Source organism: Etheostoma spectabile, unplaced genomic scaffold (genome assembly GCF_008692095.1).
Source record: "Etheostoma spectabile isolate EspeVRDwgs_2016 unplaced genomic scaffold, UIUC_Espe_1.0 scaffold00019573, whole genome shotgun sequence".
Taxonomy (NCBI): domain Eukaryota; kingdom Metazoa; phylum Chordata; class Actinopteri; order Perciformes; family Percidae; genus Etheostoma; species Etheostoma spectabile.
This window is the reverse complement of record NW_022605027.1, coordinates 1-111,072: the sequence shown is the minus strand read 5'-3', so window position 1 is coordinate 111,072 and position 111,072 is coordinate 1. Positions and strand designations below refer to the sequence as shown.

At 40.8% G+C, this 111,072-nt stretch overlaps 5 protein-coding genes and 1 long non-coding RNA gene across 6 annotated transcripts; 3 read left to right on the top strand and 3 right to left on the bottom strand.

Annotated features, from left to right (window-relative positions):
* Nucleotides 1-1,930: 1,930 nt before the first annotated feature.
* Nucleotides 1,931-11,121, bottom strand: LOC116684755 (condensin-2 complex subunit D3-like). The gene is made up of 12 exons (XM_032510189.1): nt 10,796-11,121; nt 8,888-9,118; nt 7,512-7,645; nt 6,967-7,039; nt 5,006-5,131; nt 3,809-4,061; nt 3,495-3,533; nt 2,974-3,060; nt 2,732-2,805; nt 2,424-2,558; nt 2,053-2,273; nt 1,931-1,940 (listed from the first exon to the last, which is right to left on the bottom strand). Exons 1-12 carry the CDS (start codon nt 10,958-10,960, stop codon nt 1,931-1,933), a joined length of 1,548 nt encoding a protein of 515 aa, XP_032366080.1. The 5' UTR covers nt 10,961-11,121.
* Nucleotides 11,122-12,826: 1,705 nt separating this feature from the next.
* Nucleotides 12,827-20,298, top strand: LOC116684754 (myosin-9-like). The gene is made up of 3 exons (XM_032510188.1): nt 12,827-12,985; nt 18,913-20,101; nt 20,183-20,298. Exons 1-3 carry the CDS (start codon nt 12,923-12,925, stop codon nt 20,296-20,298), a joined length of 1,368 nt encoding a protein of 455 aa, XP_032366079.1. The 5' UTR covers nt 12,827-12,922.
* Nucleotides 20,299-24,827: 4,529 nt separating this feature from the next.
* On the bottom strand, nt 24,828-59,950 carry LOC116684753 (condensin-2 complex subunit D3-like). The gene is given in 30 exon segments (XM_032510187.1): nt 24,828-24,975; nt 25,134-25,196; nt 27,630-27,680; nt 28,736-28,791; nt 30,586-30,698; nt 31,503-31,670; nt 38,007-38,117; nt 39,873-40,081; nt 41,325-41,458; nt 41,607-41,744; nt 42,860-42,939; nt 44,153-44,391; nt 44,997-45,092; nt 46,075-46,189; nt 47,121-47,228; nt 48,462-48,571; nt 49,629-49,726; nt 49,838-50,029; nt 50,830-51,050; nt 51,201-51,335; nt 51,509-51,582; nt 51,751-51,837; nt 52,273-52,311; nt 52,588-52,840; nt 53,837-53,962; nt 55,798-55,870; nt 56,344-56,368; nt 56,371-56,476; nt 57,718-57,948; nt 59,625-59,950. Coding segments are annotated over 30 exon segments (3,669 nt in total). The 5' UTR covers nt 59,790-59,950; the 3' UTR covers nt 24,828-24,922.
* A 1,709-nt stretch (nt 59,951-61,659) lies between these two features.
* Nucleotides 61,660-69,140, top strand: LOC116684752 (tropomyosin A-like). The gene is made up of 2 exons (XM_032510186.1): nt 61,660-61,818; nt 67,749-69,140. The coding sequence occupies exons 1-2, from the start codon at nt 61,756-61,758 to the stop codon at nt 69,132-69,134; spliced, it is 1,449 nt and encodes a 482-aa protein (XP_032366077.1). The 5' UTR covers nt 61,660-61,755; the 3' UTR covers nt 69,135-69,140.
* Nucleotides 69,141-69,697: 557 nt separating this feature from the next.
* Nucleotides 69,698-70,704, top strand: LOC116684751 (uncharacterized). Its single transcript, XR_004330837.1, has 2 exons — nt 69,698-70,295; nt 70,445-70,704. It is a non-coding gene; the product is annotated as an uncharacterized LOC116684751 (long non-coding RNA).
* Nucleotides 70,705-71,941: 1,237 nt separating this feature from the next.
* Nucleotides 71,942-110,707, bottom strand: LOC116684750 (condensin-2 complex subunit D3; the record flags this gene model as incomplete). Its single annotated transcript, XM_032510184.1, has 29 exons — nt 71,942-72,219; nt 72,378-72,440; nt 79,512-79,559; nt 80,637-80,695; nt 81,707-81,819; nt 82,646-82,813; nt 83,756-83,866; nt 85,618-85,826; nt 86,890-87,023; nt 87,158-87,295; nt 88,734-88,813; nt 90,028-90,266; nt 90,872-90,967; nt 91,914-92,028; nt 92,954-93,061; nt 94,296-94,405; nt 95,450-95,547; nt 95,659-95,850; nt 96,670-96,890; nt 97,041-97,175; nt 97,349-97,422; nt 97,591-97,677; nt 102,490-102,528; nt 102,805-103,057; nt 104,220-104,345; nt 106,169-106,241; nt 106,984-107,117; nt 108,542-108,771; nt 110,508-110,707. Coding segments are annotated over 29 exons (3,706 nt in total), but the record flags the coding sequence as incomplete, so codon positions are not given.
* Nucleotides 110,708-111,072: the final 365 nt, after the last annotated feature.

Here is a 111,072-nt window from a genome sequence, read left to right as displayed (position 1 = left end):
ACCCCCAAGCGACTTTTTTTTCACAAAAGTGACAAATCTGGTGACTTTCTGTAGAAAAGATGGCAGTGTTGTCCTGCGAGCAGCCCCTCCCCTCTCTGCTCTCTCCTCCTGTGCAGCGGCACTGCACAGGCAGGTAAAGGTGAGGGGGGACAGTGCGGTGTAGCTACGAGACAGTAAAACCTACTAAATGTAATGTAAAGTCAACTAAATGTAAAGATAGGTTTTTCATGGGAGTGACAGTGTGTTTGACCCATTCATCCACTGTGATCTCCTGCACAAGGCTCTTTACATTACTAATACCCCTTTCACCCCCAGGCCTCACCAGGATTGAACCAGGGAAGACTGCGTGTTTGAATGGTTACCCCTCGTTGATTTACTCAGCTTATACCACTTTCCCACCAACGGCTCAACCAGGATATAACCCAGGTTGAGAACTCAGCTTCACAACCCAGGTTGTGAGATGGGTTGAATCAGGGTTGATTTTAATGTGAATTGAGCATGACGTGGTCACTACCAGGGAGCATGACGAATTATGTGATTGGTTGGAAATGACCAGGAAGTGGGGGCAGTCGTCACCAGTCGCCGCACACTTTGAATAAACAACATAAATTTTGTCTCACTGCGCTTTACTGGGTTTTCACCATAGACTGTATGAACTAGGATTTTCACAGGCAGCTTCAACAACAGCAGAGCGAAGCGGTTCAGTTCATTTCCGAATAGCAAAGCTGTGACTACAATGTGAGGGACTGGCTCAGATGTGCTTGAAACTTTCATGCAATAAAAACTTTGAATTTGAGAGATTATGACAATTCCAGACTCATCCTGTAAATTTTCCCATCATCCCACACTTGATTTACTTACTAACTATTCTGCTCTTGGTATCTTTGTTCAAATGTTTGGCGATGTCTCCCATCAAACACAGGATATGACAGCAGGTTGTCACATTTACATCCTTTGAACTAAGAGCAAACGAAAATGATTAAAAATCATCTAGGTAACGCTGAATTCATATCTGAAGATAAAACATGACCTCAATGTAAATGTCAATATGTATTGTGTGTCCCTCTCACCTGACCATGCTGTCCCAGGCATCCAGGATCTTCCCATAGGGCAGTCTGGGGGACGAAGCAACAACCTTGGAGAGCAGCAACCAGGCCCCGCGGCGTGATCGGCGTCAGTGTGTGAGATCAGGTTAGTGATGAAAGTCTGTGTGAACTTGTTCTCTTTGGACCAGACGGTGAAGGCCCTGCTGAAATACGGCTGCAGACCAAGGACAAAAAAACATAGTAGCAAGTAGCAACAGCAGTGGGGGTGTGATCGTTTCCCCAGCAATGACACGATTTGAAGGTCAGTAAAGAAGTGAGGATGATTGAAATGACTGCTAAACGTTTTGTGCTAATATTCAGTTTTCATTGTGGTTTGACTAGTTTGAGCAATATAACGATATGCAATATAAACTATACAAAATTGGCCTACGATAGCATCAACATGCATTACTTGGCAGCTGTGTGTGTGTGTGTGTGTGTACACAAGTGTGCTGAAATGTGCTAGGCTGCAGGTAAGAAACTTTGTTTGAAATATGTTTTTACGGTATTAAAGTACCTGTGCATCTTTGAAAGTGTAGTGCCTTTTAGAATGGTTTACACTAAAGGAAAGAAACCCAATACTTAAGCTTTTTCTTTGTTAAAGTCTCTGCAACTAGTGTACTTGAATTTTAGTTATCTGCAACATTATGTAATAGGTTTATCAGAATACTGTAAATGTTCTCAAAACTACGTTTCTTTCTCTTTAAAAAATAATATACATTTAGCAGTTTGGCTTTCCTTAGGGTTTATGTAACCTGGTCTGAAATGGGTCGTGACATATATTGTTATCGCAAGAGGCTGCAATATATATTGCAATATGGATTTTAAGGCCATATCACCCATCCCTATTTCAATCTAAATACAAAAATCAAAGTATTAGTATTTCACATTTCTGCTTTTTTCTTCTGCATGACCTGTTCTTATTTTGTATATAACACAATGAATGAATGACTGTAGTTTTCCCAACCTGAGGTTCTGGCAGTCATGACAGAGCAGGGCTAGCAGGTCCCAGGTCAGCCTCTGACTGGCATCCAGGTGGCGACTGGCAGAGTACGGTTTGACCTGGCTTAGCAGAACTTGGTCCAGAGCCTCCAGGGCCTTGTCCTGCACAGAGTTTTCAGAGTCTACCACAGCTGGCACCACGCCCTGAAGCCATGCCTTCTGCACCACACTGCACTCTGGTTTAGCCTGGTGGTCAGAGAAAACAACACACATTTTCTTTTTTTTAAATGTGTATTGGAAATTCTGTAAGACGTTTTCTTCTCTTGTTACTAGATTGTTGGGAAAAGTAATCAGTGTGCAAAATGTTGTGTCTCAGAGCTGCTGGTTGAGACTTACAGTCAGCAGCTCTCCTATACACTGCAGGGCCTTCTTCTTCACAGAAACAGCTGGGTCTCTGCACCGCTCTGACAGTATAGCCAGGTTCTCCCAGCTCATGGGGATTACGTTGTGTTTCAGGAGACCCACAAGGGCCTGTGGAGGGACGGCAGAGCACAGAGGTTAAAGATCATCTAGGCATCTCTTTGTATACTGCACAGAAAGCTAGGGTGAAACTCATATACTGGTGACATAAGTATCAGTTACTGTACTTATCATTATTCGGATTTGAAACATGAAGTCGTCTGGTAAAACTCAGTTTCCAATACCTGCAATGCTGATTTTCTCACGTTAGTCTTCAAATCTTTTACACGCTTCAGGAGAAGAGCCAGGTTCTCTTTTGCTGCATCAAAAATATATAATAACACACCTCTTGTCAGACTTTGAGTGTATAAATACCTACACAAGCTTATTAAACAATTCCTGCCCATGTATTTACGAAATGCCATCCAATACTCAACGCATTTAATTAACAATCATTTGAATGGTGGCTGAGGTCGGTTTGTCTCACCGTCACAGTCGGAGACGTCAGTGGTGCTCATCTCCACAGTCCTGAACGGCAGAGTGCTGTAGGTTTTCTGACTGTTCTGGGAACCTCCTGAAACATACAGTCATATCTATAAAACACCTTTCAAACAACATGCACAAGACTGAACCAGCCCAGGGTATCAAACGTTACAAACATTTATAAAGGCACTTAAATGGGGGCCTGCCTGTGGGTAAAGACCCAGGAGCCGATGATTCACAGCAGAATTCTTTTAAGAGTTTTGCAACTGAAGTGACCAAAGCAAGGTATTGTTTATCTGGGTATCTTATTCCCTCCCCAGTTAAAAGACCTAGTTAACGTTAATTTGGATCCAGTATTTAATAAAATCTCTTGTGATGTTAATAGATGGCTGATTCTCAATCCCACTTTAAGGGTACTAGTATTGCGATTTTTTTATGGGACACCTGGCCCTACTCGCTAAACATGCCAGAGAGCGTACTGTACTGTCAAACTGTAAACTCTGTGATAAAGAAACAAGAGTGTACCTTCTGTAATTTCACCTTCCAGTACTGTCTGGGTTCCAGCTAAACAGAGAAAGTAAACAAGTTACTTTAGTGGAAATGTGTCCACAAAAACAGTTTAAGATGCAAACACAGCAGCTCTAAAAATATGCAAACTTCCATTACATTCTCTAATAATTCAAAGAGTTATGTATTTTCAAACGTCAGCTTTACAAAGTGGTCTACTGGTTTCAGATGCAAAATTAGCCCAAATTCATCACATCAACACTAGCTTTACAGGAAAAACGTCTATTTCCAATACAGATGTTTGTACAATTCCATTGTGTGCATTTTCTCACTAGCAGAGAAGAGGTTGTGGACAGCCCGCGTGACGTTGAAAGAAGGCAGCTCCAGACACTGGGCCAGGCAGGCGAGGGCGTGGCCTTGAACAGTGGGCGAGTCGTCCATCCGCCGAGCAAACAGCAGGCTCTGGATCAAGAACTTGTGTGGCAGGAAGCAGGTGAGCTCTGGGTCCAGACACTCTTCCGGCCTCCTCTCTGGCTGCTCCAGCAAAACCATCACCACATCCACGGAAAACAGCCGGCACACCATCTACATAAGGCAGCAAAACAGACTGTACACACATACACACAGATACCACTGACAGGATGTAATGACCCCTGACTGAAATGTAGACCTGGGTGCCACCTTTCTGTTTCCCCGCAGTGGCCTCCTGTTTTAATATGTATTTTTCTTGTGGTTTTTTGGCTTACTTATTCAGTAGGCCTATTAGATTGTTGTTTAAAGCAATGATCTAGTCAAAGGAGTTTCAGACCTCTACTCTTTATGTGGTTATGGTCCATGTGTGGGGATTGTGATTGCTTGGATGTGTTATAACTGCCCCCTCTATTCAGCTTTGGCTTCTACAGGATTACCTGTGACATCAAACTGTAGCCATAACCCCTCGTTAGCTGGAGAGCATCTGGACAGGATGCACAAATCCACAGTCCCTACAATACTGTTCTGACCAACATCAGAAACAAACTATTAAGTAGCTAGCCGCCTATATCTGAATGTCTGTTCCTATGATGTGATAAATTACAAACAAGGTGAAGTTGACATACAGTATATCCAATACTTATAATGTAGAAAGTAAGGGAACTCTCCAGGTTTTTGTTTTATGTTAAAGGCAACGGTCTGGTCATTACCGGACAACAAAAACCCAGACAAACTGTGCAAATTAGACAAACTGGGCTCATGTACATCTATAATATTGAAACCAAAAATATTGTGCGCCCTTGGCGGTGCTTTTTGATATTGATATATATATACGTTGAGATATATATTGTGCAGTGTATCTTAAAACAGTTGGGTTTAAAATCAGTGTTGTATATCATTGTCATGTTTGCATTATAGATTAAGGAAGAGGTCCTAATCAACTAGAGCATGTACAAAAACCTGCGGTAACCATATATAAGGGTGTGAAGTGTGAACCATGACAAAATAGAAAATACAGACTACATCAACATGTAGCGGTGACAATTGGGACTAGTTACCTTTGAGTGTCTGGAGTAGTTAAACAGCCACTTGATGAAGCAGGCATAGTCTGTACTTGCCATCTGAGACGTCAGCATACCCACAGCCTGGGCTCCATGGCTTCGAAACTCACTCTTCTCCACCATCTAAACATCCACAGCAGAAACACTATAAGCTATACGGATGCATCAGCATAGTGGAAAACAGGAAACCATCTGTACTGTCATGTACGAAATTATTGGCACCCCTGGAACTTTTCAAGAAAATGCACCATTTCTTCCAGAAAAGTGTTGTAATGACAAATGTTTTGGTACACACATGTTACCTTTAAGTGCATTGGAACAGCACAAAAAAGCAGAAGAAAAAGGGCAAATTTGACATCATTTGACACAAAACTCATAAAATGGACTGGACAAAATCATTGGCACCCTATTAAAACTGTGGGTAAATAATTTCATTTCAAGCACGTGATGTTCATTTAAACTCACCTGTGGCAAGTAACAGGTGCTGGAAATATTGAAATCAAAACTGAAGCCAATTAGAGTGTATAAAAGTTGGCTCAACCTTTGTGTTGTGTGCCTGTGTGTGCCACACCAAGCATGGAGAAGAGAAAGAAGAGCCAAGAATTGTCGACAAATATCAACAATCTCAAGGTTACAAGTCAATCTCCAGAGAACTTAAAGTTCCTTTGTCCACTGTGCGCAATATAATCAAGACGTTTACAACCCATGGAACTGTGACAAATCTCCCTGGACGAGGACAGAAGAGAAAAATTGATGAAAGAATGCAACGCAGGATAGTTTGAATGGTGGATAAACAACCTCAGTCAACTTCCACGCAAATTCAGGCTGTCCTGCAGACTCAGGGTGCATCAGTGTCAGCTCGAACCATACATCATCATCTGAATGAGAAGAAGCGCTATAGTAGGAGACCGAGGAGAACCCCACTTCTGACACAGAGGCATAAAAAAGCCAGACTGCAGTTTGCAAAAATACCTGAGTAAGCCTCAATCCTTCTGGGAGAACGTTTTGTGGACAGATGAGACTAAGGTAGAGCTTTTTGGCAAAGCAGGACATTCTACTGGTTAAAGAAAACAGGAAGAAAAGAAAAAGAAAAAGAGGCCTACAAAGAAAAGAACACAGTACCTACAGTCAAACATGGTGGAGGTTCAAGGATGTTTTTGGGTTGTTTTGCGGCTTCTGGCACTGGGTGCATTGACTGTGTGCAAGGAATCACAAAATCTGGAGATTATCAAAAGATTTTGGCCCATAATGCAGGGCCTAGTGTCAGAAAGCTGGGTCTGCGTCAGAGGTCATGGGTGTTTCAGCAGGACAATGACCCAAAACATACCTCAAAAAGCACCCAAAAATGGTTGGAGACAAAGCGCTGGAGAATTCTGAAGTGGCCATCAATTAGTCCGGATCTAAATCCCATAGAACATCTATGGAGAGATCTCAGAATTGCTGTTGCGAGAAGGCACCCTTCAAATCTGAGAGACCTGGAGCAGTTTTCAGAAGAAGAGTGGTCCAAAACTCCAGTTGAGAGGTGTAGGAAGCTTGTTGATGGTTATAGGAAGAGATTGGTTTCAGTTATTTTCTCCAACGGGTGTGTAACCAAATATTAAGTTGAGGGTGCCAACAATTTTGTCCAACCTAATTTTTGAGTTTTGTGTAAAATGATGTCAAATTTGCCTTTTTTCTTCTGCTTTTTTGTGCTGTTCCAATGCACTTATAGGTAATAAACATGTGTATACCAAAACATTTGTCATTGCAACACTTTTCTGGAAAGGTTCCAGGGGTGCCAATGATTTCGTCCATGACTGTACATAGCACACATCAAACTGTGACCTGCAAAGACTTCTGTAAATAGCCATGGATGGGACTGCTATCGTAGCTTTAAGAGATAAGCAGTTGACACAGACTCTCGGAACTTTACACAAACAGGAAGTGCATCACTGCTGAGTGTTTGCAGGAGGATTTACCTGGAAGCAGATATGCTGCAGGAGGATATGCAGGAAAGGCAGCGCCAGGTCTTTCAGCTCATCTACAAGATGACTGTAATCACAAACACATAAATCACGTCCAAAGTCTTATATTGCTTGTAACATTGTCTACAGTTAAATGGCTAGAAACATATCCAAATACATAACAAACATGAGATCCTGATGTGAAGGGATCCTTCCATCAACAGAAATAAAGGAATTATTAGGAGATGGAGTTGCTTAATTAATATTGTAAGCCAGTTCTCATCTAGTGCCACATTGTTTTGCCCTTTTCCTTGAAGTCCTGTGACTTTAGTTGCTACAGGGGTTGTAACCCCCTTTGTAAATTATAGACTGTGGTTTAGACCTTCTCTATCTGTAAAGTGGCTTGAGATACTGTACCTCGTTATGATTTGATACTATAAAAACAAATTGAATTCAATTCAATTTTCAACATCTTCACTTGGTTCCAATTTCAGCAACATTGCTATGCACCACATTAAAATATTCACAGCTAAGTCTAGTTGATCAAAACAGATGTTCACCAAACAAAATGGATGGCCTGGTCCCGGGTGGAAAGGATGGCTTGGCTGGGTACGAGGAGGGAGGGCTTCCCCTGTTTGCCTTTATTCATCATCAGGATCACGTAGAGAAGCTGGTAGAAAACCCTTCGCAGAGACTGGACAACAGAAACACCGGATTAGAAATACCCCTGTTTTGGCAGGCATTAACACTAATAATATCTTTCTTCTGAACCTGTCTTATGAGATCCTTTTGAATACTTTTATCAAAGGAAAGCAGCTTGCTAAAGATCTGCATACTTACATACATCATACATCATACTTCAGACTGAGCTTCTGAAGTGAGACATGAGAGGAGAGGTCAGACGTGAGAGGATGGGAAGGATGTTGGATGACACAAAGAGAAAGAAGAAATAATGAATGATTTCTTTGTGGAAATTGGGCTTTGCAGCAGTAAATACTCATAAGATACAGGACATATAAAACAAAAAATCTTGTTACATCCTAGACCATTTCAAGTGGAGGGGCCAGTCTGGGGCCACATGCGACTTTAGGGCTACCAAATAAATTAAATAAAAGTGTAACATACTACCAACCCTCCATAGGTTGGGTTCTACAAAAGACTAACAATACACATTTAATAATATATTCATTCAATGTTGACCGACATTTTATTCATCACTGCACATGAATAATACTCTTTGGTGATAAAGATGGGGTTAGAAATGTATGTATGTATACACATGAAATATATATATATATATATATATCCACAATTAGGAGGCTAAAGAATTGAGGCTTGTATAGCAATGGAGACAACCTTTAAAATGCTTATATTTTGCACATTTTCAGGTTCATAATTGTATTTAGAGGTTATATCAGAATATGTTGACATGGTTTAATTTTCAAAAAACATCATATTTTGTTGTACTACTGACAGTACCTAGGTAAGGACTACTAGCCAGTCAGGAGCAGAGTATGAGGGCCCTGACAGTACCTAGGTAAGGACTACTAGCCAGTCAGGAGCAGAGTATGAGGGCCCTGACAGTACCTAGGTAAGGACTACTAGCCAGTCAGGAGCAGAGTATGAGGGCCCTGACAGTACCTAGGTAAGGACTACTAGCCAGTCAGGAGCAGAGTATGAAGGCGTGCCATGCTAGCAGGCAGGCGAGCATTATAACCTTTGTCTCTGAAGTAAAGGCTGGACTACAGTAGAGCTGTTTGGATGGTGAGCCCCCTTGGGGGGGGGGGACTTTTGGCTTTTTCACTCTGTAAACCTATAACATGCACAAAAAAGATATATAACACAATAAAGGAAAGGGAAAAAGCCAAAAAGCATAATATGAGCACTTTAAAATTAAAGGAGCAGTTACCCCCCTTCCTCCCCTCCTATGGTTTACCTGCAGCTCGTCCTCCATGTTGTTCCTTTCTATCAGGATGCGGTTCTTGTCCCGGCTCAGCTCATCCACCTGCGAGCGTAGTTCTATCAGCTCCTGCTGGTAGAGGTGAGCCACGCGGGACGGCTCGCCCTGCTTCTGCCGCAGCGCCACCAGCTCCACCTCCAGCACCTTGTTCTGCTGCTCCAGGTGGCGCACTTTATCAATGAAGACGGCGAAGCGGTCGTTCAGGCCCTACGCAACGGGACAGACACGTATTAATCATCACCCATCCTCCATAGAGGTGGAATGAGACAGGCAGGAAACCACTGGATTCACTTCACCTTTAACCCTTGTGTTGTTTACCCGTCAAAATCAACACTTTTGTTGATGCTTTTAATCGTTTTTAAGTTTTTCTTACGTTTTTGTCCCTTTTTTCCACACTTTTGACGTGTTTTTTCAGTATTTGTCTTTTTTTTTATGTTTTCACCTAATACTAACTTATTAACTTTAATTTTACAGTTTTTTTTTGAATTTATGGTCAATAAACCTCATTTATAGGAATTTATACCTAATGATTGAGTTAGAAAAGCAGAAAATAAGAATTATTGAGACTAAAATTAAAGGAATGGATGTTGATGGATAATCACAGACTGGAATATGTCAACTTTTACTCAATACTATTTCAAAACCACTTCAATTTGTTTTTCAAATGCTATAAAACTGAATAAAACACCTCAAAATTAATGAAAGTAGAGATTTGTACTTGCCAAAGACCGTTGTGGAATCAATCATGTTATTTTGGGGAATTAAAAAAATAACTGTACAACTAAAGTAAAGGAGTTAGTGTTACGTAGTGTTGAAACCGTTAAAAAAAAGTGACATTCAAAAAAGTGTTGAAAAAAGGGGCAAAAACGTGATAAAAAAGTTTTAAAAAATTGATAAAAAGCATCAACAAATGTGCTGATTTTCAATTTTTTTACAGGAAGAACACACAAGGGTTAAACTGGCACACAGAGAACAAAACCTCTTCTCAACACATTTTCTGCAATCCAAAATGCAAAATCCAATTTTTTAATGCACTGACCACGGTTTTCTGCATAAGACAAAACAACCTGACATAAAGTCCCATGTTTGCCATTTCAAAACGCTGCCATTCAAAATGACACTACATGAGCTGATTGGCCAGTGTACTGTATGTGCCACCTGGCCAAACACCTCAATGGTTAACTGTTACCTCTTAAATTAGGAAGGAAGCACTATGAAAAGAGTTCAAAATAATAAATGTTTTAATAGCATGTGTGTGTATCTGCAAATATATCTGTGCATGTGAACAAGCTGAAGAATTTTCTAGAATTGTTTTTACAAACTATTTTAGTATTATAGCAAAGCATACTGAAGATGAGAGTGTGTAGTTGGTTGGTGAACTCTGGTAATGTTAATGAAGTGTGTGCTATTTGGTATATTTGATTTTAATAATAATATATGTAGTTTGGGTTGCAGTGCTTCATTTTGCAGGATATATGAGGTATTTTGCAGTTTGTGTGTGTGGTTTTGTGAATTATTGAAGTATTTTGATAAAACGAGCCTATGTTTGCAAAATTATGTTTTAGCAATTGGCAAAAAAAACCTGCAATATAGTACTAAAACGTGTCTGGAGGATATGATCTTTGAGTGGTAGAAGGGCCAGGCCACCTTTTGCAAGATTTGTAAAACAATTGTTGCTTACATCATAGTAAAAACAATTACAATGACATTAGTTAAGGGCTTCATAAAAGTCTGAATGAGTTATTTTCATCTAAACTGATTTAGTCCAAGGACACCTGAACGAGTGTGAAGTGAATCAGTCAGAAATTGTGCACCGGATTATCTGGGAGGAGTGTTATAAAAGTTAATTTTTTTAGGAAATTAGTTTCAGCCCGTCACACATACCTGCAGCTGCTCCTTCTCGTTAGTTCTAATAACTTTGAATTCATTGTTGACCACGGAGGTCTGGGTCAAGTCAAGGGAGTCACTGGGTACCGGAGAGTAAGAGGTGGAGCGGCCGATCCGTCTGTACAGGCTCAGGGAGGACCCGCAGTTGCGGGAGCCAGCCATGGCCCGGAGCCCCGGGGAGCCCGGTGAGAGGCGCTGCCCATGCGGGAGGAGGCCACGGGGAACTTGGGAGAATCCCCGAAAATCTTCCGGTAGGACGACGAGGTGTAACGGTCTCCGTGACTCATCTTTGCTGAAGTCAGAAATAAAACTAAGGAGCTTAAAGAGCTTTGCAGGAGTTTATAGACTGACGGCTGCAGGTGGAGCGAACCATGCGTAACGTTACGCACGACGGTACACGACTGTGTCACATTTGTGCAGTTGAGAAAAATGTTGAATGGTATGGTAAGTCAAAGTGATGAAAGCAAACACTCAAGTAGGCCAAAATATTTGTAAACACCCATGCAGGCCTAGTTATTTGTGTTAAAGATGCCATACATTCCTAGAGATCATATGCGTGCGTAAAGCGATGGAACCGTCCAACGAGGACATCCCCACTAAACATGGAACTCCCAATTAGTACTGCACTGTGATGCTGTGAGTCTGTTAGACATGGAGACATGATCATAATATGTCTTTGTTGCTTTAGTTGATTCTTTGTTGAATAAGACAGCTGAAATGACAATTATGAATGGAAACCTGAGTCAAAATCCCAGACTTTCATATTGCATGCTTCTTGAAAGCAAAACAGGCTATAATGGGATATGGACCTGGCTATAACTCTATGGATTTTAAGTAAATGCACAACTATCTGTGTTTATACACTAATTTTTGTAGGTGAGACATGGAAAAGCAGTTTTAGAAAAGATGAAAATATATTTGTGCCCACCAGGAATACAGGTTGGAGTGGTTTAGTGATTTGAGTTATTTGTATGTGCAGTGGTCTAACCCACGTAAACACCAAGTGAAACGACATTTTCCACACTAGAAACATGATATAACTGTAAAATCATACTGTTTTAGCTATAAAATGGAAGAATCATCATGCATGATATTTCAATAACCGCTTCATACGCGCTTCACGATGACGGACATTTACGCAACAATCTATGTCTAAAATAACACCTAATCTAAAATAACACCTTTTGGGAAACCATCCATGATATATAGTGAAATATTAAAGTTGTGGGAAGTTTATATGGCTTAAACTGTATGTTACATACTTCCGTCCCCCATGCTGTTTCATTCGTCCCGTCCAGGAGGGACAGATGAACCATTACGCACGGCCCACCTTTGCTGTAATAACTCCTGAACGGTTTTGTTCAAATCCGAAAATGCAACTGGGTTTGACAGATGACAGGTGTAGGTTGCTAGTGACAAAATATCAGCTTTCAATGTGATACGACAGCTTTGTAAATTATGTTTAATAAAAAGTGTTTCAACGGTTTCTAACATGCAACATGGGAAATTATCCCCAGCCATGGAGCAGGTGAGTATGGAGTAAATGTAAATCATTGGCTACAGTGTTGCATGTAGTCAAAGTCAAGATCATGTTTATTGTTTTACAATCATCTATATCAACATTTTATGTCGATGCACTTCTATATATTATTATTATTATTATTATTATTATTATTATTTTATTTTTATTGTGATAAATGCACATCTTAAATAATAGGTAGTGGCTGAGTGCACATGGTGAGTGGAGTTAGAGAAAATGATGGCCCAACTGATGCATACTTGTGTGTACTGCTCATATTTTTCCTTTCCATATTTTGTAAAGTGGTCTTTCTGCCATATTTTAGGAATCATCAGAAATTATTACATTTATACTGTATATTCAATCATAAAAAAACTGGTGTCCCATAGCAACAATAGAATGAAAGATAGAATGGAATAGAATCAATAACCATAGGGACTAAAAAAAAATAAAAAATACATGTTGTTGTCATGACAACCCACTGAATACTAGACCCAACTTGAGTTCTGACACACATTCACTCAAACAGCAGTTTGTATCAGAGACAGTCTGACTTTGACAATCCAACGGTGCACATTGCAACGAGAGAAAAACCACTGGAAAACATGGAATTCAACACCAGAGAGAATCAACCAATCGATTTCTACCTCAGTTACCTTGAAGAACAGGTGGGTCAATGACGGGACGCCTACATTTTCTGTCCGATCGTAGTTTCTTGAGCTTAAAAGTTCAAAATGTCATAATAATTCACCATGTTTTAGTAAAATCAGTCCCCTCCATGAAACCATATGTTAATTTAAAAAATAATTTGGAATTACGTATGTTTTATGTGCTTAAAGCAGAGATCTTCAACAGGGGGTCCGGGACCCCTAATATTGTATTGACATGAATCCAACATATATGATTAGTAGAGAAAAAAAACATTGGTCATAAGCACACTGGCTTATAGGTAAGTTAGTCACTAAGATCCACAGATATTAACATTAAAACGTGATTTAGAAAATCATGTTTCAACAAATCAACAATTCTTATTTTAATAGCTTAGTATTCTATGCCAAAATGTATTTATAAAGGCTTCAGGCCATTCCACATGTTATTGTAGACCCAGTTTAATATGCAACTTAATTTTTACACAATGTAATACATTATTTTGCAATGGGGGTCCCTGCTCTGTCTCACTTTCTGTTAAGGGGTTCTTGGCTTAACCCTTGTGTTGTCCTCGGGTCAAACTGGCCCGTTTCAATGTGTTTTATATCAGAAATATGGATTTCTTTCAACCAAATTGCCCCAAAATAACATGGATGATTCCATACGTTGTTCATTAATGATTACTTTCATTGAATTATTTGAGTGTTTGATTTAATCTTATAGCATTTTAATTATTTTTAATGTTTTCTAAACAGTATCCGGACTAAACTTTGACATATACCCATCTGTAATCCACTCAACATCCTCTGATCTTAACTATTAGCCAAAATAATTCATAATTTCTGCCTTTTGAACTAAAAACTTAAGTGTAATTTGATATAAATGAGCATTGTTGACTATGAATTCCAAGAATAAGTGTAACATCTATCATTAAACCAGCTCAGGTTTTTAAAAAATGCACCAAAACCATGGAAAAAGTGACAAATAAATCAGAAAAAGTGACAAAAAGATGGGAAAAGAACAAAAAAAAAATATTTTCAATTTTGAACTGGAAGGACAAGTTCACAGTTATCGGAAAGACAACACAAGGGTTAAAAAACAATGAAGACCCCTGGCTTAAAGGGTTAAAATGTCATGTGGTGCGACCGTCCGACCATAACTGTTGGTTTTTAAACATCTTTAAAATTATTCTAAATCTTCCTAAATTTATTTTTTCTCCCTTTTGGCATATTTTCTAATGTGTTTTGTAATCCCATATGAAATTTCAGATGTGTTGAACAGATATTTCCCCCATAGCATGCAAACAAATATTGTCCGAACCTGTCTCTTTTATGAAATATCATGTGGCGCGACCATCAAGAAATTCCTATTTCGGGACTTTTATTTTGAATTCCACTGAGAGACAGGAATCTGCATCATTCACCAGTTAGCAGAGAGCACATGGAAGAAGCAAGCAGGTCTGTAACCCTCTCTCCTTTTTTTTAGAAGTAATGTTTGTAAGTGCTGGTATGCAGTTTCCATATTTGGATGTCATGCGGTATGACCTCAAAAAAAAAAAATAAAGTAGTGTTATTTATAAATGTATATTTTGGTAATATACTTCAAGGTGACCTTATGTGAGAAACTAGCTAGTTTTGTGGCACAGGCTAATGCTAGCCCTAGAAATCTTGACAGAATGTAAAAATATCATGTGGTGCAACTATTGTAGATTACTTCCAATGATTAATATTTTATTTATTTATTTTTATTTTACCTTTATTTAACCAGAAAGAAAAACTCATTGAGATTAAAAATCTCTTTTCCAAGAGTGTCCTGGCCAGGATAAGCAGCAGCACAAACAACAAGGTTGCAGACATATAACAAAAAACATATATCATGAACATAAAACATAAAACACTTTATGCTGTTAATAAATAGTAAGTAACAAGGTCATAAAATATCTAAATTTCAACAATAGTGAATAACAACAAGGATCGTCAGAATAATCAATCATAACATCTACAGCCAGATTTACAGATATACTGTACAAATTTACATTTTTGTGTTATTTTCATGATTTTTACAAACAATTGATTAATTTTTAAAATATGTAGAGCAGACTTTATCTATTTATCTAGTTTTATCTAGATTCTTTTTAGCATTTTAGGGAGAAAGGGCTTAATGAAGTATACTGAGAAAAATACATACAAAATAAGTGACGACATGTCTTTTTACCAACATAACTTTGTTTTTAATATTTAATTTATTTAGTTTTTAACAGATGCCACTGTCAAGCAAAGATAAGTCTGCGCGCCACAGGGAGCGTGTCAATTCACACCCTGCAGCAAGAGCAGCGTACCTTGCCAGGAGAAGAGAAAGGTTTGTTCTCAAATGTGGAAAAACAATGAATTGATATGAAACATTAAATTGATTAAATTAAAAGTAATACTATTTATTTTCTGTGTAGGTAATACATTTTTTTTTACATTACATTAAAACAAAAGTGGATAGTAGGCCTATGCCATAGATTTATAAATGATACTGTTTGTTTCAGCTATCAGAGAAGAAAGCAACAGGGAAAGATGCATTATGTTAAATCAAGTGAACTGCAAGACAGAGAGAGAAAGAAGCAGAGAGAGAAATGGAGGGCTGCAACCAGGGCTTACACGCACAGAAAAAATATGGCAAACCCAGTATTAGACCTCACACCGCCATCTATGGAGGAGACACTTCCACCAGTTCTCCTTAACATAGTTGTAGTTCCAGAGCCAGCAGAAAACGTAGTTCCAGAGCAAAACGTAATTCCATTGGACCCAATAGTGAATGATGATTTTAATCCACCAGTGGTGTCCACGCCAGTGAAAGATGAGAAAAGGAAAACTTCAAATCAGAAACGCTGCACAAGACTGCAGAGGGAGAAGAGCGCGCTTAAAAAACAAGTGTTGTATCTGAGGAAAAAGCTAATAGAAATGAGAAAACAAAGGAGTGAGAGGATGTTTATAGCAAGGCAAAAGCAAGGTCCAAGTGGAAAGGTCAAGCAAAAGGGACAAGAGAAATTGTTTACAGAGAGAAGGCAAGCTGTTATACAGTTTTTGACCAGAGATGAAAACTGTTTTCTTTTACCAGGGAAAAAGGATACTATCACAAAAAATAAACTGAAAGCACAAAGAAGAGTTTTAACAAAGCCTCTTACTGAGCTTCATACACAGTATCAGACAGAGGTAGAACAGCATCTATCCATGTCTTATAGACAGTTCACTCGAAACCGGCCCTTTTACATCACAGAGCCAAAGACCAGGGACAGGGATACATGTGCGTGTTCAGAGCATGAGAACATTTGGCTGTTGGTGAACAAACTGGCAAAGAGAGGGCTGCTGAAGACCACTAGTATCTCAGAGTTAGTGGGAATAATTGTGACACTAAAATAAAGCATGCATGGATCGAGTTTGTCCCAAGTGCTGCTTTGAAGAGATTGACATGCCTAACACAGAAAACGGCGATACTGTCTCTTGGGAACAATGGGAGAGAGTTACAACTACAAATGGAGAGAAAACATTTGCCAATGTAGCAAAGCAGACACACACAGGGACACTAGACGAATTAAAGGAGCTGTTCCGACAGAAACTAGAGGCTTTAGCCATTCATCAGTTTAACTGGCTCCAACAGGCCGAACAGTTCCGATACATCAAGCAAAATCTCAATGAATTTGAGGCAGTCCTCCATACTGACTTTTCGGAAAATTATGCGTGCAAATTGAGCACCGAAATTCAGGCGTATCATTTTGGTGGAAGCAGGAAACAAGCCACAATACATACTGGTGTGCTGTACACCGTGGATGGCAACCAGTCGTATGCAACGCTCTCCGACAACCTCACACATGATGAGCGGGCCGTCTGGGCACATCTGGAGCCCATACTAAAAGAGCTACGGGAAACCCACCCAAACGTTACGGCACTGCATGTGATAAGTGATGGACCGGTCACGCAGTACAGAAATAAAGCAAATTTCTACTTCTCAGTACAGTGCCATTCCTCTGTGGCTTCAAATACGTGACGTGGAATTACTCCGAAAGATCCCACGGAAAAGGCGCGCCAGACGGCATTGGTGGTGCTGTGAAGAGGGAGGCTGACCGCCATGTCCTCCATGGAGGCGAACTTCAGACTCCTGAGGATGTGTTCAAGATTCTGGTTGAGAAGTCTGGCTCTAGCGTGAAACACTACTGGATAAGCACAGACAATATAAAGAAATATGATGAATTAATTCCGGACAAACTGATGACTGTGAAGGGCACCCTCAAGATCCATCAATTTCTTTCCTCACAACCTGCTCAAATAACCCACTGCGAGGTTTCATGCTTCTGCACCCATTCAGAGATGAAAACATGCCTCTGCTATCAGCCTAGTAAGGTCGACCTGCAAGACACCACATGCCTTACATCAAAGCCAGAGCAGGAGAGTCTTCAAGACTTAGATGGCAAATTTGTAATTGTGACCTATGATGAACTGCCATATGTAGGCCAAGTCCTAGAAGTTGTGGGAGAAGAGGTCAAAGTTAATGCCATGCATCAGTCAGGGGATAAAAATGTATTCATGTGGCCACAGACCGTTGATGCCATCTTTTACTTTAGGCATGATATCCAGGCAATAATATCAGAGCCTGAGCCAGCAACCTCTCGCTTCTCCAAGTTGAGAAAGGAAGATTGGGAAAAGTTCCAAAGCAGCTGGGGGTTAAACAGGAACATGATCAATAACAGTTTTATGTTTTCTAGTGTTCTGCTTATATCCTTGCTCCTTGAACCTTTTGGGTCCTAAGTTCACAAGTGAAGTTCATAAGATGGTTGTGATTTTTAAAATGGCATATTAGAAAAATGAATATGACAATGTTGTGATATGATATGAAATGAAATGAAATGAAATAGGAAGGCGACTGAAATTCCAAAGCAGCTGGGGTTAAGCAGGAACATGATTAATAGAATCAATAGGACCAGTTTAACGTTTTCTACTGTTGTGTTGATATTCTTGTTTCTTGAACCCTTTGGGTCATAAGTTCACGAGTGAAGTTCAGAAGGTGGCTGTGATTTTAAAAAATGGCATAATATTAGATAATATGACAATTTGTGAAATTAAATGAAATGGGGGGGGGGGATGTTGCCCCCACTGAATATGTTCCATTGTAGCAGTTTGTGATTTATGACAATGTAAAGTACAGTTGAAATTAAATGGAAATGAAGCATTGTTGTGAAAAAGGCCTAAACGTTATGGTCATTGAAATGATATAAAAAAATGAAAATGTAATCAAAATGTTTTGAATGAAGGAAACTGGAATAAAACATGATTTCACTAAATATTTAGCATGCAATTTATTGGAATTGCAAAATAAAAGGTATTTTTAATGCCAACCTAATATGAGGACTTCCTGTCATTTGATGCGACCATGCATCATGTGGTGCGACCAGTAATAGCTGTAATTTTCAGTAAATAGAAATGTAGTATATGAATTCATTGACTGAAATTGACTGAAACATTGTATACTTGGATAAAATGTATTCTTTGGATATTTTTATTCGTTTCATACATATTACAGGAAAAAGTAGTACGCTAATGTCATACAAGAAGGTGACTGTTGTATTGGAAAACAACAGAAAATATAAATAATAATAAAAAATCTAAATTAATGCCAACATTTTGATTTTATACACTTCATATTACTCAGAACTTGAGTGAATATTCCCATCATGATTCTAAGAATTTATTTAATTTAAGGTTTTTCACAGTCGCACCACATTACATTTTTTATGGTCATGGCCAATTCATGTGCGTGAAAAAATACTAAGATCACTTAATAAACATGTTAAACATAGATTCATGCATAACTGACACTGTGTATGTTCGAAAAAATACAATAGAAACTATTGTTTATTATATTTTAAAATTTGCCTCTTGAAAATCCTTATACGTCATTGACCCAGGTACGGTTGGAGCTGAAGGACGGCGAGGCGACACTCACCCAATGTGAATCTGAGGGAAGAGTTCACCTAATCATCCGGGAGGACCTGCTGGCCGATCTCCTCAATCAGCTCCAACTCCAGAGAGAGGGCAGCGGTTGGGGCCATGAGAAAGAGCTGATGCAGAAGGAGATAGGTGAGTTAAAAGTTCTTTTGGCTGAACGTGTCCCCTCCCCACCCAGGGAAACAGAGCATCTGAGATCCCAACTGGTCAAAACCAGCAACAGGCTGCGAAAAGCCCAAAAAGATCTGGACCTGCAGTACTTCATTGCTGAAGACCTGAAGGTTGAATTGGAGCAGGTGAAGGGAGAGAAGGAGGCCCTGAAAAAGGAAGTTGAGAGTCAAAAGATGGAGCTTTGTAAGGAGAGACAGAAGCTCACGGTAAGTAAAACCAACGTGGAGTTAGAGTTGGGGAGCTTTCTGGAGATGGAGCGGGCTCAAGTTCAGGAGCTGAAGGATAAGTTGAGAAAGATGGAGGAAGCTCTCCAAGAACAGGGGAAGGAGGCAAAGAAGATACGTGAAAGATCCCAGTCTTCCCGTACAGCCCGGCTGGATGAGGCTCTGGCTGAGCGTGTCCCCTCCCCACCCAGGGAAACGGAGCATCTGACATCCCAGCTGGAAAAAGCCCAAAAAGACCTGGACCTGCAGACCTTCACTACTGAAGCCCTGAAAGTCGATTTAAAGCACATGAAAGGAGAGATGCAGGCCCTTCTAAATATTGTGGCGAGGCAGAAGTTGAAGCGTCGAAAAGAGAGGCAGATCCTCACGGTAAGTAAGACTGCCAACGTGATGTTGGAGAGCCATCTGGAGATGGAGAGGGATCGAGCTCAGGAGCTGATGGATAAATTGAGTAAGGTGGAGGAAGATCTCCTAAAACAGGACGAGGAGGCCAAGGAGATTATGGAAAGATCCCAGGCTTCCCATAGAGCCCAGCTGGAGAGACAGGACACAAACAACAAGACCCTCATGGCTGCTCTTGAGGAAAAGTATGATCAGCTGGAGAGTGAGCGTGTCCTATGGCAGCAGGAGAAAACCACCCTGCTAGAGGAGAGCGACAAATCAAGAGCCTCCTATGTGGATCAGAATGAGGAGCAGAGCTTTGTGAGTGACTGCCTCCTCGCAGCTCTGAAGAACACTGAGCAGCAGCTGGAGAGTGATCTCAACCAGTGGAAGGAGGACAAGACATCCCTCCTTCAGGCCACAGAAAGCCTGAAGCTGACTCAGCTGGAAAAAGAGCAGGAGTGGGAGAGGACTGAGAGCACCTTGAGGTCCCAGCTGGTAGATCTTCAGAGCCAGATAATGGAAAAGCCAAAGAAGAAGAAGTGGTACAAAAAGCTTCTACCTGGCTGAGGAAGAGATGTATTTGTACTGGTATAGTATCTGTCTGTCTGTCTGTCTGTGTGTCTGTTTGTCTGTCGGTCTGTCTTTGTGTCTGTCGGTCTGTCTGTTGGTCTGTCTGTCTGTTGTCTGTCTGTGTGTCTGTTGATCTGTGTGTGTATGTGTGTGGGTCTGTCTGTGTCTGTGCGTGCGTGCGTGCATGTGTGTGTCTGTCTGTCTGTCTGTGTGTGTGTGTGTGTGTCTGTGTGTGTCTCTGTCTGTCTGCGTGTGTGGGTATGTGTGTGTCTTTGTCTGTCTGTCTGTCTCTGTGTGTGTGGGTATCTGTCTGTCTGTGTGTCTGTGTGTATTTGTGTGTCTGTGTCTGTCTTTATGTGCGTGTGGGTATCTGTCTGTGTGTGTGTGTGTGTGTGTGTCTGTCTGTCTGTCTTTATGTGTGTGTGCGTGTGTGCATGTGTGTGCATGTGTCTGTCTGTCTGTCTGTCTGTCTGTCTGTGTGTGTGTGTGTGTGTGTGTGTGTGTGTGTGTCTGTCTGTCTGTCTCTGTGTGTGTTGGGTGTGTGCATGCGTGCGGGTCTGTCTGTGTGTGTGTGTGTGTGTGTGTGTGTGTGTGTGTGTGTGTGTGTGTGTGTGTGTGTGTGTGTGTGTGTGCGCGTTTGCTCGCAGGGCGTGTGATGCGTCAGTGCAGTAGTGTTGGAGTAGTAGAGCTTGTAGTCAGTGCGTGCTACATGCTACATGCTACATGCTACATGCTGTATGTTGCTTCTGCTCGCCACTCTCTGCTTCCAGCTACTGCCACCGGACAGCCCTTTGTTTTCAGGGCTGAAAGAGGAGCCGAGTGTGTGTCGCCTCCTCTGCCGGTACATAGCCTCTCACACTGCCAAGACCTGGTACACGCCTCCCCGTGGCACACATGGGAACTGGTCCCTTGTGGTTCCAGGCTAAGTTGTACAGGATCTCGGAGCAGCAGTGGGCCCCAGAGACGTGGCATGCAGGCGCATCGGTGAGTAGAAACGCCCTGATGCCCGTCAACCACTGCCCCAGCTATGGACAAATAGCCCCAGCTATGGGTAAATAGTGAAGACCCCAACAGATGTTGGTGTGAGAACCACCACAACGCCTGGGAAGGAGGAACACGGCACCCCCACAGCCACGTGGGTTAAATCGGGAGGGTACAGCGGCTAAGGGAGAAAACCCTGTGGAAATGTGAGAAAATTGCAATTTATTCTTCACAATCATATAATAACTATTGCATATACACAAACACTAGCTCTAAAAACGATGTCCTGTTTGTTGGTGTGCCGGCCCTGGGCCTGTCCTACATGGGTACTGTGGTTTGTCTTGTTAACTTGCAGGTGTAGCAGAGGCGATGATGAGATGACTGTGATCACCTGGCCGGTCCTCCCAGACTGTTTAACCCCCGCCTGCCCGAGACCAGGAGGCTGCATTCTACCGATGGCGCACCAACATGTTTTCTCTCTGTTAACTACTGACAACATGCACCTCACATTCTCCATCACATCCATCCACCAACATTCATCACTGATACTGACAATCACACCTCATCGTGCTCTTGTTTGCATCATTATTAATAAATGTCACTTATTATTGTCACGTTGCTGTGCATCTTCCTCTTTTATTGTGGCCTGTGAGCCGGTTTTCACAAGTTGGGGGCTTGTTTGCCTTAAGTATAAAACCAGGACCTTGTTTGTGGTTTTCTTTATTTAATCCTAGTTAGTTGCTGTTGAGACAATTTGGTTTAGTTGAGCTGGTCTATTGTTGTTTAAATGTTAAGTTGCACTACAGTCATGTGTAATATAGTTTGATGTGTAAATGAGGGAAACGCAAACGCTCATTTGCATCCTAAACCCCCAAAATATAAAATGGCTCAAATTATTTATGTTTATTATAATATACTAAATATAGTTAGGGCCCGAGCGCCGACAGGCGGCGAAGGCCCTATGGAACTGAAGAATTATTCTTTCTTTCTTTCTTTCTTTATTATTATTTTCCGGCAAATGAATTGCCTTTTGGAGGACTTATCATATTCAAAAACTCACCAAATTTGGCGGTCGCATCAGGTCTGGTGAAAATTTACGTATTTTAATGGTTTCGGGAATAGGCGCATAAAAATGGCTCGCTAGCGCCACCTACAATATACGAAAATTCAGCCCCTGCACTACGTTTATCGTAGACTCACGAAACCTGGTACACATATGTAGCATGGCAGGGCAAACAGAAAACTCCATTGTAGCCCCCGCCTAAACCCAACAGGAAGTCCGCCATTTTGTTTTGAATGTGCGAAATTAGTGCGATTTTGCCCATTTCCACATGTCGTACTTTAACGACTCCTCCTAGGGCTTTCGTCCGATCAGCTTCAAACTTGGTGTGTGTCATCTTAACATGTTAACGATGAAAAGTATTAAAAGAAAAACTTTCGTCATAGGGCGTGGCCGTGGCGGGGCGGCCATTTTGTGCGATTCGCCACCGAAACAGGAGTGGGTGTAACTCGAGCGTACCTTGTCCGATTAGCTCGAAACTTTCCACGACTCATCAGAGTCCGCCCCTGACGACTACACGCCGCTATTGGCTCAAAGTCATAGCGCCCCCTATGGCAACAGGAAGTAGGCCTAAAACACAAGGTGCTATACTTTAACGAACTCCTCCTAGAGATTTCATCCGATCATCTTCAAACTTGGTGTGTATCATCCTAAGATGTTACCGATGAAAAGTTTTCTAAAGAAAAACTTTTCGTCATACGGTGTGGGCGTGGCATGGCGGCCATTTTGGGTGTTTAGCGATGAGATGAAATTGGCTGTAACTACAGTGTACGTTGTCGTATCTGCTTGAAATTCCCACAAACACCAAGAGTCCCGGCCTGAGGACACCTACAGGCCAATATGGAGTTTTGGAGATAGCGCCACCATCTGGCAACAAGAAATATGCCTTATAGGACAAACATCATCCGATTTACATGAAACTTAGAATGTGTGGTCTACATGTGATAGTGAGGTGGCCCCTATATTATGACCACGCCCAGTTACTCAGGCCACGCCCCCTTTCATACCATTTGAACCGTGTAACATAGATACTTATGTGAGGTGTCATTGAACTCAGCAGAGACTTCTTTTTTATTGGGGATGTTTGACCCGCCCCCCTATGATGCGGCCACGCCCCCTTTCCCAGATAAGGAGCTGTATGACGTGTAGGCTTGTGTGAGGTATCAATGAACTCAGCAGAGACTTCCTTTTTCATTGGTGATGTTTGACCCGCCCCTTTATGATGCGGCCACGCCCCTTGCACAGATAGTGACCTGTATGACGTGTAGGCTTTGTGAGGTATCAATGAACTCAGCAGAGACTTCCCTTTTCATTGGCGACGATTTTCAGGGTACGAGTGACGCGCAAATGCGCGGTCGCAAGGAGAGGCGTCCGCCAGTAACCCCGACTCGCGCGGTTTAGCGAGGCCCTCCATCGCTGCTTGCAGCTTTAATTTTTTTTGAAATGCTTGCTACTAACCTAGCTCTGGGGAATAATTCCCCGGGGTCCTTATGTCCTTTTTGCCCAGCATGTCTCCTTGGATCAGGGAGGCTCCAAAATCATGTTAGCAGCTGTCGCCGTGGTCCCGGTACACGTCCTGCGATGCCATGTTACGTCCTGCTACGCTGTGCTGTGCCCTGCCACGTCCTGCTGGGCCTTGTAATGCCCACAGTGCCCTGCTATGCCATGAACTACTACAAAGAACTACTACAAACTACTATTTTTTGTGGCTGTTGTTGCCACTCTTCAATCTAACCCCAATCGGTCGTCAGGCACCGCCTACCAAAAGCCTGGGTCTGGGTCTGGGTCTGGGTCTGTCCGAGGTTTCTTCCTAAAAGGAAGTTTTTCCTCACCACTGTCGCACTGTTGCTTGCTCTGGAGGAAACTCCTAAAACTGTTGGGTCCTTGTAAATTCTGGAGTGTGGTCTAGACCTGGTCTATCTGTAAAGTGTCTCCAGATAACTCTTGTTTTGAATTGATTCTATATTTTTTATACAATTGAATTGAGGAATACAACCAGAACTACTTGCATGGAGAGATACCACTGGAGAGAGAAAAAAATATATTTGGTATATATTTTGTTTGTAATTTGGGTGAACCAACCCTTTAACCCATGTGTTGTCTTCACGTTCGGGACCCTCTCGGGTCCCTCGGGTCAAACTGACCGGGACTTATTTGGGGTTTAAAAAACAATTCTGAAATAAAACTTTACTTCATAATCTGTTAACAAATATTGTCTTTATCTCAATTTCCAATATGTGTAGATAAGAGAATATTTAACGTTACATAATATGCCAATGTAAAATGCCAATTTCTTCAGTGCTTGTTTCATTCTGTTATGATTTTGTTAGGATTGCTTGAACGCAGCAGGGATGGAGAGTTAGGCTCTGATTGGTTAGTTTTTGCACCCGATGATCTAGGTGATGCCGTCAAAATGTGCGTTAGCCCGACTCAGTCACTAGAGTACTAGTAGACATATTCATATTTTCCTTTAAGGATGACTTTACAAATGTTTAATATACCATTTTAAACTACATTCAAAAGTGTTTGAAGAACTACAACTGGACAGTGTGGAAGCCATTAAATAAGCAGTGAGTGTACTTACTGCTGCTCATTTGACCTCACGTGAAGAAGACTGGTCTCCCCGACAAGACCTGAGAGGACACAGCAGACAGATTCATGTCAACCTAAATCACCTGGAAGCAAATGCTAACTCCAAACCTGTGTAGCTCGCAGTTTGACAGACTGGAAGACACAACTGATTTTTATTTTTTTTTTAATAAGGAGCTTCTTATCCTCATTAAATACTTACTTGTTCCTTTGTCACTGAAGATTGCGCTGAATCCTTCATCAAAAGTTAAATTGACGTTGACACCTGGATTACAGGGAGGACAGATAAGATATTCTTAATAAAGTATCAACACAAAGATAAAATCTGCAACACAAGGTCAAACTCAAATGTTAGATTTCTGTTTGTGAACAGATTGAACAAACTAGACAGTGTGTTAATCAGTGAGCTTTAAAACTGTTGGGAGTTGTATTTTTCTAGCCGTTTCCTCCTGTTTTATGCTAAGCTAGGCTAACTGTTTCTTGGCTCTTAACACACAAACATGGGATTGATATCCATCTGAACATCTCCCTCTTGAAAAGAAAGTTAATAAATATGTATATTTCCCAAAATGATGTCATGACACAACAAGTATACAAACAGCTTCACACCCCCGGCTGTCAGAAGGCTCAACGCCCTCCCCTTTCTCCCTCCCCTCCCCTCTGCCTCCAAGAACTCTGGACTCTGAACCCCCCATCAGGATCAACACTAGCCACTTTATATAAAAGAAGACACTCAGGAACTCTTGCTTTTATATTGCGCATTTCTCTACAGTTTGATTTTGCCTTATATTTGCACTATTTAGAATTCATCACTGTGTTGTATATATTACTTATATTTTTTTATTTGTATATTGTATCTGTCTTTATCCTATATTCTTCATCTTTTATATTTGTTGTATGTGTCCTCATTGCACCGTGGGTCAGAGATAAAGATGTTTTTAATTGCTCTGTATGTCTGGCACATATTGTGTAATTAGAATAAATTGACTTGACTGACACTCAAAGCACCCCCACGCAGTAAAATGACCCGTGGCCCGTCTTTCAAACCAAAGAATAGAGAAGTTCGGATTGCAACACACAGACGGGGAGTGTGACACTGCGTCGGACACAATCCCTCCTACTTCTACCTAGCTACCTCTACAACCCATCGATGGGGGGGAAAGTTATCTTTAGATGAATTAAATCAGCCACAGAGCACAGAATACACTCTACCTAGTAACAATGTGTGTGCACCAAAGGAGTTTTTCTTCAGGCCAGCATTTTTTTTTAACCCTTGTGTTGTCTTACCAGAGAGTGAACTTGTTGTCCTTCGGGGTCAAAATTGCAAATCAACTTATTTTTCTCCAATGTTTTTGACGCTTTTTGAAACGTTTGTCACTTTTTAATAATACCTATTTTTGTTTGCTAATAAACCCCCAGAAATTGTGGATTATTTGGACTCGTAGTTAAGCTCATAGGATGTTGAGTGGATTGCAGTTTGTTTCAAATGCTGTAAAATTGAAAAAAAAAAAAAAACACCTACAGTTCAATGAAAGTAATCATTAATTTTACGTGGCTTCCAGACAACGTACATCCACGCTTTCATGTTATTTTGGGGAAATTTGGTTAAAAGAAACCCATAATTCTGATCTACAAATTGGTCACATTTGACCCAAGGACAACACAAGGGTTAAATATTTGCAATGGGAGCGCGGCGTATTGACATAATGCAGCAGCTTGACGAGGCCCTATGTTCCTATCCTGTTTTTGTTTTCTGGTCACTGAGTGCTGATTAATGCTTTAGGTAAAACTTAACACTTGCACTCAACACTTTTTACCCAGCAGTCCAATCACAGTGGAGGGAAACGGGAACATTTTTACCGCCACTGATATTCAGTGTCATAGCAACCACATGCAACCAAAGCGTCTAGGGCTCTGACACACCCACCCAACGGCCGACTGGAGCATAAAAATCAGTCAGACTGACCAGTGTCCCCAAGTTGGTCAAAAAAAAACTTCCTCGGGACACACCAAAGTGACATGAGTGTACGTTCTGCGCATGCGCGAGACATACTACGTCTCCACGACAGAAGGTGGCGCTTATCTGTATTGTCGCCCAAACAATGACAAGCGGCAGGTGATTGAAACCAGACTGTCGTGGCGGCTCTTTTGGAATACAATCTCATATTTCACAAGAATAGTTCACATAAAAGTGTTTCCGAAAACATTTTAAGATAGAAATAGGCCGTGCAGTTGCTGAATCTGTCTTCATTTCAGATCCACAAAAGTCAGTTTAAAAGATTTGTCAGATTTTGAGAGTCACCCATCCCGCTCGCCATGTCCGGGTTAGCACTCCACTACTCTGATTGGTCATTGAGTCCGACATCCCGCCCTGCGATCTAGCAAGTCAGGTCGGACAAAATGAAGGGCGACGGACGACGGCCAAAACACACCGACGAAACTCGAGTCACCGACCGGGTCAGGTTGGTGGGCCAGGGCCTTTAGCTAAAACAACCCCGCCTGCTTCCAAAGTTCTGCCAGCTGGACATTTCTTGTTTGTTTTGTGTTGTGGAAACTCTTTGATGGGCAAACAGCCTCATGACAGTAACACCAGCTTTTCTTCAACCAAAGAGAATTTGGTTGGACACGAGCACATGGACCAACCGACCCGGAGGTGTCAGCCCCAGACCAAGTCTGGAAATAGGACCTGGAATCGTACCTTTTGGTGTGCTGATGGCTCTGTCATTCACAGCTCCTTTGGGCATCACTGGAAAGTAAAAAAGACAAATGGTAAACAGGATGCTGTCACTCTGTAAAATAGAAACTCAATTAAAACTTTCAGTAAGTCTGATTGGTTTAAAAATTAAAAAACGTGGTTTCTTTGTTCTGTTTTCTGTTAATTCTCCGTGTTTCCTCCCTGGTCTTGTGTTCTTGGTCCTGTCTTGTGTTCCCCGAGTGTCTGTATGTTCGGTTTCCTGTTTTATTTTGAAGTCTGGGTCTGTCTGGTCTTATCTCTAGTTTTACTTCCTGTGTTTTCCCGCTCCTGTGATTACCTGATGTTTTCTACCTTTCCCAGCCCTCTTGTCTTGTTACCCTGTGTATTTAGTGTTAGCTGTTGGCCTGTTCCTGTTGGTGTTTCTGCATTTTTCCCTTAAGTCGTTGTTTTCCCCGTGAGTTTTTTCCCCAGTTTCTGTGTTCCTGGTTTTTGTTTTCTCTTTGGACTTATTTTTTTGGGGGGGATTTTTGACTTTTCACTCATTTGGGACTTGTTTTTTTCCCTGTGTCGTTTTTTTGTATTTGTGATCCCAGTGCTGTTTGGACTCCTGTTAATAAATCTTAGTAACACACTCTCTCCTGCCTTCCGGTCTCATCTCTGCATTTGGGTCCTCGATTCTGTTATGTGTAACAAAACTAAGTGTTTATGATTATCAGATTGGGAATGATATGAAATATTTAAATACACCTTTACTCAAGTTAAGATTATTTCTGTAACTTAAAAAAACATGCTGCATTGTGTGTCATGTAACCTTATGGCGGATATTAAATGAAGTTGTCTTCCCACCAACCCTCTTTCATAAATTCTGTGTAAGATGTGTAAACACAATTTATATAATAACCTTTGATAATCCAAATATGTTGGCAAACCCATTAAAAAATTCCACTGGATTAGAATGAGATGATCCGTTTAATTCTATTGATTTGGTTCTTGAAGTGAAAAGCACCTTTAAATTCATAGGGGTTTTTGTGTTTTGACCTCTGAAGTCCATAAAAGTTCAGTTTCTCCAAACATGTAAATTGTAGTTTTAACCTCCAGCGTCGTAGCTGTTCGTTCCAGAGCGATTGACTGAACATGTTCCTCCTGCCTGGATCCGTGCACACGCCTGACACACACAGACACACACACAAACAGTTTGTTTATTCCCGCTCACTGATGTCATGTGCATGCATGAAATAAATAAAGAGAAACCACAGGAATCTTACAAAGTGGAATGGACACCCTAAAAACTGAGCGTAGATGTCTATAACCGCAATGTCCCTGATTCAACTGTTGCGTGTCATATTCCCTCTCTCACAATGTTTCCTGTCTGTATTTGCACTATAAACTAAGGGTGTCACAATTCTCTAAATCCACAATTAAATTAAATTATTAAGGTCACTATTTGATTAGGTTTAAGCCAGTGTTTTCGGCACCGAGGGCTACATTGTTGTTAGACTATCAAGCCTTATAAAATTTATAAAAGTAGTCATGTCAAGAAGGGGGGACTTATAAAGCTATGGAGACAAAACCGTTTTTTATACCACGCTGTAAACATGTTTAATCATTTTATAATTGGGCTCTATGGTAGGCCTGCACGATTAATTGTTATAAAAATCGCAATCTCGATTCACCCTGTTCACGATTTAATTTTTTAATAACTTAGATTTGTTTTTTATGACTTAAATCCTCATTTACTTTTACGTGCCCACAGCATCACAAATGGTACTACTTTCTTCTGTGAGTTTTAAACATAGACTGTATAAATCTTTTTCATTTTTTTGTGAAAGTTTTTTTCATCATGGTTCATGTGTGCAATAAACATTACACTTTGTGAGAAAAATAACCATAACAGAGAATCGTGATATCAATTCTAAGCTGAAAAAAATAAATCGTTTCATATTTTTCCCAGAACCATGCAGGCTTACTCTATGGAGATTGACTTCATTTTGAAACAGCTGCAATTTGCTGAATTTTACTGAAGTTGTTGGCACTTCCACACTGGCTTCAGTGTTAAGTACCAGAGGTTCCCACTTGGTCTTGCTTTTTGACGGATGACCAGATTGTTGTTTCAACTGTCATTTACATACTTCTGTAAAAAGATAGGCTATATGTTTCCAAGTGTGATATGACTGCCATATATTTTTGGGAATTTACCACACTAATACCCAAGCATAGCTGTAGAAGCAGGGGATAAAATGGCAGCCTGGTCAGAAACATTCTCAAATTTCAGCAAACAGTGCACTAAAATGTGTTTCTGAAACCATTTTAGGCAAGAAATCGACAATACAGTAACAGAAACTTGATTCATATTTCATCACCACCGCCTAGTTTGACAGTTTGTGAGCTTGGTGCGTTCCGCTGGACAGAGAATGCCAGTTACGTCCAGTAAGTATGTTTTAACATGACGCTCCTCTGTCAGCCGTTGTCTGGCATTTGGTACCCGTCGGATAGCCTACAAATTGTAGTGTGTACATGACTCTCCAGTAAGGTCAAATATTACCACACGGGGGATTTCAGGGAAGCAGAAGGCCATGGGATTCCAAAAGTGCAGCAGCAGGCTACCACTAAGCTACGTTGTGCTATCTTTTAGAAGAGAAAAAAGTACTGGTAGAATCGCAGATCCTATTTCCTTTAATTGATTTTCAATTTAAATTTGTGACACCACTACTATGAACTATTTGGCATAGTCCTTTAATTAACTTCCTTGTAAAATCCAAGCTGAGCCGCTCAACTACACCTGAACACAATACTAAAGTCTGATCCAGTGTGAGCAAAATGTAAATTATTATTGGACACATGAAGTCAGTGAACTCTGTGACCGACTAAAGAAATGGATAACCAATGGTCATCAATCAAAGGCCAACAAAACCCTGCAGAGAGTCCTTGGTACTGACTAGCTGCTGGGATGGAGACCTACCTGTCAGTCTGTACCAGCCTGGCAGACATGGGGTTTGGACGTAGCAGCTGTGGTGTGGCAAAGGTAAAGGGGAGGAGGGGCCTGGACCTGATGGGAGAGCCCTGGACTGAACACTGGGGAAAGAGCAAAATCACCATTAAACCTTTACTGACTGTGGGGAACTCTGATACACTGGCCTACACTGTTACTGTAAGAAAAGAAAATCAATAATTCTTAAACATTATAAAAAGTAATGCTTCCAGAAACAAAACTAAATAAATCACAATAGTGAATGTAATATTATCATGTATTGTATTTATTTTTCAGTCAATCTAAAAAAGTGCTATATAGAGTACGTCATTCAAAGTATGGGCCGGGATTGCATGCTTTGCTCAAGAGCACATTGGTAGTACCCAGGAGGTGAACTGGCATCTCTCCGGCAACCAGCCCACACTCAGTACTTCGGTCTGTACAGGGACTTGAACCAGCAACCCTCCAGTTCCCAACCCAAATCCCTAAGGAAATGAGCTAATACCACCCCTAATTTGTATTAAATCCATTTTTAATGCTGTTTTGTGTAGTACTTCTGCACTAAATTTTCATATTTGAGATAAAGACGTTTACCTTGAATATTAATTAGTAGCCCTAACTTCTTTGTACTTCTGATTTAAATGGTTAGACTGTTACTTGTCAAATAAAATTGGAGGAGGTTTCACTAGTCAATAAAAGCTAGTCCATATCTTACCCATGTCCAAATGGGCGAGATCTGGAATCAATCTCCTGGGTCATTTTCATAAAACTAAGAGTGAGTGTAACCTTGGTCAAGAGGATTTTTGGTTTTGATTATTTTTTTCCGTCCTTATCAAACTCCATACCTTTCCATACTGCGTAGGAACCCAGTATTATAAATACACATTGTGTATGTAGTGTGAACTGACCTGTGTAGTTGGAGGCCTGGCGTCTCCTGTCAAGCTGCAGTTGTCCATCTGCTTCTCCATCTCTTTCTCCTTCTCAGCCATCTTCAGAGCAAAGTCCACCTCAACTGCCAGCTGCTCATCTCCAGGGAAAAAGTCCTTTACCTTGTTACGATGTTCTTGCATGGTCACCTGATGGGAACAACGGCATCATGGAGTTTAGTTCCATTATCTTTACTGCGACTATAATTGCCACTGTTCATTGTACCCCCAACCTGCACCGTCAGACACCACCCACCAAGAGCCTGAGTCTGTCCCAGGTTTCTCCCTAAACGTTAGTTTTTCTTAAAACTGTCACATTAAATGCTTGCTCTTGGGGGAATGACTGGAATTGTTGGGTCTTTGTAAATTAGAGTGTGTGATCTAGACCTACTCTATCTGTAAAGTGTCTCGAGGTCACTCTTGTTATGATTTAGTGTCACACAAAGGTTGGGTGCAGCCTCAAAAGAGCTTTTCATGCTTCAGGGGCATTGCAACACTTGCAGGACCACCTCACTGAGGGGCAGTTGCCACAAACAGCACAGCCTACACGGAAGTGTTGTAACCCTGTACAGAAAACAAAGAAAGGGGGGGAAAAAAAACATACAACAGTTATCAGCAAAATTGGCTTGATTACTTAAATATTTTTCATGTTGTATCAAATATTTTTTTTATTTAATAATTGCCTAAAACAGTTGTCCTATATAATTGGAGTCACCCAGTGCAAAAATGAACATAATGAACATTACAACATGAACTGAACTGGAAGATCAACAGCACTGCTGTTTACAAGAAGGGGATGAGCAGACTCTATTTCCTGAGGAAGCTGAGATCCTTCAACGTGTGCAGCAGGATGTTGGAGATCTTCTACCAGTCTGTTGTGGCCAGCGCTCTGTTCTCCTCCGCCATCTGCTGGGGCAGCAGCATCGGAGCCAGCGATAAAAACAGACTGAACACACTGATCAAGATGGCTGGCTACGTAATCGGCTGCAAACAGGAAACTTTTGAAGCTGTGGTGGAGAGGAGGTCACTGAACAAACTGTTATCTATCATGGATACCCTGACCACCCTCTCCACCCCACACTGGTCCAACAGAGGAGCAGCTTCTCTAAGAGGCTCCGACAGCTTCGATGCCGCAAGGACCGCTACAGAAAATCATTCATTCCACAAGCAATAACACTTTTTAACACGTCATCACTGGGTGGTAGATGAGACTTTTGGACACCACACTACTGCACTAATGCAACCTGGACATTTGGTTCATTTACATTTTAGCATATTATTATTATTTAAGCAGTTGCACATTTTTGTTCCCCCATCCTGTACATATTCAAATATTTGTTCTTTTTACTTTATTCGTATTATTATTTCATGTATATTGTATGTATGTATATTTTTCCTAGTATTTCATTTATATTTATATTTTGTGCTTTGTGACTGATTTTTCTGCTGTAACACAGGAATTTCCCATTTTTCTTGGGATCAATAAACATCTATCTATCTATCTATCTATCTATTATAACTCAAAGGACTATTTACAATATTTACATTTTTTCAAAAAAAGACTTAAATGTATGCCAAATCTCAAAACAGTGACGTCATTCTTCTATGTAGAACGGTTACAGACTATCTGTGATCATATTAGACTATTTTGACCTGGAGTTATCTATCGTTTTAGCTTTCCGTCTTTTATGTTTATTAAATGATTGAAATATGAACCAGAGGTGCCGTTTTGATCATACACAATCCCTTCGGGTCAAGGGTCGACACGATTTCAAACGGCATAGGGCTCCTTTCCCATTGGCCAACAAACCCACGTCTGATCTCGAGCTGGCGGCCTGCGTGACCGTTCACCCCCACTGCTGCGCGAGTGTAACGGCACACATATCACTATGCAGTTAAAAACAATCACCTATCATTACGTGTTTATACAGCATCTAACTCTACATAAATATATATATATATATATATATATATATATATAGTCCGTACACTACGGCGGTGGTCCGTATTTTTCCACTCCTCTTCCCCACGGACCATGAGCTGCTCTGTTATCTCGCTGTCTGGTCAAAGCTGTACCAGATTGATTGATTGCGAGCAAAGCTTCTTGTGCAGGTCGCGACGTCACCTAAATTGGCGGGTGGACCCGGACTTATCGATTTTACTGTTCACACATTTTTCCATAGTAAAGACGACAAGTCTCACACCGTTTCACTCGTATAAAAGTAGCGTTATTTTATTGGTGCCGAATACTTGTTACAGTCGAATGAGGCTCAACCAGAGCTACATTAAATCAGGGCTGCCAACTTTTCCAAAAACCTTGGAGTGAGATTTGGGGGGGCCAACCCATATTTTGCCGCGTACAAAGCAATTTCTTTGGGTTTTTATCCTTTAGGGTTTAAATGGGGATTTGTTATATGTGGGGGGATGGGGCTCTCCCTAGGGGGGTCTGGAGGTATGCCCCCCCAGGAAAAAAAATTGAAAAATAAACCATTAAATGGCACTTTCTTGAGAGTTTTTTGCACAAAAAAATGGAGAAATCAAGTCTTACATGATATGTGCAAAACTGTAGGGTTAAGAGCCTTTGTGTTGTTGTAGTATCAACAGGTATTAGGGCATTCAGCATTTACATTATTAACTTCTTATGATATAAGAACTGACCCACACAATGTGCCAAACATAATGAACCACATGAAGAGACAGTAGCATATGTCAGCAACAGCTGAGAAGATTTGGGTCTGTGGTGAACAGGTCCAGGAGTCCCTGGTGTAGGGACCAGGGACCCAAAGTTAAATTAATGTTGAGGGATCAACTAAGACCACTGAAATTCTAAAGAATGAGAACCACTGAGTTGCATAAATTCTAATCCTTTAACCTTTGTGCCAATGTTCAGTAATGTTTGGCTGTCATCCTCTGGCCCCACTTACTGTTTTTACTTTTTTGTGAAAATAAAGACTATTTGTTCATTTAAAAAACATCAAATTAATTATTTACAGTTACATTTAGAGATGCAGAGGTTAGAGATGCACAATAGTGGCCCAACGTTGCAGTATCGTATATATATGTATATATATATATATATATATTATATATATATATATATATATATATATACACTCACCGGCCACTTTATTAGGTACACCTGTCCAACTGCTCGTTAACACTTAATTTCTAAGCAGCCAATCACATGGCGGCAACTCAGTGCATTTAGGCATGTAGACATGGTCAAGAGAATCTCCTGCAGTTCAAACCGAGCATCAGTATGGGGAAGAAAGGTGATTTGAGTGACTTTGAACGTGGCATGATTGTTGGTGCCAGAAGGGCTGGTCTGAGTATTTCAGAAACTGCTAATCTACTGGGATTTTCACGCACAACCATCTCTAGGGTTTACAGAGAATGGTCCGAAAAAGAAAAAACATCCAGTGAGCGGCAGTTCTGTGGGCGGAAATGCCTTGTTGATGCCAGAGGTCAGAGGAGAATGGCCAGACTGGTTCGAGCTGATAGAAGGGCAACAGTGACTCAAATAACCACCCGTTACAACCAAGGTGGGCAGAAGAGCATCTCTGAACGCACAGTACGTCGAACTTTGAGGGAGATGGGCTACAGCAGCAGAAGACCACATCGGGTGCCACTCCTTTCAGCTAAGAACAGAAAACTGAGACTACAATTTGCACAAGCTCATCGAAATTGGACAATAGAAGATTGGAAAAACGTTACCTGGTCTGATGAGTCTCGATTTCTGTTGCGACAGTCGGATGGTAGGGTCAGAATTTGGTGTCTACAACATGAAAGCATGGATCCATCCTGCCTTGTATCAACGGTTCAGGCTGGTGGTGGTGGTGTCATGGTGTGGGGAATATTTTCTTGGCACTCTTTGGGCCCCTTGGTACCAATTGAGCATCGTTGCAACGCCACAGCCTACCTGAGTATTGTTGCTGACCATGTCCATCCCTTTATGACCATAATGTACCCAACTTCTGATGGCTACTTTCAGCAGGATAATGCGCCATGTCATAAAGCTGGAATCATCACAGACTGGTTCTTGAACATGACAATGAGTTCGCTGTACTCAAATGGCCTCCACAGTCACCAGATCTCAATCCAATAGAGCATCTTTGGGATGTGGTGGAACGGGAGATTCGCATCATGGATGTGCAGCCGACAAATCTGCGGCAACTGTGTGATGCCATCATGTCAATATGGACCAAACTCCCTGAGGAATGCTTCCAGCACCTTGTTGAATCTATGCCACGAAGAATTGAGGCAGTTCTGAAGGCAAAAGGGGGTCCAACCCGTTACTAGCATGGGGTACCTAATAAAGTGGCCGGTGAGTGTATATTATAGTATATAGTATAGCTCAGATGTGTTTCACCAGATTTCTGCTCATATTTACAACTTTGTGCATATTCAAAATATAACTCCTCCATCTGTGTTGTCCGAGATTTGGAGAGTTGTAATATAGTCTGCTGTGCATGTTATTCCTCTGCTGATATGGTGGATCTCGCTCAGACCGTCTGACAGACGCAGAGGCCCATTTGGGTCTCTGGTCTCTGACAGAGTTTAGAGGTGGCCGTACGCTGCTCTTTATCGGAGGTCTACGCATGGATGAAACGCGTCACTGCCCCCCCCCCCCCCCAGAGCGAGTCCAATAACATGAACTGAAGTTGCTACACTACCAGCCGCGCTGCTCAACTCTATCTTTACAGAGAGAGTGGACACGAAGCGACGGACTGTCTGTGATAATCAGAGCTCATACCTGAAGCCGGGGAAATGCACCTGGGATGGCTCGTGAAAAAATGTTCTCATTTTGCGACAATTCGAAACTACAGACAGGGAGCGCTCTTGAACCCACTCACAGTCTCTGAAAGCACAACTAGTCTATCACAAGTGGCTCAACAGGTAAAAACATAGATAAACTCCTCTTTCATAAATTTGACCGACCGGGCTGACACTTCAGCGTGAGAAATCAGGGGTGTGGCGTGTGCGCGTGTGAAACCAGTCAAATGCGTGTGTCTCACGGCCAATGCGTGAGAGTTGGCAGCCCTGATTAAATACTTGCCGTGACACTCCGGCGCTAGCTTAGCCAGCTAGCGCTAGCTAGCTAACGTTACATGCTACAGCATTTCCAAAAAACGAACAACATGAAATATTCATCGCAGGTTATGTTGACGGATAATTTGAAACGGAGAGACATTAGATGACCAATGCACATTACCAACAGATGAATAATTAAGCTAAAACAATTTTAAATGTACTTACATGGACGGCTCGGCTCCGAGGAAAAAAGATGGCGGTCGGCTCAGATTTCTTTTTTTTTTTTTTATTAACAACAAATAATACAAACATTCAGACAATGCAGATCAGAAAATTAAGAACAAATAAAGAATGAATTGCAACTTACATGAGAGTTGAAACAATATTGATAAAAAAAAGTACATGGTAAATAAGATTATGAAGTGGACAATAGTAAATAAAAAAATAAATAAAAAATAAATAAATAAAGATAAGAGTGTGACAGATTTACAAAGGTGTATAAAATGCAAAAACAAGTATTTAGTTAAATAGATTGGGGTATATATCAAAGATAAATCTAGCTTTTTATTAGTCATTAAATTAATAGATTCAATATATGTGTCAAATTCAATTTGGAAAAATTTAAAACAAGGTTTAGAATTGGAAAATTTAGATTTGTGGATGTGAAACTTCCCTAATAAGATAAAGAGATTAACAATATTACAAATATTTCTATCTTTATAATCAAATAGTGTAATAATGTGTTTCCCTTCCAGTATGATTTTATGTGTTGTTTTAGACAGTATATAATTTTCTAAACTTTTCCAAATGCATACTAAAAGAACAACCATAAAAAAGATGAATTAACGATTCTTGTTCGGATTTACAAAAACTACAACAACACTTGTCAATTGGCATGAATTTTGATATAAATAAGCTGGTAGGATATATATAGTGTAATATTTTCAAATGTAATTCTCTTATTTTGTTTGAGATGCAATATCTAAAAGGAACAAGCCAGTTAATATGTTAAAGTGAGAGTTCCAAAAAAATGTCCCACGAGGTGTTACTTTTTTTAAATTTAGAAAACATTTTCTAATGTGTTTATTGGTACAATTCTTGCTCATAAATCCATACCATTTATATAAAGAGTAAATTTAAAATCAGGGACTTCATTTTGTATTTTATAACTTTTCATTAACTCTAATACGCCATTAGGGATAGATTTGAAAACTGAATTATATTCTTTAAACGTTATTGGGAATGACTTCTCTCTGAGAACGGATTCATAGTTGTGTAAGGACATCAGGGATTGGACTTTGGAAATTGTAGACCTGCACAAGGCTGGGATGGACTACATGGAAGCAGCTGACCAGCTGCTGCTGGGTGTAACGTTAGCGGTCCGCTGATCCACTGCTGCTGGATTAATCAGATGAATATGCAGAAAGCATCCACATGTCCATGCTGTGGTCTTACCTGAAGGTAGGACATGAGGTCTCGGAGCACAGGAGAGCGTTTCTGCTCCAGCAGGCTCTTCAGGCTGATGATGAGAGGAACTGTGTTCTCTATGAAGGCCTTCTTCTGGACCTGTGGATTATAGCGGTTATCTCAATTTGTATTGGTAGCAGACCAATTAGCAAGCAAGCGAGCAAGCTAACATTAGCCAGCAGCCAAAACCCCAATGTCACAATACATTTCACATGTCACCTTTCAGATGTTTTCAGCACCGGGGGGGGGAAAGGGGTTTGTTATAACGTTACTCAAGAGTCTTGGCAGGTGCGGGTGGCTGGCTTCCGTGGCGGGGGAGATGTCTGATGGCCGACGTTGTGCAGTAGATCTTCCCGCCTCTTGGAAATATCTCCCCCTTCACTTGTTGTAATTATAACTGGTTGTTTTGGTGCCTAAACATAGATGTCGTTGCCGCAGGACTGTTACCTTTCGTTGACTAAATTTAACTGTAAAGACAGCTAAAGGTGAATATTACCCCCCCCCCCCCCAGCGCTGGAGTTTGTGTTGGCTGGGATTCAGATTGCTGTAATGATAATAGCTGGGCACTAGCTGGCTGTGGGGGGGGGGGTAACGTAAACTATGTGACCTGAGGCACTCTAATCCCATATCCCACATGCTGGATCAATCAATATTGAAATGTATCAATAAAAGAGACACACCTCTGCTGTAATACTATGCCGTGAAGTGGCATGTCATTAATGGAAAAAATGATGCGTGTGGCAGGAAAAAAAAAAAGCTGTGTTACGGGTACTGAGTAATTCTGTATAATTGTATGATTTAAAATTATTCTTTAATGTATCATATGGTGTATAATCGTGCTTTGATGGAAGTCAGAGTAACTAGTAGGGGTCTGAATCTTTACTGGTCTCATGATTCAATGTTGACTTGAATCAATTCGAAATAACAATGTGTCACCCCGTTAATATTATCACATATTGCTATACATGGTATTCATCACCAAATTTAAGCAATATTTCCTCTAGGGGTGTACAATTCGGAAAATGTCACGAATCGTTATCGATTTTTAGGCTCAAGCTTCGATTCGAAATTGATTTTATTCAAAAAAGATTTTTATTTAAAACAACGATTCACAGTATGTAAAGGTAGTTACTTTTCCCACGGGATAGTATACACGCCGTTACAAAATGAAAAAATAATAAAAGTATGAATAGATTTTTGGAATTCCATGAATCAATTTTAAAATTGGTAGAGCTTTAATCGATTCATGAATGTGAATTGATTTCTTTTGCACACCATTAGTTTTCCATAAATGACGTCCTTGTAAAAGTAATGGATAAGTAATTGATTACAAGCATCTAGGGTTGGGTACCGAAACCCAGTTCCACTATGGAACCGGTAGGAGTCAAGCAAATTTTGGTGCCACTTAATTGTGTCAAAATATTTTCCCTCTGTTGCTCCGAAACGGACGTAAAAATATCAGACTTTCTCTGTAGTCTACCGTTACCTAGATACCGTAAATGGAGGAAACTTTTAAAATTCCATATTTTTCCTCTGGGCTCTGGTTGGACTACAAACTCAACATTTATTTTGTGGTTACTTATTAAAAGTGTAACTGTTATGTATTGCTAAATTTTTGTAGTTGTGTGTTAGGGGACTGTAGTTTACTAATTATATATTTAAGTATTTTAAAACGTTAATATATTGTTACATTTAAATAATTTTCAACTTTTAAAAAACACTATAAAAGAGCCTTTCTTTGATGTCATTTTTCAGTTTTTCAAGATTCGGTTTAGGAATCAGAATTATGTTTTGGCATCAACATCATAAAAATCCATCCCTAACCCTACCAGTAACTTGGCAAACATTGCTTACCTGCGACACCACCTTCTTCTGTGCAGCCTGCAGGACAACCTTAGCCATAGTGGCCATGTTCTCCTCCTCGGGTTCCTCCCCTGAAGCACCCCCTGCTGGAGCAGATACAGCCTGCAGCTTCATCTCGTTCAGACTCAAGATGTTGAAGGTCTCAGATAAAATTTCAGCCCCGTCTGCATCCAAAGGAAGCTCCTCGTCCGCAAAGCATGCTGGGATAGGAAAAGAGGTTACACGTTTTTATTTAATTTTTCCTAGGAGCAAATTGGTGGTGGTTAACGGTTTAGAATTCAAAAAGAAAATGTGTCCAGATGCCCGAAGATGTTGTGTTCATTAACAAACTTCAATATTCTGCACATTGATAGCTGTGTTGTAATTCTGATTGAACATAAGGCTCTAAATCACATTCAGTCTCGTTTTAAACTGCTGTGTGGACATTTACATTAAATGTCCAATGACATGGTGCTCTTTCGATGCTTTTATTTAGACCTTAGTGGTCCCTAATGCTGTATCTGAAGTCTCTTTATATAGACCTTAGTGGTCCCTAATACTGTATCTGAAGTCTCTTTAATATAGACCTTAGTGGTCCCTAATACTGTATCTGAAGTCTCTTTATAAAAACCTTAGTGTTCCCCTAATACTGTATCTGAAGTCTCTTTTATATAGACCTTAGTGGTCCCCTAATACTGTATCTGAAGTCTCTTTTATATAGACCTTAGTGGTCCCCTAATACTGTATCTGAAGTCTCTTTTATATAGACCTTAGTGTTCCCCTAATACTGTATCTGAAGTCTCTTTTATATGGACCTTAGTGGTCCCCTAATACTGTATCTGAAGTCTCTTTTATAAAAACCTTAGTGTTCCCCTAATACTGTATCTGAAGTCTCTTTTATATAGGCCTTAGTGGTCCCCTAAAACTGTATCTGAAGTCTCTTTTATATAGACCTTAGTGGTCCCTAATACTGTATCTCTTTCCCAAAACTCAGCTTTGGTGCAGAATTCCAGCCACTAGAGCCAGTCCCACAATGAGCTTTCCTCAGTATGTGCCACTTCTGAATCTGTAGCTTTTGAGGACTTTGCTCGTTTGAAAACCATGATGTCTCTCTCTCATGGGTGGGCCAAATTCCCTGGGTGGGCAAAGCAGAGAAAGGGGAGGTAACCTTGCCCCTTATGATCTCATAAGGGGAAGATTCCAGATCAGCCCATCTGAGCTTTCATTTTCTTAAAGGCAGAGCAGGATACCCAGGGCTCGGTTTACACCTTTCACCATTTCTGGCCACTGGGGGGGCATAGGCAGGCTGCAAAACTCATAAAGTGCCTTTTTCATGCCATGGGACCAGTTCATTTTATCACAAATCATCACCAAAGAAAGAAAACATTTTGACCACACAGAACTGGAAAAGGAATTGGTGGTTTTATGCATGAGAACGTTCTCTCAATCTATACACATGTTCACCTAAAACGGTCTGGTTGATCTTGATAGTGACGTTGAAGCGCTGGGTGTCCGTGAAGTGCTCCAAAAGAAAGCGGTAGATCCGAAAACGCTTCTCGCGGTGCTGAGCTCCTTTCAGCGAAAATTGAGCCTTTTCTCTGCATAGATTTAAAAAATTAAAATTAAAAAATGAGCAAAAAAAACAAAAATAATATGTACAAAAAGTGTCATCTGGGAAAATAATCAAAGTAAAATGAAGTCAAATGTGAACTAGATGACAGAAACAACATCCACACAGCTTCCTACCTCTCACTTTGAGGGAACTTGTTGTAGGACTTGTGTTTGTTGTAGGAGTTGAAGTGAAAGATGCACTCGATGAAGTGCTGGCTGAACATTTCGGAGTTCTTCTTCAGCAGCAGGTGGACCAGGCAGTATTCACACAGACTGGGACAGGAAACAGGAGGCACATAGGTTTTATGTTATGGTGGATTTCTGTAGGTGCTGGAAATTTCAATTTCATCCCAAAAAGATTAATAAAGAAGTATAAGTCTGTAAGTCTAAGCCATATTAGATCAGAGCTGTGTGTGTTCGCTCATTTGTTCATGTGAAATGCCTGTGGAAATCAGAGTATGCACTGCATATAACACGGTATGACTGGAGAATAGATGTGTCCTATAATCTTTGTCTTGGACATTACAATGGTAAAAACTGTCACTGTGCTTGTTGTACATTATAGCTAAACCCCAAAAAATAAATACACATATGCTCCCTAAAACAGGCTGTTCTCATAAAACATTCATACATATATTCTAGCTACAAAACTAAAGCACTGTAATTCATATGTATTTAACAAATGTATTGCCGTATAAGAACGCTGTGGACTGCGTAGGGAGGTCCCTAAACTTAAAGTTGCTCAAAGCGAAGTTGGGTGACGTCACTTCTTGTTGACTTTTGAAGTATTGTCAAACAAAACGGAGGCGAGCTCGCCCCCCCACCACCCCCCCTGCTGCCGACAGAGTTCTTGCCACCTTTCAAAAGCTTTTCCGATGTAAACTCGGGACTTTGCGCGTTCCTTCTCCTTTTCCCTCTTCTTTGCTATTTGTTCATCGGAACGTCGTCTCTGTGGTCGTGTATCGGCCATAAAAAAACGTTAGTCGTCGTCTTGGACAGCTCTCCTCTAGCTACCATCCCTCTTCAACTTTCCCTCTTCATTTGTAGTCAGTGTTCCATTATCTTTATTGTGACTGTTATTGCCACTGTGCACCACAACCCCAACCTGCACCGTCAGACTCCTCCTACCAAGACCCTGGGTCTGTCCCAGGTTTCTTCCTAAAAGGAGTTTTCCTCACCACTGTCACATCAATTGGTTGCTCTTGGGAAATTACTGGAATTGTTGGGGCTTTGTAAATTAGTGTGGTCTAGACCTACTCTATCTGTAAAGTGTCTCGAGATAACTTTTGTTATGATTTGATACTCTAATTAAAATTGAATTAAAACACGTTAAGTCCTAAAATTGTTTTCTTATATAATCACCTTTTTATCTATGCAGTGTGATTTACCTGGCGATGGCAGGGACTGGGTCAACCAGCGCCACCATGAAGCGAAAGAAGAGGGAGCCCTTCCATTTGACGAATTCCTCCTAGAAATAAATAAGAAAGGCAATTATAGATAAACACTGAAAACACACCCTGCTTAAAGATTCCCAGAGTAGCATGAAGGAGGAATGCAGAGTCGATCGATGATGACCCAAATTTAGTTGGCATAACCCTCAGGCTAATGTGGTGTTAAATTGCAAAGGAATAGTCTATACAATGATGTCTTACGTCATGTGAAAACAAGCCATTTGAGAAGGGCTCTAACGATACACCAAACCCATGATTCGGTTCATATCACCATTTTTGACCCACGAGTCGATGCAAAAAAAAAAGATATTTTTATTAAATGATATTTGAAAAACCTGTATGAACTGAACACCAAAGAACAATATTAACTATGCAAATTATTAACAATATACCTTAGTAAAATCAATAAATAGCTGTTGAAAAACAAACTCCATTGAGGAGATGATTCAAGCATCTTGAAAATTCTTCTTTAATCAAGTTCTCTTACATTTACAAAGAAAATGAAATGGCTACTGTTTCACAGTACGGGGGAAAGGTCTGAAATTAACACTCGCCAAATGCGGGAATAGGCTGACACACAAATGCATAAACACTGGCACACACACCAGACACTACTTTCTATTTACCTTCTGATTTGCTCAGTAGCCGAGTTGTAAGGTGGTTGTCTTTCTAAGGCTGACTTCAAATTGCCGCTAGCGTTTGTTGGTATATTTAGTCAACTGAAAAAAAAAACATAACTGTTGTATTTGTGGGTGCAAAACAGCTTTGGACGTAATTATATATGTTGATACTAAGGCTGGGCAATATATCGATATCACGATATGAGACTGGATATGGTCTTAGTTTTTGGATATATCATAATATCGTAATATGATAATATGATAAGTGTTGTCTTTAACGGCTACATTACAGTAAATTAATGTACTTTTCTGAACCTACCAGACTGTTCTAGCTGTTCTATTATTTACCTTTACCCACTAAGCGATTAAATTATTTCTGGAGAATATTTATTAAAAATGTCATTGTGTAAATAACATTTTGTTAAAGCACCAATAGCCAACCACACATTATCGTCACAATATCGACACTGAGGTATTTGGTATTTGATTTTCTCCATATGGCTCAGTCCTAGTTGATATCATCCCCTTTCTTTCTTTTTTATAAAACTAAAATGAAATCAATTTTTTAAACTATAAACTAGTGAAGAAGAATGTGTAGAAGAGTTCCCACCTGGAGCAGGTTGGTCAGCATGATGAGGGTCTGCTCCCTGATGACAGCCTCATTGTCCCGCAGACAACCAGAGATGTTGGGGATATAATGATCCACGATGTTGGTGTATCGAACACACAGGTCACACATGATCACAACCACATTGTTGCGCACGGCAACCTCTGTCCCAACCTCAAGTTCTCTGGCAAACACCGGCAGGTACTTTTGGACGAGATCCTCATGCTGCAGACACAGTTTACCTAAACCAGACGCCAACGGAGAGGAAATGTTAAGAGAGGATTGCTTAGAGGTTACTGTCCAAGTTAGGTGTCATCTTGGACGATGTCACCCACCCACTCCATGACGTATGAGTCAAGCACAGGAATCAATGGGCCTTGGACCTATTTCACTACTGTCAGCAGCTAAAAGCCCATAATTTATCATTTCTGTGCAATAATCATTCAATGTCAAATACTGTTGTTTACTTGGGCATTAATACTGTACATTTAAACCAATGTTCTTATTTATACTCTTGCATTTTGACACACTAATCATAGATCTAGGCGTTTTTTTAGAACAAACATAGGTATCCGTTGTGTTGTTTGTCCATTTGCTTTTATAAATGTAAGCCATAACAGGTTTTAACCACACTCTCACATGCATTTTATATTTCTTCAATGTGAATTGTATTTGTGTGTGTGAAATAAAAACAAAAAAATGTAACCCAATTTCTACCTGGGGATCAAAGTATTACTGATTGAGATCTTTGAAATGTATGAGACAGCAGAAATGCATTGAAGTTAAGGCTATGAACAAGGTTTCTCATAAAGGAGGAGGCAGATATAAACAGAGAAGAACAGGTTACCTAAAGCAATGACTCCGTGAGCTCGGACTCTGGTTGGTAGAGAGTTAGCTTTGAACTGGGACAGAGGCAGTGATGCTGGCAGCTCATCCCCGCACTCTGTCAATGACCAACACAAAGAACAAGGTAGCCATGTTACCAACAAAGTACAGAAATCCTAACAAGGTTTTAGAAATAGCCATAACAGTGTTTTTCCAACAGATTTTTACACAGTAAAATGCTTAGTAGCTAATCCTTAGCTGCTTAGCATGCAACTTGGTCTAAAGACTGTGTGTGTGTGTGTATATATATATATATATATATATATATATATATATAAAGATTAAGTTGCGTTTCTGCTTTCTCCCACGGTTTCTCCTGCCAAAATACCCCGGATATGGCCGCTGCCATCTTGCACATTTGAAACCCATACATCCGCCGGACATAATTGCAAGTCAATCACAGACGTTTCACCCTTTTTTTGTAGCTTCAAATTCATTAATGAAAACCAAATTTTAAAGAACAATTCACACTTGAACAAACATCAGCTTAATTAGAACTACCCATTTTTTGGAAAAATGTATTTGACATTTACTTTGATTCTTTAGTTTGGCCCATTTCCCATCCTCTAACAAGGAGGGGGTGGGGTCTATGACCTGTACTGCAGCCAGCCAACAGAGGGTGATTGAAATGTTTTGGCTTCACTTTTGGGGAGCGGTTAGACGGTCCATCTTTATATACAGTCTATGCTTTTAACACATAACTTGTTTTTTTTAAACTGGATTTCCTGTATCATATTTCATTGTCCTCCCACTACCTCAAAAAACACGTCCCCACCAACATATCCCTTGGTGTTTAAACGCAGGGCAGTTTTTAGTCTGAATCCTGGCTTAATATAACTCAACCTGGGCCATATCAAGACTTTTAAATGACTTGCAAACACCTGACAAGATTTTACCACAATTGCCTGTAATAGAAGTACACCTGGTAACACCCGACTCTCAGCAATTCTCATTCTTCTAACCTCCAAACCAGGATAACACTATTGCAGATTCTGTAAATTTAAAAAGCACAGTATCTGTTAGATGTCCATCCTCCCTACCTGCCAGTTTGTCAGAATGTGTTGTGAGGACAGATTCCACCAGCAGCACCGTCCTCTTGCCAACCTTGGCAGGACAGTGAAGTGACGCCACACCCAGAGTGTGGAGGTGTTTTACCTAGAAGAGAGAGCATATTCAGTTAGATGACAAGCACAGCTATCCCGCACCTGAGATGGTGCAGCACCCTGAAACAAATAAAAGAGTGATGTCATATCCACACTCATTTGCAAAGAACTTTTTTTCTTATTGTCAGCCCTCCGTCGAAATCATAGACGTAAAAAATAATGGCCGTACTGTAGCATCAGTGACGTCACCCTTTGGTTTGTGGACCGCCTTTTAATTCAACTTTATTTAGAGTATTAAATCACAACAATAAGTATCTCTAGACATTTTATAGATACTTACATCTATAATTTACAAAGAACCAACAATTCCAGTAATTTAGCTGTACAAAATATTGTCCGAAGCTTCTGGGTCGTGACCATAATGTCAATTTCGGCAACAAAAAGCTGATGCCTGGTTGCCAAGCAGATAACCAATTTAAAAACTTACCGTTGAGCCTTGTGGTAATCCACAAGGTTCTGTTTGACTAGCTGGGCTCCGGCTAACAAATCCACAAGGAAGCTACGTGAAACTAAATAAGCGTACTCTCAAAAGTCTAGCTCAGAAACCCAATAGCTTTCACAGCTGTCAAATTTAAATAAAATTGAATTTTTAAGTGTATCAAATTAAATATAGTTACCTTTGTCTAGTTTAGTTTGTCTAGTTTCTAGTGAGATATTAAAATCATTTCAACCTAGGAAGGAACATTCAAACGTAATTCTTTCAGTTTGGACAGCTCTTAGGTGTACTGGATTGATAAAATGAAAAATGAGAAGAGACTTCTTTGTGTGCTCTCACAGTCGTTTGTTTGCTTTCTTTCAGTTCAGTTTTAAGATGGATTGGCTATTGGCTACCGTGGTGACAGTGTGGTACACGTTGCAAAAACGAGGGCGATGGGCCTTTAAAGCTGACTGTGAACCTGCATGGGAAAGATCTTACCATCAGCTCCTCATTCTGAGCCCAAGTTCTGGGCTCCGTTTTCACTCAGGATGATGCCAGCTAAATAGGCCTCGCAGACCGACACCAGCTCACCACAGTGGTGGTTCAGGAAAGCCTGAAGAAAACAAAATAAATCACATATAACATGTCAGAAACTACAAGAAGGAATTGGTGTATATTTTATTATATTTTGGTTAAATCATGATGGAGGACAGCCACTGCTGGACATCATATTGAGAAAATATGAATATTGGCTGATGAGTTGTGCCTGCTCCAAGCTGGAATTACACAAGTTTATATTCTGCAGAAAATCTAAAACTTTACAAGTATAAAGCAACGTTAAGTTAAAGTTGAAACTCTACACCGCGTCATTATTTAAAACACATCATCATCATCATCAATATCAAATTGACACTGGTCAAGCCCCAGAACATAAATACTTAAAGTGGACATATCTACATTGTTGTTGGTCAGATTTTCATGTTAAATGTGGCCAAAACTTAACTTAAAATAATAAAAGGTGAACGTATTTTAGACAACTCCCAGTGAGCTAAAACGTTTGGATTTCCTACTGTTCTGAACACTCAGGTTTCAACAGTTTTTTCTACTCACGACTGTGTTACGCAACACTTAGTCAAACTTCTGCAATTGGTCATTGGCTCAAGGCAGGCAGGACTTTTTTGTTTTTTGTTTTAGATAATTTGGTGTTAACATTGTTGCATGTAGCTGCATACTAACGGAAGTAATATATGTCGCCTTAGCTGCCAATGTTGTTAAATTCTTCCCAATTCCACATCACATTTTTATTCTGAAACATTTTGGTTCTATAGTATTTGGTTTAAAAGCCTTTATTGGTGATTTTTTAGATACAAATTTCTGCTTTATACTCCTTTGCAGTGGCTTCAGCTGCTACTAGTGAAACAAAACTGGAGCAGTGCAGAGATTCGGAGATTCAAGGAAACACGCGGGCCAATCAGAGCAGACTGGGCTTTCTCAGGAGGGGTTATTAAAGAAGCAGGGTCATACAGAACGTCTCATACAGAGGGTGAATACCGGTGTAGCAGCCACGGGCAGTATGAGTAACAAAGTGTTTTTTGAAGATTAATGCATGTAAACATGTTCTAGTAGAATCACAAAGTACAAGTATGAATAGTTCAAAAGCTGCCACAATTTTCATTTATTTCTTTTTATGTAAGGCCCAAACTTTAACAGAACTTTTTCCAAACTATGGTCTTTGGTTTACATTTTGCATCTAACATTTTCAATTATGAAACGATGCACAACAAAAGCTTGATTGCAGTGCTCCGTTATTGTATAGCAGCAGTTTTAAAGTGAAAAGATCACCAACCTGAGTCTCTTTGATGTTTTCACTGCGGCCATATTGATAAAGAGTCACTAGAGCAGCACAGATCACCTCCAGAGACAAAGTAAAAGTCTTCAACCAAGACATCAGATCATCTAGAGAGACAGACACTTGTTCATATACAGAAGACCGTAAATTGTGTCAGAAAATGCTTATGTTAAAAAAATCTTTGTGATCCCAGCTTAGCTGCTATATTAACTGGCATGTATAAAACTAAGTGAACTTCTTTCAACATTATACTCTGTACACTAGACTTTGTCGCTAGATTTAGCAACTTTTCAAGCCCCCAAAGCGACTTTTTTTTCACAAAAGTGACAAATCTGGTGACTTTCTGTAGAAAAGATGGCAGTGTTGTCCTGCGAGCAGCCCCTCCCCTCTCTGCTCTCTCCTCATGTGCAGCGGCACTGCGCAGGCAGGTAGAAGGTGAGGGGGGACAGGTGCGGTGTAGCTACGAGACAGTAAAACCTACTAAATGTAATGTAAAGTCAACTAAATGTAAAGATAGGTTTTTCATGGGAGTGACAGTGTGTTTGACCCATTCATCCACTGTGATCTCCTGCACAAGGCTCTTTACATTACTAATACCCCTTTCACCCCCAGGCCTCAACCAGGATTGAACCAGGGAAGACTGCGTGTTTGAATGGGTTACCCCTCGTTGATTTACTCAGCTTATACCACTTTCCCACCAACGGCTCAACCAGGATATAACCCAGGTTGAGAACTCAGCTTCACAACCCAGGTTGTGAGATGGGTTGAATCAGGGTTGATTTTAATGTGAATTGAGCATGACGTGGGTCACTACCAGGAGGAGCATGACGAATTATGTGATTGGTTGGAAATGACCAGGAAGTGGGGGCAGTCGTCACCAGTCGCCGCACACTTTGAATAAACAACATAAATTTTGTCTCACTGCGCTTTACTGGGTTTTCACCATAGACTGTATAAACTAGGATTTTCACAGGCAGCTTCAACAACAGCAGAGCGAAGCGGTTCAGTTCATTTCCGAATAGCAAAGCTGTGACTACAATGTGAGGGACTGGCTCAGATGTGCTTGAAACTTTCATGGCAATAAAAACTTTGAATTTGAGAGATTATGACAATTCCAGACTCATCCTGTAAATTTTCCCATCATCCCACACTTGATTTACTTACTAACTATTCTGCTCTTGGTATCTTTGTTCAAATGTTTGGCGATGTCTCCCATCACACACAGGATATGACAGCAGGTTGTCACATTTACATCCTTTGAACTAAGAGCAAACGAAAATGATTAAAAATCATCTAGGTAACGCTGAATTCATATCTGAAGATAAAACATGACCTCAATGTAAATGTCAATATGTATTGTGTGTCCCTCTCACCTGACCATGCTGTCCCAGGCATCCAGGATCTTCCCATAGGGCAGTCTGGGGGACGAAGCAACAACCTTGGAGAGCAGCAACCAGGCCCCGGCGGCGTGATCGGCGTCAGTGTGTGAGATCAGGTTAGTGATGAAAGTCTGTGTGAACTTGTTCTCTTTGGACCAGACGGTGAAGGCCCTGCTGAAATACCGGCTGCAGACCAAGGACAAAAAAACAATAGTAGCAAGTAGCAACAGCAGTGGGGGTGTGATCGTTTCCCCAGCAATGACACGATTTGAAGGTCAGTAAAGAAGTGAGGAATGATTGAAATGACTGCTAAACGTTTTGTGCTAATATTCAGTTTTCATTGTGGTTTGACTAGTTTGAGCAATATAAACGATATGCAATATAAACTATACAAAATTGGCCTACGATAGCATCAACATGCATTACTTGGCAGCTGTGTGTGTGTGTGTGTGTGTGTACACAAGTGTGCTGAAATGTGCTAGGCTGCAGGTAAGAAACTTTGTTTGAAATATGTTTTTACGGTATTAAAGTACCTGTGCATCTTTGAAAGTGTAGTGCCTTTTAGAATGGTTTACACTAAAGGAAAGAAACCCAATACTTTAAGCTTTTTCTTTGTTAAAGTCTCTGCAACTAGTGTACTTGAATTTTAGTTATCTGCAACATTATGTAATAGGTTTATCAGAATACTGTAAATGTTCTCAAAACTACGTTTCTTTCTCTTTAAAAAATAATATACATTTAGCAGTTTGGCTTTCCTTAGGGTTTATGTAACCTGGTCTGAAATGGGTCGTGACATATATTGTTATCGCAAGAGGCTGCAATATATATTGCAATATGGATTTTAAGGCCATATCACCCATCCCTATTTCAATCTAAATACAAAAATCAAAGTATTTAGTATTTCACATTTCTGCTTTTTTCTTCTGCATGACCTGTTCTTATTTTGTATATAACACAAATGAATGAATGACTGTAGTTTTCCCAACCTGAGGTTCTGGCAGTCATGACAGAGCAGGGCTAGCAGGTCCCAGGTCAGCCTCTGACTGGCATCCAGGTGGCGACTGGCAGAGTACGGTTTGACCTGGCTTAGCAGAACTTGGTCCAGAGCCTCCAGGGCCTTGTCCTGCACAGAGTTTTCAGAGTCTACCACAGCTGGCACCACGCCCTGAAGCCATGCCTTCTGCACCACACTGCACTCTGGTTTAGCCTGGTGGTCAGAGAAAACAACACACATTTTCTTTTTTTTAAATGTGTATTGGAAATTCTGTAAGACGTTTTCTTCTCTTGTTACTAGATTGTTGGGAAAAGTAATCAGTGTGCAAAATGTTGTGTCTCAGAGCTGCTGGTTGAGACTTACAGTCAGCAGCTCTCCTATACACTGCAGGGCCTTCTTCTTCACAGAAACAGCTGGGTCTCTGCACCGCTCTGACAGTATAGCCAGGTTCTCCCAGCTCATGGGGATTACGTTGTGTTTCAGGAGACCCACAAGGGCCTGTGGAGGGACGGCAGAGCACAGAGGTTAAAGATCATCTAGGCATCTCTTTGTATACTGCACAGAAAGCTAGGGTGAAACTCATATACTGGTGACATAAGTATCAGTTACTGTACTTATCATTATTCGGATTTGAAACATGAAGTCGTCTGGTAAAACTCAGTTTCCAATACCTGCAATGCTGATTTTCTCACGTTAGTCTTCAAATCTTTTACACGCTTCAGGAGAAGAGCCAGGTTCTCTTTTGCTGCATCAAAAATATATAATAACACACCTCTTGTCAGACTTTGAGTGTATAAATACCTACACAAGCTTATTAAACAATTCCTGCCCATGTATTTACGAAATGCCATCCAATACTCAACGCATTTAATTAACAATCATTTGAATGGTGGCTGAGGTCGGTTTGTCTCACCGTCACAGTCGGAGACGTCAGTGGTGCTCATCTCCACAGTCCTGAACGGCAGAGTGCGGTAGGTTTTCTGACTGTTCTGGGAACCTCCTGAAACATACAGTCATATCTATAAAACACCTTTCAAACAACATGCACAAGACTGAACCAGCCCAGGGTATCAAACTGTTACAAACATTTATAAAGGCACTTAAATGGGGGCCTGCCTGTGGGTAAAGACCCAGGAGCCGATGATTCACAGCAGAATTCTTTTAAGAGTTTTGCAACTGAAGTGACCAAAGCAAGGTATTGTTTATCTGGGTATCTTATTCCCTCCCCAGTTAAAAGACCTAGTTAACGTTAATTTGGATCCAGTATTTAATAAAATCTCTTGTGATGTTAATAGATGGCTGATTCTCAATCCCACTTTAAGGGTACTAGTATTGCGATTTTTTTATGGGACACCTGGCCCTACTCGCTAAACATGCCAGAGAGCGTACTGTACTGTCAAACTGTAAACTCTGTGATAAAGAAACAAGAGTGTACCTTCTGTAATTTCACCTTCCAGTACTGTCTGGGTTCCAGCTAAACAGAGAAAGTAAACAAGTTACTTTAGTGGAAATGTGTCCACAAAAACAGTTTAAGATGCAAACACAGCAGCTCTAAAAATATGCAAACTTCCATTACATTCTCTAATAATTCAAAGAGTTATGTATTTTCAAACGTCAGCTTTACAAAGTGGTCTACTGGTTTCAGATGCAAAATTAGCCCAAATTCATCACATCAACACTAGCTTTACAGGAAAAACGTCTATTTTCAAATACAGATGTTTGTACAATTCCATTGTGTGCATTTTCTCACTAGCAGAGAAGAGGTTGTGGACAGCCCGCGTGACGTTGAAAGAAGGCAGCTCCAGACACTGGGCCAGGCAGGCGAGGGCGTGGCCTTGAACAGTGGGCGAGTCGTCCATCCGCCGAGCAAACAGCAGGCTCTGGATCAAGAACTTGTGTGGCAGGAAGCAGGTGAGCTCTGGGTCCAGACACTCTTCCGGCCTCCTCTCTGGCTGCTCCAGCAAAACCATCACCACATCCACGGAAAACAGCCGGCACACCATCTACATAAGGCAGCAAAACAGACTGTACACACATACACACAGATACCACTGACAGGATGTAATGAGCAGCACCTGCACGCAAAGTAGAGGTAGGCAACCTGAGATTACAGCTACTGTATGCCAGCCCTTTTATTTTAACAGTCAAAATTGTCCCCCTGCACAGTGGCACTCCTGTTTTTAATATGTATTTTTCTTGTGGTTTTTTGGCTTACTTATTCAGTAGGCCTATTAGATTGTTGTTTAAAGCAATGATCTAGTCAAAGGAGTTTCAGACCTCTACTCTTTATGTGGTTATGGTCCATGTGTGGGGATTGTGATTGCTTGGATGTGTTATAACTGCCCCCTCTATTCAGCTTTGGCTTCTACAGGATTACCTGTGACATCAAACTGTAGCCATAACCCCTCGTTAGCTGGAGAGCATCTGGACAGGATGCACAAATCCACAGTCCCTACAATACTGTTCTGACCAACATCAGAAACAAACTATTAAGTAGCTAGCCGCCTATATCTGAATGTCTGTTCCTATGATGTGATAAATTACAAACAAGGTGAAGTTGACATACAGTATATCCAATACTTATAATGTAGAAAGTAAGGGAACTCTCCAGGTTTTTGTTTTATGTTAAAGGCAACGGTCTGGTCATTACCGGACAACAAAAACCCAGACAAACTGTGCAAATTAGACAAACTGGGCTCATGTACATCTATAATATTGAAACCAAAAATATTGTGCGCCCTTGGCGGTGCTTTTTGATATTGATATATATATACGTTGAGATATATATTGTGCAGTGTATCTTAAAACAGTTGGGTTTAAAATCAGTGTTGTATATCATTGTCATGTTTGCATTATAGATTAAGGAAGAGGTCCTAATCAACTAGAGCATGTACAAAAACCTGCGGTAACCATATATAAGGGTGTGAAGTGTGAACCATGACAAAAATAGAAAATACAGACTACATCAACATGTAGCGGTGACAATTGGGACTAGTTACCTTTGAGTGTCTGGAGTAGTTAAACAGCCACTTGATGAAGCAGGCATAGTCTGTACTTGCCATCTGAGACGTCAGCATACCCACAGCCTGGGCTCCATGGCTTCGAAACTCACTCTTCTCCACCATCTAAACATCCACAGCAGAAACACTATAAGCTATACGGATGCATCAGCATAGTGGAAAACAGGAAACCATCTGTACTGTCATGTACGAAATTATTGGCACCCCTGGAACTTTTCAAGAAAATGCACCATTTCTTCCAGAAAAGTGTTGTAATGACAAATGTTTTGGTACACACATGTTACCTTTAAGTGCATTGGAACAGCACAAAAAAGCAGAAGAAAAAGGGCAAATTTGACATCATTTGACACAAAACTCATAAAATGGACTGGACAAAATCATTGGCACCCTATTAAAACTGTGGGTAAATAATTTCATTTCAAGCACGTGATGTTCATTTAAACTCACCTGTGGCAAGTAACAGGTGCTGGAAATATTGAAATCAAAACTGAAGCCAATTAGAGTGTATAAAAGTTGGCTCAACCTTTGTGTTGTGTGCCTGTGTGTGCCACACCAAGCATGGAGAAGAGAAAGAAGAGCCAAGAATTGTCGACAAATATCAACAATCTCAAGGTTACAAGTCAATCTCCAGAGAACTTAAAGTTCCTTTGTCCACTGTGCGCAATATAATCAAGACGTTTACAACCCATGGAACTGTGACAAATCTCCCTGGACGAGGACAGAAGAGAAAAATTGATGAAAGAATGCAACGCAGGATAGTTTGAATGGTGGATAAACAACCTCAGTCAACTTCCACGCAAATTCAGGCTGTCCTGCAGACTCAGGGTGCATCAGTGTCAGCTCGAACCATACATCATCATCTGAATGAGAAGAAGCGCTATAGTAGGAGACCGAGGAGAACCCCACTTCTGACACAGAGGCATAAAAAAGCCAGACTGCAGTTTGCAAAAATACCTGAGTAAGCCTCAATCCTTCTGGGAGAACGTTTTGTGGACAGATGAGACTAAGGTAGAGCTTTTTGGCAAAGCAGGACATTCTACTGGTTAAAGAAAACAGGAAGAAAAGAAAAAGAAAAAGAGGCCTACAAAGAAAAGAACACAGTACCTACAGTCAAACATGGTGGAGGTTCAAGGATGTTTTTGGGTTGTTTTGCGGCTTCTGGCACTGGGTGCATTGACTGTGTGCAAGGAATCACAAAATCTGGAGATTATCAAAAGATTTTGGCCCATAATGCAGGGCCTAGTGTCAGAAAGCTGGGTCTGCGTCAGAGGTCATGGGTGTTTCAGCAGGACAATGACCCAAAACATACCTCAAAAAGCACCCAAAAATGGTTGGAGACAAAGCGCTGGAGAATTCTGAAGTGGCCATCAATTAGTCCGGATCTAAATCCCATAGAACATCTATGGAGAGATCTCAGAATTGCTGTTGCGAGAAGGCACCCTTCAAATCTGAGAGACCTGGAGCAGTTTTCAGAAGAAGAGTGGTCCAAAACTCCAGTTGAGAGGTGTAGGAAGCTTGTTGATGGTTATAGGAAGAGATTGGTTTCAGTTATTTTCTCCAACGGGTGTGTAACCAAATATTAAGTTGAGGGTGCCAACAATTTTGTCCAACCTAATTTTTGAGTTTTGTGTAAAATGATGTCAAATTTGCCTTTTTTCTTCTGCTTTTTTGTGCTGTTCCAATGCACTTATAGGTAATAAACATGTGTATACCAAAACATTTGTCATTGCAACACTTTTCTGGAAAGGTTCCAGGGGTGCCAATGATTTCGTCCATGACTGTACATAGCACACATCAAACTGTGACCTGCAAAGACTTCTGTAAATAGCCATGGATGGGACTGCTATCGTAGCTTTAAGAGATAAGCAGTTGACACAGACTCTCGGAACTTTACACAAACAGGAAGTGCATCACTGCTGAGTGTTTGCAGGAGGATTTACCTGGAAGCAGATATGCTGCAGGAGGATATGCAGGAAAGGCAGCGCCAGGTCTTTCAGCTCATCTACAAGATGACTGTAATCACAAACACATAAATCACGTCCAAAGTCTTATATTGCTTGTAACATTGTCTACAGTTAAATGGCTAGAAACATATCCAAATACATAACAAACATGAGATCCTGATGTGAAGGGATCCTTCCATCAACAGAAATAAAGGAATTATTAGGAGATGGAGTTGCTTAATTAATATTGTAAGCCAGTTCTCATCTAGTGCCACATTGTTTTGCCCTTTTCCTTGAAGTCCTGTGACTTTAGTTGCTACAGGGGGTTGTAACCCCCTTTGTAAATTATAGACTGTGGTTTAGACCTTCTCTATCTGTAAAGTGGCTTGAGATACTGTACCTCGTTATGATTTGATACTATAAAAACAAATTGAATTCAATTCAATTTTCAACATCTTCACTTGGTTCCAATTTCAGCAACATTGCTATGCACCACATTAAAATATTCACAGCTAAGTCTAGTTGATCAAAACAGATGTTCACCAAACAAAATGGATGGCCTGGTCCGGGTGGAAAGGATGGCTTGGCTGGGTACGAGGAGGGAGGGCTTCCCCTGTTTGCCTTTATTCATCATCAGGATCACGTAGAGAAGCTGGTAGAAAACCCTTCGCAGAGACTGGACAACAGAAACACCGGATTAGAAATACCCCTGTTTTGGCAGGCATTAACACTAATAATATCTTTCTTCTGAACCTGTCTTATGAGATCCTTTTGAATACTTTTATCAAAGGAAAGCAGCTTGCTAAAGATCTGCATACTTACATACATCATACATCATACTTCAGACTGAGCTTCTGAAGTGAGACATGAGAGGAGAGGTCAGACGTGAGAGGATGGGAAGGATGTTGGATGACACAAAGAGAAAGAAGAAATAATGAATGATTTCTTTGTGGAAATTGGGCTTTGCAGCAGTAAATACTCATAAGATACAGGACATATAAAACAAAAAATCTTGTTACATCCTAGACCATTTCAAGTGGAGGGGCCAGTCTGGGGCCACATGCGACTTTAGGGCTACCAAATAAATTAAATAAAAGTGTAACATACTACCAACCCTCCATAGGTTGGGTTCTACAAAAGACTAACAATACACATTTAATAATATATTCATTCAATGTTGACCGACATTTTATTCATCACTGCACATGAATAATACTCTTTGGTGATAAAGATGGGGTTAGAAATGTATGTATGTATACACATGAAAATATATATATATATATATATCCACAATTAGGAGGCTAAAGAATTGAGGCTTGTATAGCAATGGAGACAACCTTTAAAATGCTTATATTTTGCACATTTTCAGGTTCATAATTGTATTTAGAGGTTATATCAGAATATGTTGACATGGTTTAATTTTCAAAAAACATCATATTTTGTTGTACTACTGACAGTACCTAGGTAAGGACTACTAGCCAGTCAGGAGCAGAGTATGAGGGCCCTGACAGTACCTAGGTAAGGACTACTAGCCAGTCAGGAGCAGAGTATGAGGGCCCTGACAGTACCTAGGTAAGGACTACTAGCCAGTCAGGAGCAGAGTATGAGGGCCCTGACAGTACCTAGGTAAGGACTACTAGCCAGTCAGGAGCAGAGTATGAAGGCGTGCCATGCTAGCAGGCAGGCGAGCATTATAACCTTTGTCTCTGAAGTAAAGGCTGGACTACAGTAGAGCTGTTTGGATGGTGAGCCCCCTTGGGGGGGGGGGACTTTTGGCTTTTTCACTCTGTAAACCTATAACATGCACAAAAAAGATATATAACACAATAAAGGAAAGGGAAAAAGCCAAAAAGCATAATATGAGCACTTTAAAATTAAAGGAGCAGTTACCCCCCTTCCTCCCCTCCTATGGTTTACCTGCAGCTCGTCCTCCATGTTGTTCCTTTCTATCAGGATGCGGTTCTTGTCCCGGCTCAGCTCATCCACCTGCGAGCGTAGTTCTATCAGCTCCTGCTGGTAGAGGTGAGCCACGCGGGACGGCTCGCCCTGCTTCTGCCGCAGCGCCACCAGCTCCACCTCCAGCACCTTGTTCTGCTGCTCCAGGTGGCGCACTTTATCAATGAAGACGGCGAAGCGGTCGTTCAGGCCCTACGCAACGGGACAGACACGTATTAATCATCACCCATCCTCCATAGAGGTGGAATGAGACAGGCAGGAAACCACTGGATTCACTTCACCTTTAACCCTTGTGTTGTTTACCCGTCAAAATCAACACTTTTGTTGATGCTTTTAATCGTTTTTAAGTTTTTCTTACGTTTTTGTCCCTTTTTTCCACACTTTTGACGTGTTTTTTCAGTATTTGTCTTTTTTTTTATGTTTTCACCTAATACTAACTTATTAACTTTAATTTTACAGTTTTTTTTGAATTTATGGTCAATAAACCTCATTTATAGGAATTTATACCTAATGATTGAGTTAGAAAAGCAGAAAATAAGAATTATTGAGACTAAAATTAAAGGAATGGATGTTGATGGATAATCACAGACTGGAATATGTCAACTTTTACTCAATACTATTTCAAAACCACTTCAATTTGTTTTTCAAATGCTATAAAACTGAATAAAACACCTCAAAATTAATGAAAGTAGAGATTTGTACTTGCCAAAGACCGTTGTGGAATCAATCATGTTATTTTGGGGAATTAAAAAAATAACTGTACAACTAAAGTAAAGGAGTTAGTGTTACGTAGTGTTGAAACCGTTAAAAAAAAGTGACATTCAAAAAAGTGTTGAAAAAAGGGGCAAAAACGTGATAAAAAAGTTTTAAAAAATTGATAAAAAGCATCAACAAATGTGCTGATTTTCAATTTTTTTACAGGAAGAACACACAAGGGTTAAACTGGCACACAGAGAACAAAACCTCTTCTCAACACATTTTCTGCAATCCAAAATGCAAAATCCAATTTTTTAATGCACTGACCACGGTTTTCTGCATAAGACAAAACAACCTGACATAAAGTCCCATGTTTGCCATTTCAAAACGCTGCCATTCAAAATGACACTACATGAGCTGATTGGCCAGTGTACTGTATGTGCCACCTGGCCAAACACCTCAATGGTTAACTGTTACCTCTTAAATTAGGAAGGAAGCACTATGAAAAGAGTTCAAAATAATAAATGTTTTAATAGCATGTGTGTGTATCTGCAAATATATCTGTGCATGTGAACAAGCTGAAGAATTTTCTAGAATTGTTTTTACAAACTATTTTAGTATTATAGCAAAGCATACTGAAGATGAGAGTGTGTAGTTGGTTGGTAAACTCTGGTAATGTTAATGAAGTGTGTGCTATTTGGTATATTTGATTTTAATAATAATATATGTAGTTTGGGTTGCAGTGCTTCATTTTGCAGGATATATGAGGTATTTTGCAGTTTGTGTGTGTGGTTTTGTGAATTATTGAAGTATTTTGATAAAACGAGCCTATGTTTGCAAAATTATGTTTTAGCAATTGGCAAAAAAAACCTGCAATATAGTACTAAAACGTGTCTGGAGGATATGATCTTTGAGTGGTAGAAGGGCCAGGCCACCTTTTGCAAGATTTGTAAAACAATTGTTGCTTACATCATAGTAAAAACAATTACAATGACATTAGTTAAGGGCTTCATAAAAGTCTGAATGAGTTATTTTCATCTAAACTGATTTAGTCCAAGGACACCTGAACGAGTGTGAAGTGAATCAGTCAGAAATTGTGCACCGGATTATCTGGGAGGAGTGTTATAAAAGTTAATTTTTTTAGGAAATTAGTTTCAGCCCGTCACACATACCTGCAGCTGCTCCTTCTCGTTAGTTCTAATAACTTTGAATTCATTGTTGACCACGGAGGTCTGGGTCAAGTCAAGGGAGTCACTGGGTACCGGAGAGTAAGAGGTGGAGCGGCCGATCCGTCTGTACAGGCTCAGGGAGGACCCGCAGTTGCGGGAGCCAGCCATGGCCCGGAGCCCCGGGGAGCCCGGTGAGAGGCGCTGCCCATGCGGGAGGAGGCCACGGGGAACTTGGGAGAATCCCCGAAAATCTTCCGGTAGGACGACGAGGTGTAACGGTCTCCGTGACTCATCTTTGCTGAAGTCAGAAATAAAACTAAGGAGCTTAAAGAGCTTTGCAGGAGTTTATAGACTGACGGCTGCAGGTGGAGCGAACCATGCGTAACGTTACGCACGACGGTACACGACTGTGTCACATTTGTGCAGTTGAGAAAAATGTTGAATGGTATGGTAAGTCAAAGTGATGAAAGCAAACACTCAAGTAGGCCAAAATATTTGTAAACACCCATGCAGGCCTAGTTATTTGTGTTAAAGATGCCATACATTCCTAGAGATCATATGCGTGCGTAAAGCGATGGAACCGTCCAACGAGGACATCCCCACTAAACATGGAACTCCCAATTAGTACTGCACTGTGATGCTGTGAGTCTGTTAGACATGGAGACATGATCATAATATGTCTTTGTTGCTTTAGTTGATTGTTTGTTGAATAAGACAGCTGAAATGACAATTATGAATGGAAACCTGAGTCAAAATCCCAGACTTTCATATTGCATGCTTCTTTACATGGAAAGCAAAACAGGCTATAATGGGATATGGACCTGGCTATAACTCTATGGATTTTAAGTAAATGCACAACTATCTGTGTTTATACACTAATTTTTGTAGGTGAGACATGGAAAAGCAGTTTTAGAAAAGATGAAAATATATTTGTGCCCACCAGGAATACAGGTTGGAGTGGTTTAGTGATTTGAGTTATTTGTATGTGCAGTGGTCTAACCCACGTAAACACCAAGTGAAACGACATTTTCCACACTAGAAACATGATATAACTGTAAAATCATACTGTTTTAGCTATAAAATGGAAGAATCATCATGCATGATATTTCAATAACCGCTTCATACGCGCTTCACGATGACGGACATTTACGCAACAATCTATGTCTAAAATAACACCTAATCTAAAATAACACCTTTTGGGAAACCATCCATGATATATAGTGAAATATTAAAGTTGTGGGAAGTTTATATGGCTTAAACTGTATGTTACATACTTCCGTCCCCCATGCTGTTTCATTCGTCCCGTCCAGGAGGGACAGATGAACCATTACGCACGGCCCACCTTTGCTGTAATAACTCCTGAACGGTTTTGTTCAAATCCGAAAATGCAACTGGGTTTGACAGATGACAGGTGTAGGTTGCTAGTGACAAAATATCAGCTTTCAATGTGATACGACAGCTTTGTAAATTATGTTTAATAAAAAGTGTTTCAACGGTTTCTAACATGCAACATGGGAAATTATCCCCAGCCATGGAGCAGGTGAGTATGGAGTAAATGTAAATCATTGGCTACAGTGTTGCATGTAGTCAAAGTCAAGATCATGTTTATTGTTTTACAATCATCTATATCAACATTTTATGTCGATGCACTTCTATATATTATTATTATTATTATTATTATTATTATTTTATTTTTATTGTGATAAATGCACATCTTAAATAATAGGTAGTGGCTGAGTGCACATGGTGAGTGGAGTTAGAGAAAATGATGGCCCAACTGATGCATACTTGTGTGTACTGCTCATATTTTTCCTTTCCATATTTTGTAAAGTGGTCTTTCTGCCATATTTTAGGAATCATCAGAAATTATTACATTTATACTGTATATTCAATCATAAAAAAACTGGTGTCCCATAGCAACAATAGAATGAAAGATAGAATGGAATAGAATCAATAACCATAGGGACTAAAAAAAAAAAAAATACATGTTGTTGTTGTCATGACAACCCACTGAATACTAGACCCAACTTGAGTTCTGACACACATTCACTCAAACAGCAGTTTGTATCAGAGACAGTCTGACTTTGACAATCCAACGGTGCACATTGCAACGAGAGAAAAACCACTGGAAAACATGGAATTCAACACCAGAGAGAATCAACCAATCGATTTCTACCTCAGTTACCTTGAAGAACAGGTGGGTCAATGACGGGACGCCTACATTTTCTGTCCGATCGTAGTTTCTTGAGCTTAAAAGTTCAAAATGTCATAATAATTCACCATGTTTTAGTAAAATCAGTCCCCTCCATGAAACCATATGTTAATTTAAAAAATAATTTGGAATTACGTATGTTTTATGTGCTTAAAGCAGAGATCTTCAACAGGGGGTCCGGGACCCCTAATATTGTATTGACATGAATCCAACATATATGATTAGTAGAGAAAAAAAACATTGGTCATAAGCACACTGGCTTATAGGTAAGTTAGTCACTAAGATCCACAGATATTAACATTAAAACGTGATTTAGAAAATCATGTTTCAACAAATCAACAATTCTTATTTTAATAGCTTAGTATTCTATGCCAAAATGTATTTATAAAGGCTTCAGGCCATTCCACATGTTATTGTAGACCCAGTTTAATATGCAACTTAATTTTTACACAATGTAATACATTATTTTGCAATGGGGGTCCCTGCTCTGTCTCACTTTCTGTTAAGGGGTTCTTGGCTTAACCCTTGTGTTGTCCTCGGGTCAAACTGGCCCGTTTCAATGTGTTTTATATCAGAAATATGGATTTCTTTCAACCAAATTGCCCCAAAATAACATGGATGATTCCATACGTTGTTCATTAATGATTACTTTCATTGAATTATTTGAGTGTTTGATTTAATCTTATAGCATTTTAATTATTTTTAATGTTTTCTAAACAGTATCCGGACTAAACTTTGACATATACCCATCTGTAATCCACTCAACATCCTCTGATCTTAACTATTAGCCAAAATAATTCATAATTTCTGCCTTTTGAACTAAAAACTTAAGTGTAATTTGATATAAATGAGCATTGTTGACTATGAATTCCAAGAATAAGTGTAACATCTATCATTAAACCAGCTCAGGTTTTTAAAAAATGCACCAAAACCATGGAAAAAGTGACAAATAAATCAGAAAAAGTGACAAAAAGATGGGAAAAGAACAAAAAAAAAAATATTTTCAATTTTGAACTGGAAGGACAAGTTCACAGTTATCGGAAAGACAACACAAGGGTTAAAAAACAATGAAGACCCCTGGCTTAAAGGGTTAAAATGTCATGTGGTGCGACCGTCCGACCATAACTGTTGGTTTTTAAACATCTTTAAAATTATTCTAAATCTTCCTAAATTTATTTTTTCTCCCTTTTGGCATATTTTCTAATGTGTTTTGTAATCCCATATGAAATTTCAGATGTGTTGAACAGATATTTCCCCCATAGCATGCAAACAAATATTGTCCGAACCTGTCTCTTTTATGAAATATCATGTGGCGCGACCATCAAGAAATTCCTATTTCGGGACTTTTATTTTGAATTCCACTGAGAGACAGGAATCTGCATCATTCACCAGTTAGCAGAGAGCACATGGAAGAAGCAAGCAGGTCTGTAACCCTCTCTCCTTTTTTTTAGAAGTAATGTTTGTAAGTGCTGGTATGCAGTTTCCATATTTGGATGTCATGCGGTATGACCTCAAAAAGAAAAAAAATAAAGTAGTGTTATTTATAAATGTATATTTTGGTAATATACTTCAAGGTGACCTTATGTGAGAAACTAGCTAGTTTTGTGGCACAGGCTAATGCTAGCCCTAGAAATCTTGACAGAATGTAAAAATATCATGTGGTGCAACTATTGTAGATTACTTCCAATGATTAATATTTTATTTATTTATTTTTATTTTACCTTTATTTAACCAGAAAGAAAAACTCATTGAGATTAAAAATCTCTTTTCCAAGAGTGTCCTGGCCAGGATAAGCAGCAGCACAAACAACAAGGTTGCAGACATATAACAAAAAACATATATCATGAACATAAAACATAAAACACTTTATGCTGTTAATAAATAGTAAGTAACAAGGTCATAAAATATCTAAATTTCAACAATAGTGAATAACAACAAGGATCGTCAGAATAATCAATCATAACATCTACAGCCAGATTTACAGATATACTGTACAAATTTACATTTTTGTGTTATTTTCATGATTTTTACAAACAATTGATTAATTTTTAAAATATGTAGAGCAGACTTTATCTATTTATCTAGTTTTATCTAGATTCTTTTTAGCATTTTAGGGAGAAAGGGCTTAATGAAGTATACTGAGAAAAATACATACAAAATAAGTGACGACATGTCTTTTTACCAACATAACTTTGTTTTTAATATTTAATTTATTTAGTTTTTAACAGATGCCACTGTCAAGCAAAGATAAGTCTGCGCGCCACAGGGAGCGTGTCAATTCACACCCTGCAGCAAGAGCAGCGTACCTTGCCAGGAGAAGAGAAAGGTTTGTTCTCAAATGTGGAAAAACAATGAATTGATATGAAACATTAAATTGATTAAATTAAAAGTAATACTATTTATTTTCTGTGTAGGTAATACATTTTTTTTTACATTACATTAAAACAAAAGTGGATAGTAGGCCTATGCCATAGATTTATAAATGATACTGTTTGTTTCAGCTATCAGAGAAGAAAGCAACAGGGAAAGATGCATTATGTTAAATCAAGTGAACTGCAAGACAGAGAGAGAAAGAAGCAGAGAGAGAAATGGAGGGCTGCAACCAGGGCTTACACGCACAGAAAAAATATGGCAAACCCAGTATTAGACCTCACACCGCCATCTATGGAGGAGACACTTCCACCAGTTCTCCTTAACATAGTTGTAGTTCCAGAGCCAGCAGAAAACGTAGTTCCAGAGCAAAACGTAATTCCATTGGACCCAATAGTGAATGATGATTTTAATCCACCAGTGGTGTCCACGCCAGTGAAAGATGAGAAAAGGAAAACTTCAAATCAGAAACGCTGCACAAGACTGCAGAGGGAGAAGAGCGCGCTTAAAAAACAAGTGTTGTATCTGAGGAAAAAGCTAATAGAAATGAGAAAACAAAGGAGTGAGAGGATGTTTATAGCAAGGCAAAAGCAAGGTCCAAGTGGAAAGGTCAAGCAAAAGGGACAAGAGAAATTGTTTACAGAGAGAAGGCAAGCTGTTATACAGTTTTTGACCAGAGATGAAAACTGTTTTCTTTTACCAGGGAAAAAGGATACTATCACAAAAAATAAACTGAAAGCACAAAGAAGAGTTTTAACAAAGCCTCTTACTGAGCTTCATACACAGTATCAGACAGAGGTAGAACAGCATCTATCCATGTCTTATAGACAGTTCACTCGAAACCGGCCCTTTTACATCACAGAGCCAAAGACCAGGGACAGGGATACATGTGCGTGTTCAGAGCATGAGAACATTTGGCTGTTGGTGAACAAACTGGCAAAGAGAGGGCTGCTGAAGACCACTAGTATCTCAGAGTTAGTGGGAATAATTGTGACACTAAAATAAAGCATGCATGGATCGAGTTTGTCCCAAGTGCTGCTTTGAAGAGATTGACATGCCTAACACAGAAAACGGCGATACTGTCTCTTGGGAACAATGGGAGAGAGTTACAACTACAAATGGAGAGAAAACATTTGCCAATGTAGCAAAGCAGACACACACAGGGACACTAGACGAATTAAAGGAGCTGTTCCGACAGAAACTAGAGGCTTTAGCCATTCATCAGTTTAACTGGCTCCAACAGGCCGAACAGTTCCGATACATCAAGCAAAATCTCAATGAATTTGAGGCAGTCCTCCATACTGACTTTTCGGAAAATTATGCGTGCAAATTGAGCACCGAAATTCAGGCGTATCATTTTGGTGGAAGCAGGAAACAAGCCACAATACATACTGGTGTGCTGTACACCGTGGATGGCAACCAGTCGTATGCAACGCTCTCCGACAACCTCACACATGATGAGCGGGCCGTCTGGGCACATCTGGAGCCCATACTAAAAGAGCTACGGGAAACCCACCCAAACGTTACGGCACTGCATGTGATAAGTGATGGACCGGTCACGCAGTACAGAAATAAAGCAAATTTCTACTTCTCAGTACAGTGCCATTCCTCTGTGGCTTCAAATACGTGACGTGGAATTACTCCGAAAGATCCCACGGAAAAGGCGCGCCAGACGGCATTGGTGGTGCTGTGAAGAGGGAGGCTGACCGCCATGTCCTCCATGGAGGCGAACTTCAGACTCCTGAGGATGTGTTCAAGATTCTGGTTGAGAAGTCTGGCTCTAGCGTGAAACACTACTGGATAAGCACAGACAATATAAAGAAATATGATGAATTAATTCCGGACAAACTGATGACTGTGAAGGGCACCCTCAAGATCCATCAATTTCTTTCCTCACAACCTGCTCAAATAACCCACTGCGAGGTTTCATGCTTCTGCACCCATTCAGAGATGAAAACATGCCTCTGCTATCAGCCTAGTAAGGTCGACCTGCAAGACACCACATGCCTTACATCAAAGCCAGAGCAGGAGAGTCTTCAAGACTTAGATGGCAAATTTGTAATTGTGACCTATGATGAACTGCCATATGTAGGCCAAGTCCTAGAAGTTGTGGGAGAAGAGGTCAAAGTTAATGCCATGCATCAGTCAGGGGATAAAAATGTATTCATGTGGCCACAGACCGTTGATGCCATCTTTTACTTTAGGCATGATATCCAGGCAATAATATCAGAGCCTGAGCCAGCAACCTCTCGCTTCTCCAAGTTGAGAAAGGAAGATTGGGAAAAGTTCCAAAGCAGCTGGGGGTTAAACAGGAACATGATCAATAACAGTTTTATGTTTTCTAGTGTTCTGCTTATATCCTTGCTCCTTGAACCTTTTGGGTCCTAAGTTCACAAGTGAAGTTCATAAGATGGTTGTGATTTTTAAAATGGCATATTAGAAAAATGAATATGACAATGTTGTGATATGATATGAAATGAAATGAAATGAAATAGGAAGGCGACTGAAATTCCAAAGCAGCTGGGGTTAAGCAGGAACATGATTAATAGAATCAATAGGACCAGTTTAACGTTTTCTACTGTTGTGTTGATATTCTTGTTTCTTGAACCCTTTGGGTCATAAGTTCACGAGTGAAGTTCAGAAGGTGGCTGTGATTTTAAAAAATGGCATAATATTAGATAATATGACAATTTGTGAAATTAAATGAAATGGGGGGGGGGGATGTTGCCCCCACTGAATATGTTCCATTGTAGCAGTTTGTGATTTATGACAATGTAAAGTACAGTTGAAATTAAATGGAAATGAAGCATTGTTGTGAAAAAGGCCTAAACGTTATGGTCATTGAAATGATATAAAAAAATGAAAATGTAATCAAAATGTTTTGAATGAAGGAAACTGGAATAAAACATGATTTCACTAAATATTTAGCATGCAATTTATTGGAATTGCAAAATAAAAGGTATTTTTAATGCCAACCTAATATGAGGACTTCCTGTCATTTGATGCGACCATGCATCATGTGGTGCGACCAGTAATAGCTGTAATTTTCAGTAAATAGAAATGTAGTATATGAATTCATTGACTGAAATTGACTGAAACATTGTATACTTGGATAAAATGTATTCTTTGGATATTTTTATTCGTTTCATACATATTACAGGAAAAAGTAGTACGCTAATGTCATACAAGAAGGTGACTGTTGTATTGGAAAACAACAGAAAATATAAATAATAATAAAAAATCTAAATTAATGCCAACATTTTGATTTTATACACTTCATATTACTCAGAACTTGAGTGAATATTCCCATCATGATTCTAAGAATTTATTTAATTTAAGGTTTTTCACAGTCGCACCACATTACATTTTTTATGGTCATGGCCAATTCATGTGCGTGAAAAAATACTAAGATCACTTAATAAACATGTTAAACATAGATTCATGCATAACTGACACTGTGTATGTTCGAAAAAATACAATAGAAACTATTGTTTATTATATTTTAAAATTTGCCTCTTGAAAATCCTTATACGTCATTGACCCAGGTACGGTTGGAGCTGAAGGACGGCGAGGCGACACTCACCCAATGTGAATCTGAGGGAAGAGTTCACCTAATCATCCGGGAGGACCTGCTGGCCGATCTCCTCAATCAGCTCCAACTCCAGAGAGAGGGCAGCGGTTGGGGCCATGAGAAAGAGCTGATGCAGAAGGAGATAGGTGAGTTAAAAGTTCTTTTGGCTGAACGTGTCCCCTCCCCACCCAGGGAAACAGAGCATCTGAGATCCCAACTGGTCAAAACCAGCAACAGGCTGCGAAAAGCCCAAAAAGATCTGGACCTGCAGTACTTCATTGCTGAAGACCTGAAGGTTGAATTGGAGCAGGTGAAGGGAGAGAAGGAGGCCCTGAAAAAGGAAGTTGAGAGTCAAAAGATGGAGCTTTGTAAGGAGAGACAGAAGCTCACGGTAAGTAAAACCAACGTGGAGTTAGAGTTGGGGAGCTTTCTGGAGATGGAGCGGGCTCAAGTTCAGGAGCTGAAGGATAAGTTGAGAAAGATGGAGGAAGCTCTCCAAGAACAGGGGAAGGAGGCAAAGAAGATACGTGAAAGATCCCAGTCTTCCCGTACAGCCCGGCTGGATGAGGCTCTGGCTGAGCGTGTCCCCTCCCCACCCAGGGAAACGGAGCATCTGACATCCCAGCTGGAAAAAGCCCAAAAAGACCTGGACCTGCAGACCTTCACTACTGAAGCCCTGAAAGTCGATTTAAAGCACATGAAAGGAGAGATGCAGGCCCTTCTAAATATTGTGGCGAGGCAGAAGTTGAAGCGTCGAAAAGAGAGGCAGATCCTCACGGTAAGTAAGACTGCCAACGTGATGTTGGAGAGCCATCTGGAGATGGAGAGGGATCGAGCTCAGGAGCTGATGGATAAATTGAGTAAGGTGGAGGAAGATCTCCTAAAACAGGACGAGGAGGCCAAGGAGATTATGGAAAGATCCCAGGCTTCCCATAGAGCCCAGCTGGAGAGACAGGACACAAACAACAAGACCCTCATGGCTGCTCTTGAGGAAAAGTATGATCAGCTGGAGAGTGAGCGTGTCCTATGGCAGCAGGAGAAAACCACCCTGCTAGAGGAGAGCGACAAATCAAGAGCCTCCTATGTGGATCAGAATGAGGAGCAGAGCTTTGTGAGTGACTGCCTCCTCGCAGCTCTGAAGAACACTGAGCAGCAGCTGGAGAGTGATCTCAACCAGTGGAAGGAGGACAAGACATCCCTCCTTCAGGCCACAGAAAGCCTGAAGCTGACTCAGCTGGAAAAAGAGCAGGAGTGGGAGAGGACTGAGAGCACCTTGAGGTCCCAGCTGGTAGATCTTCAGAGCCAGATAATGGAAAAGCCAAAGAAGAAGAAGTGGTACAAAAAGCTTCTACCTGGCTGAGGAAGAGATGTATTTGTACTGGTATAGTATCTGTCTGTGTGTCTGTTTGTCTGTCGGTCTGTCTTTGTGTCTGTCGGTCTGTCTGTTGGTCTGTCTGTCTGTTGGTCTGTCTGTGTGTCTGTTGATCTGTGTGTGTGTATGTGTGTGGGTCTGTCTGTGTCTGTGCGTGCGTGCGTGCATGTGTGTGTCTGTCTGTCTGTCTGTGTGTGTGTGTGTGTGTGTCTGTGTGTGTCTCTGTCTGTCTGCGTGTGTGGGTATGTGTGTGTCTTTGTCTGTCTGTCTGTCTCTGTGTGTGTGGGTATCTGTCTGTCTGTGTGTCTGTGTGTATTTGTGTGTCTGTGTCTGTCTTTATGTGCGTGTGGGTATCTGTCTGTGTGTGTGTGTGTGTGTGTGTCTGTCTGTCTGTCTTTATGTGTGTGTGCGTGTGTGCATGTGTGTGCATGTGTCTGTCTGTCTGTCTGTCTGTCTGTGTGTGTGTGTGTGTGTGTGTGTGTGTGTGTGTGTCTGTCTGTCTGTCTCTGTGTGTGTTTGGGTGTGTGCATGCGTGCGGGTCTGTCTGTGTGTGTGTGTGTGTGTGTGTGTGTGTGTGTGTGTGTGTGTGTGTGTGTGTGTGCGCGTTTGCTCGCAGGGCGTGTGATGCGTCAGTGCAGTAGTGTTGGAGTAGTAGAGCTTGTAGTCAGTGCGTGCTACATGCTACATGCTACATGCTGTATGTTGCTTCTGCTCGCCACTCTCTGCTTCCAGCTACTGCCACCGGACAGCCCTTTGTTTTCAGGGCTGAAAGAGGAGCCGAGTGTGTGTCGCCTCCTCTGCCGGTACATAGCCTCTCACACTGCCAAGACCTGGTACACGCCTCCCCGTGGCACACATGGGAACTGGTCCCTTGTGGTTCCAGGCTAAGTTGTACAGGATCTCGGAGCAGCAGTGGGCCCCAGAGACGTGGCATGCAGGCGCATCGGTGAGTAGAAACGCCCTGATGCCCGTCAACCACTGCCCCAGCTATGGACAAATAGCCCCAGCTATGGGTAAATAGTGAAGACCCCAACAGATGTTGGTGTGAGAACCACCACAACGCCTGGGAAGGAGGAACACGGCACCCCCACAGCCACGTGGGTTAAATCGGGAGGGTACAGCGGCTAAGGGAGAAAACCCTGTGGAAATGTGAGAAAATTGCAATTTATTCTTCACAATCATATAATAACTATTGCATATACACAAACACTAGCTCTAAAAACGATGTCCTGTTTGTTGGTGTGCCGGCCCTGGGCCTGTCCTACATGGGTACTGTGGTTTGTCTTGTTAACTTGCAGGTGTAGCAGAGGCGATGATGAGATGACTGTGATCACCTGGCCGGTCCTCCCAGACTGTTTAACCCCCGCCTGCCCGAGACCAGGAGGCTGCATTCTACCGATGGCGCACCAACATGTTTTCTCTCTGTTAACTACTGACAACATGCACCTCACATTCTCCATCACATCCATCCACCAACATTCATCACTGATACTGACAATCACACCTCATCGTGCTCTTGTTTGCATCATTATTTAATAAATGTCACTTATTATTGTCACGTTGCTGTGCATCTTCCTCTTTTATTGTGGCCTGTGAGCCGGTTTTCACAAGTTGGGGGCTTGTTTGCCTTAAGTATAAAACCAGGACCTTGTTTGTGGTTTTCTTTATTTAATCCTAGTTAGTTGCTGTTGAGACAATTTGGTTTAGTTGAGCTGGTCTATTGTTGTTTAAATGTTAAGTTGCACTACAGTCATGTGTAATATAGTTTGATGTGTAAATGAGGGAAACGCAAACGCTCATTTGCATCCTAAACCCCAAAATATAAAATGGCTCAAATTATTTATGTTTATTATAATATACTAAATATAGTTTTTTTTTGAAATGCTTGCTACTAACCTAGCTCTGGGGAATAATTCCCCGGGGTCCTTATGTCCTTTTCGCCCAGCATGTCTCCTTGGATCAGGGAGGCTCCAAAATCATGTTAGCAGCTGTCGCCGTGGTCCCGGTACACGTCCTGCGATGCCATGTTACGTCCTGCTACGCTGTGCTGTGCCCTGCCACGTCCTGCTGGGCCTTGTAATGCCCACAGTGCCCTGCTATGCCATGAACTACTACAAAGAACTACTACAAACTACTATTTTTGTGGCTGTTGTTGCCACTCTTCAATCTAACCCCAATCGGTCGTCAGGCACCGCCTACCAAAAGCCTGGGTCTGGGTCTGGGTCTGGGTCTGTCCGAGGTTTCTTCCTAAAAGGAAGTTTTTCCTCACCACTGTCGCACTGTTGCTTGCTCTGGAGGAAACTCCTAAAACTGTTGGGTCCTTGTAAATTCTGGAGTGTGGTCTAGACCTGGTCTATCTGTAAAGTGTCTCCAGATAACTCTTGTTTTGAATTGATTCTATATTTTTTTATACAATTGAATTGAGGAATACAACCAGAACTACTTGCATGGAGAGATACCACTGGAGAGAGAAAAAATATATTTGGTATATATTTTGTTTGTAATTTGGGTGAACCAACCCTTTAACCCGTGTGTTGTCTTCACGTTCGGGACCCTCTCGGGTCCCTCGGCTCAAACTGACCCGGGACTTATTTGGGGTTTAAAAAACAATTCTGAAATAAAACTTTACTTCATAATCTGTTAACAAATATTGTCTTTATCTCAATTTCCAATATGTGTAGATAAGAGAATATTTAACGTTACATAATATGCCAATGTAAAAATGCCAATTTCTTCAGTGCTTGTTTCATTCTGTTATGATTTTGTTAGGATTGCTTGAACGCAGCAGGGATGGAGAGTTAGGCTCTGATTGGTTAGTTTTTGCACCCGATGATCTAGGTGATGCCGTCAAAATGTGCGTTAGCCCGACTCAGTCACTAGAGTACTAGTAGACATATTCATATTTTCCTTTTAAGGATGGCTTTACAAATGTTTAATATACCATTTTAAACTACATTCAAAAGTGTTTGAAGAACTACAACTGGACAGTGTGGAAGCCATTAAATAAGCAGTGAGTGTACTTACTGCTGCTCATTTGACCTCACGTGAAGAAGACTGGTCTCCCCGACAAGACCTGAGAGGACACAGCAGACAGATTCATGTCAACCTAAATCACCTGGAAGCAAATGCTAACTCCAAACCTGTGTAGCTCGCAGTTTGACAGACTGGAAGACACAACTGATTTTTATTTTTTTTTTAATAAGGAGCTTCTTATCCTCATTAAATACTTACTTGTTCCTTTGTCACTGAAGATTGCGCTGAATCCTTCATCAAAAGTTAAATTGACGTTGACACCTGGATTACAGGGAGGACAGATAAGATATTCTTAATAAAGTATCAACACAAAGATAAAATCTGCAACACAAGGTCAAACTCAAATGTTAGATTTCTGTTTGTGAACAGATTGAACAAACTAGACAGTGTGTTAATCAGTGAGCTTTAAAACTGTTGGGAGTTGTATTTTTCTAGCCGTTTCCTCCTGTTTTATGCTAAGCTAGGCTAACTGTTTCTTGGCTCTTAACACACAAACATGGGATTGATATCCATCTGAACATCTCCCTCTTGAAAAGAAAGTTAATAAATATGTATATTTCCCAAAATGATGTCATGACACAACAAGTATACAAACAGCTTCACACCCCCGGCTGTCAGAAGGCTCAACGCCCTCCCCCTTTCTCCCTCCCCTCCCCTCTGCCTCCAAGAACTCTGGACTCTGAACCCCCCCATCAGGATCAACACTAGCCACTTTATATAAAAGAAGACACTCAGGAACTCTTGCTTTTATATTGCGCATTTCTCTACAGTTTGATTTTGCCTTATATTTGCACTATTTAGAATTCATCACTGTGTTGTACATATTACTTATATTTTTTTATTTGTATATTGTATCTGTCTTTATCCTATATTCTTCATCTTTTATATTTGTTTTATGTGTCCTCATTGCACCGTGGGTCAGAGATAAAGATGTTTTTAATTGCTCTGTATGTCTGGCACATATTGTGTAATTAGAATAAAGTTGACTTGACTTGACACTCAAAGCACCCCCACGCAGTAAAATGAACCCGTGGCCCGTCTTTCAAACCAAAGAATAGAGAAGTTCGGATTGCAACACACAGACGGGGAGTGTGACACTGCGTCGGACACAATCACTCCGACTTCTACCTAGCTACCTCTACAACCCATCGATGGGGGGGAAAGTTATCTTTAGATGAATTAAATCAGCCACAGAGCACAGAATACACTCTACCTAGTAACAATGTGTGTGCACCAAAGGAGTTTTTCTTCAGGCCAGCATTTTTTTTTAACCCTTGTGTTGTCTTACCAGAGAGTGAACTTGTTCAAATTGCAAATCAACTTATTTTTTTCTCCAATGTTTTTGACGCTTTTTGAAACGTTTGTCACTTTTTAATAATACCTATTTTTTGTTTGCTAATAAACCCCCAGAAATTGTGGATTATTTGGACTCGTAGTTAAGCTCATAGGATGTTGAGTGGATTGCAGTTTGTTTCAAATGCTGTAAAATTGAAAAAAAAAAAAAAACACCTACAGTTCAATGAAAGTAATCATTAATTTTACGTGGCTTCCAGACAACGTACATCCACGCTTTCATGTTATTTTGGGGAAATTTGGTTAAAAGAAACCCATAATTCTGATCTACAAATTGGTCACATTTGACCCAAGGACAACACAAGGGTTAAATATTTGCAATGGGAGCGCGGCGTATTGACATAATGCAGCAGCTTGACGAGGCCCTATGTTCCTATCCTGTTTTTTTGTTTTCTGGTCACTGAGTGCTGATTAATGCTTTAGGTAAAACTTAACACTTGCACTCAACACTTTTTACCCAGCAGTCCAATCACAGTGGAGGGGAAACGGGAACATTTTTACCGCCACTGATATTCAGTGTCATAGCAACCACATGCAACCAAAGCGTCTAGGGCTCTGACACACCCACCCAACGACCGACTGGAGCAGAAAAATCAGTCAGACTGACCAGTGTCCCCGAGTTGGTCAAAAAAAAACTTCCTCGGGACACACCAAAGTGACATGAGTGTATGTTCTGCGCATGCGCGAGACATACTACGTCTCCACGACAGAAGGCGGCGCTTATCTGGATTGTCGCCCAAACAATGACAAGCGGCAGGTGATTGAAACCAGACTGTCGTGGCGGCTCTTTGGAATACAATCTCATATTTCACAAGAATAGTTCACATAAAAGGGTTTCCGAAAACATTTTAAGCTAGAAAAAGGCCGTGCAGTTGCTGAATCTGTCTTCATTTCAGATCCACCAAAGTCAGTTTAAAAGATTTGTCAGATTTTGAGAGTCACCCATCCCGCTCGCCATGTCCGGGTTAGCACTCCACTAGTCTGATTGGTCATTGAGTCCGACATCCCGCCCTGCGATCTAGCAAGTCAGGTCGGACAAAATGAAGGCCGACTGACAACCATTTTATTTGCTGATGATACTAATTTAATCTGTTCTGGGGAAAATTTGGAACAACTCTTGGATTCAGCAGAAAATGAATTAAAAAAGATGAAGAGCTGGTTTTATGCTAATAAACTAACACTAAACTTAAGTAAAACTAAATTTATAATTTTTGGTAATCGTAACACAACCTTACACAAAAAACTTATGATAAATGATATTGAAATTGAAAGAGTAAAAGAACTTAAATTTCTGGGCGTCATAATCGACGAAAAATTATGTTGGAAGCCACATATACGCTATATTAATGGTAAAATATCTAAATCAATTGCTATACTGTATAAAACCAATTATTTATTAAACCAGCGCTCATTATATATGCTGTATTGTTCCTTCATACTTCCATACATTACTTATTGTTTGGAGATATGGGGAAACACTTACAAAACCAACACTGAACCTATATTCATTCTTCAAAAGAGAGCCTTAAGAATTGTAAATAAAACCACTTATAGAGCACCAACTAATCCACTGTTTATTAAATTAAAAGCACTAAAATTCAGAGATATTGTTGACTTTAAAACTGCACAAATTATGTACAAAATAAATAATCATCAGCTGTCAAACAGTGTCCAAGGGTTGTTCCAAATAAGAGAGAGCAAACATCATTTAAGAGGAATATTTGTATATAAAACAAAACCTATAAGAACGAATGCTAAATATCACTGCATCTCAACTAAAGGAGTTACTTTATGGAACAGCTGCAGTGAAGAGATGAAATCATCTATAACAATGAGTAATTTCAAGAGATTATTTAAAATGAATATATTAAAGGGATACGAAAAGGACTTAAAGTGATGGTATTGTAGTAGACTGTATGGTTTCTTGGCATTTATATGCTGGTATGTCTATATATTAATATATTTAATATATATAATAAAAAAGAGGGTTTATAAGTGTTTGAGTATGTATGCATCTGTGTCTAGGATGTGTAAATAATAATGTGTAAATAACTGAAGAATAAGATTTACTAAAGGATAAAAGTAGAGAAAGGGGGTCGGACTTGATAAGTTGTTTATCAACTTCTTCCTACTCCTTTTGAACATGGAAAATTTTTGTTGCGTTTGAATGACTTTCAATATTGGAAGACTGTGCTAAAAAGTACATGACCTTATTAATGTCATTTTAATTATATATGTATGCAGGAATGCATGTATATAAATCTTTTATTTTAATGTTGTTGTTTTTTTTTTATCCATCCATCCATCTTCATCCGCTTATCCGGTATCGGGTCGCGGGGGCAGCAGCTCCAGTAGGGGACCCCAAACTTCCCTTTCCCGAGCCACATCAACTAGCTCCGACTGGGGGATCCCGAGGCGTTCCCAGGCCAGGTTGGAGATATAATCTCTCCACCTAGTCCTGGGTCTTCCCCGAGGCCTCCTCCCAGCTGGACGTGCCTGGAATACCTCCCTAGGGAGGCGCCCAGGAGGCATCCTTACCAGATGCCCGAACCACCTCAACTGGCTCCTTTCAACGCGAAGGAGCAGCGGCTCTACTCCGAGCTCCTCTCGGATGACTGTGCTTCTCACCCTATCTCTAAGGGAGACGCCAGCCACCCTCCTGAGGAAACCCATTTCGGCCGCTTGTACCCTTGATCTCGTTCTTTCGGTCATGACCCAGCCTTCATGACCATAGGTGAGGGTAGGAACGAAAATTGCCCGGTAGATCGAGAGCTTTGCCTTCTTGCTCAGCTCTCTTTTCGTCACAACGGTGCGATAAACAGAATGTAATACCGCACCAGCTGCTCCGATTCTCCGACCAATCTCACGCTCCATAGTCCCCTCACTCGCGAACAAGACCCCAAGGTACTTAAACTCCTTCACTTGAGGTAAGGACTCCATCCCTACCCGGAGAGAGCACTTCATCGGTTTCCTGCTGAGAACCATGGCCTCAGATTTAGAGGTGCTGATCCTCATCCCAGCCGCTTCACACTCGGCTGCGAACCAATCCAGTGAGTGCTGAAGGTCACAGGCCGATGATGCCATCAGGACCACATAATCTGCAAAAAGCAGCGATGGGATCCCGAGCCCACCGAACTGCAACCCCTCCCCGCCCCGACTACGCCTCGATATCCTGTCCATAAATATTACAAACAGGATTGGTGACAAAGCGCAGCCCTGGCGGAGGCCAACCCTCACCTGGAACGAGTCCGACTTACTGCCGAGAACCCGGACACAGCTCTCGCTTTGGTCATATAGAGATTGGATGGCCCTAAGAAGGGACCCCCTCACCCCATATTCCCGCAGCACCTCCCACAATTTCTCCCGGGGGACCCGGTCATACGCCTTCTCCAGATCCACAAAACACATGTAGACTGGTTGGGCATACTCCCAGGCCCCCTCCAGGATCCTTGCGAGAGTAAAGATCTGATCCGTTGTTCCACGACCAGGACGGAATCCGCATTGTACCTCTTCAATCCGAGGTTCGACTATCGGCCGAACCCTCCTTTCCAGCACCTTGGAGTAGACTTTACCAGGGAGGCTGAGAAGTGTGATACCCCTGTAGTTGGCACACACCCTCTGGTCCCCCTTTTTGAAGAGGGGAACCACCACCCCGGTCTGCCACTCCTTAGGCACCGTCCCAGACTTCCACGCAATGTTGAAGAGGCGTGTCAACCAAGACAGCCCCTCCCCACCCAGAGCTTTCAGCATTTCTGGACGGATCTCATCAATCCCTGGGGCTTTGCCGCTGTGGAGTTGTTTGACTACCACAGCGACTTCCGCCAGGGAAATTGACGACAATCCCCCATCATCCTCCAGCTCTGCCTCCACCACAGAGGGCGTGTCAGCTGGATTTAGGAGTTCCTCAAAGTGCTCCTTCCACCGCTCTATTACCTCCCCATTTGAGGTCAACAAAGTCCCATCCTTACTGTATACAGCTTGGATGATCCCTCGCTTCCCCTCCTGAGGTGGCGAACGGTTTTCCAGAAGCACCTTGGTGCCGACCGAAAGTCCTTCTCCATGTCTTCTCCGAACTTCTCCCACACCCGCTGCTTTGCCTCTGTTACGGCAGAGGCTGCAGCCCTTCGGGCCCGTCGGTACCCTGCAACTGCCTCCGGAGTCCTCCGGGATAACATATCCCGGAAAGACTCCTTCTTCAGTCGGACGGCTTCCCTGACCACCGGTGTCCACCAGGGTGTTCGTGGGTTACCGCCCCTTGAGGCACCTAAGACCCTAAGACCACAGCTCGCTGCCGCAGCTTTAGCAATGGAAACTTTGAACATTGTCCACTCAGGTTCAATGCCCCCAGCCTCCACAGGGATGCACGAAAAGCTCCGCCGGAGGTGCGAGTTGAAAGCCCGTCGGACAGGGGCCTCTTCCAGACGTTCCCAGTTTACCCGCACTACACGTTTGGGCTTACCAGGTCTGTCCAGAGTCTTCCCCCACCCCCTGACCCAACTCACCACCAGATGGTGATCAGTTGACAGCTCTGCCCCTCTCTTCACCCGAGTGTCCAAAACATACGGTCTCAGCTCAGATGAAACGATTATAAAATCGATCATTGACCTTTGGCCTAGGGTGCTCTGGTACCACGTACACTTATGAACATCCCTATGTTCGAACATGGTGTTTGTGATGGACAATCCATGACTAGCACAGAAGTCCAACAACAGACAACCGCTCTGGTTTAGATCAGGGAGGCCGTTCCTCCCAATCACGCCTCTCCAAGTATCTCCATCATTGCCCACGTGTGCGTTGAAGTCCCCCAGGAGAACAATGGAGTCCCCTACTGGAGCCCCATACAGGACTCCATTCAAGGTCTCCAAGAAGGCCGAATACTCCGAACTCTTGTTTGGTGCATACGCACAAACAACAGTCAGAGTTTTCCCCCCCAACACCCGCAGGCGTAGGGAGGCGACCCTCTCGTCCACCGGGGTAAACTCCAACGCAGCGGCGCTCAGCCGGGGGCTTGTGAGTATCCCCACACCCGCCCGGCGCCTCACACCATGGGCAACTCCAGAATAGGAGAGAGTCCAACCCCTATCCAGGAGTACGGTTCCAGAACCGAGACTGTGCGTAGAGGTAAGCCCCACCAGATCTAACTGATAGCGCTCCACCTCCCGCACAAGTTCCGGCTCCTTCCCCCACAGAGAGGTGACATTCCACGTCCCCAGAGCCAGCCTCTGCTGCCCGGGTCTGGTCCGTCGAAGCCCCTGACCTTCGCCGCCACCCATGTGGCAGCGCACCCGACCCCTTTGGATCCTCCCACAGGTGGTGGGCCCATGGGCTGGAGGGAGAAGTGCCACGTTGCTTCTTCGGGCTGTGCCCGACCGGGCTCCGTGGCAAACCCGGCCACCAGGCGCTCGCTCACGAGCCCACCGTCTGGGCCTGGCTCCAGACGGGGGCCCCGGGCTTCCACCGGGCAGGGTCCCTCTATCCCTTCCTTGATATTCCATAAGAGTTTTTGAACCATTCTTTGTCTGGCCCCTCCCCTGAGACCTCTTTGCCATGGGAGACCCTAACAGGAGCACAAAGCTCCAGACAACACAGCCCTCAGGTTCATAGGGACACACAAACCTCTCCACCACGATAAGGTGATGGTTCCCGGAGAGGTTTTTTTTTTATGTTCAAATAAACTATTAAACAAAACAAAGACGGACGACGGCCAAACACATCGACCAGACTCGAGTCACCGACCGGGTCAGGTTGGTGGGCCAGGGCCTTTAGCTAAAACAACCCCGCCTGCTTCCAAAGTTCTGCCAGCTGGACATTTCTTGTTTGTTTTGTGTTGTGGAAACTCTTTGATGGGCAAACAGCCTCATGACAGTAACACCAGCTTTTCTTCAACCAAAGAGAATTGGTTGGACACGAGCACATGGACCAACCAACCCGGAGGTGTCAGCCCCAGACCAAGTCTGGAAATGGGACCTGGAATCGTACCTTTTGGTGTGCTGATGGCTCTGTCATTCACAGCTCCTTTGGGCATCACTGGAAAGTAAAAAAGACAAATGGTAAACAGGATGCTGTCACTCTGTAAAATAAAAACTTAATAAAAACTTTCAGTAAGTCTGATTGGTTTAAAAAATTAAAAAACTTGGTTTCTTTGTTCTGTTTTCTGTTAATTCTCTGTGTTTCCTCCCTGGTCTTGTGTTCTTGGTCCTGACTTGTGTTCCCCGAGTGTCTGTATGTTCGGTTTCCTGTTTTATTTTGAAGTCTGGGTCTGTCTGGTCTTATCTCTAGTTTTACTTCCTGTGTTTTCCCGCTCCTGTGATTACCTGATGTTTTCTACCCGTTTCCCAGCCCTCTTGTCTTGTTACCCTGTGTATTTAGTGTTAGCTGTTGGCCTGTTCCTGTTGGTGTTTCTGCATTTTTCCCTTAAGTCGTTGTTTTCCTGTGAGTTTTTTCCCCAGTTTCTGTGTTCCTGGTTTTTGTTTTCTCTTTGGACTTATTTTTTGGGGGGGGATTTTTGACTTTTCACTCATTTGGGACTTGTTTTTTTCCCTTGTGTCGTTTTTTTTGTATTTGTGATCCTAGTGCTGTTTGGACTCCTGTTAATAAATCTTAGTTACAAACTCTCTCCTGCCTTCCGATCTCATCTCTGCATTTGGGTCCTCGATTCCGTTACGTGTAACAAAACTAAGTGTTTATGATTATCAGATTGGGAATGATATGAAATTAATTAAATACACCTTTACTCACATTAAGATTTCTGTAACTTAAAAAAAATGCTGCATTGAGTGTCATGTAACCTTATGGCGGATATTAAATGCAGTTGTCTTCCCACCAACCCTCTTTCATAAATTCTGTGGAAGATGTGTACACACAATTTATATAATAACCTTTGATATTGTAAATATGTTAGCAAACCCATTAAAAACAATTCCACTGGATTAGAATGAGATGATCCGTTTAATTCAATTGATTTGGTTCTTGAAGTGAAAAGCACCTTTAAATTCCCAGGGATGTTTGGTTTTTGTGTTTTGACCTCTGACCTCTGAAATCCTAACTAGAAGTTACACCGTTGCTGTACTCGTGAAAGTTCAGTTTTAACCTCCAGCGTCGTACCTGTTCGTTCCAGAGCGATTGACTGAACATGTTCCTCCTGCCTGGATCCGTGCACACGCCTGACACACACACACACACACACACACACACACCCGCTCACTGATGTCATATGTATGCATGAAATAAATAAAGAGAAACCACAGGAATCTTACAAAGTGGAATGGGAATGAGTGTAGACGCCAATAAGTGCAATGTCCCTGATTCAACGGATGCATGTCATACAATGTCTCACAATGTTTCCTGTCTGTATCTGCACTATAAACTAAGGGTGTCAAAATTCTCTAAATCCACAATTCAATTAGATTATTAAGGTCACTATTTGATTAGGTTTAAGCCAGTGTTTTCGGCACAGACGGCTACATTGTTGTTAGACTATCAAGTCTTATATAATCTTATAAAAATAGTCAAGAACTAGACTTATAAAACTATGGAGACAAAACCGTTGTTTGTACCACGCTGTACACAATTTTAATCATTTTATAATTGGGCTCTATGGTAGGCCTGCACGATTAATCATCAATCTAGATTCACCCTGTTCACCGTTTAATTTTTAAATAACTTAAGATTTTTTTTTAATGACTTAAATTCTCATTTACTTTTACGAGCCCAGGTCATCACAAACGGTACTACTTTCTTCCGTGAGTTTTAAACATAAATGGTATAAAAAAAGATTTAAAAATGCTCCCTGCGCTGCAGAAGGCCATGGGATCCCAAAAGTGCAGCAGCAGGCTACCACTAAGCTACGTCAGTTTTTCTTTCAGAAGAGAAAAAAATTACTGGGACAATCGCAGATCTTCTTTACTTGATGTTCAATTTAAATTTGTGACACTCCTACTATGAACTATTTGGCATAGTCCTTTAATTAACTTCCTTGGTATATCCAAGCTGAGCCGTTACAATACTGAAGTCTGATTCAGTTTGAGCGAAATGTAAATTATTATTAGACACACAAAGTCACTGAACTTTGTGACCGACATAAGAAAATGGACAACCAGTGGTCATCAATCAAAGGCCAACAAAACCCTGCAGAGAGTCCTTGGTACTGACTAGCTGCTGGGATGAAGACCTACCTGTCAGTCTGTACCAGCCTGGCAGACATGGGGTGTGGACGTAGCAGCTGTGGTGTGGCAAAGGTAAAGGGGAGGAGGGGCCTGGACCTGATGGGAGAGCCCTGGACTGAACACTGAGGAAAGAGCAAAATCACCATTAAACCTTTACTGACTGTGGGGAACTGCGATACACTGGCCTACACTGTTACTGTAAGAAAAGAAAATCAATAATTCTTAAACATTATAAAAAATAATGCTTCCAGAAACAAAACTAAATAAATCACAATAGTGAATGTAATATTATCATGTATTGTATTTATTTTTCAGTCAATCTAAAAAGATGCTAAATACAGTACATGATTCACAGTATGGACCAGGATTGCATGCTTTGCTCAAGAGCCCATTGGCAGTACCCAGGAGGTGAACTGGCATCTCTCCGGCTACTACTACTACTACTTCGGTCTGTACAGGGACTTGAACCAGCAACCCTCCAGTTCCCAACCCAAATCCCTAAGGAAATGAGCTAATACCACCCATAATTTGTATTAAATCCATTTTTATTGCCGTTTTGTGTAGTACTTCTTCACTAAATTTTCATATTTGAGATAAAGACGTTTACCTTGAATATTAATTAATACCCCTATTTTCTTTGTATTTCTGGTTAGACTGATACCTTTTAAAAATCTTTGTCAAATAAAATTGGAGGAGGTTTCACCAGTCAATAAAAGCTAGTCCATATCTTACCCATGTCTAAATGGACTAGATCTGGAATCAATCACCTGGGCCGTTTCCATAAAATTATGATTAAGTGTTATCTTGGTCAAGAGGTTTTTTGGTTTTGATTATTTTTTCCGTACTTATCTAGACCTGGAAATGACTAAAAATCAAACTCCACACTTTTCCATACTGCGTAGGAACCCCGTATTATAAATACACATTGTGTATGTAGTGTGAACTGACCTGTGTAGTTGGAGGCCTGGCGTCTCCTGTCAAGCTGCAGTTGTCCATCTGCTTCTCCATCTCTTTCTCCTTCTCAGCCATCTTCAGAGCAAACTCCACCTCAACTGCCAGCTGCTCATCTCCAGGGAAAAAGTCCTTTACCTTGTTATGATGTTCTTGCATGGTCACCTGATGGGAACAACGGCATCATGGAGTTTAGTTCCATCATCTTTACTGCGACTATAATTGCCACTGTTCATCGTACCCCCAACCTGCACCGTCAGACACCACCCACCAAGAGCCTGAGTCTGTCCCAGGTTTCTCCCTAAACGTTAGTTTTTCTTGACACTGTCACACTAAATGCTTGCTCTTGGGGGAATGACTGGAATGGTTGGGTCTTTGTAAATTAGAGAAGGTGATCTAGACCTACTCTATCTGTAAAGTGTCTCAAGGTCACCCTTGTTATGATTTAGTGTCACACAAAGGTTGGGTGCAGCCTCAAAAGAGCTTTTTATGCTTCAGGGTAAACATATATTTTTCAGAACTTTCCCTCTTTTTTTGTGACTCTTGTGTCTACAACAGTAGAAGTAGATGCGGCAGATGAATGGAAGTAAAAACATAACTCAACCTGTCTTGTTGCTGCATTGCATTTATACATCTAACGCATTTCAACACAGTAGTCCTGCCTACAGTGGGGAGTATTTGATACACTACCAATTTTTCAGGTTTTCTAACTTACATGTTATTGCATGACATAAGTATTTGATCACCTACCAACCAGTTAGAATACCGGCTCTCACAGAGGTTTTTTTTAAGACACCCTCCTGTTCTCCACTCATTACCTGTATTAACTGCACCTGTTTGAACTTGTTACCTGTATAAAAGACACCTGGCCACACACTCAATCAAAAGAATCCAACCCCTCCACAATGGCCAAGACCAGAGACTTGTGTAAGGACATCAGGGATTGGACTTTGGAAATTGTAGACCTGCACAAGGCTGGGATGGACTACATGGAAGCAGCTGACCAGCTGCTGCTGGGTCTAACGTTAGCGGTCCGCTGATCCACTGCTGCTGGATTAATCAGATGAATATGCAGAAAGCATCCACATGTCCATGCTGTGGTCTTACCTGAAGGTAGGACATGAGGTCTCGGAGCACAGGAGAGCGTTTCTGCTCCAGCAGGCTCTTCAGGCTGATGATGAGAGGAACTGTGTTCTCTATGAAGGCCTTCTTCTGGACCTGTGGATTATAGCGGTTATCTCAATTTGTATTGGTAGCAGACCAATTAGCAAGCAAGCGAGCAAGCTAACATTAGCCAGCAGCCAAAACCCCAATGTCACAATACATTTCACATGTCACCTTTCAGATGTTTTCAGCACCGGGGGGGAAAAGGGGTTTGTTATAACGTTACTCAAGAGTCTTGGCAGGTGCGGGTGGCTGGCTTCCGTGGCGGGGGAGATGTCTGATGGCCGACGTTGTGCAGTAGATCTTCCCGCCTCTTGGAAATATCTCCCCCTTCACTTGTTGTAATTATAACTGGTTGTTTTGGTGCCTAAACATAGATGTCGTTGCCGCAGGACTGTTACCTTTCGTTGACTAAATTTAACTGTAAAGACAGCTAAAGGTGAATATTACCCCCCCCCCAGCGCTGGAGTTTGTGTTGGCTGGGATTCAGATTGCTGTAATGATAATAGCTGGGCACTAGCTGGCTGTGGGGGGGTAACGTAAACTATGTGACCTGAGGCACTCTAATCCCATATCCCACATGCTGGATCAATCAATATTGAAATGTATCAATAAAAGAGACACACCTCTGCTGTAATACTATGCCGTGAAGTGGCATGTCATTAATGGAAAAAATGATGCGTGTGGCAGGAAAAAAAAAAAGCTGTGTTACGGGTACTGAGTAATTCTGTATAATTGTATGATTTAAAATTATTCTTTAATGTATCATATGGTGTATAATCGTGCTTTGATGGAAGTCAGAGTAACTAGTAGGGGTCTGAATCTTTACTGGTCTCATGATTCAATGTTGACTTGAATCAATTCGAAATAACAATGTGTCACCCCGTTAATATTATCACATATTGCTATACATGGTATTCATCACCAAATTTAAGCAATATTTCCTCTAGGGGTGTACAATTCGGAAAATGTCACGATTCGTTATCGATTTTTAGGCTCAAGCTTCGATTCGAAATTGATTTTATTCAAAAAAGATTTTTATTTAAAACAACGATTCACAGTATGTAAAGGTAGTTACTTTTCCCACGGGATAGTATACACGCCGTTACAAAATGAAAAAATAATAAAAGTATGAATAGATTTTTGGAATTCCATGAATCAATTTTAAAATTGGTAGAGCTTTAATCGATTCATGAATGTGAATTGATTTCTTTTGCACACCATTAGTTTTCCATAAATGACGTCCTTGTAAAAGTAATGGATAAGTAATTGATTACAAGCATCCAGGGTTGGGTACCGAAACCCAGTTCCACTATGGAACCGGTAGGAGTCAAGCAAATTTTGGTGCCACTTAATTGTGTCAAAATATTTTCCCTCTGTTGCTCCGAAACGGACGTAAAAATATCAGACTTTCTCTGTAGTCTACCGTTACCTAGATACCGTAAATGGAGGAAACTTTTAAAATTCCATATTTTCCCTCTGGGCTCTGGTTGGACTACAAACTCAACATTTATTTTGTGGTTACTTATTAAAAGTGTAACTGTTATTTATTGTAAAATTTTTGTAGTTGTGTGTTAGGGGACTGTAGGTTTACTAATTATATATTTAAGTATTTTAAAACGTTAATATATTGTTACATTTAAATAATTTTCAACTTTTAAAAAACACTATAAAAGAGCCTTTCTTTGATGTCATTTTTCAGTTTTTCAAGATTCGGTTTAGGAATCAGAATTATGTTTTGGCATCGACATCATAAAAATCCAAACATCCCTAACCCTACCAGTAACTTGGCAAACATTGCTTACCTGCGACACCACCTTCTTCTGTGCAGCCTGCAGGACAACCTTAGCCATAGTGGCCATGTTCTCCTCCTCGGGTTCCTCCCCTGAAGCACCCCCTGCTGGAGCAGATACAGCCTGCAGCTTCATCTCGTTCAGACTCAAGATGTTTAAGGTCTCAGATAAAATTTCAGCCCCGTCTGCATCCAAAGGAAGCTCCTCGTCCGCAAAGCATGCTGGGATAGGAAAAGAGGTTACACGTTTTTATTTAATTTTTCCTAGGAGCAAATTGGTGGTGGGTAACGGTTTAGAATTCAAAAAGAAAATGTGTCCAGATGCCCGAAGATGTTGTGTTCATTAACAAACTTCAATATTCTGCACATTGATAGCTGTGTTGTAATTCTGATTGAACATAAGGCTCTAAATCACATTCAGTCTCGTTTTAAACTGCTGTGTGGACATTTACATTAAATGTCCAATGACATGGTGCTCTTTCGATGCTTTTATTTAGACCTTAGTGGTCCCTAATGCTGTATCTGAAGTCTCTTTATATAACCCTTAGTGGTCCCTAATACTGTATCTGAAGTCTCTTTAATATAGACCTTAGTGGTCCCTAATGCTGTATCTGAAGTCTCTTTATATAGACCTTAGTGGTCCCTAATGCTGTATCTGAAGTCTCTTTTATAAAAACCTTAGTGTTCCCCTAATACTGTATCTGAAGTCTCTTTTATATAGACCTTAGTGGTCCCCTAATACTGTATCTGAAGTCTCTTTTATATAGACCTTAGTGTTCCCCTAATACTGTATCTGAAGTCTCTTTTATATGGACCTTAGTGGTCCCCTAATACTGTATCTGAAGTCTCTTTTATAAAAACCTTAGTGTTCCCCTAATACTGTATCTGAAGTCTCTTTTATATGGACCTTAGTGGTCCCCTAATACTGTATCTGAAGTCTCTTTTATAAAAACCTTAGTGTTCCCCTAATACTGTATCTGAAGTCTCTTTTATATGGACCTTAGTGGTCCCCTAATACTGTATCTGAAGTCTCATTTTCATTTCATTTTCTTAAAGGCAGAGCAGGATACCCAGGGCTCGGTTTACACCTTTCACCATTTCTGGCCACTGGGGGGGCATAGGCAGGCTGCAAAACTCATAAAGTGCCTTTTTTTGGCCATGGGACCAGTTCATTTTATCACAAATCATCACCAAAGAAAGAAAAACATTTTGACCACACAGAACTGGAAAAGGAATTGGTGGTTTTATGCATGAGAACGTTCTCTCAATCTATACACATGTTCACCTAAAACGGTCTGGTTGATCTTGATAGTGACGTTGAAGCGCTGGGTGTCCGTGAAGTGCTCCAAAAGAAAGCGGTAGATCCGAAAACGCTTCTCGCGGTGCTGAGCTCCTTTCAGCGAAAATTGAGCCTTTTCTCTGCATAGATTTAAAAAATGAGCAAAAAAAACAAAAATAATATGTACAAAAAGTGTCATCTGGGAAAATAATCAAAGTAAAATGAAGTCAAATGTGAACTAGATGACAGAAACAACATCCACACAGCTTCCTACCTCTCACTTTGAGGGAACTTGTTGTAGGACTTGTGTTTGTTGTAGGAGTTGAAGTGAAAGATGCACTCGATGAAGTGCTGGCTGAACATTTCGGAGTTCTTCTTCAGCAGCAGGTGGACCAGGCAGTATTCACACAGACTGGGACAGGAAACAGGAGGCACATAGGTTTTATGTTATGGTGGATTTCTGTAGGTGCTGGAAATTTCAATTTCATCCCAAAAACATTAATAAAGAAGTATAAGTCTGTAAGTCTAAGCCATATTAGATCAGAGCTGTGTGTGTTCGCTCATTTGTTCATGTGAAATGCCTGTGGAAATCAGAGTATGCACTGCATATAACACGGTATGACTGGAGAATAGATGTGTCCTATAATCTTTGTCTTGGACATTACAATGGTAAAAACTGTCACTGTGCTTGTTGTACATTATAGCTAAACCCCAAAAAATAAATACACATATGCTCCCTAAAACAGGCTGTTCTCATAAAACATTCATACATATATTCTAGCTACAAAAACTAAAGCACTGTAATTCATATGTATTTAACAAATGTATTGCCGTATAAGAACGCTGTGGACTGCGTAGGGAGGTCCCTAAACTTAAAGTTGCTCAAAGCGAAGTTGGGTGACGTCACTTCTTGTTGACTTTTGAAGTATTGTCAAACAAAACGGAGGCGAGCTCGCCCCCCCACCACCCCCCCTGCTGCCGACAGAGTTCTTGCCACCTTTCATAAGCTTTTCCGATGTAAACTCGGGACTTTGCGCGTTCCTTCTCCTTTTCCCTCTTCTTTGCTATTTGTTCATCGGAACGTCGTCTCTGTGGTCGTGTATCGGCCATAAAAAAACGTTAGTCGTCGTCTTGGACAGCTCTCCTCTAGCTACCATCCCTCTTCAAACTTCTCTCTCCCCACACCCCCCTTCCTTCTTGTCGGTTATATCCATTATGACTGACTGTCAAAGTGGATAATAAAAAAACGTTCTACAGTGTTCATTGTTTGTGGTTGTTCATGTTTCACAAAGCGTGTATCCTGAGCCAGACCAACAACAAATCAAATCAATTCATATCACATCCATACAGGGATAGTAGTATACAGTTGTTAATAAATAATAAAATATATGAGCGCTGGTATCGGATCAGTACTCTGAATCGGCCAATACACAAGTTCAAGTATCGGAATTGGTATCAGGAAGCAAAAAATGGTATCGGACCATCTCTAACTATGACTACCATTTGTAGTCAGTGTTCCATTATCTTTATTGTGACTGTTATTGCCACTGTGCACCACAACCCCAACCTGCACCGTCAGACTCCTCCTACCAAGACCCTGGGTCTGTCCCAGGTTTCTTCCTAAAAGGAGTTTTCCTCACCACTGTCACATCAATTGGTTGCTCTTGGGAAATTACTGGAATTGTTGGGGCTTTGTAAATTAGTGTGGTCTAGACCTACTCTATCTGTAAAGTGTCTCGAGATAACTTTTGTTATGATTTGATACTCTAATTAAAATTGAATTAAAACACGTTAAGTCCTAAAATTGTTTTCTTATATAATCACCTTTTTATCTATGCAGTGTGATTTACCTGGCGATGGCAGGGACTGGGTCAACCAGCGCCACCATGAAGCGAAAGAAGAGGGAGCCCTTCCATTTGACGAATTCCTCCTAGAAATAAATAAGAAAGGCAATTATAGATAAACACTGAAAACACACCCTGCTTAAAGATTCCCAGAGTAGCATGAAGGAGGAATGCAGAGTCGATCGATGATGACCCAAATTTAGTTGGCATAACCCTCAGGCTAATGTGGTGTTAAATTGCAAAGGAATAGTCTATACAATGATGTCTTACGTCATGTGAAAACAAGCCATTTGAGAAGGGCGCTAACGATACACCAAACCCATGATTCGGTTCATATCACCATTTTTGACCCACGAGTCGATGCAAAAAAAAAAGATATTTTTATTAAATGATATTTGAAAAACCTGTATGAACTGAACACCAAAGAACAATATTAACTATGCAAATTATATACAATATACCTAAGTAAAATCAATAAATAGCTGTTGAAAAACAAACTCCATTGAGGAGATGATTCAAGCATCTTGAAAATTCTTCTTTAATCAAGTTCTCTTACATTTACAAAGAAAATGAAATGGCTACTGTTTCACAGTACGGGGGAAAGGTCTGAAATTAACACTCGCCAAATGCGGGAATAGGCTGACACACAAATGCATAAACACTGGCACACACACCAGACACTACTTTCTATTTACCTTCTGATTTGCTCAGTAGCCGAGTTGTAAGGTGGTTGTCTTTCTAAGGCTGACTTCAAATTGCCGCTAGCGTTTGTTGGTATATTTAGTCAACTGAAAAAAAAAAACATAACTGTTGTATTTGTGGGTGCAAAACAGCTTTGGACGTAATTATATATGTTGATACTAAGGCTGGGCAATATATCGATATCACGATATGAGACTGGATATGGTCTTAGTTTTTGGATATATCATAATATCGTAATATGATAATATGATAAGTGTTGTCTTTAACGGCTACATTACAGTAAATTAATGTACTTTTCTGAACCTACCAGACTGTTCTAGCTGTTCTATTATTTACCTTTACCCACTAAGCGATTAAATTATTTCTGGAGAATATTTATTAAAAATGTCATTGTGTAAATAACATTTTGTTAAAGCACCAATAGCCAACCACACATTATCGTCACAATATCGACACTGAGGTATTTGGTATTTGATTTTCTCCATATGGCTCAGTCCTAGTTGATATCATCCCCTTTCTTTCTTTTTTATAAAACTAAAATGAAATCAATTTTTTAAACTATAAACTAGTGAAGAAGAATGTCTAGAAGAGTTCCCACCTGGAGCAGGTTGGTCAGCATGATGAGGGTCTGCTCCCTGATGACAGCCTCATTGTCCCGCAGACAACCAGAGATGTTGGGGATATAATGATCCACGATGTTGGTGTATCGAACACACAGGTCACACATGATCACAACCACATTGTTGCGCACGGCAACCTCTGTCCCAACCTCAAGTTCTCTGGCAAACACCGGCAGGTACTTTTGGACGAGATCCTCATGCTGCAGACACAGTTTACCTAAACCAGACGCCAACGGAGAGGAAATGTTAAGAGAGGATTGCTTAGAGGTTACTGTCCAAGTTAGGTGTCATCTTGGACGATGTCACCCACCCACTCCATGACGTATGAGTCAAGCACAGGAATCAATGGGCCTTGGACCTATTTCACTACTGTCAGCAGCTAAAAGCCCATAATTTATCATTTCTGTGCAATAATCATTCAATGTCAAATACTGTTGTTTACTTGGGCATTAATACTGTACATTTAAACCAATGTTCTTATTTATACTCTTGCATTTTGACACACTAATCATAGATCTAGGCGTTTTTTTAGAACAAACATAGGTATCCGTTGTGTTGTTTGTCCATTTGCTTTTATAAATGTAAGCCATAACAGGTTTTAACCACACTCTCACATGCATTTTATATTTCTTCAATGTGAATTGTATTTGTGTGTGTGAAATAAAAACAAAAAAATGTAACCCAATTTCTACCTGGGGATCAAAGTATTACTGATTGAGATCTTTGAAATGTATGAGACAGCAGAAATGCATTGAAGTTAAGGCTATGAACAAGGTTTCTCATAAAGGAGGAGGCAGATATAAACAGAGAAGAACAGGTTACCTAAAGCAATGACTCCGTGAGCTCGGACTCTGGTTGGTAGAGAGTTAGCTTTGAACTGGGACAGAGGCAGTGATGCTGGCAGCTCATCCCCGCACTCTGTCAATGACCAACACAAAGAACAAGGTAGCCATGTTACCAACAAAGTACAGAAATCCTAACAAGGTTTTAGAAATAGCCATAACAGTGTTTTTCCAACAGATTTTTACACAGTAAAATGCTTAGTAGCTAATCCTTAGCTGCTTAGCATGCAACTTGCTATAAAGACTGTATATATATATAAAGATTAAGTTGCGTTTCTGCTTTCTCCCACGGTTTCTCCTGCCAAAATACCCCGGATATGGCCGCTGCCATCTTGCACATTTGAAACCCATACATCCGCCGGACATAATTGCAAGTCAATCACAGACGTTTCACCCTTTTTTTGTAGCTTCAAATTCATTAATGAAAACCAAATTTTAAAGAACAATTCACACTTGAACAAACATCAGCTTAATTAGAACTACCCATTTTTTGGAAAAATGTATTTGACATTTACTTTGATTCTTTAGTTTGGCCCATTTCCCATCCTCTAACAAGGAGGGGGTGGGGTCTATGACCTGTACTGCAGCCAGCCAACAGAGGGTGATTAAAATGTTTTGGCTTCACTTTTGGGGAGCGGTTAGACGGTCCATCTTTATATACAGTCTATGCTTTTAACACATAACTTGTTTTTTTAAACTGGATTTCCTGTATCATATTTCTTTGTCCTCCCACTATCTCAAAAAACACGTCCCCACCAACATATCCCTTGGTGTTTAAACGCAGGGCAGTTTTTAGTCTGAATCCTGGCTTAATATAACTCAACCTGGGCCATATCAAGACTTTTAAAGGACTTGCAAACACCTGACAAGATTTTACCACAATTGCCTGTAATAGAAGTACACCTGGTAACACCCCGACTCTCAGCAATTCTCATTCTTCTAACCTCCAAACCAGGATAACACTATTGCAGATTCTGTAAATTTAAAAAGCACAGTATCTGTTAGATGTCCATCCTCCCTACCTGCCAGTTTGTCAGAATGTGTTGTGAGGACAGATTCCACCAGCAGCACCGTCCTCTTGCCAACCTTGGCAGGACAGTGAAGTGACGCCACACCCAGAGTGTGGAGGTGTTTTACCTAGAAGAGAGAGCATATTCAGTTAGATGACAAGCACAGCTATCATGCACCTGAGATGGTGCAGCACCCTGAAACAAATAAAAGAGTGATGTGCATATCCACACTCATTTGCAAAGAACTTTTTTTCTTATTGTCAGCCCTCCGTCGAGATCATAGACTGTAAAAATAATGGCCGTACTGTAGCATCAGTGACGTCACCCTTTGGTTTGTGGACCGCCTTTTAATTCAACTTTATTTAGAGTATTAAATCACAACAATAAGTATCTCTAGACATTTTATAGATACTTACATCTATAATTTACAAAGAACCAACAATTCCAGTAATTTAGCTGTACAAAATATTGTCCGAAGCTTCTGGGTCGTGACCATAATGTCAATTTCGGCAACAAAAAGCTGATGCCTGGTTGCCAAGCAGATAACCAATTTAAAAACTTACCGTTGAGCCTTGTGGTAATCCACAAGGTTCTGTTTGACTAGCTGGGCTCCGGCTAACAAATCCACAAGGAAGCTACGTGAAACTAAATAAGCGTACTCTCAAAAGTCTAGCTCAGAAACCCAATAGCTTTCACAGCTGTCAAATTTAAATAAAATTGAATTTTTAAGTGTATCAAATTAAATATAGTTACCTTTGTCTAGTTTAGTTTGTCTAGTTTCTAGTGAGATATTAAAATCATTTCAACCTAGGAAGGAACATTCAAACGTAATTCTTTCAGTTTGGACAGCTCTTAGGTGTACTGGATTGATAAAATGAAAAATGAGAAGAGACTTCTTTGTGTGCTCTCACAGTCGTTTGTTTGCTTTCTTTCAGTTCAGTTTTAAGATGGATTGGCTATTGGCTACCGTGGTGACAGTGCGGTACACGTTGCAAAAACGAGGGCGATGGGCCTTTAAAGCTGACTGTGAACCTGCATGGGAAAGATCTTACCATCAGCTCCTCATTGAAGTTCTGGGCTCCGTTTTCACTCAGGATGATGCCAGCTAAATAGGCCTCGCAGACCGACACCAGCTCACCACAGTGGTGGTTCAGGAAAGCCTGAAGAAAACAAAATAAATCACATATAACATGTCAGAAACTACAAGAAGGAATTGGTGTATATTTTATTATATTTTGGTTAAATCATGATGGAGGACAGCCACTGCTGGACATCATATTGAGAAAATATGAATATTGGCTGATGAGTTGTGCCTGCTCCAAGCTGGAATTACACAAGTTTATATTCTGCAGAAAATCTAAAACTTTACAAGTATAAAGCAACGTTAAGTTAAAGTTGAAACTCTACACCGCGTCATTATTTAAAACACATCATCATCATCATCAATATCAAATTGACACTGGTCAAGCCCCAGAACATAAATACTTAAAGTGGACATATCTACATTGTTATAATGTCAGATTTTCATGTTAAATGTGGCCAAAACTTAACTTAAAATAATAAAAGGTGAACGTATTTTAGACAAATCCCAGTGAGCTAAAACGTTTGGATTTCCTACTGTTCTGAACACTCAGGTTTCAACAGTTTTTTCTACTCACGACTGTGTTACGCAACACTTAGTCAAACTTCTGCAATTGGTCATTGGCTCAAGGCAGGCAGGACTTTTTTGTTTTTTGTTTTAGATAATTTGGTGTTAACATTGTTGCATGTAGCTGCATACTAACGGAAGTAATATATGTCGCCTTAGCTGCCAATGTTGTTAAATTCTTCCCAATTCCACATCACATTTTTATTCTGAAACATTTTGGTTCTATAGTATTTGGTTTAAAAGCCTTTATTGGTGATTTTTTAGATACAAATTTCTGCTTTATACTCCTTTGCAGTGGCTTCAGCTGCTACTAGTGAAACAAAACTGGAGCAGTGCAGAGATTTGGAGATTCAAGGAAACACGCGGGCCAATCAGAGCAGACTGGGCTTTCTCAGGAGGGGTTATTAAAGAAGCAGGGTCATACAGAACGTCTCATACAGAGGGTGAATACCGGTGTAGCAGCCACGGGCAGTATGAGTAACAAAGTGTTTTTTGAAGATTAATGCATGTAAACATGTTCTAGTAGAATCACAAAATACAAGTATGAATAGTTCAAAAGCTGCCACAATTTTCATTTATTTCTTTTTATGTAAGGCCCAAACTTTAACAGAACTTTTTCCAAACTATGGTCTTTGGTTTACATTTTGCATCTAACATTTTCAATTATGAAACGATGCACAACAAAAGCTTGATTGCAGTGCTCCGTTATTGTATAGCAGCAGTTTTAAAGTGAAAAGATCACCAACCTGAGTCTCTTTGATGTTTTCACTGCGGCCATATTGATAAAGAGTCACTAGAGCAGCACAGATCACCTCCAGAGACAAAGTAAAAGTCTTCAACCAAGACATCAGATCATCTAGAGAGACAGACACTTGTTCATATACAGAAGACCGTAAATTGTGTCAGAAAATGCTTATGTTAAAAAAATCTTTGTGATCCCAGCTTAGCTGCTATATTAACTGGCATGTATAAAACTAAGTGAACTTCTTTCAACATTATACTCTGTACACTAGACTTTGTCGCTAGATTTAGCAACTTTTCAAGCCCCCAAAGCGACTTTTTTTTCACAAAAGTGACAAATCTGGTGACTTTCTGTAGAAAAGATGGCAGTGTTGTCCTGCGAGCAGCCCCTCCCCTCTCTGCTCTCTCCTCATGTGCAGGCAGGTAGAAGGTGAGGGGGGACAGGTGCGGTGTAGCTACGAGACAGTAAAACCTACTAAATGTAATGTAAAGTCAACTAAATGTAAAGATAGGTTTTTCATGGGAGTGACAGTGTGTTTGACCCATTCATCCACTGTGATCTCCTGCACAAGGCTCTTTACATTACTAATACCCCTTTCACCCCCAGGCCTCAACCAGGATTGAACCAGGGAAGACTGCGTGTTTGAATGGGTTACCCCTCGTTGATTTACTCAGCTTATACCACTTTCCCACCAACGGCTCAACCAGGATATAACCCAGGTTGAGAACTCAGCTTCACAACCCAGGTTGTGAGATGGGTTGAATCAGGGTTGATTTTAATGTGAATTGAGCATGACGTGGGTCACTACCAGGAGGAGCATGACGAAATATGTGATTGGTTGGAAATGACCAGGAAGTGGGGGCAGTCGTCACCAGTCGCCGCACACTTTGAATAAACAACATAAATTTTGTCTCACTGCGCTTTACTGGGTTTTCACCATAGACTGTATAAACTAGGATTTTCACAGGCAGCTTCAACAACAGCAGAGCGAAGCGGTTCAGTTCATTTCCGAATAGCAAAGCTGTGACTACAATGTGAGGGACTGGCTCAGATGTGCTTGAAACTTTCATGGCAATAAAAACTTTGAATTTGAGAGATTATGACAATTCCAGATTCATCCTGTAAATTTTCCCATCATCCCACACTTGATTTACTTACTAACTATTCTGCTCTTGGTATCTTTGTTCAAATGTTTGGCGATGTCTCCCATCACACACAGGATATGACAGCAGGTTGTCACATTTACATCCTTTGAACTAAGAGCAAACGAAAATGATTAAAAATCATCTAGGTAACGCTGAATTCATATCTGAAGATAAAACATGACCTCAATGTAAATGTCAATATGTATTGTGTGTCCCTCTCACCTGACCATGCTGTCCCAGGCATCCAGGATCTTCCCATAGGGCAGTCTGGGGGACGAAGCAACAACCTTGGAGAGCAGCAACCAGGCCCCGGCGGCGTGATCGGCGTCAGTGTGTGAGATCAGGTTAGTGATGAAAGTCTGTGTGAACTTGTTCTCTTTGGACCAGATGGTGAAGGCCCTGCTGAAATACCGGCTGCAGACCAAGGACAAAAAAACAATAGTAGCAAGTAGCAACAGCAGTGGGGGTGTGATTGTTTCCCCAGCAATGACACGATTTGAAGGTCAGTAAAGAAGTGAGGAATGATTGAAATGACTGCTAAACGTTTTGTGCTAATATTCAGTTTTCATTGTGGTTTGACTAGTTTGAGCAATATAAACGATATGCAATATAAACTATACAAAATTGGCCTACGATAGCATCAACATGCATTACTTGGCAGCTGTGTGTGTGTGTGTGTGTGTGTGTGTGTGTGTGTGTGTGTACACAAGTGTGCTGAAATGTGCTAGGCTGCAGGTAAGAAACTTTGTTTGAAATATGTTTTTACGGTATTAAAGTACCTGTGCATCTTTGAAAGTGTAGTGCCTTTTAGAATGGTTTACACTAAAGGAAAGAAACCCAATACTTTAAGCTTTTTCTTTGTTAAAGTCTCTGCAACTAGTGTACTTGAATTTTAGTTATCTGCAACATTATGTAATAGGTTTATCAGAATACTGTAAATGTTCTCAAAACTACGTTTCTTTCTCTTTAAAAAATAATAATACATTTAGCAGTTTGGCTTTCCTTAGGGTTTATGTAACCTGGTCTGAAATGGGTCGTGACATATATTGTTATCGCAAGAGGCTGCAATATATATTGCAATATGGATTTTAAGGCCATATCACCCATCCCTATTTCAATCTAAATACAAAAATCAAAGTATTTAGTATTTCACATTTCTGCTTTTTTCTTCTGCATGACCTGTTCTTATTTTGTATATAACACAAATGAATGAATGACTGTAGTTTTCCCAACCTGAGGTTCTGGCAGTCATGACAGAGCAGGGCTAGCAGGTCCCAGGTCAGCCTCTGACTGGCATCCAGGTGGCGACTGGCAGAGTACGGTTTGACCTGGCTTAGCAGAACTTGGTCCAGAGCCTCCAGGGCCTTGTCCTGCACAGAGTTTTCAGAGTCTACCACAGCTGGCACCACGCCCTGAAGCCATGCCTTCTGCACCACACTGCACTCTGGTTTAGCCTGGTGGTCAGAGAAAACAACACACATTTTCTTTTTTTTAAATGTGTATTGGAAATTCTGTAAGACGTTTTCTTCTCTTGTTACTAGATTGTTGGGAAAAGTAATCAGTGTGCAAAATGTTGTGTCTCAGAGCTGCTGGTTGAGACTTACAGTCAGCAGCTCTCCTATACACTGCAGGGCCTTCTTCTTCACAGAAACAGCTGGGTCTCTGCACCGCTCTGACAGTATAGCCAGGTTCTCCCAGCTCATTAGGATTACGTTGTGTTTCAGGAGACCCACAAGGGCCTGTGGAGGGACGGCAGAGCACAGAGGTTAAAGATCATCTAGGCATCTCTTTGTATACTGCACAGAAAGCTAGGGTGAAACTCATATACTGGTGACATAAGTATCAGTTACTGTACTTATCATTATTCGGATTTGAAACATGAAGTCGTCTGGTAAAACTCAGTTTCCAATACCTGCAATGCTGATTTTCTCAAGTTAGTCTTCAAATCTTTTACACGCTTCAGGAGAAGAGCCAGGTTCTCTTTTGCTGCATCAAAAATATATAATAACACACCTCTTGTCAGACTTTGAGTGTATAAATACCTACACAAGCTTATTAAACAATTCCTGCCCATGTATTTACGAAATGCCATCCAATACTCAACGCATTTAATTAACAATCATTTGAATGGTGGCTGAGGTCGGTTTGTCTCACCGTCACAGTCGGAGATGTCAGTGGTGCTCATCTCCACAGTCCTGAATGGCAGAGTGCGGTAGGTTTTCTGACTGTTCTGGGAACCTCCTGAAACATACAGTCATATCTATAAAACACCTTTCAAACAACATGCACAAGACTGAACCAGCCCAGGGTATCAAACTGTTACAAACATTTATAAAGGCACTTAAATGGACCTAATCCTTGGCAATCCATAGTTGGGACCAGGAGGCAGAGTCCCAGTCTAACACACTTCTCTGCTCCTTTATTCCAGGTGTTACCTAGTAAAAATCCCATAGTGACGGTGTCTGCCCCCCGACCATTAAAATTATTTAAATCAAAGGTAAACAGAAGAGGAGCAGTGCATGAAAACCTCATAAAAATTAAAACCACAAGTGCAATAGTTCAAAAGAATAGGAGAATTAAATGTGGACTCTTAAACATCAGATCTCTCTCTTCTAAAGGTGTACTAGTAAATGAATTGATATCAGATTCTAATATTGATTTATTTTGTCTTACTGAAACCTGGCTGGGTAATGGAGAATATGTTAGTCTAAATGAGTCCACCCCCCCCAGTCATATTAATACTCACATTCCTCGAGGCGCAGGCCGAGGAGGTGGAGTTGCAGCTATCTTTGATTCTAGTCTACTAATTAGCTCTAAACCTAAACTAAATTATAACTCATTTGAAAGTCTTGTTCTTAGTCTTTCACACCCAAGTTGGAAATCAATGCAACCAGTTCTATTTGTTATAGTGTACCGAGCACCTGGTCCATACTCTGAATTTTTATCCGAATTTGCAGAGTTTCTATCGAACTTAGTGCTAAAAACGGACAAAGTTATTATTGTAGGGGATTTTAATATTCATGTGGACGATGAGAATGATAGCCTTAGCACTACGTTTATCTCTCTATTAGATTCTATTGGCTTCTCTCAAAGTGTACATAAACCGACTCACCGTTTTAACCACACCCTCGATCTTGTTCTGGTGTATGGTGTTGAAATTGAACATTTAATAGTGTTCCCACAGAATCCCTTCCTATCTGACCACTGTTTGATAACTTTTGAGTTTATACTGCTGAACTACACGCCGTTAGGCAAAACATCCTATACAAGATGTCTATCTGATAGTGCTGTAGCTAAATTTAAGGATGCGATTCCGTTAGCATTTAATTCATTACAAGTCCCAAAGTAACGGAGGACTCCTATGCTATTAGTCCCTCCCAAATCGATCATTTTGTTGATAGTGCAGCAGGCTCGCTACGAATGACTCTAGACTCTGTTGCCCCTCTAAAAAAGAAGATAATAAAACAGAGAAGGTTAGCTCCATGGTATAACACTGAAACTCGCAAATTAAAGCAAATATCGCGGAAACTTGAGAAGATCTGGCGCTCCACCAAACTGGAAAATTCTCGTTTAACCTGGCAAGATAGTCTTAAAACGTATAGGAAGGCCCTCCGTAATGCCAGAGCAGCGTACTACTCGTCATTGATAGAGGAAAATAGGAACAACCCCAGGTTTCTTTTCAGCACTGTAGCCAGGCTAACAGAAGGTCACAGCTCTACTGAGCCAAGTATTCCCATAGCTCTTAGTAGTAACGACTTTATGAGGTTCTTCAATGATAAAATTATAACTATTAGAAGCAAAATTCACCAAGACCTGCCTTTAACTGGCTTATCTCTAAACTCAGGAACGTTAGAAACAGCTGTAAAACCAGATACATGTTTTGACTGCTTTGCTTCACTTGATCTTTATCAATTTAATTCAATTATTTCTTCATCTAAGCCATCAACCTGCCTCTTAGATCCCATCCCGACTAGGCTACTTAAAGAAGTTTTACCATTAGTCAACACTTCACTACTGAATATAACCAATTTGTCTTTATTAACAGGCTATGTACCACAGTACTTTAAAGTAGCTGTAATTAAACCTCTTCTGAAAAAGCCAAACCTTGATCCAGATGTTTTAGCCAACTATAGACCTATATCCAACCTTCCATTTCTCTCTAAGATTCTTGAGAAAGCAGTCGCCAAACAGCTGTGCGACTTTCTGCATAGCAACAGCTTATTTGAGGATTTTCAGTCAGGATTTAGAGTTCATCATAGCACAGAGACAGCACTTGTTAAAATTACTAATGACCTCCTAATTGCATCAGACAAAGGACTTATCTCTGTACTTGTGTTATTAGATCTTAGCGCTGCATTTGATACCATTGACCATTATATCTTATTACAGAGATTAGAAATTTAATTGGCATTAAAGGGACTGCTCTAAGCTGGTTTAAGTCTTATTTATCAGATCGATCTCAGTTTGTTAATGTTAACGATGAATCCTCTGTGCACGCCAAGGTTAGTCATGGAGTCCCACAAGGATCTGTGCTCGGTCCAATCCTGTTCACTTTATATATGCTTCCTTTAGGCAGTATTATTAGGAAACACTCCATAAACTTTCATTGTTATGCTGATGATACTCAGTTATATCTGTCAATCAAGCCGGATGAAACTAATCAGTTAGCTAAACTTCAAACGTGCCTTCAGGATATTAAAACCTGGATGACCTGTAATTTTCTAATGTTAAACTCAGATAAAACTGAAGTTATTGCTCTCGGACCCAAGCACCTCCGTGACGCACTATCCAAAGATATAGTTACTCTGGATGGCATCATCCTGGCCTCCAGCACCACTGTGAGGAATCTTGGAGTTATCTTTGATCAGGACATGTCCTTTAATTCCCACTTAAAGCAAATTTCAAGGATCGCCTTTTTTCACCTACGTAATATTGCAAAAATCAGGAATATCCTGTCTAAAAATGATGCAGAAAAACTAGTCCATGCATTTGTTACTTCTAGGTTGGATTACTGCAATTATTTACTATCAGGCTGCTCGAAAAAATCCATAAAGACTCTACAGCTGATCCAGAATGCTGCGGCACGTGTTCTGACGGGAATCAGGAAAAGAGATCACGTTTCTCCTGTTTTAGCTTCTCTGCATTGGCTTCCTGTAAAATTTAGAATAGAATTTAAAATCCTTCTTCTCACCTACAAAGCTCTTCATGGTCAGGCTCCATCTTATCTTAAAGAGCTCATAGTACCTTACAACCCTGGGAGAGAACTACGCTCCCAGAATGCAGGGTTACTGGTGGTTCCTAGAGTCTCTAAAAGTAGAACGGGAGCCAGAGCGTTCAGCTATCAGGCTCCTCTCCTGTGGAACCAGGTTCCAGTTTGGGTTCGGGAGGCAGACACCGTCTCCACATTTAAGAGTAGGCTTAAGACTTTCCTTTTGATAAAGCTTATAGTTAGGGCATAGAATCGAATATTGTTAGGGAGTAGTAGTTAGTCACATAGTTTCATATAATATAACTAAAGGGAGACTTGGCATACAGCCCGATCCGGTTGGGGGGAGTTCTGGCCGACCGGGCTGGAGCTCTCTTTACCTTGTCTCTCTTGGTTTTGTTGTAATAATTGTTTTAGACAGCTTGGGACTTATTTTGATACACTAGTTAGGGCGTAGAATCGAATAATGTTAGGGAGTAGTAGTTAGTCACATAGTTTTCAGATTTATCTATCATATAATCAAGAATATAATAGAACTAAAGGGAGACTTGGCATACAGCCCGATCCGGTTGGGGAGAGTTCTGGCCCGGCCGGGCTGGAGCTCTCTTTACCTCGTCTCTCTTGGTTTTGTTGTAATAGTTTTAGACAGCTGGGGACTTATTTTGATACACTAGTTAGGGCATAGAATCGAATATTGTTAGGGAGTAGTAGTTAGTCACATAGTTTTCAGATTTATCTAACATATAATCAAGAATATAATAGAACTAAAGGGAGACTTGGCATACAGCCCGATCCGGTTGGGGAGAGTTCTGGCCCGGCCGGGCTGGAGCTCTCTTTACCTCGTCTCTCTTGGTTTTGCTGTAATAATAGTTTTAGACAGCTGGGGACTTATTTTGATACACTGAGCTCCTCTCTCCTCTATCTTTCTATCTTTTCATTTATGTGCATCCATGTCCCAGAAATGCGTGTTACTAACCTATTTCTGGGGAGTCATTCCCCGGAGTCCTTATGTTCTTTTTTCACCAGCATGTTCCCTTGGATCAGAGAGGCTCCGAAATCAGGGTAGCAGCTGTCGCCATGGTCCCGCTACACGTTCTGTGATGCCATGTTCAACTGCTACAATGCGGTGCCCTGCTACGTCCTGCTACGTCCTGCTACGTCCTGCTACGTCCTGCTGTGCCTTGTAATGCCGCACAGCGTCCTGCTATGCCATGAACTACTACAAAGAACTTCTACAAACTACACATTTTTTCTATTTTTATTGCCACTCTTCATTCTAACCCCAACCGGCCCGTCAGACACCGCCTACCAAGAGCCTGGGTCTGACCGAGGTTTCTGCCTAAAAGGAAGTTTTTCCTCGCCACTGTCGCACTGTTGCTTGCTCTGGAGGAAACTATTAGAACTGTTGGGTCCTTGTAAATTCTGGAGTGTGGTCTATCTGTAAAGTGTCTTGAGATAACTCTTGTTATGAATTGATACTATAAATAAAATTGAATTGAAAATTGAATTGAATTAAATGGGGGCCTGCCTGTGGGTAAAGACCCAGGAGCCGATGATTCACAGCAGAATTCTTTTAAGAGTTTTGCAACTGAAGTGACCAAAGCAAGGTATTGTTTATCTGGGTATCTTATTCCCTCCCCAGTTAAAAGACCTAGTTAACGTTAATTTGGATCCAGTATTTAATAAAATCTCTTGTGATGTTAATAGATGGCTGATTCTCAATCCCACTTTAAGGGTACTAGTATCGCGATTTTTTTATGGGACACCTGGCCCTACTCGCTAAACATGCCAGAGAGCGTACTGTACTGTCAAACTGTAAACTCTGTGATAAAGAAACAAGAGTGTACCTTCTGTAATTTCACCTTCCAGTACTGTCTGGGTTCCAGCTAAACAGAGAAAGTAAACAAGTTACTTTAGTGGAAATGTGCCCACAAAAACAGTTTAAGATGCAAACACAGCAGCTCTAAAAATATGCAAACTTCCATTACATTCTCTAATAATTCAAAGAGTTATGTATTTTCAAACGTCAGCTTTACAAAGTGGTCTACTGGTTTCAGATGCAAAATTAGCCCAAATTCATCACATCAACACTAGCTTTACAGGAAAAACGTCTATTTTCAAATACAGATGTTTGTACAATTCCATTGTGTGCATTTTCTCACTAGCAGAGAAGAGGTTGTGGACAGCCCGCGTGACGTTGAAAGAAGGCAGCTCCAGACACTGGGCCAGGCAGGCGAGGGCGTGGCCTTGAACAGTGGGCGAGTCGTCCATCCGCCGAGCAAACAGCAGGCTCTGGATCAAGAACTTGTGTGGCAGGAAGCAGGTGAGCTCTGGGTCCAGACACTCTTCCGGCCTCCTCTCTGGCTGCTCCAGCAAAACCATCACCACATCCACGGAAAACAGCCGGCACACCATCTACATAAGGCAGCAAAACAGACTGTACACACACACACACAGATACCACTGACAGGATGTAATGACCCCTGACTGAAATGTAGACCTGGGTGCCACCGCCTACCTGAGCAGCACTTGTTCAAGGTAGCCGGCACGCACAAGTAGAGGTAGGCAATGGGGCCCAGGTCTGAGATTACAGCTACTGTATGCTTATATTCAATGGGGGGGTATTTGCAGCCCTTTTATTGGCATTAACAGTCAAAATGTGTCCGTCTATATGTACTTTAAGGCTGCACTGAGGAAGAAAAGTGGCACTGCCTGTTAATTCTCAGGGGATTTTACCTTTCTGTTTCCCCGCAGTGGCCTCCTGTTTAATATGTATTTTTCTTGTGGTTTTTTGGCTTACTTATTCAGTAGGCCTATTAGATTGTTGTTTAAAGCAATGATCTAGTCAAAGGAGTTTCAGACCTCTACTCTTTATGTGGTTATGGTCCATGTGTGGGAATTGTGATTGCTTGGATGTGTTATAACTGCCCCCTCTATTCAGCTTTGGCTTCTACAGGATTACCTGTGACATCAAACTGTAGCCATAACCCCTCGTTAGCTGGAGAGCATCTGGACAGGATGCACAAATCCACAGTCCCTACAATACTGTTCTGACCAACATCAGAAACAAACTATTAAGTAGCTAGCCGCCTATATCTGAATGTCTGTTCCTATGATGTGATAAATTACAAACAAGGTGAAGTTGACATACAGTATATCCAATACTTATAATGTAGAAAGTAAGGGAACTCTCCAGGTTTTTGTTTTATGTTAAAGGCAACGGTCTGGTCATTACCGGACAACAAAAACCAGACAACTGTGCAAATTAGACAAACTGGGCTCATGTACATCTATAATATTGAAACCAAAATATTGTGCGCCTTGGCGGTGCTTTTTGATATTGATATATATACGTTGAGATATATATTGTGCAGTGTATCTTAAAACAGTTGGGTTTAAAATCAGTGTTGTATATCATTGTCATGTTTGCATTATAGATTAAGGAAGAGGTCCTAATCAACTAGAGCATGTACAAAACCTGCGGTAACCATATATAAGGGTGTGAAGTGTGAACCATGACAAAAATAGAAAATACAGACTACATCAACATGTAGCGGTGACAATTGGGACTAGTTACCTTTGAGTGTCTGGAGTAGTTAAACAGCCACTTGATGAAGCAGGCATAGTCTGTACTTGCCATCTGAGACGTCAGCATACCCACAGCCTGGGCTCCATGGCTTCGAAACTCACTCTTCTCCACCATCTAAACATCCACAGCAGAAACACTATAAGCTATACGGATGCATCAGCATAGTGGAAAACAGGAAACCATCTGTACTGTCATGTACGAAATTATTGGCCCCTGGAACTTTTCAAGAAAATGCACCATTTCTTCCAGAAAAGTGTTGTAATGACAAATGTTTTGGTACACACATGTTACCTTAAGTGCATTGGAACAGCACAAAAAAGCAGAAGAAAAAGGGCAAATTTGACATCATTTGACACAAAACTCAAAATGGACTGGACAAAATCATTGGCACCCTATTAAAACTCTGGGTAAATAATTTCATTTCAAGCACGTGATGTTCATTTAAACTCACCTGTGGCAAGTAACAGGTGCTGGAAATATTGAAATCAAAACTGAAGCCAATTAGAGTGTATAAAAGCTGGCTCAACCTTTTGTTGTGTGCCTGTGTGTGCCACACCAAGCATGGAGAAGAGAAAGAAGAGCCAAGAATTGTCGACAAATATCAACAATCTCAAGGTTACAAGTCAATCTCCAGAGAACTTAAAGTTCCTTTGTCCACTGTGCGCAATATAATCAGACGTTTACAACCCATGGAACTGTGACAAATCTCCCTGGACGAGGACAGAAGAGAAAAATTGATGAAAGAATGCAACGCAGGATAGTTTGAATGGTGGATAAACAACCTCAGTCAACTTCCACGCAAATTCAGGCTGTCCTGCAGACTCAGGGTGCATCAGTGTCAGCTCGAACCATACATCATCATCTGAATGAGAAGAAGCGCTATAGTAGGAGACCGAGGAGAACCCACTTCTGACACAGAGGCATAAAAAAGCCAGACTGCAGTTTGCAAAAATACCTGAGTAAGCCTCAATCCTTCTGGGAGAACATTTTGTGGACAGATGAGACTAAGGTAGAGCTTTTTGGCAAAGCAGGACATTCTACTGGTTAAAGAAAACAGGAAGAAAAGAAAAAGAAAAAGAGGCCTACAAAGAAAAGAACACAGTACCTACAGTCAAACATGGTGGAGGTTCAAGGATGTTTTGGGTTGTTTTGCGGCTTCTGGCACGGGTGCATTGACTGTGTGCAAGGAATCACAAAATCTGGAGATTATCAAAAGATTTTGGCCCATAATGCAGGGCCTAGTGTCAGAAAGCTGGGTCTGCGTCAGAGGTCATGGGTGTTTCAGCAGGACAATGACCCAAAACATACCTCAAAAAGCACCCAAAATGGTTGGAGACAAAGCGCTGGAGAATTCTGAAGTGGCCATCAATTAGTCCGGATCTAAATCCATAGAACATCTATGGAGAGATCTCAGAATTGCTGTTGCGAGAAGGCACCCTTCAAATCTGAGAGACCTGGAGCAGTTTTCAGAAGAAGAGTGGTCAAAAACTCCAGTTGAGAGGTGTAGGAAGCTTGTTGATGGTTATAGGAAGAGATTGGTTTCAGTTATTTTCTCCAACGGGTGTGTAACCAAATATTAAGTTGAGGGTGCCAACAATTTTGTCCAACCTAATTTTTGAGTTTTGTGTAAAATGATGTCAAATTTGCCTTTTTTCTTCTGCTTTTATGTGCTGTTCCAATGCACTTATAGGTAATAAACATGTGTATACCAAAACATTTGTCATTGTAACACTTTTCTGGAAAGGTTCCAGGGGTGCCAATGATTTCGTCCTTGACTGTACATAGCACACATAAAACTGTGACCTGCAAAGACTTCTGTAAATAGCCATGGATGGGACTGCTATCGTAGCTTTAAGAGATAAGCAGTTGACACAGACTCTCGGAACTTTACACAAACAGGAAGTGCATCACTGCTGAGTGTTTGCAGGAGGATTTACCTGGAAGCAGATATGCTGCAGGAGGATATGCAGGAAAGGCAGCGCCAGGTCTTTCAGCTCATCTACAAGATGACTGTAATCACAAACACATAAATCACATCCAAAGTCTTATATTGCTTGTAACATTGTCTACAGTTAAATGGCTAGAAACATATCCAAATAAATAACAAACATGAGATCCTGATGTGAAGGGATCCTTCCATCAACAGAAATAAAGGAATTATTAGGAGATGGAGTTGCTTAATGTCACCATTTGTACGTTATTCTTCTGACAATTGCATTGTAAGACACAATTGTGGGTACCATAAAGAAATGATGTTGAAAAAATACAACAATTCTACATTTCTAGAGATTAGTAACATCTAAAGACTTGTATGTGGTAGCTATATTGATAAAAACAACTGATGGTAATCAGCATTCTACAGCCATGCAACAAACTTCCTGTGATGAACAAGTGCATTTACATTATTGTAATAAACAAAACCTCAATTTGCTCATTGACATTGTTTCAAATTAATATTGTAAGCCAGTTCTCATCTAGTGCCACATTGTTTTGCCCTTTTCCTTGAAGTCCTGTGACTTTAGTTGCTACAGGGGGTTGTAACCCCCTTTGTAAATTATAGACTGTGGTTTAGACCTTCTCTATCTGTAAAGTGGCTTGAGATACTGTACCTCGTTATGATTTGATACTATAAAAACAAATTCAATTCAATTCAATTTTCAACATCTTCACTTGGTTCCAATTTCAGCAACATTGCTATGCACCACCTTAAAATATTCACAGCTAAGTCTAGTTGATCAAAACAGATGTTCACCAAACAAAATGGATGGCCTGGTCCCGGGTGGAAAGGATGGCTTGGCTGGGTACGAGGAGTGAGGGCTTCCCCTGTTTGCCTTCATTCATCATCAGGATCACGTAGAGAAGCTGGTAGAAAACCCTTCGCAGAGACTGGACAACAGAAACACCGGATTAGAAATACCCCTGTTTTGGAAGGCATTAACACTAATAATATCTTTCTTCTGAACCTGTCTTATGAGATCCTTTTGAATACTTTTATCAAAGGAAAGCAGCTTGCTAAAGATCTGCATACTTACATACATCATACATCATACTTCAGACTGAGCTTCTGAAGTGAGACATGAGAGGAGAGGTCAGACGTGAGAGGATGGGAAGGATGTTGGATGACACAAAGAGAAAGAAGAAATAATGAATGATTTCTTTGTGGAATTGGGCTTTGCAGCAGTAAATACTCATAAGATACAGGAAATATAAAACAAAAAATCTTGTTACATCCTAGACCATTTCAAGTGGAGGGGCCAGTCTGGGCCACATGCGACTTTAGGGCTACCAAATAAATTAAATAAAAGTGTAACATACTACCAACCCTCCATAGGTTGGGTTCTACAAAAGATTAACAATACACATTTAATAATATATTCATTCAATGTTGACCGACATTTTATTCATCACTGCACATGAATAATACTCTTTGGTGATAAAGATGGGGTTAGAAATGTATGTATGTATACACATGAAATATATATATATAATATATATTATATATATATATATAGATTATATATATATCCACAATTAGGAGGCTAAAGAATGAGGCTTGTATAGCAATGGAGACAACCTTTAAAATGCTTATATTTGCACATTTTCAGGTTCATAATTGTATTTAGAGGTTATATCAGAATATGTTGACATGGTTTAATTTTCAAAAAACATCATATTTTGTTGTACTACTGACAGTACCTAGGTAAGGACTACTAGCCAGTCAGGAGCAGAGTATGAGGCCCTGACAGTACCTAGGTAAGGACTACTAGCCAGTCAGGAGCAGAGTATGAGGGTCCTGACAGTACCTAGGTAAGGACTACTAGCCAGTCAGAAGCAGAGTATGAGGGCCCGGACAGTACCTAGGTAAGGACTACTAGCCAGTCAGAAGCAGAGTATGAGGGCCCTGACAGTACCTAGGTAAGGACTACTAGCCAGTCAGGAGCAGAGTATGAGGGCCCTGACAGTACCTAGGTAAGGATTACTAGCCAGTCAGGAGCAGAGTATGAGGGCCCTGACAGTACCTAGGTAAGGACTACTAGCCAGTCAGAAGCAGAGTATGAAGGCGTGCCATGCTAGCAGGCAGGCGAGCATTATAACCTTTGTCTCTGAAGTAAAGGCTGGACTACAGTAGAGCTGTTTGGATGGTGAGCCCCCTTGGGGGGGGGGACTTTTGGCTTTTTCACTCTGTAAACCTATAACATGCACAAAAAAGATATATTACACAATAAAGGAAAGGGAAAAAGCCAAAAGCATAATATGAGCACTTTAAAATAAAGGAGCAGTTACCCCCCTTCCTCCCTCCTATGGTTTACCTGCAGCTCGTCCTCCATGTTGTTCCTTTCTATCAGGATGCGGTTCTTGTCCTGGCTCAGCTCATCCACCTGCGAGCGTAGTTCTATCAGCTCCTGCTGGTAGAGGTGAGCCACGCGGGACGGCTCGCCCTGCTTCTGCCGCAGCGCCACCAGCTCCACCTCCAGCACCTTGTTCTGCTGCTCCAGGTGGCGCACTTTATCAATGAAGACGGCGAAGCGGTCGTTCAGGCCTACGCAACGGGACAGACACGTATTAATCATCACCCATCCTCCATAGAGGTGGAATGAGACAGGCAGGAAACCATGGATTCACTTCACCTTTAACCTTGTGTTGTTTACCCGTCAAAATCAACACTTTTTGTTGATGCTTTTAATCGTTTTTAAGTTTTTCTAACGTTTTTGTCCCTTTTTTCCACACTTTTGACGGGTTTTTTCAGTATTTGTCCTTTTTTTTATGTTTTCACCTAATACTAACTTATTAACTTAATTTTACAGTTTTTTTTGAATTTATGGTCAATAAACCTCATTTATAGGAATTTATACCTAATGATTGCGTTAGAAAAGCAAAAATAAGAATTATTGAGACTAAAATTAAAGGAATGGATGTTGATGGATAATCACAGACTGGAATATGTCAACTTTTACTCAATACTATTTCAAAACCACTTCAATTTGTTTTTCAAATGCATAAAACTGAATAAAAACACCTCAAAATTAATGAAAGTAGAGATTTGTACTTGCCAAAGACGTTGTGGAATCAATCAGGTTATTTTGGGGAATTAAAAAAATAACTGTACAACTAAAGTAAAGGAGTTGTGTACGTAGTGTTGAAAACCGTTAAAAAAAAGTGACATTCAAAAAAGTGGTGAAAAAAGGGGCAAAAACGTGATAAAAAAGTTTTAAAAAATTGATAAAAAGCATCAACAAATGTGCTGATTTTCAATTTTTTACAGGAAGAACACACAAGGGTTAAACTGGCACACAGAGAGAACAACCTCTTCTCAACACATTTTCTGCAATCCAAATGCAAAATCCAATTTTTTAATGCACTGACCACGGTTTTCTGCATAAGACAAAACAACTGACATAAAGTCCCATGTTTGCCATTTCAAAACGCTGCCATTCAAATGACACTACATGAGCTGATTGGCCAGTGTACTGTTGTGTGCCACCTGGCCAAACACCTCAATGGTTAACTGTTACTCTTAAATTAGGAAGGAAGCACTATGAAAAGAGTTCAAAAAATAAATGTTTTAATAGCATGTGTGTGTATCTGCAAATATATCTGTGCATGTGAACAAGCTGAAGAATTTTCTAGAATTGTTTTACAAAATTTTGTATTATAGCAAAGCATACTGAAGATGAGAGGTTGTAGTTGGTTGGTAAACTCTGGTAATGTTAATGAAGTGTGTGCTATTTGGTATATTTGATTTTAATAAATATATGTAGTTTGGGTTGCAGTGCTTCATTTGCAGGATATATGAGGTATTTTGCAGTTTGTGTGTGTGGTTTTGTGAATTATTTAAGTATTTTGATAAAACAAGCCTATGTTTGCAAAATTATGTTTTTAGCATTGGCAAAAAAAACCTGCAATATAGTACTAAAACGTGTCTGGAGGATATGATTTTGAGTGGTAGAAGGGCCAGGCCACCTTTTGCAAGATTTAAAACAATTGTTGCTTATCATAGTAAAAACAATTACAATGACATTAGTTAAGGGCTTCATAAAAGTCTGAATGAGTTATTTTCATCTAAACTGATTTAGTCCAAGGACACCTGAACGAGTGTGAGTGAATCAGTCAGAATTGTGCACCGGATTATCTGGGAGGAGTGTTATAAAGTTAATTTTTTTAGGAAATTAGTTTCAGCCGTCACACATACCTGCAGCTGCTCTTCTCGTTACTTCTAATAACTTTGAATTCATTGTTGACCACGGGGTGGGTCAAGTCAAGGGAGTCACTGGGTACCGGAGAGTAAGAGGTGGAGCGGCCGATCCGTCTGTACGCTCAGGAGGACCGCTGTTGCGGGAGCCAGCCATGGCCCGGCGCCCCGGGGAGCCCGGTGAGAGGCGCTGCCCATGCGGGAGAAGGCCACGGGGAACTTGGGAGAATCCCCGAAAATCTTCCGGTAGGACGACAGGTGTAACGGTCTCCGTGACTCATCTTTGCTGAAGTCAGAAATAAAACTAGGAGCTTAAAGAGCTTTGCAGGAGTTTATAGACTGACGGCTGCAGGTGGAGCGAACCATGCGTAACGTTTACGCACGACGGTACACGACTGTGTCATTTGTGCAGTTGAGAAAAATGTTGAATGGTATGGTAAGTCAAAGTGATGAAAGCAAACACTCAAGTAGGCCAAAATATTTGTAAACACCCATGCAGGTAGTTGTATTTGTGTTAAAGATGCCATACATTCCTAGAGATCAATTGCGTGCGTAAAGCGATGAAACCGTCCAACGAGGACATCCCACTAAACATGGAACTCCAATAGTACTGCACTGTGTGCTGTGAGTCTGTTGAGACATGGAGACATG

Excerpts from the sequence above, each read along its gene's own strand:
- LOC116684754 (XM_032510188.1), top strand. The coding sequence starts at position 12,923 with ATGGAATTCAACACCAGAGAGAATCAACCAATCGATTTCTACCTCAGT. Across the intron at positions 12,986-18,912 it reads TCAGTTACCTTGAAGAACAG|GTACGGTTGGAGCTGAAGGA; the intron begins GTGGGTCAATGA and ends TCATTGACCCAG. Across the intron at positions 20,102-20,182 it reads CACTGAGCAGCAGCTGGAGA|AGCAGGAGTGGGAGAGGACT; the intron begins GTGATCTCAACC and ends AGCTGGAAAAAG.
- LOC116684755 (XM_032510189.1), bottom strand. The coding sequence starts at position 10,960 with ATGGCTGGCTCCCGCAACTGCGGGTCCTCCCTGAGCCTGTACAGACGG. Across the intron at positions 3,061-3,494 it reads GGAAGGTGAAATTACAGAAG|GAGGTTCCCAGAACAGTCAG; the intron begins GTACACTCTTGT and ends TGTATGTTTCAG. Across the intron at positions 2,806-2,973 it reads TGACGTCTCCGACTGTGACG|CAAAAGAGAACCTGGCTCTT; the intron begins GTGAGACAAACC and ends TTTTTGATGCAG.
- LOC116684752 (XM_032510186.1), top strand. The coding sequence starts at position 61,756 with ATGGAATTCAACACCAGAGAGAATCAACCAATCGATTTCTACCTCAGT. Across the intron at positions 61,819-67,748 it reads TCAGTTACCTTGAAGAACAG|GTACGGTTGGAGCTGAAGGA; the intron begins GTGGGTCAATGA and ends TCATTGACCCAG.